Source organism: Odocoileus virginianus, chromosome Y (genome assembly GCF_023699985.2).
Source record: "Odocoileus virginianus isolate 20LAN1187 ecotype Illinois chromosome Y, Ovbor_1.2, whole genome shotgun sequence".
NCBI lineage: Eukaryota > Metazoa > Chordata > Mammalia > Artiodactyla > Cervidae > Odocoileus > Odocoileus virginianus.
Window position 1 is genome coordinate 715080 of NC_069709.1, and position 144179 is coordinate 859258.

General features: G+C 40.4%; 2 long non-coding RNA genes and 1 other non-coding gene across 3 annotated transcripts; 2 read left to right on the top strand and 1 right to left on the bottom strand.

The window, feature by feature from the left end:
* Nucleotides 1-21052: 21052 nt before the first annotated feature.
* Nucleotides 21053-93268, bottom strand: LOC139033270 (uncharacterized). Its single transcript, XR_011485877.1, has 2 exons — nt 93049-93268; nt 21053-21518 (listed from the first exon to the last, which is right to left on the bottom strand). It is a non-coding gene; the product is annotated as an uncharacterized lncRNA (long non-coding RNA).
* On the top strand, nt 43448-43554 carry LOC139033272 (U6 spliceosomal RNA). Its single transcript, XR_011485879.1, has one exon. It is a non-coding gene; the product is annotated as a U6 spliceosomal RNA (small nuclear RNA).
* Nucleotides 93269-93275: 7 nt separating the features above from the next.
* Nucleotides 93276-99573, top strand: LOC139033271 (uncharacterized). The gene is made up of 2 exons (XR_011485878.1): nt 93276-93412; nt 95875-99573. It is a non-coding gene; the product is annotated as an uncharacterized lncRNA (long non-coding RNA).
* The last annotated feature ends 44606 nt before the right edge of the window (nt 99574-144179 follow it).

Here is a 144179-nt window from a genome sequence, read left to right on the forward strand (position 1 = left end):
ATAGACAGTGGGTATGAGATTATAGATATAGTGGGTGTGATGTCATAAATACAGTGAGTGTGATTTCATACATCTAGTGGGTATGACATAATATATTCTTGTTGTGATGTCATGTATAGTGCATGTTTTGCTGTGTATACTGGCTTTGATGTCATAAATTGAGTGTGATGTCATAGATATGGTGGGTTTAAAGTCATATACAGTGGTTGTATGTCATATGTGGTGGATGTGATGAAATATACCAAATGTGATGCCATAGATGCAGTGGGTGTGATGCCATTGATACAGCGGGTGTGATAATAGATCTGATGTTTGTGATGTCATAGATATAGTGGGTGTGATGTCATAAAAAGAGCGGGAGTGATGGAAGAGAAATATTGGTTGTGACATCACAGAAACGGTGGGTGTGATATCACACATATAGAAGATGTGATGTAATACACAGTGGATGTGATGTCACATATAGTTCTTGTGATGTCATTGTTACAGTGTGTTTGACCATAGATATGGCGGGTGTGATGTCACAGATAGACTGTATGTGGAACATATAGTGGATGTGACATCATAAACAAGTTGGTGTGTTGTTTACACACATACACAAGCAATATATATAAGCACATATATGTGCATAACTGAATCACTTTGTTATAAAGCATACATTCACACAACGTTGTAAATCATCTATATTTCAGTTAAATAGTAACATGACTGGGAAAAGAAAAGGTTGTTATATTTCATTTTATCTAAAATTAATATCTAAAGAAAATCACTGTAAACAAACACGACTCACTACTTAATGATAGGCTTGCTGAAATACTTAAGGAGACACATACTGATGTCTGCTATTTACAACAAAAGGGAACAAGGAAAAAAAATCAGTTGCTGATTGGAATGAGGGATCAATAAATTTATAGATAGGTGACAAAGGAAGTATTGTAAAATGGTTACAAAACTAGAACCCTATATATGCTGTCTACAAGAGACCCACCTCAAACCAAGGGACACATACAGAGTGAAAGTGAAGGGCTGAAAAAAGATATTTCATGCAAATGGAGACCAAAATAAATTAGGAGTAGCAATACATATATCAGATAAAATACACTGAAAATAAAGGCCATGAAGTGAGAATATGAAGGCCACTACATAAAGATCAATGATCAATCCAAGAAGAAGAAGATATAACAATTATAAACATATATGCACTCAGCATAGGAGCACCTCAATAGGTAAGGCAAATGCTAACTTTGTTTGAAAGGGGAAATTAATAGTAACACAATAATAGTGGAAGGCTTTAATATCCCACTCACATGTTTGGATAGATCAGTCAAGCAGAAAATTAGCAAGGAAACACAAATTTTAAGTGGACAACTTATTAATATCTACAGGACACTTCACCCCAAAACAATGAATTTCACCTTTTCCTCAAGTGCACATGGAACATGATCCAGGATAGATCACATCCTGGGCCATAAATTTAGCCTTGGTAAATTAAAAAAAAAAAAAAAAAATCATTTCTAGCATCTTTTCTGATCACAATGTGCTAAGAGTAGATGCCAGCTACAGGAAAAAGAGAAAAAATTGTGTATATATTTTCCTCCAGGATATCTAGAGTCAGCTGTTCACAACTTTTCTAGAGCCTTGGGGCTTCCCAGTCACCTTAGTCATTTTGAAGACTCCCAGTTGTCTGCTCCAGAGCCCCTGAGCAGCCCTATGTATACCCCTCCCCAGGGGGCCACAGCCTTATGCTTTATGAGGTCCGTAAGTCACTCTCCAGCTAATAGTGGCCCTGGGTGGGCCTTGACATCACAAAGCCCAATCCTGTCACCTCTAGGGGAGGATTGGGAGCAACTCAGATGATTTGGTGAGAAAAATGAAGCATTTTAATGGCCCTTAAGAGCCCTCCAAACTCACCTGCCATCCACATCTCTCTAAGTCTACATGAAGGGCCACATGGCAGGGAGACTGTGTCTCCTCCAAACCTTGCCCCACAGCCACAGTATTCAGGCTTTCATTCTGTTCTCTCTCACATTTCACCATTATCTAGTTTTTAATATCTTGCCTAAAATCCCTCCATGATAATTAGGTTCTATTGAAGTGTCTGTGGAAATGAGAATCATTCCACTTTCCTCCTACAAGGTGGTCTTAAAGCACCTTGAAGACCATTTAATTCTGGGCCACCTACCAGAAACCTTTTCCATCCCAGTTCCTTTTCTCAGTGTTCAGGTAGCTCTCCTCAGTTTTCTAGTTTCCAGTCTGAAACCGCTGTCTTCAGGCTGTGAGAATGCACTGAATACACTTGCTCTTGGTCCACATGGAGCTGTCTTGTTTCAAGTCTAGACTCATGCTCACCTCACTAGGTGTACTACCCAATCTTGGGTTTATACAGGGTGATGGGGATGAGGCAGATAAATGCATGCTTCAGGTTGTGCTGGATGATTCCAAGAAGGAAATGACCACCTGTGACTGATTAGTATTCCCAGGAAGGGGCGGCGCTTGCTCAGAAATGTGTGTGCCTGGTGTGGAAAGGTCTTCTCAACATGTGCCCTCACAAATCTCTTTTCTCATCTTGTTTTCCTGTTGGCACCTCCATTGGAGCTTACCTAACAGTTGATACCATGGTGGAATTCATTTCCATGAAGAGCTACCACAAGCTTCCAGCTTCCTGGAGGAAACACTGAGTAATCAGGTCTCCCCATCTAGTTCCCAAGGTCTGTCGTTGAGGTGGTAGTCTCCGGAGGGAAGGGGAATAAGTTGTGGGCTTCATCTCAGTCCTTGTGTTCCTAATTGACCAGCAGGGTCAGCCAACCTGATGCGTGCACCTGGGTACAGTTTTTTTTTTTTTTTTGTCTTAGTGGGACTTCTTGGGTTTCTTGTGAAGTTCTCACTTCCTGGTGTCCACTGGTTGCTTATTCACCCTGGATGCATCACACTGTTTAAATTTTAAGAGGTAGAAGAAAGCACACCATAAACAAACCCAAAAGATGACTTTAAAATTTTTAGAACAAAGAACCTAAAAAATGATAGAAAAATGTGAAAAAGACACAAGCCATCAGTTTCTAAGAAAGATGTAGTACTGGCCATTCACTTTGTTAAGAGATGTTTAAAAGACATGAGCAGCCATTTGACCAGAAAGATATGGGACTAGACCCTAACCACATTAAAAAGATATTTAATCTCACTAAGGTAAGAAAAAATCATATTAAAATACCCTTGAGAAATCAAACTGACCCAGAAGTGGCATAGATTTTAGAAATTGAAGACAGAGAAATTAAAATACTTGGAATAACTGTGTTTGGCATGTTGTAAAGTTAGAGACATGGAAATAATAAAATAGACCAATTTCATCTTACAGACATGAAAAGTATAGTGTCAGATGACAAAAACATTGGACAGAATAAATGACAGAGTAGACAGGGCAGCAGGAGAAAATTGTTTACTTTAAGAGGTAGCAATAGAAAGTGTTCAGAATGAAGCACAGACTACGACAATATATACAAAGATGACATAGCATAATCTATAAATTTTTGTCCCCTAATAATGCAGCATTGATTAAACATTTGAACATCAATCAGTGTGATTCAAATTACTAAAGAACTAAAAATGAAACACATTTGGAAAAAAATAAATGCTGAGAAATAATCTGGTAAAATATAATATTTATTCCTGGGTTGGGAATACCCCCTGGAGGTGGGCATGGCAACCCCCTTCAGTATTCTTGCCTGGAGAATCCCCAAAGCCAGAGGAACCTGTTGGGCTTACATTCCATGGGGTTGCAAAGAGCTGAACACAACTGGGTGACTGAACACATTCTATATAAAAATGCTTAGCAAACTAGAAATAGAAAACTTCCTCAACCTGATGATGGTAATAAACTGTATAACTAACTAACATCACACTTCATGGTAGAACAGCATGCCAGGCTTCCCTATCCCGGTCCGTCTCCAACTCCCAGAACTTCCTAAAACTTATGTACATCGAGGCAGTTATTCCATCCAACCATCTCATCTTCTATTGTCTCCTTCTCTTCTAGCCATCAATCTTTCAAAACATCAGGGTCTTCTCAAATGAGGTAGTTCTTTGCATCTAGTGGCCAAAGTATTGGAGCTTCAGCTTCAGCATGGGTGTATATTTCAAAGTATATTCAGGACAGATTTTCTTGAGATTGACTGCTTTGATATCCTCGCAGTCCAGAGGATTCTCAGGAGTTTTCTTCAACATCACAGTTCAAAATCCTCAACTTTTAGTCACTCAGCTTTCTTTATACAAATACTATCACATCCATACATGACTACTGGAAAAAAACATTGCTTTGACACGTTGACCATTTGTTGGCGAAGTAATGTCTCTCCTCTTTACTATGTTGTCTAGGTAGGTCATAGCTTTTATTCCAAGGAGCAAGAGTCTTTTAATTTCATGGCTGCAGTCACCATCTCAGTGATTTGCCTCCCCCCTCACTGCCCTGGGGAAAGAAAAAAAAAAAAGTCTAACACTGTTTCTGTTGTTTCATACTCTATCTGCCATGAAGTAATGGGTCTGGATGCCATGATCTTAGTTTTCTGAATGTTGAGTTCTAAGCCAACTTTTTCACTCTCTCTTTCACTTTCATCAATAGGGTGTTTAGTTCCTCAATTGCTGACATAAGGGTGGTGTCATCTGAATAGCTGATGCAATTGATATTTCTTTTGATAGTCTTGATTTCAGCCTGTGTTTCATTCAGCCTGGCATTTTGTATGATGTCCATTTCTTATAAGTTAAATAAGCAGGGTGATAAAATACAGCCTTGTTGTACTCCTTTCCTGATTTGCAACCAGTCTGTTGTTCCATGTCCAGTTCTAACTGTTGCTTCTTGACCTGCATACAGATTTCTCAGGAGGCAGGTCAGGTGGTCTGGTATTCCTATCTCTTTCAGAATTTTCCACAGTTTATTGTGACCCACACAGTCAAAGGCTTTGACATAGTCAGTAAAGCAGAAATAGATGTTTTTCTGGAACTCTCCTGCTTTTTTGATGACCCAGTGGATGTTGGCAACTTGATCTCTGGTTCCTCTGCCTATTCTAAATCCAACTTGAACATCTGGAAGTTCACAGTTCATGTATTGTTGAAGCCTGGCTTGGAGAATGTTAAGCATTACTTTACTAGCATGTGAGATGAGTGCAATTGTGTGATCGTTTGAGCATTCTTTGGCATTACCTTCCTTTGGGATTGGAATGAAAACTGACATTTTCCAGTCCTGTGGCCACTGCTGAGTTTTCCAAATTTGCTGGCATACTGAGTGCAGCACTTTCACAGCATCATCTTCTAGGATTTGAAATAGCTCAACTGGAATTCCATCACCTCCACTAGTTTTATTGATAGTGATGCTTCCTGAGGCCCACTTGACTTCGCATTCCAGGATGTCTGGTTCTAGGTGAGTGATCACACCATCCTGGTTATCTGCATCATGAAGATCTTTTTTGTATAGTTCTTCTGTATATTGTTGCCATCACTTTTTAGTATATTTTGCTTCTCTTAGGTCTGCACTGTTTCTGTCCATTATTGTGCCAGTTTTATATGAAATTCTCCCTTGATATCTTTAAATTTCTTGAAGAGATCTCTAGAAATTTCCATTCTATTGTTTTCCTCTGTTTTTTGTTTGTTTGTTTTTTGTTTTTGTTTTTTTTTTTTTTACATTGGTTGCTGAGAAAGGCTTTCTTATCTCTCCTTGGGATTCTTTGGAACTCTGCATTCCAATGGGTGTATCTTTCCTTTTCTATTTTGCCTTTACTTCTTTTCTTTTCTCAGCTATTTTTAAGTCCTCCTCAGAGAACCATTTTGCCTTTTGCATTTGTTTTTCTTGGGAATGGTTTTGATCACTGCCTCCTGTACAATGTCCCAAATCTCCATCCACAGTTCTTCAGGCACTCTGTCTATCTTGATTCTGTTTTGACTCTTGAAGATGCTGTCTTGAATTTATTTGTCACTTCCAATGTATAATCATAAGGGGTTTGGTTTAGTTCATACCTGAATCGTCTCGTTGTTTTCCCTAGTTTCTTCAATTTAAGTTAGAATTCAGCAATAAGGTGTCCAGTGCATAGATATTTACAATTGTTATGTCTTCCTCTTGGATTAATCCTTTGATCATAATGTAGTGTTTTTCCTTATTTTTATAGTATTCTTATTTTAAGCTCTGTCTAAAATGAGGATTGCTGTTCCAGCTTTCCTTTGCTTTCCATTTGCATAGAATATATTTTTACATCCTCCCACTTTCAGTCTATATGTGCCTTTGCATCTGAAGTGGGTTTCTGGTCAACAGCATATATATGGGTATTGTTTTTGTATCCATTCAGCCAGTCTGTGTCTTCTGGTTAGAACATTTAATCTGTTTACATTTAAAGTAATTATCAACCTATCAAAGGTATTTTTCACAAAAATAGAAGAAATAATTTCACAATTTGTATGGAAATACAAAAAAAGTCAGATAGCCAAAGCAATATTGAGAAAGAAGAATGGGACTGGAGGAATCAACCTGCCTGACTTCAGGCTATACTATGAAGACACAGTTATCAAGACAGTATGTTACCAGTACAAAGACAAAAAGATAGATCAATGGAACAAAATAGAAAGCCCACAGATAAATCCAGACACATATGGACACCTTATCTTTGACAAAGGAGGCAGCAATATACAATGGAGAAAAGACAGATCTCTTTAACAAATGGTCCTGGAAATATTGGCCAACCAGCTGTAAAAGAATGACTCTAGAACACTTTCTAATGATACACAAAAAGAAACTAAAGATGGATTAAATATCAAAATGAAATACCAGAAGCTATAAAACTTCTAGAGGAAAATACAGGCAGAACATACTCTGACATAAATCACAACAAGATCCTCTATGACCCACCTCCCAGAATAATGTAAATAAAAGCAAAAATAAACAAATTGGAACTAATTAAATTTACAAGCTTCTGCACAATGAATTAACCAGTAAGGAAAGTGAAAAGGCAGCCATCACAATGGGAGAAAATGATAGCAAATGACACAACTGACAACCAATGAATCTCAAAAATATACAAGCAGCTCATGCAACTTAATACAAGAAAAATAAACGACCCAATCAAAAAATGGGCCAAAGAACTAAACACATTTCTCTGAAGAAGACATTTGGGTGGCTAACAAACATATGAAAAGCTGCTCAACATCATTCATTATCAAAGAAATGCAAATCAAACCACTATGACGTACCATCTCACACCTGTCATAATGGCTGCTACCAAAAAGTCTACAATCAATAAGTGCTGAAGAAGCTGTAGAGAAAAGGAACCCTCTTACACTGTTGGTGGGAGTGCAAACTAGTACAGCCACTATGGAGGACAGTATGGAGATTTCTTAAAAATCTGTAAATAGAACTGTCATATGTCCCAGCAATCCCACTGCTGGGCATATACACTGAGGAAACCATAATTAAAAGAGACGCATCTACCCCAATGTTCACTGCATCACTGTTTACAGTAGCTAGGACATGGAAGGAACCTAGATGTCTATAAGCAGATGAATGGATAAGAAAACATTGGTACATATCCAAAATGGATTATTACTCAGCTCTCATAAAGTATATTTGAATCAGTTCTAATGAAGTGGATGAAACTGGAGCCTATTATACAGAGTGAAGTAGGTCAGAAAGAAAAACACAATGGAGACACAGCACCACCAAAATAAATAAATTAAATTATTTTAAAGTAATTAGTCACCAACTAATAAAAATAAATAGAAAAAAAAAAAGCCTGCAACAGTTCTTTGCTCAAAAATATAAAAAGTTTTGGGAAGATGGAATTATGAAGCTGCCTGAAAAAAACGGCAGAAGGTAGTGGAACAAAACTGTGAATACACTGTTCAATAAAGTTCTTGGTGAAAATGAAAACAAAAAAAGAATAAAAACAGCCAGTATGATTAATACTAAAAAAAAAACAAAACCAAACAACAACAACAACAAAAACAAAAACATAAAACAAAACAACAACAACAAAAAAGTGTGAAGAATGTAGGCTTTGGCATAGAAAACAGGTTCAAGTTCTCACTCTTCTTCTCCATGTGGTTGCATCAGGCCAGCTAAGCTTGCTAATAACTTCCTAACAGTTGTCTTTCCTGGAACATGGCTTCCCTAGTGACTCAGCCCATAAAGATCCACCTGCCAGTGCAGGAGACCCAAGGTCGATCCCAGGGTCAGAAAGATTCTCCTGGAGGAGGAAATGGCAACAACTCTAGTATTCTTGCCTGCAGATAAGCATAGCAACATTATTCCTTGCCAGTGAATCAGTGAAGTTGCTCAGTTGTGTCCGACTCTTTGCAACCCCATGGACTGTAGCCTACCAGGCTCCTCCACCCGTGGAGTTTTCCAGGGAGAAGTACTGGAGTGGGTTCCCATTTCATTCTCTAAGGGATCTTCCTCATCCAGGAATCAAACCCAGGTCTCCCACATTGCAGGCAGATGCTTTACCATCGGAGCCACCAGGGAAACCTTTCTTGCAGATTTATGTAAATGTTTAATGTGTGTAACAGTAATGGAGCAGCACAGTGCTTAAGGTCAGGTAGATGCCAATAAATAAATAAATAAATAAATGAATGAATGAATGAATGAATGAATGAATAAATGAAATACAAAATAAATAAAGTCACTTTTAGTAAAATAGCCATATATGTATGTTAGTCTCTCAGTTGTGTCTGAGTTTTTACAACTCTATGGACCCTAGCCCACAGGCTCCTCTGTTCTTGGAATTTCCCAGGGCAAGAATACTGGAGTGGGTTGCCATTCCTTTCTCTGGGGGGATCTTCCCAATCCAGGGACTGAACTCGGATCTGCTGTACTGCAGGCAGATTCTTTACTGTCTGACCCACGAGGGAAGCTGAAAATAGCCATAATTCAGGGAATATTGCAAAGTGCCCTCAGTTGTTTGTTTAAATGAGTGAGAGTCGAAACTTAATCCGGGTGCATTTTGAAGAGGTTGAAGCAGGTTGGACCTGAAGGGTAAGTTTGGGACTGAAGAGGGTCAAGGTAGTCTGTGTGGGAAGGAGCTGTTAGGGACCCTGGTGGGGGGCACTTCCTGTGTGTTTGAGGGGGTGTGCACCCAAGGTCTCAGGCTACCTGGCTAGAGGAGAGGGGTACAGGTACTTTAAATCCTGATCATTGTGAAGAGACGGGTTGGTCAAATCAGGGTCAGCCTGGGACACCTCGGTGGTCTTCACGGAAAGACTTCTAGGCAGTGAAACTTCGAAGACACTCTGTTAGTTGTTCGGATTGCATAAAGCCCCAAAACACAGACTGCGGCGAAATGGTCTATTGAATGTTGGCTTTGTATTTTTGTTGTTGTTGTTGTTTTGTTTTGTTTAACTTCATTGTTCCATCTGATCTTAAGGCTGTGAGACTGAAGCGGCACAATTTAGAGGATATATGCAGCACAGTTGAGTGGACAGAGCTGCATAATAAGGCGCAGGCTTTTTTTTTTTTTTTTTTTTTTCTGTGTTTCCTACACTTTGAAGTGATAAAAAGAGGAAGACAGGCTCTCGGAGGGCCAGGCTTTGGTGGCTTGGCCTTGGGATCGCCAGCCAGCGAAGTCATCAGAGAGCTTGGAGGTCCGCCGGGTTGCAGTCGGAGGGAGCCTGGGTGGACTTGTCCAACCCTAGGCTGCAGCGGATGCAGACTTCCTGGCGCTCTAGCGCGGGGGCGGGGGCGGAACTCGTGTAGCGAGCTGGTAAGCCGCCCCCCGCATCTCTGGGAATCTGCAGGGCAAGGCTGCCTTCCGGGCTTGAAAGCTGCTCGCGCCTTTTATGTTCTGACTTGAAGAGCAAGTTGCTAGCTCCGGGGGTCGGGGTGGGTGTTGTTGGGGTGGGTGTTGTTGGGGTGGGAGGTGGTCTAGGGAATACTGGCAAGATGCTCTCCCTGTGTATTGTTCTGCCTGATGGGAAAATCGTGAAGAAAGGAGGGACAGAGTCCGCTGGAGCTGTGTCCCCGTGCAGGTACGGGGGTGTGCAGGCATGCAAGCCTGTGCTGTGTGTGCGTGTGTGCTGCTAGAGTCGTGTGCCCTTGAGTGCTTGGGACTGTGCTGAGGACAGAGGGCTGGGTTGACTGTGAGCCCTCGCCATGGGGGCGTGCCTCAGTGGGGTCTGCAGACCTTCTTCCCTTTCCCAAGGGTCCCCATGGTCCCCCGGAGGCTGGCGAGAGGACGCCAGCACTGCATGAAGATGCTTGCTTGCCGTGCTTTTTTTTTTTTTTTTCTTTTTCCATAATAGCAACAAGTAAGCATTTTCACAACAGGAGGCTTTGAATGTGGATGCAGAGGAAATGGTCAGACTGCCACAGCAGAATGTAAGAAAGGCAGGGAAATCAGGTGTGAATGCTGAGTCATGAAAAAAAAAAAAAAAAAGATTGATGGGTGAATTCGTTCCTACTCTGCTGATTGCAATGGGAAAAAAAAAAAAAGTAAATAGAGAAAAGTGCATGAGGTTGGTTGTGATCATTTTTCAAAGATTGGATTTATGCTGTTTTTCAATACTGTCCATAGAGAGACATGCAGTCTATACGGGTTTTTGCTGCATATATACTATGGCTTTTTTTTTTTTTTTTGCATTTTTTTATTGTGATAAATGAAAAGTTTTACTGATTTTGGCCATATTTCTAAGTGACTAAAACGGTTTTGCTTTGCTCAACCATTCTCTGGTATGTGTGGCGGGATGATGCTGTTTTCACAATGAAACTGCCGCAGTATGGGTCTTGGGAGACTGACTCCCATGGGTGGAAGTCTTCTTGTAGTGGATCTTGCCTGAAGTGGTGGTCATGCCTAGGTGACCCATCGAGAGGAAAAGGAGTTTGCAGGAAGGTTTTCAGAAAGCTACCTGTCAGTGTTTATAATGAAACACCCTGCTGCCATATACATTGTCTGAAGACCTACAAAATGAATGAAGGGTAAATAATATGTCACCATGTCATAAAATAAATAAAAGATTGGGAAGATTGGGTTGAGTTTTGGTGAGTGGTATAGACATAGTTTGTTTTTTTTTTTTTTTTCCTCCCTTTGGAAACCAGAATCTTTGAGGGTGCATATTAGAAATATATATATGTTTTTATTATTACATTGCAGAATCATATTTTCCAGATGGTAGAAACTTGGACATCTCTGTGCTTGTTTCTATCAAGTATAGTGGAAAGACATCTCATTCTTTCTGTCTCACACACACACACACACACACACACAACAAACCTACACCTCTTACGGAAAAATATTTGCAGGGATGTTGTCATTCGTGAATGCATGAACAAAACACAGAAAAGCCATTTATTAAAGGAGTATTAGAATATATACAGTACCGTGGGTAAAATAGACAGCTACTGTATAATACAAGGATTTCCGCTCAGTGTTCTGTGATGACCTACAGGGTGGGATGGGCGACGTGAGGGTGGTTCAAGAGAGAGGGCATATAAATATATATGTATGGCTGATTCACACTGTTGTACTTCAGAAATGAATAAAATATTTCTGTATTCAATGTAAAACAATTAATGCTATGAATCTTCCCCTTAGCACTGCTTTTACAGTGTCCCATAGGTTTTGGGTTGTTGTGTTTTCATTTTCATTCATTTCTATGCATATTTTGATTTCTTTTTTGATTTCTTCTATGATTTGTTGGTTATTCAGAAGCGTGTTATTTAGCCTCCATGTGTTTGAATTTTTAATAATTTTTTTCCTGTAATTGAGATCTAATCTTACTGCACTGTGGTCAGAAAAGATGACTGGAATGATTTCAATCTTTTTGAATTTACCAAGACTAGATTTATGGCCCAGGATGTGATCTATTCTGGAGAAGGTTCCATGTGCACTTGAGAAAAAGGTGATGTTGATTGTTTTGGGGTGAAACGTCCTATAGATGTCAATTAGATCTAGCTAAAGTCAAATAAATAACCTAACTCTACACCTAAAGCAACTAAAGGAGGAAGAAATGAAGAACCCCAGGGTTAGTAGAAGGAAAGAAATCTTAAAAATCAGGGCAGAAATAAATGCAAAAGAAACTAATGAGATCATAGCAAAAATTAACAAAGCTAAAAGCTGGTTTTTTGAAAAAATAAACAAAATTGACAAACCATTAGCAAGACTCATTAAGAAACAAAGGGAGAAGAACCAAATTAACAAAATTAGAAATGAAAATGGAGAGATTACAACAGACAACACTGAAATACAAAGGATCATAAGAGACTACTACCAGCAGCTCTATGCCAATAAAATGGACAACTTGGAAGAAATGGACAAGTTCTTAGAGAAGTATAACTTTCCAAAACTGAACCAGGAAGAAATAGAAGATCTTAACAAAACAATCACAAGCAAGGAAATCAAAACTCTAATCAGAAATCTTCCAGCAAACAAAAGCCCAGGACCAGATGGCTTCACAGCTGAGCTGAATTCTACCAAAAATTTAGAGAAGAGCTAACACCTATCTTACTCAAACTCTTCCAGAAAATTGCAGAAGAAAGTAAACTTCCAAACTCATTCTATGAGGCCACCATCACCCTAATTCCAAAACCAGACAAAGATGCCACAAATAAAGAAAACTACAGGCCAATATCACTGATGAACATAGATGCAAAAATCCTTAACAAAATTCTAGCAAACAGAATCCAACAACATATTAAAAAAATCATTCATCATGACCAAGTGGGCTTTATCCCAGGAATGCAAGGATTCTTTAATATCCGCAAGTCAATCAATGTAATGCACCACATTAACAAATTGAAAGATAAAAACCATATGATTATCTCAATAGATGCAGAAAAAGCCTTTGACAAAATTCAATATCCATTTATGATTAAAACTCTCCAGAAAGCAGGAATAGAAGGAACATACCTCAACATAATAAAAGCTATATATGACAAACCCACAGCAAGCATAACCCTCAATGGTGAAAAATTGAAAGCATTTCCCCTGAAATCAGGAACAAGACAAGGGTGCCCACTCTCACCACTACTACTCAACATAGTTTTGGAAGTGTTGGCCACAGCAATCAGGGCAGAAAAAGAAGTAAAAGGAATCCAGATAGGAAAAGAAGAAGTGAAACTCTCTCTGTTTGCAGATGACATGATCCTCTACATAGAAAACCCTAAAGACTCTACCAGAAAATTACTAGAGCTAATCAATGAATACAGTAAAGTTGCAGGATATAAAATTAACACACAAAATCTCTTGCATTCCTATACACTAACAATGAGAAAACAGAAAGAGAAATTAAGGAAACAATACCATTCACCATTGCAACAAAAAGAATAAGATACTTAAGAGTATATCTACCTAAAGAAACAAAAGACCTTTACATAGAAAACTATAAAACACTGATGAAAGAAATCAAAGAGGACACAAACAAATGGAGAAATATACCGTGTTCATGGATTGGAAGAATCAATATTGTCAAAATGGCTATACTACCCAAAGCAATCTATAGATTCAATGCAATCGCTATCAAACTACCAACGGTATTTTTCACAGAACTAGAACAAATAATTTCACAATTTGTATGGAAATACAAAAAGCCTCGAATAGCCAAAGTAATCCTGAGAAAGAAGAATGGAACTGGAGGAATCAATCTGCCTGACTTCAGACTCTACTACAAAGCCACAGTCATCAAGACAGTATGGTACTGGCACAAAGACAGAAATATAGATCAATGGAACAGAATAGAAAGCCCAGAGATAAATCCACGAACCTATGGTCACCTTATCTTCGACAAAGGAGGCAAGGATATACAATGGATAAAAGATAACCTCTTTAACAAATGGTGCTGGGAAAACTGGTCAACCACCTGTAAAAGAATGAAACTAGAACACTTTCTAACACCATACACAAAAATAAACTCAAAATGGATTAAAGATCTAAATGTAAGACCAGAAACTATCAAACTCCTAGAGGAGAACATAGGCAAAACACTCTCCGACATAAATCACAGCAGGATCCTCTGTGACCCACATCCCAGAATTTTAGAAATAAAAGCAAAAATAAACAAATGGGACCTAATGAAACTTAAAAACTTTTGCACAACAAAGGAAACTATAAGCAAGGTGAAAAGACAGCCCTCAGATTGGGAGAAAATAATAGCAAACGAAGCAACAGACAAAGGATTAATCTCAAAAATATACAAGCAACTTCTCCAGCTCAACTCCAGAAAAATAAATGACCCAATCAAAAAATGGGCCAAAGGACTCAACAGACATTTCTCCAAGGAAGACATACAGATGGCTAACAGACACATGAAAAGATGTTCAACATCACTCATTATCAGAGAAATGCAAATCAAAACCACAATGAGGTACCATTACATGTCAGTCAAGATGGCTGCTATCGAAAAGTCTACAAGCAATAAATGCTGGAGAGGGTGTGGAGAAAAGGGAACCCTCTTACACTGTTGGTGGGAATGCAAATTAGTACAGCCACTATGGAAAACAGTGTGGAGATTTCTTAAAAAGCTGGAAATAGAACTGCCATATGACCCAACAATCCCACTTCTGGGCATACACACCAAGGAAACCAGATCTGAAAGAGACACGTGCACCCGAATGTTCATCACAGCACTGTTTATAATAGCCAGGACATGGAAGCAACCCAGATGCCCATCAGCAGACGAATGGATGAGGAAGCTGTGGTACATATACACCATGGAATATTACTCAGCCATTAAAAAGAATTCATTTGAATCAGTTCTAATGAGATGGATGAAACTGGAGCCCATTATACAGAGTGAAGTAAGCCAGAAAGATAAAGACCATTACAGTATACTAACACATATATATGGACTTTAGAAAGATGGTAATGATAACCCTATATGCAAAACAGAAAAAGAGACTCAGATGTATAGAATAGACTTGTGTACTCTGGGAGAAGGCGAGGGTGGGATGTTTCAAGAGAACAGCATTGAAACATGTATATTATCTAGGGTGAAACAGATCACCAGCCCAGGTTGGGTACATGAGACAAGTGCTCGGGCCTGGTGCACTGGGAAGACCCAGAGGGATCGGGTGGAGAGGGAGGTGGGAGGGGGGACTGGGATGGGGAATACATGTAAATCCATGGCTAATTCATTTCAATGTATGACAAAAACTACTGTAATGATGTAAAGTAATTAGCCTCCAACTAATAAAAATAAATGAAAAAAAAAACCATAAAAAGCCAGGAAACAATGATCATTAGCAGTGAGAGTAAACACTGAAAAGTGAAGTAAAATTTAAAAAGACAGAGATACTTAAAATATAGTAAAACTTGGAGAATGTTTTAAGGAATGAAAAACATAAGGACTAATATGATCTGTTGTTACCAAAAATATGATTACAATTTTGAACTAAAATGATACATCAAAAGTAAAACCTATAGTTGCATTTAAACTGTAAAAAAAAAAAAATAGAAAAAAATTATCCTCCAATTAAAAAAGATTTTTTTTTTTTTTTTTTTTTTTTTAAGGAGAGTTAGAAATCACCATTCGTATTGTTGTTGGCTATAGTGGTTGGATAAGGCTTGTCCTGCCCTGCTGGGGTGACACATGACCCTGTAAATATATGCTGATGGGTGGGTGTTTGGCATAAACTGAACAGTCTTTCAGCCACATTGGGGTTTTTAAGGTTGGGGAAGCTAATATTCCACGTGGCTCTCAGCATGAATTTGCCTTACTCTACAATGCCTTGAATTCTCCTCCTCTTGTACACATGAAAATTTAGCATGGTGTAGACAAGGAAGCACTAGAAACAAGGGGTGGTGTTTTGTGTTCACCAGGATGAATCTATCTCTCCCTGGTCCGTGGCCAGTTGTGTTTTCTGCTAGGTTCAACAAACCAGTTATTTTTGGGAGGGCTTGTAGACAATCCCGGATGTCTGAAGAGGTCCAGAAGTTATTCAGTTTTTCACCTGTAAAGACTCTGAGAATCTTCAGAATTTGTTCCTTAGTGGTTCACAAAGGCTTCTCAGCTATGAATATTGGACCTCACAATGTGGAGTACATGTTCACTTTACAGGAAGCAAATGAGAGCTCAAGAGAGTGGATTCACACAGCTTCTGTGTGTGTGTTTAAATTTTTATTTTGTATTGGAGTATAGTTGATTAACAATGCTGTGACAGTTTCAAATGGACAGCAAAGGGACTCAGCCATACATATACCTGTATCCATTCTCCCCCCAAGCCCCCCTCCCATCCAGGCTGGCATGTGACACTGAGAAGAGTTCCCTGTGCAACAGCAGGTCCTTGTTGGTCATCCTTTGCAGTGTGGATTCATGCAGCTTCTTAATGGAGAGTTCTCACATGCCGTGTGACTGGGTGGGGGTCCCTGCTGACTCCTAGCACCTCAGGTGATGAAAGGTCCTGCACACCAGCACAGACTGTGTATCGACATGCATCAAATACCAGTCCTGCTGTCTCACTCACTGTCACATCTCAGGGCCAGTGCACAAGCAGTATAGTGGGGAGAAATTGCTGCATGGGTTTCCAGGGCAGTGAGATAGATAGCACCTTTCAGGCAGGCTGAGAGACCGCACACACAAGTCCCAAGCTTGCATGGATGTGACCTTCTGTTTCTTTGTCTGTGAAACAGGGAGTTGGGATAAAATGTATTCTAAGGACCCATTCAGAAGTGATCATTTTTCATTCTCAGGGACAGAAGCCAGGAGCGTAAATTCCCCTTACATAATACATCGCCATTCGTAGATTGTCTTGTTGTGGTCATTTGCTACAAATATTCATGTGAGTGAAGACATATATCACACAGCCATACACACACACACACACACACACACACAATATGTAATATCTTTGAGATCCATTTGTAGATAAAATGGGCTCTTGTCAGCAGACTTGGCTTTTCTGTCTCCAACAGGTTCTTGATGCATTGGAAGTGTGTTTGCCAGATACACCTACTTAGGTGTTCTCTGATCAAGTTAGCTGCTAGCAAATGAAGTTCTCTTGGGTGCAGCTTTACATGTCCTGTGCTGTTACAAAGCCCAGCCAGTGGAATCTTAAATATATTTGGAGGCCATTCAATGGCAACCCATTCCAGTACTCTTGCCTGGAAAATCCCATGGATGGAGGAGCCTGGTAGGCTGCAGTCCATGACGTCTCGGGGAGTCAGACACGACTGAATGACTTCACTTTCATTTTTCCCTTTCATGCATTAAGAAGGAAATGGCAACCCACTCCAGTGTTTTGCCTGGAGAATCCCAGGGATGGGGGAGCCTGGTAAGCTGCTGTCTATGGAGTCCCAGAGTCAGACGTGACTAAGGCGACTTAGCAGCAGCAGCAACAAAATAAAATAATACTTCCCTGGTGGTCTAGTGGTTAGGACTTTGTCTTTCAAGGCAGAGGGTATGGGTTCAGTTCCTGGTCAGGCAGCTGAGGTTTCACACGCCTTTTGACTCAGCCAGAATAATAATAGTAATAAAGTGTCCAGTTCTTTTTTTAAGTAGAATAACTGGAAATTCAATGAAGATATTTAACATGTATACCTACAGACACAGCTGCATATATATGTATACACGCATGCATGTTATATATGTATTCACAAAAATGTGAAAGTATATGTGTATGTACTCATGCACACATAAATGCGTATGATTGATAGACATATAGGAATAAAGTAAAATTTTCATGTACAGTAAATATCTGAAACCTATTGAGTAAATAACCTGTTTCTAAATATGGTTCAGCTGAGTAACAATCAGACAATATGCTGAGATACGGTTTTTTCAAAATTTGGGGTCACCTGCATTGTGCTAGAAGGGAGACACTTAAAGCAGATGGTTTTCTCTTGATTTACAGAGATGCTAATGCTATTCTGAAAGTGAAAGTATTAATCACTCAGTGGTGTCTGACTCTTTGCAACCCCATGGACTGTAGCCCCTGCCCTCTGTCCAGTGGATTATCCAGGCCAGAATTGTGGAGTGGGTTGCCATTGCCTTCTCCAGGGTATCTTCCCAACCCAGGGATCTAATAAAGGTTTCCCACATTGCAAGTGGATTATTTACTGTCTGAGCTACCAGGGAAGCCCTAACTGCAGAGTTTTCCAGAGGTGAAAATTGGCCCCTTATGTCATAAGCTTGAGGTTTGTTTTTGAGAGCCAGCATTTACACTTATCTGGGGGTATGATTCCCTATGCTGTGGTATAGTCTTTAGTAACATTTCCTTCTTTAAAACACACACACACACACACACACACACACACACACACACACAGCGTTACTAATATTAGAGCATTTTTAATAAAAACAGAGGGACTTCCCTTGCAGCCCAGTGGTTAAGACTCTCACCTTCCACTGCAGGTGGGAATAGGTTCAATGCCTGGTTGAGGAGTTAAGATCCTACATGCCAAACTGTGTGGTCCTCCAAAATTTAAGTAAATAAGATATAAAAACATATGGAAGTTCTGGAAAGCAGAAGGAAGACAGTGAAAATTGTCCCCATCATCACATCCAGAGAGAGAGGTGTGTCCCCTTTGGGACATGTGATCATACTTTATTTACTTGATGTAAAAAGTGTTTTATCCTTGTACATCTGTGGTGCCTTGCACTCTTAATATCCAGCTACCCAGTGGGAACACCGTGGACTTGTAGGAATGCTCCCAGTCTTTCCCAGTGGGAAGTAATACCAAAGCAGGCATATGTGATGGAATACTCCTGCTCTTGTTCATTTCCTTAGGACAATCTGGACATGGAATTGTCAAGCAGTCTTTTGGAAAATGCACCCCCCAAACACACTTGCCCAGTCTCTTTTATAATACCCCCATCAGCCTCTCTCAGCCAGTCCAGCTTCTCCAGACACATCGTCCATGGTAGATGTTTTAAAAACTCTGTGACTTGGGACTTCCCTGATTGTCCAGGGGTTAAGAAACTGTTTTGCAGTGCTGGGGGATATGGGTTCAAGCCCTGGTTGGAGAACAAAGTACTATGTGCCTCTGAGCAACTAAGCATGTGCACCAAACTGGAGGGTCCAAGCACAATGATAGAAGATACTGCATGCCGCAATGAGGACCCCAGGCAGCTAAGCACATAAGTTATTATTATTATTTTTTTAACTCTGTGACTTGACAGGAAAATCTGTTTCATTATTGACCTGCATCTCCTTGGTGACTAGCAGACTTGAACTTCTTTGTGTGTTATTATCTGCATGCTTGTATTTTACCTTGTGTGCATTACTATTTGTGCATCTTCCTGCTGACAGTGGGGCCTTCCTTTTTTTTTTAAATTTTATATTGGAAGATAGTTGATTTACAGTAATGCATTAGTTTCATGTATACAGCAGAGTGACTTGGTATACATGTACAAGTCTCTGTTGTTTTCCAATTTTTTTTTTTTTTTTTCCCATTTAGGTTACTGTAGAATACTGAACTGTTCCCTGGGCCATACAGTAGGTCCTAGTTGGTTGTCTATTTTAAATATAGCTGTGTGTATTTGTCCATCCCAAACTCCTAGTCACTCTGTCCCTCTCCCACCCTTTCCCCCAGTAAACATAAGTTCATTTTCTTAAGCCTGTGAGACTATTCTGTTTTGTAAATCAGTCTGTACCTTTTTTTTCCTTTTTTTTTTTTTTTTTTTTAGATTCCACGTGTAAGCAATATCATATGAGATTTTGCTATCATATGACATTCTGATGACAAATGGCATCCTTTCATTCTTTTTAAGGACCAAATAATCTTCCATTGTATATATGTACTACATGTATCCCTCAATGGATGTGTAGGGCACTTCCCTGTCTTGCCTGTTGTAAATGGTGAGACAAAGAATACTGGGGAGTGAAAAAGTTGACATAAAGCTTAACATTCAGAAAACTAGGATCATAGCATCAGGTCCCATCTCCTCATGGGAAGTAGATGGGGCGACAGTGGAAACAGTGTCAAACTTTATTTTGGGGGGCTCAAAAATCACTGCAGATGGTGACTGCAGCCAGTGAAATTAAAAGATGCTTACTCCTTGGAAGGAAAGTTATGACCAACCTAGATAGCATATTAAAAAGCAGAGGCATTACTTTGCCAACAAATGTCCAACTGGTCAAGGTTATGGTTTCCCACTGGTCACGTATGGATGTGAGAGTTGGACTGTGAAGAAAGCTGAGCACTGAAAAATTGATGCTTTTGAACTATGGTGTTGGAGAAGACTCTTGAGAGTATCCAACCAGTCCATCCTAAAGGAGATCAGTCCTGGATGTTCATTGGAAGGACTGATGCTGAAGCTGAAACTCCAATACTTTGACCACCTCATGTAAAGAGTTGACTCATTGGAAAATACCCTGATGCTGGGAGGGATTCTGGGCAGGAGGAGAAGGGGACGACAGAGGTTCAGATGGCTGGATGACATCACTGATTCAATGGACAAGAGTTTGAGTAAACTCCAGGAGTTGGTGATGGACAGGGAGGCCTGGCGTGCTGTGATTCATGTAGTTGCAAACAGTCGGACACGACTGCGCAACTGAACTGAACTGAATGAATACTGGGTGTGTATATCCTTTCAAATCGTGTTCTTCTCTGGATATATGCCCAGGAAGGAAATTACAGGGTCATATGGTGGCTTTTTTAGCTTTTGGAGGAACCTCCACACTGTTCCATTCTGACTATACCAATTTACATTCCCACCAATAGTGTAGTAGGGTCCACTGGGTCCTTTCTTAATCATTCCGCTTTATGTTGCAAATAGATGTCCAGGATGTATTGTGCACTCTTCAAACATTGATGGTTGGTTGTGTTTGTAGGTGCTCAGTTGTGTCCACCTTTTTGCCAGTCCATGGAATATAGCCCACCGGCCTCCTCTACCCCTGGACTCTTCCAGGTAAGAACACTAGAGTGGGTTACCCTTTTCTACCTCAGAGGATGGTTAGTTAGGGTTAGTTTTTTTTTGTTTGTTTGTTTTTTTTAGTTGAAGTATAGTTGCTTTATAGTGTTTCAGGGGTACAACACAGGGATTCAGTTAGACATATAGATTATTATAAGATATTGAATATACTTCCCTGTGCTAGATATCTCTTGTAAGGCAAATGAAATTATAACCCTTGATAACAAACCAAACTAGAGTCTGCTTACCTGAGCAAAAATAACCAATTTACTTACAGGACTGTGGTGAAGAAAATGGAAATGTTTAATGCAGCTCCCAAGCAAGTAACTCTGGCAACTTAAAAGACCCAAACAAGTTGATGGCTTTTGTGTATCCTCAGTCACTCAGTCATGTCCAACTCTTTGTGGACCCATGGACTGTAGCCTTCCAGTCTCCTCATCCTCCAGGCAAGAATACTGGAGTGTGTTGCCATTCTCTTCTCCAGGGGATCTTCCTGACCCAGAGATTGAACTCAAGTCTCCTGCTTTGGCAGGTGGATTCTATACCAAGGAGTCAACCAATGGCTTTCAGGGAAAGGTTTCTCCTGATTAGTTGGCAGTGAGGTAATCTGGAGTCACAATCAGTAGCCTTCAGGTTTCAACCAGTCTGGGGTCTACATGCTTGTGAACAGCATACAGTTAACTTTTTAAGCTTGATTGGGGCTTCAATATCTGCAAAGGAGATCAAATGATTTGGCTCAGAATATCATCTAAAACCTTGAGGAGGAACTGATAATTCTTGACTTAGTTTAATGCCTAACCTATTATTATTACTTCACCATGTTTGATTCTTCTCCTCTATTCCTGCATTGTCTCAGTTCTCTGATTAAATTTATTCTTTCAAACAAAGAAGACCTAGGTAGGTGAAGTTTTTCTTCTGAACACAAGGAAGATGGAGGCATGGTTGGAAAGTTCTGTCCCAGGAATGTCCCATGGAGTCCTAACTAGTTTACACCGTAACTGTTCGTTCATGATCAAACCCCCCAAATGCAGAACAAGCAAGCACTTTAGGACTCAACAAGTAGCTTTTCACAAAACCAATAGGCAGGTTTCAACCCACCAAAGGAATGAGGTTCTTCCTAGAACCTCCAATAATTTATAGAAAAACCGAAACAGCCCATCACCCACTTGAATAGTAACACCTCATTTTCATGAGCACACTCATTCTTTGGGGAGATTCTATTTTTCAATTCAGTCATATCTGATTCTTTGTGACCCCATGAACCATATCACACCAGGTCCCCCTGTCAATCAACAACTACCAGAGTCAACCCAAACTCATGTCCATTGAGTTGGTGATGTCATCCAACCATAGCATCCTCTGTAGTCTCCTTCTCCTCCTGCCTTCAATCTTTCCCAACATCATGGTCTTTTCAAATGAGTTAGCTCTTCCCTTCGGGTGGCCAAAGTATTGGAGTTTCAGTTTCAACATCAGTCCTTTCAATGAAAACCCAGGACTGATCTCCTTTGGGATGGACTGGTTGGAACTCCTTACAGTCCAAGGGACTCTCAAGAGTCTTCTGCAACACCACAGTTCAAAAGCATCAATTCTTCTGTGCTCAGCTTTATAGTCCAACTTTCAAATCCATACATGACTCCTAGAAAAGCCGTAGCTTTGACTAGACAGACCATTGTAGGTAATGTCTCTGCTTTTTAATATGCTGGTTGGTTATAACTTTCCTTCCAAGGAGATCCTAATTGTGACATATTTCAGATCTTATGACACTTATTTCAGATCTTATGAAAAAAAAAAAAAAAAGAGAGAGAGAGAAAGAGAGAATTCTTTGAGCTCCTCAGAATTTGGATACATGCATTTGAGGTGCTGATTTTTTCATATGTATGAAATGATTCTTCATTGTCAGTGACACAGAATATATACAAATCTGTAGTGAAAATAGAAAAATCTGTAGTGAAAATTGTAAAATTATTTCCTAACCCCACGTTCCTTGATAACTTCAGTTCAGTTCAGTTCAGTCAATCAGTTGTGTCTGACTCTTTGCGACCCCATGAATTCCAGCATGCCAGGCCTCCCTGTCCATCACAAACTCCCGGAGTTTACTCAAACTCCTGCCCATCGAGTTGGTGATGCCATACAGCCATCTCATCCTCTGTCGTCCCCTTCTCCTCCTGCCCAGAATCCCTCCAGGCATCAGGGTCTTTTCCAACAAGTCAACTCTTCGCATGAGGTGGCCAAAATAATGGAGTTCCAGCTTCAGCATCAGTCCTTCCAATGAACACCCAGGACTAATCTCCTTTAGGATGGACTGGTTGGATCTCCTTGCAGTCGAAGGGACTCTCAAGAGTCTTCTCCAACATTATAGTTCAAAAGCATCAATTTTTTGATGCTTAGCTTTCTTCACAGTCGAACTCTCACATCCATACATGACTGCTGGAAAAACCATAGCCTTGACTAGATGGACCTTTGTTGACAAAGTAATGTCTCTGCTTTTTAATATGCTATCTAGATTGGTCAAAACTTTTCTTCCAAGGAGTAAGTGTCTTTTAATTTCATGGCTGCAGTCATTTTGCAGTGATTTTTGAGCCCCCCAAAATAAAGTTTGACACTGTTTCCACTGTCTCCCCACCTATTTCCAGATACCATGATCTTAGTTTTCTGAATGTTAAGCTTTAAGCCAACTTTTTCACTCTCCTTTTTCACTTTCATCAAGAGGCTTTTTAGTTTCTCTTCACTTTCTGCCAAGGGTGGTGTCATCTGCATATCTGAGGTTATTGGTATTTCTCCTGGCAATCTTGATTCCAGCTTCAAAAACTTCCAGATGTTCAAACTGGTTTTAGAAAAGGCAGAGGAACCAGAGATCAAATTGCCAATATCCACTGGATCATCAAAAAAGCAAGAGAGTTCCAGAAAAACATCTACTTCTGCTTTATTGACTACAGCAAAGCCTTCTACTGTGTGGATCACAGTACACTATAGAAAATTCTGAAAGAGTTGGGAATACCAGACCACCGGACCTGGCTCTTGAGAAACCTGTATGCAGGTCAGGAAGCAACAGTTAGAACTGGACATGGAACAACAGACTGGTTCCAAATAGGAAAAGGAGTGTGTCAAGGCTGTATATTTCACCCTGTTTATTTAACTTATATGCAGAGTACATCATGAGAAACGCTTGGCTGGCAGAAGCACAAGCTGGAATCAAGATTGTCAGGAGAAATATCAATAACCTCAGATATGCAGATGATACCACCCTTATGACAGAAAGTGAAGAGGAACTAAAAAGCCTTTAGAGCATGTTAAACTTGGTAACTTGGCACATGTCAATTCTAATGATAAATTAACTTTATCAATTTGCTCCAAAAAATGAAGCTGTGATGCAACCTTAATGATAATAATTGCCCTCTTTGGATACACAGCAGAAAACAGGCAGTTTCAAATGAAGCAGCTACTTGACATCACAGTTCACAATTGTAACTATCTCCTCAAAGAGTTTGAAATATACATCTGAGTCTCTTTTTCTGTTTTGCATATAGGGTTATCGTTACCATCTTTCTAAATTCCATATATATGTGTTAGTATACTGTAATGGTCTTTACCTTTCTGGCTTACTTCGCTCTGTATAGGAGAGGGAGGTGGGAGGGGGGACCGGGATGGGGAATACATGTAAATCCATGGCTGATTCATTTCAATGTATGACAAAAACTACTGTAATGATGTAAAGTAATTAGCCTCCAACTAATAAAAATAAATGGAAAAAAAATTTAAAAAAAATGAATTCTCATGAAATATAAAGTCAACAACCATTTCACATGAATGAAATTTAAATGTATAAGTAATCAGATTTCCAAAAAGTCCTACAGTCAACAACATGAGTTAAGAATTACTCAGTAAAATGGAAATTGACTTGATGTTTCTTATGTTAGGCTACTTGTGGCTCAGCTGATAAAGAATTTGCCTGCGATGTGGGAGATCTAGGTTGGATCCTTGAGTGGGGAAAATCCCCTGGAGAAGGGAAAGGCTATCCATTGCAGTATTCTTGCCTGGAGAGTGGTAGCAAAGTGCCTGACATGACTGAGCAACTTCCACTTTCTTTCACTTTCACCAGGAATCAAGGGTGCAAGGATGGGCAGCACGTTGTTCTTATGTTTATGGTTCTTACAGTGGAATAGGAGAAACAAGACATACGCCTTAATTGCACATGTAGATCTGAAAGGTGCTAGCAAACTGCAGATAGATGGGAGAAGGACTGGCAGCAGGGGGTCTGGGAGGGTACTCTTTAAAAAGATAATCATCAGCAGGATTTTGAAGGGAGACACCATCTAGCATTGATGTAAATAGAGGCCAGGTAGGATGTGTCTGGTGGTGAAATTTAAGTCCGATGCTGTAAAACACAATATTGAAAAAGACTGGAATGTTAGGTTCATGAATCAAAATAAATTGGACACGGTCAAGCAGGGGATGGCAAGATTGAAAGCTGAAACTCCAACATTTGGCCACCTGATGTGAAAAGCTGACTCATTTGAAAAAACCCTGATGGTGGGAAGATTGAGGGCAAGAGGAGAAGGGGAAAACAGAGGATGAGGCGGTTGGATGGCACCACTGACTCAATGTACCTAAGTCTGAGAAGGCTCCAGGAGTTGGTGATAAATAGGGAAGTCTGGGATGCTGTAGTCCATGGGACCACAAAGTTGGACACAATTTAGCAGCTGAACAATAACAAATACTAGAGCCATCCACAAAGGAGAGTCCATGGTTGCCTTTAGCCAACTGTATAGTTTCTCCTGTCCTTTAAACCAGTGGTCTCAGGCCTTCTTGCCACCAGAGATGGGTTTCATGGAAAACATTTTTTTCCAGGGACCAGAGTGGAGGTGGTTTCAGGATGATTTAAGAACCTTACATTTATTGTGCTCTTATTTAATCTAATACCACCACTGATCTGTCAGCAGGTACTAGCCCATGGACCAGAGGTTGGGGACCCCTGCTTTAATCCATCCATTTCGGATGATCAGAATTCCAGTCTTAAGAAGAATGAACACATCCAAACTGAGATTTCTTTCTATGTGTCTTGTTCACCTTTTAAGTGTGTATGCTCAGCCATATCCAACTCCTTTGTGCCCCCATGAACCATACGGTCCGTGGAATTCTCCAGGGCAGAATACTGGAGTGGGTAGTTGTTTTCTCCTCCAGGAGATCTTCATCACCCTGGGATCGAACCCAGGTTTCCCACATTGCAGGCAGATTCTTTACCAGCTGAGCCACAAAGGAAGCCCATGGTGGGAAGCCCTTGGTTGGAAAGGAAGCTAAAGTCAAAACAGAGGTAAATAAAATCCAAGAAGAAAGCCTTCTATATTGATGGCTCAGGATGAGATGGTGGGATGGCATCATCAACTCAATGGACATGAGTTTGAGCAAACTCTGGTGATAGTGAAGGACAGGGAAACCTGGTGTGCTGCAGTCCATGGTGTTGCCAAGAGTCAAACACAACTGAGCAACTGAACAACAACAACAGCCTTTATACCTGACACCTAAAACTGTGTTGGACACACACAAAACAGGAATGAACAAATTCAGAGTGACTCATGCACAGTTCCATAGCTTGGTAACATGACAGTGCAGCTGCAGAAAACCTAACGATCAAATCAACCAAGCAGTGGCAGAAGGACAGTCTACCACTTTACTGCTAAGACATATATGATGGTGATTTATAAAGTAAAGGTCCAAGGCATTTTCTGCATGAACAACCTCTAGTTTTTCTGGCTACATAACAGCTAATTTTTTAAAACCATTGATTTCATTGAAGACAGAAGTAGTTCAGTTTGAAACAATCAAACAATTTTTATGTTAAGTCAAAAAAAGAAAAAAAAGAGAGAGAGACAGACAGAAATGGCTTATATCAAGAGGGAATGAGCTTATCCTCAACAATTTATGAAGCTGAGTACCATTGTCATAAAGTTCTTGGCAAAGGACTTCCCTGGTAGTCCAGTGGTTAAGAATCAACCTGCCAATGCAGGGGACACTTACTTGTGTCAGGGCATGTGAGCCCGAATGCCTAAAGCCCATGCTCTACAACAAGAGAAGCCACTATAATGAGAATTCTGGATACCACAGAGAAGAGCAGCCCCTTCTCACTGCAACTAGAGAAAGTATGCATACAGTAACAAAGACCAACTAGAGAAAGTATGCATACAGTAACAAAGACCCAGCACAGCCAAAAATAAAACAAACTAATTAATAAAATAAAGAACTTGATGCAGATACTGGGCCCTGTTGTCCATGAATTCTGTTTCTTAGAGTCTGGAACACAACCTCACCAGTACAGTTGAAGTAATTATCCCCCTCACCCTGCCTTATCTGAAACTTGCCTTCTGGCATATCTTATGAAATCCAATTCCAGTTATTGCAACAGGAGATCTATGTTTCTAGGTCCCAGCAGCAAGGCAAAAAATCACTTTGCCTGTCCACATTTGCTTGCTACCCATAAGAAGGAGGAAGAGAGAACTCCAGCACCCCTGTGAGAGGTCATTTCTCTCCCTACTGAGTAATCACATAGTCTACCATAAAAACTGTAAACCTATGAAACACAAAGAGACCCACAGACCTTGGGAATTCAGAGAAGTATAGCTACCCAAAAGGTGGAAAGAGGAGGATGTCAGAAAGGGAAAGTTAGGGAGTTTGGGATGGACATGTATACACTGTTATATTTAACATAGAGAAACAACAATGACCTACTGTACAGCAAAGGGAACTCTGCTCAATATTCTGTAATAACTTCATGATTATCTGTGGGGAAGGATGGGGAAAGGCATAATAGGGGAGTTCAGGATGAACATGTATACACTACTGTATTTAACATGGATAACTAACAAGGACCTACTGTTCAGCACAGGGAACTTTGCTCAATGTATTGTGGCAGCCTGGATGGAAGAGGAATTGGGGGAGAATGGATACATGTACATGTATGGCTAGGTCTCCTTCTGCTTCAACTGAATCTATTACATCACTATTCCCTGGCTATACCCAAACACAAAATGGGCTTTCCAGGTGTCCCAATGCTAAAGAATGCACCTGCTAATGCAGAAGATGCAGGTTCGATCCCTGGTTTGCAAAGACCCACTGGAGGAGGGAGTGGAAACCCACTCTATTGTTCTTGCCTGGAGAATCCCATGGACAGGGGAGCCTGGTGGGCTACAATCCATGGAGTCACAAAGAGTTAGGCAAGACTGAGTGACTCAGCACACAAAACAAAATAAAAAAAGTTTTTTGTTTTTTTTTTTAAAGAAGAAAGAATTGTAATCCCATTAGGGTGGCACAAGGCACTGACCACTGGGTGCTTTACCCACCCTGGCCGCTTATAGAGGCAACTTCCATAAAACCACAATTATGAGAGATCTTTCATGCATCTCTAAGAGTACTGAGGATCCAGTGTTACTAAAATGTGTATGTGTGTGTGTGTGTGTGTGTGTGTGTGTGTTACACACACAGTGCAGTAAGTACAGTAAGAGACTTACCACCATACTGGTTGTTGCATAAGACTGTTAACTGTGGGCAAGCTCTCATGGGACACAAAAATATTCTCTCCTTCTCTCTTCTCTGGATTATCTCCTTTCTTTGCAATTCTGTGCCATCTACCTGGGCAACTGGCTGGGTTTTCTAGTCCTGCTGTGACTGTTTCTATAAGACATCAACTTTTACATAATTTCCTTGAACTAGTTGTTGCTCTTCAGTCAGTCATGTCCTTTGTGACTCTTTGTGTATCCTTTGTATCTTTTGTGATGGGGTCACAGAAAGTTTTTGACCCCATGGACTGCAGCACTCCAGGTTTCCCTGCCCTTCACTATGTCCTAGAGTTTGCTCAAACTCATGTTAACTGATTCAACGATGCCATCCAACATCTCACCCTCTGTCGTCCCCCTCTCCTCCTGCCTTCAATCTGTCCCAGCATCAGAGTCTTTTCCAATGGGTCAGCTCTTTCTAGCAGGATGCCAAAGTAATGGAGCTTCAGCTTCAGTGTCACTCCTTTCAGGGAAGATTCAGGGTTGATTTCCTTTAGGATAGACTGGTTGGATCTTCTTGCTGTCCGAGGGCTCTCCTCCCAGTGAAGCACATGTCCACAAGCTCTGCCTCAGGCCCTGCTTCCTCAGGATCTACACATATTTCAGTTCAGTTCAGTTCAGTCACTCAGTCATATCTGACTCTTTGTGACCCCATGGGCTGCAACACACCAGGCTTCCCTGTCTATCACCACTTATGGGAACTTGCTCAGACTCACGTCAGACACAGAATAGGTACAGAAAAGAGGTATTTTCTCGGACTTGAAAGGAGACTTCTCCCAGAGAAGGTCCAGGATTGAGATCACCTGTTGCTAAGAAGGAAGAGCTACTTTACAACTGCTGGTGAGTTGCTATTCAGCCGCTCAATCATGTCTATTTGTGAACCCTTGGAAGGCAGCACACCAGGCTTCCCTGTCCTTCCCCAGAAAATGCATCAATGGAGGTTACCTTGCCCAGAAAACGGCCTCATAATAACAAATGTTCTCACTGGTGGCAAAGTGCCATCAGTGATGGGGTAGGGACAGATATATTGCTTTGGGAGGTCACGTGGATGCTTCCCTGAAGGGCGACGAGAACGATTGTTTACTGGGAGGATTGTATGGTGGGATGTCTGTTTTCAACAGGGCTTCCCTAGTGGCTCAGTGATAAAGAATCTGGTAGCCAATGAAGGAGATGCGGGTTCGATCACTGGGTCAGGAAGATCACCTGGAGGAGAAGACATGGCAAACCACTGCAGTGTTCTTGCCTGGAGAATTCCATGGACAGAGGAGTCTGGCAGGCTACAGTCCACGGGATCACAAAGAAAAGGATACAACTTAGCAACTAAACAACAGCTGCTTCCAACAACATCAGAAACCTTGCAGAAGGAAACTGAGTTGAGGGTGTCTCACTGTCAACCTACAGCAGACCCAGAAAGCCAAGAGTTTGCCTGCAAAAATCCAAGGAAGATTCTCTAATCTCCTGCAGTTGTAAGAAATTAGGAAATGAACAGGTAATGCAGATGCAGATAGCAGAGGTGACCTGATGATTACAGCGGGCCCCAGATGAGGAAAGAGTGGCACCAGTGTCCCAGACCAGCATGAGGGTCCCGACATCTGCAATGTCCCCAGTACACTGCCACATGACACTGTGACCCCAGTTCTTCCTCAACCATGACGACAGCTGAAGGAGGTAACTCTGAAAACGATGTTTCTCAAGATGCACCCCCTTCTTTCTTTGAGTTCCTGAGACCTGTGATTTTCAAACCTGAACCCACAGAGCATCAGATGGAAGGTGAATTAAATCATAGATTGCTAAGTTTCTGATTCATCCAGGCTGGGTAGGGTCCTGAGAATGTGAGCTTCTAAGATTTCTTGGGGGTGGGATGGGGGGTGGGGGGAGTGGGGCAAGTCCCTCCTGCTGGTAGAGGGACTGCCCTTGGAGGAAGCATTGCTTTGGGTCTCTCTCCTGGTCCCATGACACAGGTGGGACTGTAGGAGCCCTTCTCCATGGAAACAGACAGTCTGTGTCCCAGGGGAGCTGCAGATGAGTGGAGATGAATCTTAAGACTAGGAGTCTCCCTGATGGTCCAGTGGCTAAGACTCCATGCTCCCAATTCAGGGTGTCCAGGTTCCATCCCTGTTCAGGAAACCATATCCCACAGGCTGCAACAAAGCACTCACATGCCTCAGGAAATCTCAAAGGTCCTAAGTGCTGCAACTAAGATCAGGTGAGGCCACATACATATATAAAATATATGCATTGTTTTTAAAAACTCAACACTGGGATGGAAGTAGAGCATGGAAGCACTCACACAGGCCTTGGGATTTCAGATTCCAGGGGACATTCAGAGATGATCCTGTGTCTAATGGGATGGGGCTAGAAGAGTGTACACAGAATGTACACAGAAATGACTGTAGCTGAGTAAGGTAGAGTGGCCAGTTACTAGGGTAAAATTGAGAGCGAGGTGAGGGGAAGGGAGCTTCAGCTTCTAGAATGAATTGGCCCTGAAAAACCAGATACCCTGCACTTTGTTCAATAAGGAGGACTCTGAGGGCCTCTCTTCATGACAGCACTAAGGAATGCACAGTAAGAGGGTGTTGGCATAAATCATTAACTACTCACTGACTGTTTACCTGAAGTCAAGTATGCAGAGCCAATGGTGTAGTCACACAATTCAATTACCCAACAGTGAAGCTATCCATTGGATTTTGGAAAGCCAGAGGAAACAGGTCTGCACTTGGCTTTCAGAAACCTCAGTCAGTCAGTTCAGTAGCTCAGTCATGTCTGACTCTTTGTGACCCCATGAACCAAAGCGATCTAGACCTCCCTGTCCATCAGAAGCCTGGTGAACCTAATTACTGCAATTGGCTTAGACCCAGAGTAGCAGGTCTTCCCTGATAGCTCAGATGGTAAAGCATCTGCCTGCCATGAGGGAGAACCAAGTTCCATTCCTGGATTGAGAAGATCCCCTGGAGAAGGAAATGACAACCCACTCCAGTATTCTTGCCTGGAAAATTCCAAGGACTAAGGAGACTAGTAGGCTATAGTCCATGGGGTCGCAAAGAGTTGGACATGACTGAGCAACTTCACTTTCACACTTCAGAGTAGCAGGCAACCTGTCTGACAACGGAAATCTGTGACTCATGGTTCACAGCAAGGCTATGGTGTGTTTTGAAAATTTTTTCATAAAAGTAAACAAGGACTGTCAAGCAGAAAGCTGGCATCAGTTGCATCAGTAGCATAATCACAGCCTCTTACTCAGCTTCCCAAGTTAGGGCAACTCACAGACCTATAGCTCCCTGATTGAAGGAAAAAACAAAAAACAAAACCCTGTAGTATGATGCCAAAAAGGCTTGGTAGGTGGCTCAGGGGTAAAGAATCTGCCTACCAATGCAGGGGACATAGATTTGATACCTAGGTCAGGAAGATCCCCTGGAAAAGGAAATAGCAACCCACTCCAGGATTCTTGCCTGAAAAATCCCATAGACAGAGGAGCCTGGCAGGCTATAGTCCATGGGGTCACAGAGAGTCGGATGCAACTGAGCAACTAATACTTTTACATGATACCAAAATGCTTGGCCAACATTTCTGTGATCTTTCAATAGCATCCACAGATAATTGGAGAGAATGCAACACTCAAAAAATTTGAGGACTCCCAAGGATGGATTTTTTGACCCAGTTCTTCTCTCTGTGTGTCTAATGGTTCTAGAGACTTCCCTAAGATTCTCTCCCGAGTTCCTAAGTATGTAGAGTTGGGATGCATCTACTTACAGCTGGCACAGCTCTCACAGTGACTCTCTAATCTGCTGTGTGAAAGGAAAACTCAACTGAAATCCCCTAAATCAGCCAAGATCCTAGATCTATAAGAATAATACACTCAGCAGAAGTTGCAAAGGTTGGTCCATGACTTAAAAACTTGAAGGATGATGAAGAAGTGAGTACCATTATAGTCCAGTTCAAATTACATCTCTAATCTATGCCAAAACCCAATGGGTCATAGAAAAGAAGTGGGAATCTCCATGAGTTTAACCAGATAGTAGGCAGAATGGGCGCCACTAACTCTAGACATCACACCCTCTGTATTTATGACATCACACCCACTATATATGCCATCCTGGCCAGCTACCTGGGCTGTGAGAACCTGGTGGACTACGAGCACTTCTTCAAGATGAAGTCGGCGCTCATCATGGAGCAGCACAAGCTGTAAGACAAAATACACCCGGGTGAGGAGCAGCGGAAGTGCCTGTTGGACAGCCTTCAGCCTGAGGGAGGCAAATGAGAGAGCACCCACCTTCCCATCCTGCCCTCTGTGTAGGAGAAGGGAGATTAGGTTGGTGGAGCCATCAGCTCCAGTCCTGTGAATGCAGCTGAAAACCGCAGCCTGCATTTACATTCTGTCTATGTGGAGGGGGTGAGGGGGGTAGTCCTCTCAAGGCCAGGTGGCGGTCAGCAAAGTAATAACTTATATGTGTGCGTTTGGGATGAGTTCTTTAATTCTTAGGTTCCCTCTTGGAATGCTGAGTAGAAAGGGCCCCCCCCCCCCCCGTCACCCCCCGCAGCTGTAGCCTGGAAGAGTCTCCATGTGGCACTGGGGCTCGGTTGCGTTCTGCGTACGTGTGGACCGGGGTTACCCACGTGGTCTCTATCTGCTCAGTGTGCAGGCACTGAACCCCGTCCTCCATGAGGGAAGGAACCAGCGCGTCTCTAAGCAGGTGCATGTGGGTTGGGTTGCAAGGGGCTGGGGGTTGCCTGGCGCACGCACGGGTTGTCCTGTGGCTCGCGGAGGCGCCAGGTGGCAGTGTTCTCCCGTGCATCCGGAGGTGTTGTGCCCTTCATTGTATCTATACAATAAGGATTACTCCTGACCCAGTAAAAAATCATGAGGATAAGCATTATGTGTTAGAAAGGAGAATAGTTGTCTGTGCGGTTTAAAGAGTAGCTGTGAAATGACCTTTGGCGTGCTGGATTTACTCATGGTGAAATCGCCACTTGAAGAGTGTGCATGTTTTAAGACGCATGCAGAAGGGACATACTGGCTTTTGTTCTTCTGGAATGACACCAACGTGCAAATGGTATTTTTCCTGCAAAGTGAGATTACCTGACTGAAAGTGTGTCCGGAGGTTATGTGCTTGTGAGGTTTTGTTTGTTTTTGTTTTTTTCTTTCTTAAGGTCCCTGAAATATTTTCCTCATTTTTCCTCCCCCCACCCCAAGAACACTTCTTTGGTGTGTATATGATCATAGATTATAATTGGCAGGTCCTCTCATGTTGCTTCTTTGGATTACTTATGGCAGTGTCAGAGTCACATTTCCTCTAAGAACCGGTGGCTCTGACTTTCCAGAGGTACCAGTGGACCACACAACTCCTAGATCTTGTCTTTCTCCACCAAAGAGTTGACCACTGTCTGTTTCATGTTTTATTGTTTGATATTGCAAGGTAGTCAAGAGAGTCTATACACTAAAGAAAACACTGTTGGGCTGTTGTTTTCCAGTGGGTGAGTCATGACTAGCAGAAGATAACTTGTAGATTCCGTGTGTGGCAAATGATTTACATCCAGAATGTATAAAGAACTTTCCAAGTTCACATTATGAGAACAGTCAGCCCAGTTAAAACATGAGCCACCGACTTAAATAGACACTTCATCAAAGAGTCTATATGCATGTCAATAAGCACAATAGGTGTTCAACCCCTCGTGGCTTGGTTCTCACGGTCTGATTTTTAACCTGATGGTCTGTGTTCCATCCCAGTTGGGTGAGATGCCTGGATAGTGTCAGGAGAAGCCCTAAGAAAACTTCATGTCAAGGTGATATTCGGAGGTCAGATGACGTTTCTCCTTGTTTCCTCTTATGCCCGTGAAAAGAGTTTTCCAGCAGTGAGGAGATAGTCCTTTGTCACCAGTGACTGGCACCTTTCCAAAGACAGAAGCATGCAATGTTTTATTAAAGGACACTACTCCACACCCACTGAACCAGAAGGACAAGCTGAACTGGCTGCGGTGATATCTCTGCAGTCCTGGAGGGAACCAATCTGGTAGGTTTCAATGTTGCTGGCAATAAACACTCCTTTGGCAGCCCACACACACCAAAGATAGTCTTTTTTTTTTTTGCACTTTTTATTCTTCTTTAATTAAGCTGTTCCTGACTTGAAAAATCCCTCTTCTGCCAGTGAAGCGTCGTCCTCCTCCCCGTGCTACGGTCACTTGCTGTGAAAATGGGTCATGGCGGAAAAGATAAAGCTGGCTGTCCACAGATCCCCCGCCCCGCCTTTCTCCCTTGGGGCGACAACCACTGTGATGTCAGTGTGTTTTGATTTTCAGAAAGCTTTTATCTGTGATTCTTGCCCTTCTCATACAGTATTGTGATCATTTTGATGATACGTCTGTAAAATGTGAAAATAGAGTTTATGCCTGTGTCCAGCTTTTTGGTGTTTTTTGAGAACATTGTCTTCTACACAGCAATACACAGGGCTCTGGTATCATTTTAACGAAGCCCATAGAATCACAACGGTCCTGTCTGTTTCCCCATCTGCCTTGTAAATGTCTGGTTGGCGGGGACACAAAGATTGCAGTGAGTCAATGTGCACAACTTTGTATATAACTATATTACTGCACATACAATCTGGTGCTAATGTTTCTCCTGTGGCATTCCTGGGTGGTGGCTGATTGCTCACCCTAGATCATTGCTTAGCTAAGAAGTGGTCTCTATATTTTGAGTTTGCAGTCAGGGGCCTTGCCGGATACTTTGATCATGCATTCCACCGTGGAAGATTTGTACCGATTTCATGCTCAACACTTAACACTTACCTCTCAACAGATCATCCTGCTTGGCCTTAATAAAATAAATGATATCTTTCAGTGAATGGAGCGTGTCTTTGTCTTGCATCCTTTTTAAGAATTGGAACGTTCTTCCCATATGTCAGATTCTCCATCCACTGATAAATCATGGGATTAAATCTGTATGCAGGTGTTTAATTGTTTCTGCCTGTCTAGTTCAGGCCAGTTAGTTTGCAGCCTGGAAACATCAGGGATGCAGGTTGTATAAGACAACTGTTGCCACAGCCATGCTGTCTGACAACCACTATAAAATCATGGCAGAGTACAGGGAGAGTATCCTTTAGAGTAGGAATTTGTAGATCATTCTGTTCTATGTGCCTGTCATCTGCCTCCCAGGTCCAGGCCTTTGGCCTGGGCACATCCATGGCACATGATTGGAGAATCCATGGCACATGTTTGGAGAACAAGCCCAGTCACAATGGTGCCTGTCCTGTTTGTGGTTATGACACACCTGCTAACCTTGCATTGCTGAAGCAAGTTCTGCAGCCCAACTCAGAATGCAGAAGGTGTGGCATGTGCTCCACCCCATGACTGCAGGGAGTTGTGAAACACTGGGGCCACCGATAGAGCCCCGCTATCTCCCATGCCAGGTGCTGATATGGAGTAGCATCCTACAGTCCAGGACCTAAAGTTAAGTTCCTGGAGCAAAGCCATCTTTCTCACTTGAAGGTCATATGTCTGTGAGCAGGCACCCCTCAGTTTTCTCCTTTGTAGCTGTTAGGAGAGCAAGTGAGCTAACATCAATTAGCTTGGAACCCACGCCAGGTCAGAAAAGTGCCATATGGAGGGAGGCATTCACACTTCTGGTGCTGTCACTGCAGCCTCAGTCTGAAGGAAAAGTGTTCTCTGCACCTTGATGCCCCTGTCAGAACCACCAGAGGACAGATGGCAGTTGCTCTCAGAGGACAGCTGCACTGGAGGACTGATGGAAGCAGATAAACACTTCTGTTTTCAGAGCACATTGATGGGACCTTGAAGGTAACCAGTTGACACAGAGGGAGTCTTCCTTCTTTTTTAAAAATAATTTTGTTTGTTGAATTTTGGCTGTTCTGGGTCTTCCTTGCTGCTTGGGCTTTTCTCTAGATGTGCTGTGTGGGTTTCTCACATGTGGGCCTTACTAGTTGTGGTATGTGGGCTTAGTTGCTCTGCAGCAGGTGACATCTTCCTGGATCAGGGGTCGAGGTCTTTGTCTCCTCTATCGGTGGATTCTTTACCACTGAGCAACCAGGGAAGCCGGAGAGAGTGTTCTTAGTAAGAACTACTCAAATGTAGGAGATGTATTTTTATTTGAGATGGGGAAAAAACATTGTCACAAACTTAGGGACTTTAAGAAGTACACAAATGCTACATACATTATTATTATTTTGACTTCTACAGGGCCACTCTTGCTTGTCTTGTGAGGGATTCATCCATGAGGGCAATGGAGGTGCAGTTGTAAGTTGGGGTGGTGGGGGTGTGGCTGTAGGAGCCAGTGGTCCTCATGCCATGCTCTGAGACCCATGGACTGAGATCCTCAGACTTCTGTTTCTTCAGGGCAAGCCACCTTGGGCACACAGAATCAGTCTCAGGCACGGGGGCATGGGAAATGCTGTCTGAATCCTCACACCTGTTGGCTTGACCACTGCAGGGCCACCACGCCCTGCAAGTCCAGGCATTCTGGGGCTGGGGGTGAGGGGGGTGGTGGGGGCTGGGCCACGGTGGGAAGAGAACCCAGCATAGCCTTGGAAGAAGTCTGAATAAGGTGTGTAGATCACCATGCGGTCAATGTGAAGTTCTTTTTACCTTTACTGAAGTATACTTGATTTACAACAAAGTGCTAATTTCTTCTGTACAACAAAATGACTCAGTTATATATAAACACATACTTTTTTTCATATTCTTTATCATTATGGTTTATTACAGGATACTAAGTATAGCTCCCTGTGCTACATGGTAGGGTCATCTTGTTTATCCATCCTAAATATAGGTGTATGTTAGTTCAACTTAGTTCAGTCACTCAACTGAACCAACTCTGTGACCAACTCTTTGTGACCCCATGGACTATAGCACACCAGGCCTCCCTGTCCATCACTAGCTCCCAGAGTTTACACAAACTCATGTCCACTGAGTCTGTGGTGCCATCCAACCATCTCATGATGTTTTCCCCTTCTTCTCCTGCCTTCAATCTTTCCCAGCATCAGGTCTTCTCAAATGAGTCAGTTCTTTGCACCAGGTGGCCAAAGTATTGGAGTTTCAGCTTCAGCATCAATCCTTCTGGATAATACTCAGGACTGATTTCCTTTAGGATGCACTGGTTGGATATCCTTGCAGTCCAAGGGGCACTCAAGAGTCTTCTCCAATATCACAGTTCAAAAGCATCAATTCTTCAGTGCTCAGCTTTCTTTATAGTCCAACTCTCACATCCACATATGACTACTGGAAAAACCGTAGCCTTAACTAAATGGACCTTGTTGTCAAAGTAATGTCTGTGCTTTTTAATATGCTATCTATGTTGGTCATAACTTTCCTTCCAAGCATCTTTTAATTTCATGGCTGCAGTCATCTGCAGTGATTTTGAAGCCCCCCAAGATAAAGTCTGCCACTGTCCACTGTTTCCCTATCTATCTATCTATCATCTATCTATCTATCTATCTATCTATCTATCTATCTATCTATCTATCTATCTATCATCTATCTATCTATCTATCTATGGTTGCTAATTCCAAATTCCCAGTCTTCCCCTCCCCTCCCCCTTGGGGACCAAAAGTCTGATCTTTCATACATGTGTCTGTTTTCATACATATGTTAATTTCTGTTGTATTTCACATTCCACATCTAAGTGATATGATATGGTATTTGTCTTTCTACTGCTGAGTTGCTTTATGATGGTTTAGTATGACCAGACCCATCCAAGTGGCTGCAGATAGCATTCTTTTATCTTTTTTATGGTTGAGAATTTCTCTGTTTATATGTACCACATCTTTATCTGTTCACTTGCTGATGGACATTTTATTTGATTCCATAGCTTGTCTGTTGTGAATAGTGCTATGAACATGGGAATGTATGCATCTTTTTGAATTAGTGTTGTCTGGATATATGCCCAAGGATGGGATTGCTGAGTCATATGGTAGCTCTACTTTTAGTTTTTTAAGGAATTTTCATACTCTTCTCTGTAATGACTGCACCAATTTACATTACTACTGTGTAGGAGCGTTCCCTTTTCTCCACATTGTTTGTATCATTTTTAAGGATGGACATTCTAAGCAGTGTGGATGATAGCTCACTGCAGGGTTGATTTGCATTTCTTTAATAATTAGCGGTAGTCAAGGTGAATTCCTTGATTCCCAGAGTCATGCTATGGTGACTGGTGCCATTCCTACTTGGTTAATCTTGGGTGAAGAATGTGATGTTGTTGTACTTATCGCTCAGTTGTGTCCAATTTTTTTCCACCCCATGGACTGTAGCCCACCAGGCTCCTCTGTCCATGGGATTTCCCAGGTGAGAATAATAGAGTGGGTTGCCATGACCTCCTCCAGGGGATCTTCCCATCCCCAAGAATTGAACCCAGGTCTTCCACATTGCTGGTGGATTCTTTACCATCTAAGCCACTGGGGAAGCCCCATACTGGAGTGTAGTAGTCTATCTCTTCTCCAGGGGAACTTCCCAACCCAGGAATAGGACCCCCGTGTCCTGCAAGAATGTGTGGAGATATTGCTATTTGCAAAATGCTATTGGCAACTTTTTTTTTTTTCTGCCAGAAGCTAAGATTTTTCAAAAGGAAAAGGCATTCAACTGGTTGCTTTCCACAGTTTCAAAGGAGGATTTCTTTCTGCACTTCCTCATTGGAGTACTTTCTCCCAGTGTGTGAGGGGAACTTTAAAGCTGAATTGCGAATGGTTATTTATAATAGGAAGGCCAGCGAGGAGCTGGGGCCTTTGGACCTCTTGGAAAAGACTCTTGCTTTAAGCCGTCAGCAAGGGCTGGGGAGGGAGCTTATCTGTGCTTGTCCAGGTGGGTAGCTGATGTAGACAGGAGAAGTGAGTGTGGGCAGCCAGCCCATCCGGGCAGGGGGAGTCGGGAATTGCTGCACGCAGCCCAGCCTGGAGCCGCTGGGTGTCCCGGAAGTACCAGGCAGCCAACACTGGGCCCTGGATGCTCAGAAGCCAGTCATTAGTACTGGGAAAAGGAACACATTATTGCTGGCCCCTCTTTGGCAATGATTCAGTCCCTTCACCATTCCTGTTCTGTGTTCCAGATTAGAGACGTAGAGCTGGAGCTGGAGGGCTGGGGTGGAGGGGAGATCGCAGCGGGACAGGCATGTCCAAGTTTGTGCTCAGGCAGACCTGGGGGTACTACGCTCAGCCTTGAGGTAAGAAAGGGGTAGAGCTCCGACGCCGGGTGGCGGGGGTGGGGGGGGGGGGGGTGGGGGCGCGGGTGGTGGGAGGCGAAGAAGCCTGGGAAGGGAGGCCTGCATTTCATGGTTTCAAAAAACCCTGGATATCAGGCTGCACATGGGAAGTATGGTTCCCCGCGGGAGGTGGAGATGCGTGCGAGCTGGTGTGCAGTGCAGGATGCTCCCAGCAAGCCTGCACGGAGAAGGTAGCTTTTATCTGCTCGAGTTTTCCCGAATGCATCTGCGCTTGGACTGCTGCTGCCCTACCCTGCCACCCCGACACCCCGTGATTAAACATTAAATGCTGATCAGAACACCCATATGTCTCAAGAGGCACTGTTCCAGGTGAATTGCAATTCCAGGTGTCCATTGTGGGACTCTTGATTCGCAGGGCCTCCAATCCCTTGAAGGTGTGTGTGAGGGAGGGTCCTGTGGGGACTTGTGAGGTCCTGTGTGGGAGGGTGTGTGTGGGGGAGGGTCCTGTGATGTCTTTGTATGAAACTCCGTATGAGACATGAGATTTGTGTGTTCATTTGTGCCCAGGTAAGTTTTTAATTTTCAGCATGACAGAAGATAGGGGAAATACACACATATACAGACAGTGATGCATGTGTGTGGATAGCACTAGCTGAGTTTTACAGCAATACTGGAGCTCCAGTACATGCATAATTGCCAACTCCTCATCTGGATGAAGAACCACCTTCCAGTACTGACAGTCCAGCTGCAGACCACTGTTTCTCCTGGGGGACTGCCGAACATCCCTTAACACCTCTCCTCAGGGCTCTCTCCCTGTGGGTTGCCAGCCACCCTGGGAGCGGCCCCAGGATCTACTCAAGTGAGGTGAGGTTCCTTTAGTCCCTTCACAGGTACTCCCTCCTGTTTATTTGCCCGAGCCCTTCCTTCCTGTACAGGACAGGATGCCAGGGCTCTCAGGACATACCGTGCCAGGTCAGGTAAGGTGTTGGTGTATCCCATCCTACTCCTCACATCTCTCCATTTTCCTTGTTTTCTGTTTTGTAGGTGTTGTTGTTGTTTGTTTAGGAAACAAGATTCTTAATTACATCTTTTTCTCTCTCTTTTAAAATTGAAGTCTAGTTGCTTTAAAATGTCATGCCCATCACTGTACAGCAAACTGACTCAGTGATAAAGACAAAAACTATCTTGTTTTATAGTCTTTTACAGTTTGTCACAGTCTACTGAGTATAGCTTTGTGCATTCTGCAGTAGGATTGGGTTGTTTATTCTAAATGTAGTTGGTATCTACCAATCACTACACACAGTCCATCCTTCCACCCTCCCCCTTGGCAACCAAAAATCTGTTCTCTGAGTCGTTTTTTTGCTTTACAGATATGATCATTTGTGCCATATTCTGGCTTTCACCCCACTATGCAGATGATACCACCCTTAGGGCAGAAAGTGGAGAGGAACTAAAGAACCTCTTGAGGGAAGTAAAAGAGGAGAATGAAAAAGCTGGCTTAAAACTCAACATTCAAAAAACTAAGACATGGCATCTGGTCCCATCACTTCATGTCAAATAGTTGGGGAAACAATGGAGAAACAGTAAGAAATTTTATTTTCTTGTGCTAGAAAATCATCACAGATGGTGACTGCAACCATAAAATTAAAAGATGCTTACTACTTGGAAGGAAAGTTATGACCAACTTAGCATATTAAAAAGCACAGACATTACTTTGCCAATAAATGTCCATCTAGTCAATACTATGGTTTTTCCAGTAGTCATGTATGGATGTGAGAATTGGACTATAAAGAAAGATAGGCACCCTAAGAATTGATGCTTTTGAATAGTGTTGTTGGAGAATACTCTTAAAAGTCACTTAGATTTCAGGGAGATCCAACCAGTCCATCCTAAAGGATATCAGTCCTCAGTGTTCATTGGAAGGACTGATACTGAAGCTGAAATTCCAATATTTTGGCCACCTGATGCAAAGAGCTGAGTCACTGGAAAAGACCCTGATGCTGGGAGAGATTAAAGCAGGTGAAGAAGGGAATGATAGAGGATGAGATGGTTGGATGGCATCATCAACTCAATGGACATGAGTTTGGGTAAACTCTGAATGTTGGTGATGGATAGGGAGGCCTGGTGTGCTGCAGTCCATAGGGTTGCAAAGAGTCAGACACAACTGAGTGACTGAACTGAACTGAAGAATAAACCCACCTAAGGAAGCCAAAGACATGTACTCAGGAAACCATAATAAAAAAAAAAAAATGACACAAACAGATGGAGAGATAGTCCATGTTCTTGGATGGGAAGAATAAATATTGTGAAAATTCCTTCCCAAAGCAATCCATGGATTTAGTATAATCCTTTTCAAAATACCAAGATAATTTTTCACAGAAGTAGAACAATTTTTTTTTTTTTTAGAATTTGTATAGAAACATAAAAGACCCCAATTAGTCAAAGCAAGTTTGAGAACTAAAAACAAGAGGTGGAGGAATCAGGCTCCCTGACTTCAGACTATATTACAAAGCTACAGTAACCAATACAGTATCATATTGGTACAAAATGAAAATATAGATCAATGGTACAAGGAGGAAAACCCAGAGATAAAATCTATACACCTGTGGTCACCTAATCTATAACAAGGGAGGCTAGAACATACAACGGAGAAAAGACAGTCTCTTCAATAAGTGGTGCCAGGAAAACTGTACAGCTACATGCCAAATAATGAAATTGGAACACTACCTGACATCATACACAAAAATAAAGTGGATCAAAGATCTAACTGAAGACAAGACACTATAAAATGTCCAGAGGGAAACATGAAAAACACTCTTTGATGTAAATCACAGATCTTTTCTGAGCCATCTCATAGAGTAATTAAAATAAAAACAAAGAAATGAGACAGAGTTAAACTTTAAAGCTTTTGCATAGAAAAGGAAACCATAGAAAAAATAAAACACAACCCTCAGAATGAGAGAAATTACTTGCAAGCAAAGTAACAAAGGATTCATCTTCAAAATACATAAACAGCTCATGTGGCTCAATATAAAAAACAACCCAAACAACCTAATCAAAAAATGGGCAAGGGAACCTCCAGGGTTTTAGTGATTAAGAATCCCACTGCCAATGCAGGGGGCAAGGATTTGATCCCTGCTCTGAAAAGACTCCACTTGCCAAGGGGCAACTAGTCCCATGCACCAAACTACTGAGCCCACACACTGCAACAACTGAAACCTGCAAGCCCTAGAGCCTTGCTCTGCAACAAGAGGAGATGCAACAATGAGAACTCCTCATGCTGGAACTAGAGAGGAGGCCCACTCACTGCAATTAGAGAAAAGCCCATGCACAGTGAGGAAGACACAGTACAGTCAAAACTTAATAAATGTAAAAAAAATAATAATAAAAGGGCAGAAGACCTAAACAGACATTTCTCCAAAGATAATATACAGATGGCCAAGAGGGTACAAGAAAAGATGCATGATATCCCTAATTATTAGACAAATGCAAATCAAAACTACAATGAGATATCATGTCACACCAGTCCTAGTGGTCACCATGAAATGTCTACAAATAACAAATGCTGGAGAGGATGTGGATGGAAGGGAACCCTGCTATACACTTCGTGTGAAAGTAAGTTGGTGCAACCACTATGGGAAACAGTATGGAAGTTCTCAGAAAAGTATAACTAGAATTATGAAATGATCCAGAAATTCCATTCATGGCATAAACCCAGACAAAACAGTAATCTCACAATATACATGCACTCCAATATTCAAAGCAGCACTATTCGCAATAGACAAAAGTAAGCTAAATGTCCACTGACAGATGAATGGATAAATACAAAGTGGTATGTATATAAAATGGAATAGTACTTACCTATAAAAATTGAAATTATGCCATTTGCAGCAACATGGATGGACTGATAGATTACCATACAAAAAATATGCCAGTGCTCACTTCAGCAGTACATATACTAAAATTGGAACGATACAGAGAAGATTAGCATGGCCCCTGTGAAAGGATGACACACAAATTCGTGAAGCATTCCATATTTTTCATAGGCTAAACACTCTCTGACGTAAATCACAGCAAGATCCTCTATGACCCACCTCCCACAATATTGGAAATTAAAGCAAAAATAAACAAATGGGAACTTGAAACTTAAAAGCTTTTGCACAACAAAGGAAACTATAAGCAAGGTGAAAAGACAGCTTTCAGAATCAGAGAAAATAATAGCAAATGAACAAACAGACAAAGGATGAATCTCAAAAATATACAAGCAACTCCTGCAGCTCAATTCCAGAAAAATAAATGACCCAATCAAAAAATGGGCCAAAGATCTAAACAGACATTTCTCCAAAGAAGACATACAGATGGCTAACAAACACATGAAAAGATCCTCAACATCACTCATTATCAGAGAAATGCAAATCAAAACCTCAATGAGGCATAATTACACACCAGTCAGGATGGCTGCTATACAAAAGTCTACAAGCAATAAATGCTGGAGAGGGTGTGGAGGAAAGGGAACCCTCTTACACTGTTGGTGGGAATGAAAACTAGTACAGCCACTATGAAGAACAGTGTGGAGATTCCTTAAAAAACAGGAAACAGAACTGCCATATGACCCAACAATCCCACTCCTGGGCATATATACTGAGGAAACCAGATCTGAAAGAGACACGTGTACCCCAGTGTTCATCGCAGCACTGTTTATAATAGCCAGGACATAGAAACAACCTAGATGCCCATCAGCAGATGAATGGATAAGGAAGCTGTGGTACATATACACAATGGAATATTACTCAGCCATTAAAAAAAAATCACCAGCCCAGATTGGATGCATGAGACAAGTGCTCAGGGATGGTGCACTCGGAAGACCCAGAGGGATGGGATGGGGAGGGAGGTGGGAGGCGGGTTCAGGATGATGAACACATGTAAATCTATGGCTGATTCATGTCAATGTATGGCAAAAACCACTACAATATTGTAAAGTAATTAGCCTCCAACTAATAAAAATAAATGGGGGGGGGGGAGAAATAAAGATACATAGGCAAGGATAAAAAAAAAACACAGACAGAGAAAGACAAATACCAAATTACACCACTTATATGTGGAATCTAAGTATGACACAAATGAACATATCTATGAAACAGAAACAAACCCATGGAAACAGAGGACAGACCTATGGTTTTCAAGAAGTGGGGGGGGGGTTCGGGGTGGGAGGTATAGCAGGTTGGGGTTAGCAGATGTAAAATATTACATATGGAATGTATAAACAACAATGTCCTATCATAGAGCACAGAGAACTATATTCAGTATCCTGTGATAAATCATGATGGAAGAGAATATATATGGGACTTCCCTGGCAGTCCAGTGGTTAAGACTCCACACTCCCACTGCAGGGGTTGTGGGTTCAGTTCCTGGTCAGGGAACTAACCCCACATACCCTACAACATGATCAGGAGGAAAAAAAAAAAGAAAAATTGTATACACACATACAATGTATATACACACATATATGTATACAAATCAATCACTTTGCTGTAATGCAGAAATTAACACTTGCATACTTAAAAAAAGAAATAAATAACATGAATGGAAAAAAAAAAAAAGATTGGTATATTTCATTGTATGTAAAGTTAATATCCAAAGAAAATTGCTGTAAACAAACATGGCTCACTACTTAATGGCAGGCTTGCTGAAATACTTACATACATGCATCCTGTTGTCTGCAATTTATCACAAATATACCAAGGGATAATGTGGAATGATAGATGGATAGAAGAATGAAAAAGTAGATAGACACATGAGAAAGGAAGTATTCTCAAACAAGTACAGTAGAATCTATGTGGAAGTCTTGTGTATTACCTAGAAAACATGTTCAACCTTGTTTAACATTTGGAATTTTTTATAATAAACTGTTGGGGAAAGTACAGAGCAAAGAACAATGAAAACCAAGGTGCACATGAAGTATCATTTCAACTTTAAAAATATGAGCTAAAACAAAGATGCAGAGGAGATAGGCTAAAATATTGTGTGTTCAGTCCTTCAATTGTGTCTGATTCTTTTACAACCCCATAGACTGGAGCCTGCCAGGCTCCTGTCTCCATGGGATACTCCAGGCAAGAATACCTGAGTGGGTTACCAATTCCTTCTACATGTGATCTTCCTGACCCAGGGTTCTAACTCCTAACTCCTACAATGGCAGGTGGGTTCTTTACCACTGGGCCACCAAGGTAGCCACAAAATATGAACTGTAGTGAAATTAAACATGGTTTTTATTTACTTTTTCACACTCCGTGCACTGACCAAGTCCTTTTCCCAATATCCACAGACTACATTTTCCATAATAAAAGTAGCATCACCTTCCCTCTGGCCCAAGGGAGACAGGCTAACTGGGCAGCAACACCACCCTGCTTATGCTCCTTTTGTTAACTTGGCTTTGTGCACCTGCTGGGGCTCCCAGAGTCCTACAATCACAGCTCTAGAGATGTGCCCCTTTGGCTTCAAAGAGCTGATTAAGCCTATGGCTGACTCATCTGTTTGGGTCCCAGGTGCAGCACCACCCGTCCTGGCTTCATCTTGGCCCATCATGGCACTACCCGCCTCCACTTCATGTTTTCTCTTTAAATATATAAATATATGTATATATTATATAAATATAATATAAATATAAGTATTTTATATATTGGGTAAAGTAAGCGGTTTATTGAAAAGTACATGTGGAAAAGCAGACAGGTCAATTCAGAGAGTTACCCGCCACCCCCACCCTCTGTAATCTTTCAACCTACACCCTCTAGTTCCCTGGAGTTTTTCTCTGTTATTTAAATTTCTTAATTTAACTGATCTTTGTCCAGTATTTGAAAAAGGGGAAATTTACACCTTTTAGAAAAATTCCTTTATGGGTAACTAAGTAATAAACAAGGAATGACAAAATCACAACTGAGAAATATTTGGAAGATAGCTGACAAAACGTTCACTTACCTAGTTTATGCAGAGTTCAAAAGTTAAGAAGATTAAAAACCCAACAGAAGACATACGTGAAGTAAACAAAGGGAACAAAGAATTACAAATTACTCAGAAGAAAAATATGAAAACTTACCAAAAAACAGGAGGAAATGTTAAAACTAATTGGTGATAAAAGACATGCAAACCAAAACAATAATGGAATATGATTTCTCACCATGCAAATTGCCAAAAGTTCAATGAAAGTGTTGGGTGATGCAAAATATTTCCTACAAACTGAGGATGAGAGGTTGGAAAATGAGTGCTTATACATTGTCGTGAAAGCATAAAGTGATGCAACTTTCTGAAGGATAATTTGACAGTATCTAGTAAATTTATAAATGATGGAGCCACTTAGCAAGACCCTGTTTGGAATTTACATTGCAGAAATATTTATGCAATTTCACCAAGATTATATATATGATGTTCAGTTCAATATACATGTATATATATATATATATATATATATATATATATATATATATATATATATTAGGTAGGTATTTATATATGTATAATCTTGGGATGGGAAAATCTCTCGGGCCCCTTCCCCATACTGAACTTTCCAAATGCAACCCCTGTTCTTATTTCTATCAGAATAGATTAGTTTTGCCTCATATAGAACTTTCTATAAATGGAGCTTACAGTATGTACACATGTAGTTACTTAACAATGTTGTGTTACTTTCTGCTGTACAGTAAAGTAAATCAATTGTACATATGTTTATACACCCTCTTTTCTCAGTTTCTTTCCCATTTAGGTTATCACAGAGCATTAAGGCCAGTTACCTGTGCTACACAGATAGTTCTCATTAGTTATCAAGGCATTATTCTCCAAAATACACAAAAAAGCACATGTAGCCCAGTATCAAAAAAGAAAACAAAAAGGCAAAACAAAACAAACAAACAAACAAAAACTCAATCAGTAAACGGGCAGATCTAAATAGACATTTTCCTAAAGAAGACACACAGATGGCCAACAAACACTTGAAAATATGCTCAACATCACTAGTTACCAGAGAAATGCAAATCAAAACTACAATGAGGTATTACTTCACACCAGTCTGAATAGCTATCATCAAAAATTCTACAAAAAATAATTCATGGGAGAGTGTGGAGAAAAGGGAACCCTCTTGCACTGTCAGTGGGCATGTAAATTGGTACCACCACTATAGTGAACTGTATGGCAGCTTCTTAGAAGACAAAAAATATAATCAACATATGACCTACTCCTGGGCATTTTCTGGGGGAAATCTTAATTCAGATAGATACATACCCCAATGTTCATTGCATCACTACTTACAAGAGCCACGACATACAACATTTTGGCAAAAACAGGGGAAAACAAAAACAAAAACAAAAAACCTTAAAGTAATCTCAAAACAAGGGGTCAAATTACTAGGCCTTTGTAAAATTAGAGGCTTAAAGATAAGTAAACAAAGCAAGAATTACATATCAGAACTTGTTTGGGTCTTTTAATGAATCGGAACCTGGTGGTTCGGAGTTGATGATAAGAAAGTAAAAGAGAGAAAGACTGGCTGATATTCCCTGGTTTACACAGAGGACCAGTAAAGCCCTTGACACAGGACATGCTTCATTCACGAAAGCACCAGGCGCCCTCTTGAGGGGGTGAAGGCACTGTCTTCTAGTGAGGGTCTTAGAAACCCGGGCAGGCAAGTGAGCATGACGGGTCTCCACACTCCAGAGAATCAGCTAGAAAAAGAGAAAGAGACAAAAAAGACACAGGGACCTAAGCTCTGATGGAGCAAGGGTATTTTAATGCTTTTTCTAGGGGTATATATAGGCTGTGGTACAAGAAACTTCTTTTGGGAATGATAGAGATCAGAAAACCAAACGTACAGCAAACGTTACCAAGGGAGCAAGAGGTAATTTTAGTCACAAGTTCAGGAGACAATGCATATCTCAAGAAAAGGTAGCAAGACTAAGCAATTTTGTCCTAAAGAGAATGTTTACTAAAGGAGACCCAAGCCTGCCTCACACAATGATCTCAGTCCCTGGGAGCAGCGTGCTGTTCCTCTTGAAGAGGGACAAAGGACTCATGAAAGACAGCACGTAGAAATCCTCCCATCAAACATTCCCTGACAAGAACTAAGTTCTCTGTTAACATTCATATGGCAGAAAATATGATTTTATACTAAAAGGACTAGTATATCCTCATCTTTTTATCTTCCCATCCAGAACTCAGAATTCTTAGCAAATGATAAATGGGATCCTGGGTGATTTTTTTTCTTTCTTTGTATTTTTCCAGCAACTTTACATTTTCAGTTATGAGCATTAATTTTTATTTATTTTGTTATCAGTATTATTTTTTAATAAAGTTATATAGTTCCTTTTCAAAATGTAAAGAATACATCTGAATTTTATAAATTACATTCACAAGCATTCTTCTATTTCTCTGAAAGATGGCAGCATAAGCATAATAAATATTTATTCATACACACGTATACATAGGAGTCAATATATTTGGATTTTATAAATTATGTTCATTACCATATTTCTGTTCTCCTCGAGAGGTCATCATATGCACAGCAAATATTTATTCTTACCCACGTATACATATGACAGGATACATCTAGATTTTATTAATTATATTCAGAAGCATCCTTCTATTTCTTAATGAGAGGCCAGCTAAATTACAGTAAATATTTATCCATACCCATGCACTTTGGCCACCTGATGCAAAAAAACTGAATCATTGGAAAGTTCCTGACGCTGGGAAAGATTGAACGTAGGAAGAGAAGGGGATGGCAGAGGATAAGATAGTTGGATGGCATCACAGACTTGATGTGCATGAGCTTGAGTAATCTCTGAGCGTTGGTGACAGATAGGGAAGCCTATCGTGCTGAAGTCCATCGGGTCACAAAGAGTTAGACACGACTGAGTGACTAAACTGAAATGACATATAAATATGAGGGAACACATCTGGATCTGATAAATTACATTCGTAGGCATTATTCTCTTTCTCCATGAAAGGACAGCACCAGTTCACTTCAGTTCAGCCGCCCTCCTGTGTCCAACTCTTTGCGATGCCATGAACCACAGCACACCAGCCCTCCCTGTCCATCACCAATTTCCAGAGTCCACCCAAACCCACCTCCATCGAGTTGGTGATGCCATCCAACCATCTCATTCTCTGTCGTTCCCTTTTCCTCCTGCCCTCAATCTTTCCTAGCATCAGGGTCTTTTCAAATGAGTCAGTTCTTCACATCAGGTGGAGAATTGGAGTATTGGAGTTTCAGCTTCATCAGCAGTCCTACAAATGAACACTGAGCACTGATCTCCTTTAAGATGGACTGGTTGGATCTCTTTCAGTCCAAGGGACTCTCAAAAGTTTTCTCCAACATCACGGTTCAAAAGCATCAATTCTTCCATGCTCAGCTTTCTTCACAGTCCAACTCTCACATCCATACATTACCACTGGAAAAACCATAGCCTTGACTAGACGGACCTTTGCTGGCAAAGTAATGTTTCTGTTTTTTAATATGCTATCTAGGTTGGTCACAACTTTCCTTCCAAGGAGTAAGCGTCTTTTAATTTCAAGGCTGCAATCACCATCTGCAGTGATTTTGGAGCCCAGGAAATTAAAATCAACCACTGTTTCCCCTTCTATTTGCCATGAAGTGATGGGACCAGATGCCATGATCTTAGTTTTCTGAATATTGAGCTTTAAGCCATTTTTTCACTCTCCTCTTTCATTTTCATCAAGAGGCTTTTTAGTTCCTCTTCACTTTCTGCCATAAGGGTGGAGTCATTCGCATATCTGAACTTATTGATATTTCTCCCAGAAATCTTGATTCCAGCTTGTGCTTCCTCCAGCCTAATGTTTCTCATGATTCACTCTGCATATAAGCTAAATAAGCAGGGTGACTATATACAGGCTTGACATACTCCTTTTCCTATTTGGAACCAGTCAATTGTTCCATGTCCAGCTCTAACTGTTACTTCCTGACCTGCAAACAGGCTTCTCAAAAGGCAGGTCAGGTGATCTGGCATTCCCATCTCTTTCAGAATTTTCCACAGTTTATTGTGACCCACACAATCAAAGGATTTGGCATAGTCAGTAAAGCAGAAATAGATGTTTTCATGAACTCTCTTGATTTTTCAATGATCAAATGGATGTTGGCAATTTGATCTTTGGTTCCTCTGCCTTTTCTAAAAGCGGCTTGAACATCTGAAGTTCACGGTTTATGTACTGCTGAAGCCTGTTTGGAGAATTTTAAGCATTACTTTACTAGCATGTGAGATGAGTGCAACCATGCAGTAGTTTGATCATTCTTTGTCTTTGCCTTTCTTTGAGACTGGAATAAAATTGACCTTTTCCAGTCCTGTGGCCACTGCTGAGTTTTCCAAATTTGCTTGCATATTGACTGCAGCACTTTCACAGCACCATCTTTCAGGATTTGAAATAGCTCAATCAGAATTCCATCACCTCCACTAGCTTTGTTAGTAGTGATGCTTCCTAAGGTCCACTTGACTTCACATTCCAGAATATCTGGCTCTAGGTAAGTGATCACACCATTGTGATTATCTGGGTCATGAAGATCTTTTTTGTACAGTTCTGTGTATTCTTGTCACCTCTTCTTCATATCTTCTGCTTCTATTAGGTTCCTACAACTGCTCTCCTTTATGAAGCCCATCTTTGCTTGAAATGTTCCCTTGGTATCTCTAATTTTCTTGAAGATGTCTCCACTCTTTCCCATTCTATTTTTTCCTTCTATTTCTTTGCACTGATTGCTGAGGAAGGCTTTCTTCTTTCTTTTTGCTATTCTTTGGAACTCTGCATTCAGATGTGTATAGCTTTCATTTTCTCCTTTGCATTTTGTTTCTTTTCTTTTCACAGCTAATTGTAATGCCTCCTCAGACAGCCATTGTGCTTTTTTGTATTTCTTTTTCTTGGGGATGATCTTGATTCCTGTCTCCTGGACAATGTCACAAACCTCCATCCATAGTTCATCAGGCACTCTATCATAAGCAGTATAAATTTTCATTTATATACAAATATACATATGGAAGAATACATCTAGAGTTTATAAATTACATTCACTAGCATCCTTCTATTTCTCCAGCATAAGCACAACAAATATTGATTTATACACACATAGAGTCTTCAGAGTTCCTTGGACTGCAAGGAAATCAAACTAGTCAACCCTAAAGGAAATCAATCCTGAGTATTCATTGGAAGGACTGATGCTGAAGCTGAAGCTCCAATACTTTGGCTACCTGATGCAAAGAGTTGACTAGTTCTTTGACTAAATGTTAATAAGTACAGCCACTCCACAGAATATTGTGGAGATTCCTAAAAACACTGGATATAGAATTGCCATTCGACCCAGCAATCCCACTGCTGGGCATAAACACTGGGGAAACCAGAATTGAAAGAGACACATGTACCTCACTGTTCATTGCTGTTTACAATAGCTAGGAAGTGGAAGCAACCTAGACGTCCTTTGGCAGACAAATGGATAAGAAAGCTGTGGTACATATACACAATGGAATATTACTCAGCCATTGAAAAGAATACACTTGAATCAGTTCTAATGATATGAATAAAACTGGAGCCTATTTTACAGAGTGAAGTAAGTCTGAAAGAAAAATACCAATACAGTATATTAATGCATATATGTGGAACTTAGAAAGATGGTAATGATGATCATATGCGAGACAGCAAAAGAGACACATATAAAAACAGACCTTTGGACTCTGTGGTAGAATGTGAAGGTGGGATGATTTGAGAGACTAGCATTGAAACATGTATATTACTGTATGCAAAATAGATCACCAGTCCCACTTCGATGCATGAAAAAGGGCACTCATCCTGGTACACTGGGAATCCCCTGAGGGATGGAATGGGGAAAGAGGTGGGAGGGGGTTTCAGGATAGGGAACACGTGTACACCCATGGCTGATTCAAGTCAATGTATGCAAAAACCACAAGAATATTGCAAAGTAATTAGCCTCCAACTAAAATAATTAAGTTAATTAAAATAAAAAGATCCACATATATGCTGTCTACAAGAAACCCACTTCAGACACATATAGACTGAAAGTGAGAGGGTGGAAAAATATATGCCATGCAAATGAGAAGCAAATGAAAGATGGAGTAGCAATCCTCATATCAGACAAAATAGTCATTAAACTAAAGAAGGTTACAAGAGATAAAGAAGGTCATTATATGATGATCAAGGGATGAATCCAAGAGGAAGACATAACAATTGTAAATATCTATGCACCCACCATAGGAGCACCTCAATACATTAAAAAAAATAATAAATAAAAGACATAAAAGGAGAAATTGACAGTAACACAATTTACTAGGAGATCTTAACATCCCACTCACACCAAAGAACAGATCATCAAAACATAAAATTAATAAGGAAACACAAGTCTTAAATGATACATGAGATGAGATGAATTTCATTGATATTTTCAGGACATTCTATCCAAATAAAGAAGAATACACCTTCTCAAGTTGCATATGGAACATTCTACAGGATAGACCACATGTTGGGTCCTAAATAAAAACTCAGTAAAATTAAGGAAATTGATATCATATCAAGCATCTTCTCTGATCACAACACTATGAGAGTAGATATCAATTATAAGGGAAAAAAAGACTGTAAAATAGACAAACACATGGTTATCAAACAACACATTTCTAAATAACCAAGATGTTCCTGAAGAAATCAAAGGGGAAAATTAAAAAAAAAAAAAAAGGATTCAGAAACAAATGCCAATAAAAACATGACAAATCAAGACCTATGGGACACAGCAAAAGCAGTTCTAAGAGGCAATTTTATAGCAAGACAATCCTAACTTAAGAAACAAGAGAAGCATCAAACAGATAACCTCCATTTACACATGAAACGACTGCAAAATAAGAACAAAACCGAACCAAAATTAGTAGGAAGAAAGAAATCATAAAAATCCAAGTAGAAACAAATGAAAAAGAAATGAAAGAAACAATAATAAAGATTAATAAAACTATAAGATGGTTCAATGAGAAGATTAAAAAAAAAATGACAAAACTTTAGCCAGACTCATCAAGAAAAAGAGAGAAGAATCAAATCAATAAACTTAACAATGAAAAATGATAGGTTACAACAGCCAATGCAGAAATACAAAGGTTTATCAGAGAGTGGAGAGACAGGCTGAGGGGACATGAGGGAGGAGAATGTGGTGGGAAAGGCCTTTGGAGGTAAGCCAGGCTGCCATGGAAGCAAGATGATACTGCTGAGTCATGTGTAGAAGGTGGAGCCATCACCATAGCCTCTCTCTCTCCACTTGTCAGCATCAGCAGCTGACCAATAGAGAGGCTGGACCATCAAGTGCCTGACTCACCGAACTACAATGTAGGACTCCACCTAGGGTACCCCTTTAAGTGCCTGATGCACCAAAATACAGAATAGGACCTCAGCCTGTTGGTGCTCCTCTATGTGCCTGACCTAATGAACAACAGGGAAGGACCCCAGACAAGGGAGCCCTCTAAATGCCTGAATGGGCAGAGCTACAGAGAAATGCAAGGCATAGAGGCCTCCTGATGCTAGCTACAAGAGGCTGGAAAAAAGACTCTGATAGGGCCATGACTCCTGCAGCAGAGGCAATCTGAGTCCCTGCACACTTAATGCTGCCAGGGTTCCCACAATTCAAAAAGCAGTACCACATTTATGATCAACTCTCACTGGGGAAGAGCTGCAAAAAAGAGATGCAAAAAGTCTTGCATCTATGTGTTCAGGGTCGCTTCAGTAGTGTCCAACTCTTCTACCTGTAGACTGTGGCCTGCCATGCTTCTCTGTCAGGAAGGGATGTTCTCTGGGCAAGAATACTAGAGTTTATTTGCCAATACTGGTTGCCAAACCCTTCTAGAGCACTATATTTTCTACTGCCCTAGTCACCAAACCCTGTGAGTATCTGGTGCTGCTGCCAGAACCCTGATGGCCCAAGCAGGTGCACCACTTGAACAACTGGGCCTCGAGGGGCAAACCCAAGTCCTCCAGGGCAGCTTCAGGAACAAACACCACTGGACAAACCAAATGCAGATATGGAAATAAAACCACAGTTAAAACCCAGGGGCAGTGTGGCTAAGGAAGAAGACCTAAAGCTTTCCTACCAATTGTACAAGCTCCAGATTAAGTCCACATAATCAGCTAGGCAGACTCTCATTGACAGATCCCACAAAAGAAAATTCACTAGTTCTGATAGCTGTGGACATTGGAGGTAAGAACACATAGGAGTAGGACAAGATTAGAACCTGAGCTGACCCCAGGGATCAGCACAATGTTGGAGGGTATCCTAGTGAGGTGAGGAGGACTGTGACTTTCATAGAGGAAAGGATGCTGACAGCAGTGACTCAAGATAAATATATACTATTCTTATGTTTTGACTTGCACTGAATATTCTTTCGGATTTTCCCTTCCCCCCCCGACCCCCGCCCCTGTTGTAGCTGTCAATTTTATTGGCACTATTAAATCTGATGAAGCTTTTGAGCTTTTTCTTATTTTTCTCAGTCACATTTTTTATTGCTGTTATAAAGCTCTGCTTCTATTTTGGACTTCTGCAATTCTGTGGCATTTTCGTTTTATTTTTATTTTTTCATCTTTTTCTAATTTTAGTTTTTAATTTTTTAAACAGTATTATTTTTTCTACATTTATTCCTTGGTGTGCTTCCCTGCTGTTCTTTTCTTCTTGCAGTTAATCTTTAATATATATATAAATCTTTATCTACCCCTGTTAAAACTTTGCTCATCTATTCTTTCTTTTCATTCTTTACTTTCTTCTCAACAAATTTGTTGGTTTTATTCTCTTTGCTTTATTCCCCATTTGGCATCTTATTCCAGTTTTGTTTTTCAGTTTGTGCTTTAGTTAGGTTTCTACTGGTAGATACACTTTTTGGTTTCCTGTGTATGACAGGTCAATCTATTATACCCTATTTTTGTTGGGCTCTTTTAATTTGGCTTATGGGTGTATATGTATATGTGTATATTCCATCACACTTTTTATTGTTGCTATAAACCTCTGCCTCTACTTTGGGCATTTGCAGTTCTGTGGAGTTTTCCTTTCTTTTTTTCTCTTTTTTTCTTTCTTCTTCCATTTTTTCTTTATAATTTTAATTAATTTTTTCAGCTTATATTTTTCTACATTTATCCCTTTGTTTGTCTTTCCTACTCTTCTTTTCCCCTTGCAGTTAATCTTTAATCTATATAAGTCATCTTCATCTACCTCTATTTAATTTTGCATATCTATTCTTTCTTTCCTTTCTTTTTTTTTTCCTCTCAACACATTTGTTAGTTTTGTTTTCATTGCTTTATTCCTTACTTGGCACCTTGCCTTAGTATTGTTTTCCAGTTGCTGCTATAGTTAGTTTATTCTTAACTGGCAAATATAATCTTTTATTTGCTTTGTTTGCTGGCTCAGTCTACTCTATTTTTGTTGGACTGTTTTCACTTTGCTCATGAGTATATATGTTATATATTCCATTATTTTAATTATCATTTGCCTGAATTTGTCTAGGGTTCACCTTTGGTTTCTCATTTTTGGATATTTTTTATAATTCTACTAATTCCATAACAAACCACTTGTGGAATCTTTGTTCCTGACCAGAGATCAAGCCTTGAGCCTTTGGAGGGAGTGGACTGACTCCAAGATCCTAGACTACCAGAAAACTAACTCTAGGGAGTGTCAAATTGTGAGAATTTACACAAAGGAAACCACTGCATCCCTGCATCACCCAACAACTAATAGCATCCTGTGCAGGACTTCTCAACCAAAAAACAAACAAAACAAAAATAAAAACCCAATCGTCAATAGACAGGATTACCACTTCACTCAGCTTTGCCCTTCAGAGGATAAACAAACAAAAACTCAACACATATCTCACCCTTTGCAAACCATACACAAACCACTGGACCAACCTTAGGAAGGCATAAACCAAAAAGGAAAAAAGAATTCACCCTTATTTAACCTTGAAGCCTGGGGAAAGGAGAACTGAAACACAATAAATTAGAAAAGGAAAAAAAGAAAAAAGGCAGACAAATACTACACAAATGAAGGAACAAGCTAGAAACACAGAAGTTCAAATAGATGAAGAGGAAATAGGCAAACTATCTGCAGAGCAAACTCTGGGAGTTTGTGATGGACAGGGAGGCCCAGTGTCCTGCAGTCCATGGGGTCGCAAAGAGTGGGACAAGATTGAGTGACTGAACTGACTGACTGAAGGACAGCTGAGCTAATGATAGCTATCTTAAGGAGGGCTGAGCTAAGGAGAGTCGAGGAAAGGAGAGCTAAGCTAATGAGAGGAGAGCTGTGTTAAGGAAGCTAAGCTAAGGTGAGCTTTGGCTAAGGAAAATTATGGAGCTGAGCTTATGATAGCTATCCTAAGGAGGGCTGAGCTAAGGAGAATCAAGCTAAGGAGAGCTAAACTAATGAGAGGAGAGCTGTATTAAGGAAAGTTAAGCTAAGAAGAGCTGAGCTTTTGATTGCTGTATTAAGGAGGACTACCCTATGGAGAGCTGGAAGGGCTGAACTTGGGGGATCTGAGCTAAGGAGAGCTATGGACAGTTAAGCTAATGAGAGCTAAGCTAAGGAGACCCAGGGACAGCTGAGCTAAGGAGAGCTAAGCTAAGGGGAGTTAAGATAAGGAGGACAGCACTAGGACAGCTACACTAAGGTGAGCTCAGGAGGGTTGATCTAAGGAGAATGAGGAGATACTAGGTTTGGTGGCTTCTCTGGCCCATTCTACTCTAATGTACAGCCTAGAATGACAAAAACTCTAAGACAACAGTAGCCATCCTAAAAGAGGAGGGAATAAAAAAATCCTTGCAGCATGGAGGCTTTTCTCTGTAACCACAGCCTTCAAACAATTGCTGATGTCCATCTGATATTCACAAGGCCACTGGACTCAACATGACATCTACCCTTCAACATGTCAGGGGTCACACATCAAAAAACAACAATAAAAAAAAGAAATAAAAATCAAAACAAAACTGGGCACACTTGAGAAGTAAACATCACCATGTAAATACAAATCAAAGTGTTTTCAAAACCAAAAACCCTATGAACAGTGAAAAAAAAGCCCATAAATAGTGCTCAACAGTGTTTCCTTTCAGAGATATGAAATCTAAACTGTCAAGAGACATCAACTCTGAGCTCTGGGAAAAAACCACCATGGAAAACAGTCCAGACCACAAATGGTAGACTAACATTGGTCAGGGGGATCCTTTTATAATGGTGGCAGCGTATCAGTGGGAAAAGCCAGTATAAAAATCAATGTCCATGGGACTTTAAAGAAACAAAAGAAACAGAAAGTATAACTAGGCCTCTCCACTCCTAGGACACTTCAGAAATACACAGATTTTGAAAAGCACATGCAAGAGAGCAAGCACTGCAGCAGGATCCCCAATGCGCAGAGAAGAAAGTAAAGACAGTACACAGGATGGAGAGATGAGTGCATCAAAGAATTGGGTATGGGTTCAGGAAAGGATATGACTCAGGCATTGAAACAAGGAAATAATGTCATTGTCAGAGGTACAGATAAGTGTGGTGATAATCGGAGTCAGTGAAGAAGGGCAGATGAGAGCTGTGCCATAGCATTTACTTTTCAAACTGGACAGACAATATTGCTGCCAGTGAGTACACCAACTGAGGTAAAATGGACATCCAGTGCTGGGAACTCCCTGATGCTTAGCAAAGGGGATGGGTGAGAGGAAGGCTTACATTGGAAGGCTGAAATTCACGGATTCCCACAAATACCTGTCAAATACATAATCCACAGGGATGGACTTAGCAAGAGTGATGAACTACACACTTTCTGAGAGCAGGTCAGACGAAATAACCACTGCTGAATGCCTCTGTGTATCCGTGTAAGGGAGCAAGAATTGGTACAGCTACAGCAAAGGCAACTCTGTACATCAGCTTCGTCAAACAAGAAATATGAACTACAATAAAACCAGGAGACAAGGAGACACAAACTTTCAGGGAGATGGGCTTCCTCTACCTCATTCTACTCTCGTTTACAAGCTGAAATTGCTCATACCTCTAAAGATGCAGTTTCCATAGTAACAAGAAGTGAACCTGAAGAAATGCTGCTGCCTTGTGTCTGCTTTTGGGGAGCAACAACTTTAGAGTGACCAGGCTCTAAATGACACCTACCCTTACAAAATGGCCAGGGGCAGCACACCGAAATAAAAACAAGAACACACCACACGATAAGGAAGGAAACTTCAACAGGTAAATGCCAGTCAATGCTTAGAAAGAAGCCTCTGGAAATGTGCCTCATTTACTTTATTATCAGTGATACGAAAAGTCACACTGCAATGCAATATCACTGCTGAGAAACCCAACAGACCACTCCCCAAAACACTACAGACAAGAAAGAGCAGAGCAATGTTAGTAAAGTGGACCCTTTTATGCCACAAGTGGTAGGTAAGCAGTCTGAACCTTTATGGGCATGATTATCAAAGTCCCTTGGAATCACAAAATGGGACACATGATATCATGTGGTGGTTCCAATCCCAGAGCATTTGAGAAACCAACAGATCATGGAAAACATGCCCACACCCCCACCCCACCCCCAGAAACATGCACAGCAGCAGCATTCTCACAAGAGATGACATGAAAGAAAACTGTTGGTTGCAGATGAAAAGAGAAAGAAATGTTACAGAGAGACACAACAAAATATGACTCAAACATTATGAAAATGCAAAAAGAAAAATGCATTTAGAACAAATCACAGTAAGTAAAAAGGGTGGATTAAAGAGATATGACATCATAGACCTTTAAGAGAGGATTAGAAAAAAACATTGATGGTGATGAGTACCCAAACATAAGTGAGATGAACTTACACTCCTGGTAAGAAAATTACGGTTAGCAAATGGTGTCACTGGGTGAGAGGCCAAAAGGTGAAGGCTGGAATAGACTTCTTCCCACAAATACCTATGCAATTTATAATCCACACGGACCTCCTCTAGCAACAGATATGTATTCCACAGATTCTGAAAACATCTGTGACAACTGTAGCTGAATACTTCCAGGTAGCTGTGGAAGGGAATGAGAAAGTACTTCCCTGCAAAAACTACAATGGTGTAAATAGTCATAAATAAGAAACAAACTTTCACTTAAAGAAAAACCTCAACGACTAAAGAGACAAAAACTTTTGGTGACTGCCTGTGTCTCATTTGACTCTCCTTTACAACCAGGCCTCAGATAACCTCCCAGGCTTCTGTTAGCATAGAAACAAGAGGGAATGAAGAAATGCTGCCGCCTTGTGGACATTTTCTCTAACAGCAACCTTAAAATGCTTGCTGATGGCCACACTATTCACAAGGGTGCTGAGCTCCAACCGATACCCACCCATAACAAATTACCAGGGCTCACAGAGGGTAAAATAAACAAACACAGGGGAAACTAACAGGAAGAGGATATGAACAGATAAACACAATTCCATGTTTCTTTAAAAAAGCACGTGACATTGTGCACATAGGGTGAATTCGAACAGTTACAGACATCTAAGCTGCGATGCCATTATCACCTCTGCCTGAGCATTTGAAAAGGCCACTGTCAAAAGCTGGACATGGTGTCAATGGTAAAGTAGCATTAGTACAATGGGCCCTTTTGGTTATTGGTGGGATGGACCTGATAAGAGCCACTACTTTAAGCATGACTAAAAAAATGCACTCCCAAGAGAGAAAAAACAAATAAATAAAGATGTAGTATGATAAATCAGATAGTCTTCTGGAATATTGCAGAATTGAACAGATTTTGAACACCACACACACCAAACCGGGTCCTGCTGCACCATTCAGACACCAAAAACATGAAGGTTAAGATATCATACCTGGACAGAGGAATGCATAAAGAGTGTGATATAGGTCTAGAATGAATTTTGAATCAAGGATTGAAAAAGAAAGTGGGCCATCTTCAGAGATAGATATAAATCCAGAGATCATCACACGGAGTGAAAGAGCTTCAGTTGAAGAAACATCATGGAATGCAATGGAGAGGCAGGGTACAAAAATACATTGCAGTGAGCATCCACACAAAGGTGACATGTACATCCAACCTGGAAAGAAACTTCTGGGTAGCAGAGAACCTTGGTGGATGGAAGGGATACATCTGAAACTTGGTATTAATTTCTTCCCACAAATACATATAAAAAACAGAATCCATGTAAACCTACTGCAGCAAGAGCAGTAGATGAAATTCTTTCTAATAATATGTAGGTGAAAGCAAAAATAGCTGATTTACATAGAGTAGTCTCAGTGTCTCAGAACAAGAATCTTTACACGTAAAACTTACTCATCCTTGACTTCAACTTAAAGAGAATAAGAACATTTACTTCAGAGATCCAAGAGTGAGGAGACACCAGGTTTGGTGGCATCCTCTGGCTCGTTCTACTCAAATGTACTTCCAGGCCTGATAAAAACTCTTAGGCAGAACAGGCCATCCTAAAAGAGGAGCGAATAATAAAGCCTTGCAGCAAGGAGGGTTTTCTCTGTATCAGCAGCCTTAAAACTATCACTGGTGGACATCTGATATTCACAAGGTCCTATTGCTGGACTCGACATGACACCTACCCTTGAACATGACAGGAGTCACTCATCCAAAAAAAAAAAAAAAAAAAATTGAAAAAGACAATCCAAGACACTCTCAGGAAGAAAACATCAACAGTTAAATACAGCTCAAAGTGCTAAAAAAAACCAAAACATAATCACTTAATATTCCCAAGGCTGCTGGGCTTTAAATGATATCTGTTTTTCAAAAATTGCTAGCAGTCTCCTGTGAATGAAAAATGTCAAAGAGCACACTGTATCTGGAAGCAAATATCAACAGGTAAATACAATTCTCAGTATTTCTTTAAAAGCACATGAAATATGCTCATTATAGTGAATTACTGTGAACTCTTTCGAGTTCACCTCTTTGTGATCCCAGAGACCATAGCCCACCAAGTTCTTCTGTCCATGGAATTTTTCAGGCAAGAATTCTGGAGTGAGTTCTCATTTCCTCCTCCAGGGGATCTTCCCAAATCGCATCTCCTTTGACTCCTGCCTTTGTAGGAGGATTCTTTATGACAGTGCCACCTGGGAAGCCCAGTGTATTATTAGAGATACACAAACTATACTAATGAGGTATCACCTCTGAGTAGTGAAAAAGTATCAAATATTATATAGAGAAGACATGGTAGAGGAACATTTTTAAAGGGGATTCTTTATGGTACTAAAGGGATACATTTGGTAGGAGCGATTATAAACGTTACTTGTAAAGCTAGCAAAAGACTGACCATATTATCTGGCAGCCCTACTCATAAGAGTTAAGGAAAAAAAAAAAAAAAACAGATTTTGAAAAACACATGTAAGCCAATCATGTGCTGCAGGAAGATTAACAACATCCTACACATGAAAGTCAAGAAACTGATGCAGCCACTATAGAAAACAGTAAACATTTCTTCTTTAATTTTTTTTTTAATTGAAGGACACTTGCTTTACAGAATTTTATTGTTTTTTGTCGAACCTCAACATGAATCAGCCATATGTACACATATATCCCCTCCCTTTTGAACCTCCTGCCCATCTCCCTCCCTGGTATGCAGTTTTTTAAAACCTCTAAAAATACAGTTACCATATGATCCAACAATCTCACTACTAGGCATATATCCAGTAAAGATGAAAACTCCCATCAGAAAAGTGACATACACAACAGCATTTATAGTAGCAAAATTTACAGTAGCAAAGACATGGAAAAAACCTTAAATGCCCATAGAGAGGTGAACAGATAAAGACAGATATATTATGCATGCAATGGAATATCAGTCATAAGGAAGAATGAAATAATGCTATTTTTTCAACATGTGTGGCCCTAGAAATGATCACACTAAGTAAGTCAAACAGAGAAAGACAAGAGCTTAGGTGGGTTGAGCTCATCTAAACACTTCCTTTGGACCTCAGTTGAAAGGAGATCTTCATCTTTTACTCCTGGGTATCTGGAGTCAGCTATTCCATAACAGTTCTAGAGCCTGTGGCTTCCGAGTCACCTTAGTGATTTTGAAGACTCCCAGTGGTCTGCTCCAGAGCCCCTGAGCACCCCTCTATATACCCCTCCCCAGGGGTTCACACCCTTATGCTTTATGAGGTCAGCAAGTCACTTCCCCAGCCAATGGTGGCCCTGGGTGAGCCTTGATATCACAAAGCCCCATTCTGATACCTCTAGGGGAGGATGGGGAGCAATTCAGACAGAGTTGGCCCCCTCCTGATTCTTTTAACCACACCCTCTAGCTTCCTAGAGTTTTGGGCAATTATTTAAATTTATTATTTTACATGATCTTTGCCAGAACCTTAAAAGGGAAAATTTGCATAACTTTCTTTGTAGTAAAATTCCTGCATGGCTGAATACACAATAAACAAAGAATTATAAAATGACAATTGAAAATATTTGGAAGATAGCTGACAAAGGACTCATTTAGCTCATTTATGCAGAGTCCAAAGTTAAAATAAGAAAAGATGATGAAAAATCCAATAGAAGAGAATCGTGAAGTAAACCAGAGTACAGAGAAATACAAATTAACCATTAAAAAAAAAAAAATTACTGAAAATCAGGAAGAAATGTGGAACCTAATTGGTAATAAAAGAAATGCAAACCAAAACAATAATGGAATATAATTTCTCAGCATGCGAATTGCCAGAGTTCAATGAGAAAGATGAAAGGTAGCAAAATTTTCCTCCAAATTGAGGATGAGGAATTGGAAAATGAAATGTTTCAGCAGTGTTGTGAAAGCATGGTGTGATTCAACTTTCTGAAGGACAATTTGGCATTATCTAGTAAATTTATAAATGTATGGAGCCACTTAGCAAGACCCTGTTTGGAATTTACATTGCAGAAGTATTTCTTCAATTTCACCAAGATTATGTATCTAATGCTCATTGCAAAATATTTTTTCCTCCATCATCCTAGAAAATCTCTTTGGTACCCTTGCCCACACTGCACTTCCCCCATGAAACCCCTCTTCTCAGTTCCATTAGTATAGATTACATTTGCTTCATCTAGAACTTCCTATAAATGGAGCCTACAGTATGTACACATGTAGTTGCTTAACAATGCTGTGTTACTTTCTGGTGTATAGCAAAGCATACAAGATGTACGTGTGTATAAACATATGTGATATTTTGAATTCCCTTTCAATTTACATCACCACAGAGCACTGAAGACAGTTCCCTCTGCTACACAGATAGTTAACATCAGTTATCAAGGCATTATTTTCCAAAATATACAAACACTTTATGTTTCCTAGTATAAAAAACAAAAAGAAAACAAACAAAAAAACAAACAAGAAAACCTCAATCAAAAGCAGAAAGATCAAAAACAAAACAAACAAAACAAAAACAAATAACAGGAAGATCTAAATAGACATTTCTACAAAGAAGTCATACAGATGATGAAAAAACACAGGAGAAGAGGCTCAACATCATTAATTAGTACAGAAGTGCAAATCAAAACTACACTGTGGTATTTACCAGTCCAAGTATCTATCAACAAAAATTCTACAAACAATAATTCATGGAGAGAGTGTGGAGGAAAGGGAACATTCTTGCACTGTCACTGGAATGTAAATTGGTACAGCCAGTATGGTTAACAGAATGGCAGATCCTTACAAAACTGAAAATATAATCATATAACCTACTCTTGGACATTTCCTGGAGAGAACCTTAATCCCAAAAGATGTGTGCACCTTTTCATTGCAGCATTATTTACTGTAGCCATGACATGCAACATTTTTTAATCATAGAAAAAACAGAAAAAAAAATTCTTAAAGCAAGCAGTCTCTTGACAGGATCAAATTAATTGGTATCTGAAAAAGTAGAAGCTTAAAGATAAATAAACAATCATGTATCAGAGCCAAGTTTTATGTTAACATTCATATGACAGAAAACATGATTTTATAGTAAAAGAACTAGCTCACCCTCATCTTTTTATCTCCCTGACCCAGGAACTCAGAATTTTGACCCAATGGTAAATGAGATCATAGATGATATTTTTCTACCTTTGTTTTTTTCTAGCAACTTTATGGTTTCAGTTATGATCATGTATTAATTTTTAACAAAGTTATACAGTATCTTTTTCAACATGTAAAAAATACATCTGGATTTTATAAATTACATTCATAAGCATTCTTTTATTTCTCCATGAGATGATGGCATAAGCACAGTAAATATTTACTCATACACACATACATATGAGTGAATATATTTGGATTTTAGAAATTATGTTCATCAGCATTTTTCTGTTTCTCCTTGAGATAACATCATCATATGTATAGTAAACATCTATTCATACCTACATATACATATTAGAGACTATATTGACATTTTATGAAATATTCATAAGTATCCTGCTATTTCTCCAAGAGATGGCAGCATAAGCCCAATAAATATTTATTCATACCCACATATACTCTGGAGAGTATCTTGGACTGCAAGAAAATCAAACCAGTCAATCCTAAAGGATATTAGTCCTGGATATTCATTGGATGAACTGATGGTGAAGCTGAAATTTCAACTCTTTGGCCACCTGATATGAAGAACAAACTCATGTCCCTGATGTTGGGAGAGACTGAAAGCAGGTGAAGCAGATGACAGAGGATGAGATTTCAGTTAAGAGACATAGAGTATATGGAATGGATAGACAAGATACTACTGTAGAACACAGAGAAATATATTCAGTATTCTATGATAAATCATAATGAAGAAAATATATATGACAGTTCCCTGGCAGTCCAGGGATTAAGACTGCATACTTCCACTGCAGGAGATGCTGGTTCAAACTCTGGACAGGGATCTAATCCAATTGCTGCACAGTGCAGCCAAAATAAAAAGATTAAATAAAAGAATGTGTATATATATATACATAGACACACACAATGTATATATACACATATATGTGTATAACTGAATCACTTTGCTATAAAGCAGAAATTAACACAACATTCAACTCTTTGGCCACCTGATATGGTGGCCATATATCAACTATACATCAATTAAATAGTAACATGACTGGGGGAAAAAAAGAGAAAGATTGGTACATTTCATTGTATGTAAAGCTAATATCCAAAGAAATTTGCTGTAAACAAATACAGCTCACTACTTAATGCCAGTCTTGCTGAAACACTTAAGGAGACACATATTGATATCTGCAATTTACCACACAAGGCAACAAGGAAAAAGATTGTTGATATTGCATAGAGGGATGGAAAAATAGATAGATAGGTGACAAAGGAAGTATTGTAAAATGGTTACAAAACCAGACCTCTATATATGCTGTCTACAAGAGACCAACCTCAAACCAGGGAATAAACACAGAATAAAAGTGAAGGGCTGGAGCAAGGTACTTCATACAAATGGAGAGCAAAAAAAATAATTAGGAATAGCAATACTCATATCAGATAAAATAGATATTAAAATGAAAGGCATGAAAAGAAATAAAGGACACTACATAATGATCAAAGAATCAATCCAAGAAGATGTAACAATTATAAATATATATATATACACACACCCAACTGAGGAGCACTGCAATGCATAAGGCAAATGCTAACAAGTATAAAAGGGGAAATTAACAGTAACCCAATAATAATAGGAGACTTTAATACCCCACTCACACCTATGGATATATTAACAAAACAGAAATTAGCAAAGGAACACAAACTTTAAATGATACGATGATACAGTTAGAGCTAGTTGATATCAAAAGGACATTTCATGCCAAAACAATGAATTTCACCTTTTTTTTTTTCAAGTGCAGATGGAAACTTAAGTGGGATAGATCATTTCCTGGGCCATAAATCTAGACTTGGTAAATTGAAAAAAAATTTGAAATCATTTCAAGCATCTTTTCTGATCAGAATGTGGTAAGATTAGATGTCAACTACATGGGAAAAGAACAATTCAAATAGAAACATATGGAGGCTAAACAACATGCTTCTGAATAACCAACAAATAACAGAAGAAATCAGAAAACATATCAAATATGCATTGGAACAAATTAAAATGAAAACATGACAACTCCAAAACTATGGGATTCAGTAAAAGCAGTGCTAAGAATGTACATAGAAATACAAGCTTACCTCAAGAAACTAGAGAAACATCAAATAAATGACCTAACTTTACAACTAAAAGCAACTAGAAAAAGAAGTGAAGAACCACAGGGTTAGAAGAAGGAAATAAATAATAAAAATTATGGCAGAATAAATGAAAAAGAAACAAAGGGGACTATAGCAAAAATCAGCAAAAGTAAAAGCATGTTCTTTGAAAAGATAAAAAACACAACAAACAAACAAACATTATCCAGAATCATCAAGAAAGAAAGAGAGAAGAATCAGTTCAATGAAAGTGGAGAAACCACAACAGACATCACAGAAATACAAAGGATCATAAATCACTACTATCAGCAGCTATATGACAATTAAATGGACAATTTGGAAGATATGAACACATTCTTAGAAAAGCATTATCTCAGGACCAGATGGTTTATTCACATTCATGGTTACCCGGACCACCTGGAGTAAATAAGAGAGGGAGCAGAGAACGGCACTGGTTTGTTGTAGAGGGTGAAGATGGATGAGAATGATGGCTTCAGGAGAAGGGGTATGGCCAGAGAAGTGGTATGTGCCAGGCAAGGACAGGGGAGGGAATCAGGGGGCAGTGCCAACAGGCAAGAGGAGCTTGGTTGGGTTCAGCTCACCTTGACACTTCTTTTGGCCCTCATTTGACAGATCTTCATCTTTTCCTCCTGGGTATTGAGTCAGCTGTTCTGTATCTGCTCTAGAGCCTTGTGGCTTCCCAGTCACCTTAGTCATTCTGAAGACTCCCAGTGGTCTGCTCCAGAGCCCCTGAGCACCCCTATATATACCCCTCCCCAGGGGCCACACCCTTATGCTTTATGAGGTCAGCAAGTCACTTCCCCAGCCAATGGTGGCCCTGGGTGAGCCTTGATATCACAAGGCCCCATCCTGACACCTCTAGGGGAGAATGGGGAGCAACTCAGATGATTTGGTGGGACAAATGAGAAATTTTTAATGACCCTAAAGCCCTGCAAACTCACCTGTCATCCTCACCTCTCTACGTCAACTCAAATGGGTCACATGGCAGGAAGAGTGTGTCTCCTCCAAACCTTGCCCCGCAGCCACAGTATTCAGGCTTTCGTTCTGTTCTCATTCACATTTCACCATTATCTAGTTTGTAATATCTTGCCTAAAATCCATGATAATTAGGTTGTACTGAAGTGCCTGTGGAAATGAGAATCAACCCACTTTCCTCCTCCAAGATGGTCTTAAGGCACCGTGAAGAGCATTTAATTCTGGGCCACCAATCATATGCTTTTCTATCCCACCGCCTTTTCTCAGTGTTCACGTCGCTCTATGTTTTCTAGTTTCCAGTCTGAAACCCCTGTCTTCAGTCTGTGAGACTGCACTGAATACACCTGCTCTTTCTCCACTTCAAGCGGTCTTGCTTCAAGTCCTAGACTGAAGGACTGATGGTCACCTCAGAACGTGTGAAATATATGTTTACTCAAAGACGTGCACATGAGTGCTCATAGCAGTCTTATTTATAATAGTCAAAATGTTGAGATGAACAAGATGGCAGAGTGATAGGTGCACCTGGAGTACATCTGTCTCCCTGGACATATCAGGAATACACCTTCAGACACAGAAGTGCTTGCAGAACACCAGCTGAGAGCTGACAGGAGTACCTGACCAGTGGAAAAAGAATAAATAGAATCACAAAAACTCAGAAGGATGAAGGAACTAGGGGGAAAAACAGGAGTGTTTGTAGGACTGGACCTGCCTTTGGTGGGTGGAAGAAGTGAAGTGGGTTTCCAATCCCCACAATGGAGTAAATGTCTGAATCAGAGGAGAAACATTTAAGACTGTGAGTGAAACAGCTGATCTGTGGGAGCCTACACCAATGCATACAAAGTACAGTATAGCACAATCTATTGGTTTTTGTCCCCTTAAGAATATAGCATTGGTTAAACATTTGAAAATACATCAGTGTAGTTCAAGTTAGTAAAAAATTGAAAATGAAACATAGTAGGGTCATCTTGATACGTGTTGAAAAATATTCTGTTAAAATTTAATATATTTTCCTGGGTTGGGAAGATCCCCTGGAGAAGCAATAGGCTACCCACTTCAGAATTCTTGGACTCTTCTGGTGATTCAGCTACTAAAGAAACCACCTGGCATCCTGGAGATCTGGGTTCCATCTCTGGGTTGAAAAGTTCCCCTGGAGGAGGGCATGCTAAACCACTCCAATATTATTACCTGTAGAATCCCCATGGACACAGAAGCCTGCAGGGCTTAAACTCCATTAGGTTACAAAGAGCTGGGCACAACTGAGTGACTACATACATTCTGTATAAAAACTCTTAGCAAACTAGAAACAGAAAACTTCCTCAACCTGATGAAGGTAATAAAACTGTATAACTAACATCACACTTCATGTTGGAACACTTAAATGTTTTACTTCTGAGATCAGAACCAAGAAAAAGATGTCCACTCTCATTATATTGAATTTCTGTCCATGAAGTCATATTAGAAAATGACTGAGAAGTTATCCAGTTTGGAAAATAAGAAGGCTTAAACTGTTTTTGTCAGTGACATGTATGTAGAATATCCAATGACATCTACAGAAACAGAATAACTAAAACTAAGAATGAATTTAAACAATATTTCAAGATATACAGATGACATATAAAATTTAATTAATTGATTTTCTATATAGTAGGGCAGAAAATTGAAAATTAAAATAAAAAATAATAACAATAACATTGAACTATTAAAAACTTAAGAATCCAACAAAGTATATGAAAGGCACCAATGGGAAAAAAAAAATGAACAAAAGATTTGAACGGGAAATTCACCAAATAAAGATATACAGATGGAAAATAGGCAAGCTGGACACATCAAAGGGATGGCTCTAATGCAAGAATAGACAAGAACAAGTGTGATGAGGAAGTGCACTGCTTATGGAAATACAAAAGAGTACACCATGGTGGAAAATACCTTGAAAGTTCCTTCAAAAGTTAAACATTGGGTTCCCATATGACCCAGCCATACCTTTCCTAGGTTTATACCACTGAATGAAAAAAAGAAAAGAAAAGAAAATATGTATACCCAAGGACATGCACATGAATGTTCATAGCAGTCTTATTTCTAATAGTCAAAAAGTTGAGATGAACAAGATGGCAGAACAGTAGCTGGACATGGAGTACATTTCTCTCCACAGATACATCAGGAATACACCTTCAGACACAGAAATGCTTGCAAAAAACCAACTGAAAGCTGACAGGAGTACCTGCCCAGCGGAAAAGAATATATACAACCACAAAACTCTGTAGGATGAAGGAACTAGGGAAAAAAAATGGAAATGTTAGTAGGCGTGGACCTTCCCTTGGTGGGTGGGAGAATGAAGAAGTGTCCGATCCCCACATGTGAGCAGCTGTCTGTATCAAAGGGCAAATATTTTAGGCTGAGAGTGAAACACCTGATCTGTGGTAGCCTAAATGGAATGAGAATCAGACAGACCTTGCTGCAGTCATACACATCCCAGACAGTGACATAGGTCACCTAGAAGGGAGCAGTTGGGAGGTGGAGTTTGGAGATTGTAAAGCAATAACAGGGCAAGGGCTGATTTTGACTGGGAGAGATGGACTGATGGGATGTGAGGGAGGAGATGGGGTGGGAAACGCCTATAGATGAACACCAGGCACCATGGAAGCAAGGTGATCCTGCTGAGTCAATCATAGTGGGTGGGGCCATCACCATAACCTCTCTCTTCTCACTCACCTGCACGGGCAGCTGAACAATAGAGAATCTGGCCTATCAAGTGCCTGACTCATGAACCTACAGAGTAGGACCCCACCCAGGGGTTCCCTCTATGTACCTGAAGCTCCAAATTACAGAGAGGTGCCCCAGGCAAGAAAGTCCTCTAAGTGCCTGAAAGAGAGGAGCTATGGAGAAAGAGTGGTAAAAGAGGCCTCCTGATTGCCAGGTACAAGATGCTGGAAAAAAAAAAAAAAAGACTCTGATAAGGTCAAAACTTATTGGAGGCAGTCCATGTTCCTGCACACTTGGAGCCGCCAGGGTACCCGAAAGTTAAGAAGCTGTGCCACGTTCATGCCCAACTTTCTCACTGGGGCAGAGTTGCCACAGACCAAAAAAGTCTTGTGTCTGTCCTCACATGGTCACTTAGGTAGTGTCCGACTCTTTGCGACACTGTAGACTGTGGCCTGCCAGGCTTCTCTGTCAGGGAGGAGGCTTCTACATGCAAGAAAACTGATAAGCATTAGCCAGTACTGTTTACCATACCCTTCTAGAGCACTATGTTTCCTTCTTCCCTAGTAGTGAACTCCCCTGAGTACCTGGTGCTGCCAGAAACCCTGTGACCCAAGCAGTTGCACCTCCACATCTGGCCCTAACAGGGGCAAACCCAAGTCCTTCAGGGCAGCCTCAAGCACAAACCCCAGTGGATGATCCACATGTAGAGGTGGAAATAAAACCACAATGGAAACCCAGGGGCAGTGTTGCTAAGTAAGACGATCCAAAACCTTCCTACCACCTGTATGAGCTGCAGATTAAGTCCACATGATCAACTAGGCAGACTCTGTGTCTATGGAATATATAAAAGGACATTGAGAGCTTCCACACACATACACATGAAAAAACAAACAAACAAAACAAAAGTGCACTAGTTCTGATAGCTGTGAACATTGGAGGCAAGAACATGTAGGAGGAGGACCAGATTAGAATCTGAACTGCCCCCAATCAGGAAGAGAGATCAGTGCAGTTTTGGAGGGCATCCTAGGGAGGTGAGGTGGACTGTTATTCCCATTGAGGGAAAGGACTCTGATAGCAGTGACTCAAGAAAAAGATATATAATTCTCATGTTTTGAATTGCTATGTAGATTCTTTTTGTTTTTGTTGTTGTTGCTGTTGTTGTTTGTTTTTCTTTCTTCCCCCCACCCCCGAGTTGTAGTTGCTGATTTTATTGGCACAGTGAAATCTAATTAAGCTTTTGAGATTTTTTTTTTTTTTGGTCCTCATTCACATTTTTATTGCTGTTATAAACCTCTGTCTCTATGTTCAGCTTTTGCAGTTCTGTGGAGTTTTCGTCTTTTTTTTCTTTGTTTTTGATTTTTATATTCCTTTCTATTTTTTTATTTTAATTTTTAACTTTTTAAGCCTATTACTTTTTCTACATGTATTCCATTGTCTGCCTCTCCACTGTTCTTTTCCATTGCAGTTGAAATTTAATGCATACAAATCTTGTTCCTCTACCTCTATTTAACTCTGTGTATCTATTCTTTCCTTGCTTTCCTCTCAACATTTTGTTAGTTTTATTTTCATTGCTTTAATCCCCACTTGGCATTTTGCTTTAGTTTTGTTTTCCCATATATGTATATGAATATATGTGCATATTCCATTATTTTATTATTATTTGCATGACAGTGTAACTGCCATTTTTCTGGAGTTCATCTTTTGTTTCTCTTTTTTGGATACTTGTTTTAATCTACCTTAATGCCATAATGAAGCACCTGTTGTAATGCTGTTCCTGGACAGTAATCCAGCCCTGAGTCTTTGGGATGGGAGCACTGACTCCAAGACCTTAGAAAACCAGAGAACTCCTAATGCTCAGTCCACTTCAGTTCAGTTCAGTCACTCAGTCTTGTCCGACTCTTTGCAACCTGATGAATCACAGCACATCAGGCCTCTCTGTCCATTATCAGCTCCCAGAGTTTACTCAAACTCATGCTCAACGAGTCAGTGATGCCATCCAGCCATCTCATCCTCTGTTGTCGCATTCTCCTACCCCCAATCCCTCCCCACATCAGGATCTTTTCCAATGAGTCAACTCTTCGCATGAGGTGGCCACAGTATTGGAATTTCAGCTTCAGCATCAGTCCGTCCAATGAACACCCAGGACTGATCTCCTTTAGGATGGACTGGTTGGATCTCCTTGAAGTCCAAGGGACTCTCAAGAGTCTTCTCCAACACCATAGTTCAAAAGTATCAATTTTTCAGCGCTCAGCTTTCTTCACAGTCCAACTCTCACACCCATACATGACCACTGGAAAAACCATAGCCTTGACCAGACAGACCTTTGTTGGCAAAGTAAAGTCTCAGCTTTTTAACAGTATCAAATAGTGAGAACTCACACAAAGGAAACCACTTGGATACAAGACTGGGCATTAGTTATGCCCAGTGTTTGACACTTCACCCAGACAGCAAACAGGACAAAGATAGAAACTCAATCATCACTCACCCCTACACATCAGAAGGAAAGAGAAACAAACAAACAAACAAACAAACTCAGCACAAATCTCACCCAATGCAAAACTTACACAAACAACTGGACAAACTTAGGAATGTAGAAACTAAAAGGAAGAAAGAAATCGACTTTGAAGCCTGGGAAAAGGAGACCTCAAGCACAATAAGTTTTTTTGTTTGTTTGTTTTTGTTTGTTTGTTTGTTTCTGTTGTTCTTTTTTTAAATGAAGAAATGGAAGAGAAATGCTGGATAAATAAAGTAACATAGCAAAAACACAGAAGCCCAAATTAATGAAGAGGAAACAGGCAAACTGCCTGAAAAGAATTCAGAATAATGATAGTAAAGATGATCAAAACCCTGAAAACGCCATGGAGAAAATGCAAGAATCAATTAACAGAGATCTAGAAGAATTAAAGAATAAACATACAGAGTCAAACAACACAATTACTGAAATAAAAAAAATACTCTAGAAGGAATCAATAGCAGGATATCTGAAGCAGAAAACAGATCAGTGAGTTGAAAGATAAAATGGTGGAAACAACTGCTGAAGAGCAGAATAAAGTAAAAAGAATGAAAAGAACTGAAGATAGTATCAGAGACCTCTTAGACAATATTAAATGCACCAATATTGTAATCATCGGGGCCCCAGAAGCAGAGAGAAAAAGAAAGGGAATGAGAAAATTTTTGAGGAGATTATAGTTGACAAATTCCCAACATGGAAAAGGAAATAGTCAATCAAGCCCAAGAGGTGCAAAGAGTCGCATTCAGGATAAACCCAAGGAGAAACATGCCAAGACACATACTAATCAAAGGAAGAAATATTAAACACAAAGAAAGAATATTAAAAGTAGCAAGCTAAAAGCCACAAGTTACATACAACAGAAAACCCATATGTTTAACAGCTGATCTTTCAACAGAAACTCTGCAGGCCAGAAGGGAATGGCAGGATATATATAAAGCAATGAAAGAGAAAAATCTACAACAAAGATTACTGTACCTGGCAAGGGTCTCCTTCAGAATTGATGAAGAAATCAAAAGCTTTTCAGATGAGCAACAGGTAAGAGAAGTCATCACCACAAAACCAGCTTTACAACAAATGTTAAAGGGACTTATACAGTGAAGAAATACAAGAGAAGAAAAATGATCTACAAAATCAACACCAAACAATTAAGAAAATGGTAATAGGAACATATATATCAATAATTACTCTAAATATACATGGATTAAATGTTCCAACCAAAAGACCCAGACCGGCTGAATGGATACATAAAGAAGACCCAGGGGGGCAGTCTCAAGGTGGCAGAGGAATAGGACTGGGAGACCACATTCTCCCCGACAATTTCATCAAAAGGTCATCTGAACACTGAGCAACTTCCACAAAGCAATTTCTGAATGCTGGCGGAGGACACCAGGCACCCAGGAAGGCAGCTCATTCTCTTCGAAAGGAGAACAAAAGATTGAACAAATACCAAAGGAGAACTAGCCAACTGCCTATAGGCCCCTCTCCCAACAAGAGGCAGAGAGGCACGTGTGTGACAGCCAGAGCCAGAAGGTAAGGGGAAGTCTCAGCCCCAGAGACCAGCATCCTCCACCAAACTGTGAGCAGGCTGCCAGTTGCTAACCACGTCTTCCTGGAGTCCTGGACTGTTGACATCTGCCAGGAGGGTCATAGCTTGAGATCAGCTCCCCAGAGGAGACACACGACACACCTGAGATGGTGCTTTCACGGCGCACCCAGTAAACTGAGCGGTCCAGACCCAGGAAGTGATTAAGATGCACAGCCCACTTGGGACAGTGCACTCACCAAGCCCCTGGTCACCTGAGCTGCTGGGACCTGGGAAGGGAACAAAACGCATGTGCAACCGAGTCTGTGCATTTGCAGTGTACCCAAAAACCTGAACCTGAGCAACTTGGACCTGGGAAGTGCAGGAAATGCAGGGCCCATTTTGGACAGTACCCCTGCAGAGCAACCTGGAATCTGAGCAGTGTAGACCCAGAAAGCACACGCCCCCATGAGCTTCAGAAAACCCTGTGTGGTCCATACACTACGAGCACTCCCTGCCCCACACATGCCTGCCATATTTGTTTGCAGTGTTCCTCCCTCTCCATGACACAACTGAACAAGCGAGCCTAAATAAGTGACCCCCTTTGCAACCTTATGTCAGGGTGGAAATTAGACACTGAAAAGACTTGCAAACAGAGAAAGCCAAAATAAACAAAGAAGAGGGAACTGCTCTGGGAGTGAGAGTTGCAGCAGATTAAAACCCTGTAGTTAATATTGACTAAGCATTGGAAGGGGCTTATAGATCTTGAGAAGTACAAGCTGGAACAAGGAATTAAACTGAACTGACCCCATACTGCCCACAACAGCTCCAGAAAAATTCCAAGATATAGTTTTACTATTATCAACATTTTAATCTTTTTTTAATTTTTAAGTTCTTTATTACTGCTTTAATTTTCATTTTTATGACCTACTATTACCTTACAATAAAAGATCCTACTTTTTCAAGCAAATTTCATATTTTTAAATAATTTTTGTGATTGATTGTCTTTGGTATTTTTAATATTGTATTTTGCCTAACCTCTACTCTAGATGCTTTTATCAATTAATTTATTTATTTTAATTGGAGGCTAATTACTTTACAATATTGTAGTGGTTGTTGCCATACATTGACATGAATCACCCACGGGTGTATATGGTTCCCTAATGCTGAATCCTGCTCCCAGTTCCCTCCCCATCTCATTCCTCAGGGTCGTCCCAGTGCACTGGCCCTGGGTGCCCTGTCTCATGCATCAAACCTGGACTGGTGATCTATTTCACATATGGTAATATACATGCTTCGATGCTATTCTCTCAAATCATCCCACACCTAGCTTCCCCCACAGAGTCCAAAAGTATGCTATTTATATCTGTGTCTCTTGTGCTTTCTCACATATAGGGTCATCATTACCATCTTTCTAAATTCCATATACATGCGTTAATATACTGTATGGGTGTTTTTCTTTCTGACTTACTTCACTCTGTATAATAGTCTCCAGTTTCATCCACCTCATTAGAACTGATTCAAATGCATTCTTTTTAATAGCTGAGTAGTATTCCATTCTGTATATGTACCAGCACTTTCCTATCCATTCATCTATTCATGGACATCTACGTTGCTTCCATGTCCTAACTACTGTAAACAGTGCTGCGATGAACATTGGGGTAGATGTGTCTCTTTCAATTCTGGTTTCCTCAGTGTGTATGCCCAGGAGTGGGATTGCTGGGTCATATGACAGTTCTATTTCCAGCTCTTAAAGGAATCTCCACAGTGTTCTCCATACTGGCTGTACCAATGTGCATTCCCACCAACACTGTAAGAGGGTTCCCTTTTCTCTGCAGCCTCTTCAGCATTTATTGTTTGTAGACTTTTGCATAGCAGCCATTCTGACGGGCGTGAGATGGTACATCATTGTGGCTTGATTTGCATTTCTCTGATAATGAGTGATGTTGAGCATCTTTTCATGTGTTTGTTAGCCATCTGGATGTCTTCTTTGGAGAAATGTCTGTTTAGTTCTTTGGCCCATATTTTGATTGGGTCATTTATTTTTCTGGTATTGAGCTGCATGAGCTGCTTGTATATTTTTGAGTTTCACTCTTTGTCAGTTGCTTCCTTTGCTATCATTCTCTCCCATTCTGATGGCTATATTTTCACCTTCCTTATCGTTTCCCTCATTGTGCAGAGGCTTTTAAGTTTAATTAGTTTCCATTTGTTTATTTTTGCTTTTGTTTACATTACTCTGGCATGTGGGCCATAGAGGGTCCTGCTGTGATTTATGTCAGAGTATGTTCTGCCTATATTTTCCTCCAGAAATTTTATAGTTTCTGGTCTTTCATTTTTATCTTTAATTCACTTTTAGTTTATTTTTGTGAATCATTAGAAAGTGTTCTAGAGTCATTATTTTACACTTGGTAGGCCAATTTTTCCAGCACCACTTGTTAAAGAGATCTGTTTATTCTCCATTGCATATTCTTGCATCCTTTGTCAAAGATAAGGTGTCCAGCAGTTCAGTTGCTCAGTCTTGTCTGACTCTTTGTGACCCCATTAATCACAGCACGCCAGACCTCCCTGTCCATCACCAACTCCCATTTACTCAAACTCATGTCCATCGAGTGAGTGATGCCATACAGCCATCTCATCCTCTGACATCTCCTTCTCCCACAATCCGTCCCAGCATTAGGGTCTTTTTCAATGAGTCAACTCGTCACATGAGGTGGCCAAAGTACTGGAGTTTCAGCCTCAGCATTAGTCTTTCCAATGAACACCCAGGACTGATCTCCTTTAGGATGGACAGGGTGGATCTCCTTACAGTCCAAGGGAGTCTCATGAGTCTTCTCCAACACCACAGTTCAAAAGCATCAATTTTTCAGTGCTCAGCTTTCTTCACAGTTCAACTCTCACACCCACACATGACCACTGGAAAAGCTATAGCCTTGACCAGATGGACCTTTGTTGACAAAATAATGTCTCTGCTTTATATTATGTTGTCTAGGTTGGTCATACCTTTCTTTCCAAGGAATAAGTGTCTTTTAATTTCATGGCTGAAATTACCATCTGCAGTGATTTTGGAGTCCAGAAAAATAAAGTCTGATACTACTTCCACTGTTTCCCCATTTATTTTTCATGAAGTGATGGGACCAGATGCCATGAACTTAGTTTTCTGAATGTGGATAGTTGTGTGGATTTATCTGTGGGATTTCTGTTTTGTTCCATTGATCTGAATGTATGTCATTGTGCAAGAAACATACTATCTTGATGATTGTAGTTTCGTAGCATAACCTGAACTCAGGCAGGGTGATACCTTCAGTTCCATTCTTCTTTCCCGAGTTCTCATCCTTCTTTGCTTTGGTAATTTGAGTTCTTTTTTTTGTTTGTTTGTTTTGTACTTCCATACAGATTGTGAAATTATTTGTTCTAGTTCTGTGAAAAATACCTTTGGTATGTTTATAGTTACTTTAAGTATAAACAGGTTAAATGTCCCAACCAAAAGACACAGATTGGCTGAATGGATACAAAAACCAGACACATATATATGCTATCTACCCGAAACCCACTTCAGATGCAAAGACACATATAACCTGAAAGTGTGAGGATGGAAAACTAAAGTTTATGCAAATGGAAAGCAAAAGAAAACTGGGAGAGCAATCATCACATTCGACAAAACAGACCTTAAAGTAAGAATACTATAAACAATAAGGAAAGACACTGCATTATGATCAAAGGATCAATCCAAGAGGAAGACAGCAATTTTAAATATCTATTCACTACACGTTGCTGCCAAATACTAACTTAAATTGAAGAAACTAGGTAAAGCAACTAGATGATTAAGGTACGAATTAAATCAAATCCCTTATGATTATACAGTGAAACTGGCAAATAGATTCAAGACAGTATCTTGAAGATTCAAGACAGAATCAAGATAGACAAAGTGCCTGAAGAACTATGGAAGGAAGTTTGTGACATCATACAGGAGGCAATGATCAAGACCATCCCAAGAAAAACAAGCAAAAAAGAAAATGGTTCTCTGAGGAGGCGTTCAAAGCCTACGCCCCAACCAGTAATGCTGAAGGACTTGATGTTGAATGGTTCGATGAAGACCTACAAGACCTTTTAAAAGTAATACCCAAAAAAGATGTCCCTTTCAGTATAGGGAACTGGAATGTAAAAGGAGGAAGTCAAGAAACACTTGGGAGTAGCAGGCAAATTTGGCCTCGGGGTATGGAATGAAGCAGGTTAGAGGCTAACAGAGTTTTTCCAATAGAACACACTGGTCATAGAAAACACCCTCTTCCAACAACACAAGAGAAGACTCTACACATGGACATCACCAGATGGTCAACACTGAAATCAGATTGATTATATTCTTTGTAGCCAAAGATGGAGAAACTCTATACAGTCAGCAAAAACAAGACCAGGAGCTGACTATGTTTCAGACCATGAGCTCTTTACTGCCAAATTCATGCTTAAATTGAAGAAAGTAGGGACAATCACTAGACCATTCAGGTATGACCTAAATCTTATCCTTTATGAATATATGGTGGAAATGAGAAATAGATTTAAAGGACTAGATCTGATAGACAGAGTGCCTGATGAACTATGGACAGAGGTATGTGACACTGTAGAGGAGACAGGGATCAAGACCATCCCCAAGAAAAATAAATGCAAAAAGGCAAAATGGTTGTCTGAGGAGGCCTTACAAATAGCTGTGAAAAGAAAAGAAGCAAAAAGCAAAGGAGAAAAGGAAAGATATTCCCATTTGAATGCAGAATTCCAAATAGCAAGGAGAGATAAGAAAGCCTTCCTCAGCAATCAATGTAAAGAAATAGAGGAAAACAACAGAATGGGGAAGACTAGAGATCTCTTCAAGAAAATTAGAGATACCAAGGAAACACTTCATGTAAAGATGGGTTTGATAAAGGGAAGAAATGGTGTGGACCTAAGAGAAGTGGAAGATATTAAGAAGAGATGGCAAGAATACACAGAAGAACTGTACAAAAAATATCTTCATGACCCAGATAATCACTATGGTGTGATCACTCACCTAGAGCCAGACATACTGGCATATGAAGTCAAGTGAGCCTTAGAAAGCATCACTACAAACAAAGCTAGTGGAGGTGATGGAATTCCAGATGAACTATTGCAAATCCTGAAAGATGATGCTGTGAAAGTGCTTACTCAATATGCCAGCAAATTTGGAAAACTCAGCAGTGGTCACAGGACTAGAAAAGATCACTTTTCATTTCAATCTCACAGAAAGGCAATGCCAAACTACCACACAATTGCACTCATCTCACATGCTAGTAAAGTAATGCTCAAAATTCTCCAAGCCAGGTTTCAGTAATATGTGAACTGGGAAGTTCCAGAAGATCAAGCTAGTTTTAGAAAAGGTAGAAGCACCAGAGATCAAATTGCCAACATCCTTTGGATCATTAAAAAGCAAGAGAGTTCCATAAAGCATTTATTTTTGCTTTACTGAATACCAAAGCCTTTGACTGTGTGGATCACAATAAACTGTGGAAAAATTCTGAAAGAGATAGGAATACCAGACCATCTGACTTGCCTCTTCAGAAACCTATATGCCGGTCAGGAAGCAACAGTTAGAAGTGGACATATATATGGAATTTAGAAAGATGGTAACGATAACTCTATATGCAAAACAGAAAAAGAGACTCAGATGTATAGAACAGGCTTGTGGACTCTGTGGGAGAGGGCGAGGGTGGGATGTTTCAAGAGAACAGCATCAAAACATGTATATTATCTAGGGTGAAGCAGATCACCAGCCCAGGTTGGATGCATGAGACAAGTGCTCGGGCCTGGTGCACTGGGAAGACCCAGAGGGATGGGGTGGAGAGGGAGGTGGGAGTGGGGACCGGGATGGGGAATACATGTAAATCCATGGCTAATTCATTTCAATGTATGACAAAAACCACTGCAATGTTGTAAAGTAATTAGCCTCAAACTAATAAAAATAAATGGGAAAAAAAAAAAAAAAAGTGGACATGGAATAACAGACTGGTTCCAAATAGGAAAAGGAGTATGTCAAGACTGCATATTATCACCCTGCTTATTTAACTTATATGCAGAGTACATCATGAGAAATGCTGGGCTGGAGGAAGCACAAGCTGGAATCAAGATTACCAGGAGAAATATCAATAACCTCAGATATGCAGATGATACTACCCTTATGGCAGAGAGTGAAGAGGAACTAAAAAGCCTCTTGATGAAAGTGAAAGAGAAGAGTGAAAAAGTTAGCTTAAAGCTCAACATTCAGAAAACTAAGATCATGGCATCTCGTCCCATCACCTCATGGGAAATAGATGGGGAGACAGTGGAAACAGTGTCAGACTTCATTTTTGGGGGGCTCCAAAATCACTGCAGATGGTGACTGCAGCCATGAAATTAAGACGCTTACTCATTGGAAGGAAAGTTATGATCAACCTAGATAGCATATTACAAAGCAAAGACATTACTTTGCCAACAAAGGTACATCTGGTCAAGGCTATGGTTTTTCCAATGGTCATGTATGGATGTGAGAGTTGGACTGTGAAGAAAGCTGAGCGCTGAAGAATCAATGCTTTTGAACTGTGGCATTGAAGAAGACTCTTGAGAGTCCCTTGGACTGCAAGGAGATCCAACCAGTCCATCCTAAACGAGATAAGTCCTGGGTATTCACTGGAAGGATTGATGCTGAAGCTGAAACTCCAGTACTTTGGCCACCTGATGCAAAGAGTTGACTCATTGGAAAAGACCCTGATGCTGGGAGGGATTGGGGGCAGGAGGAGAAGGGGACGACAGAGGATGAGATGGCTGGATGGCATCACCATCTCAATGGGCATGAATTTGAGTAAACTCCGGGAGCTGGTGATGGACAGGGAGGCCTAGCATGCTGGGATTCACTGGGTCGCAAAGAGTCAGACACGACTGAGTGACTGAACTTAACTGAACCTATGGACAACTTACCTCTCACAAAGGAGGCAAAAACATACAATAGAGAAAAGACAATCTCTTAACAAGTGGTGCTGTGAAAACTGGTCAAAAACCTGTAAAATAATGAAACTAATGAAACACTTTGTAACACCAAACACAAATTTCAAAAGGATTAAAGATCTAAATGTTTAAGACCAGAAACTATAAAACTGTTAGAGTAAAACATAGGCAGAACACTCTGACATAAATCACAGCAAGATCCTCTATGACCCACCTCCCACAGTGATGGATATAAAAACAAATAAATAGGATCTAATTAAACTTGAAAGCTTTTGCACAACAAAGGAAACTGCTAACAAGGTTAAAAGGCAGTCTTCAGAATGGGATAATTTAATAGCAAATGAAACAAGTGACAAAGAATTAATCTCCTAAATATACAAGCAGTTCAAGCAGCTCAACACTAGGAAAAATAAAGAACCCAAAAACAAATGGGCCAAAGAACTGAACAGTCATTTCTCCAAAGAAGACATACCAATGGTAAACAAACACACAAAAGATGCTCAACATCACTCATTATCAGAGAAATATAAATCAAAATCACAATGAGGTACCATCTCACAATGATCAGAATGGCTGTCATTGAAAAGTCTACCAACAATAAATACTGCAGAGGGCACGGAGAAAAAGGAATCCTCTTATACTGTTGGTGGGAATGCAAACTAGCACAGCCACTATGAAGAACAGTGTGGAAATTCCTTAAAAAACTGGAAATAGAATTGAAATATGAGCCAGCAATCACACTGCTGAGCATACACACCCAGAAAATCAGAACTGAAAGATGCATATTGCCCAAAGTTCACTGCAGCACTGTTTATAATGGCTAGGACATGGAAGCAATCGAGATGTCCACTGGCAGATGAGATAAGCAAGCAGTGGTGCACAAACATAATGGAGTATTATTACCCAACTATAAAAAAGGACACATTTGAGTCAGTTCTAATGAATATGTTAACACATATACAGAATTTAGAAAGACAGTAACAATAACCGTATATGCAAGACAAGAAGAGAGACACAGATGTGAAGAACAGACTTTTGGACTATGAGGGAAAAGGCAAGGGTGGGATGATTTGAGAGAATAGGATTGAAACATGTATATTACCATATGGAAAACAGATGGCCAGTGCAAATTTGATACATGAAGCAGGGCACTCAAAGCTGGTGGTCTAGGACAACCCAGAGGGATGTGGTGGGAAAGAAGATAGGAGGAGGTTCCAGAATAGGGGAAATAGGTACACCCGTGGTTGACTCATGTCACTGTATGGCAAAAATCACAATAATACTGAAAAGTAATTAACATACAATTAAAATAAATAAACTTAAAAAAAGAAAAAAGAAAGCTTTGCCACAGGTGGTTGTGATCCACAGGGTCAAAAGCTTTAGCATAGTCACTAGATTGCTGGCATAGTCAATATATTGCTAGATATATACATAAAACATATCTTAGGTCTCTGCAATTTTTTTCTTTATTTATTTTTGAGTTGAAGGATAATTCCTTTACAGAATTTTGCTACTTTCTGTCAAACCTTAACATGAATCAGCCATAAGAACACATATGTCCCATTCAAGTTTGCTTATCAGGTGCATTATATTATAATTTGATACCTTTTCAATTATAGAGATATTTTCTTTCCTTATATCTTTGTGGAAAGGATTTCTAGATTGCTACGAGTTTTAGAATTTTGTTTCCATCTGTATCACTCCAGAACAACCCATTTTTGGGAGAACTGGTTAGTGGGGTGAAGACTGGGAGATGGATGAATATACAGCAGTACCAAGAGGAAAGAAGAAAACCAATATTCTGAATAAATTGTATTGTTTCAAATACAAATGCTTTCCACACATTCATCCACAAAGTGCCGCAGAGTGACATTTCAAACACAGATCACAGGGTCAGGAAATGGATATACACACATACAAGGCTGATTGTTTCCCGACAGTGTAATTCACATTGCAGCTCAGTGGGAAAGAAGGAGAGATTTCAAAAAAGCTGGATATCTTACACCACTCAAAAGAAATTTATGAGAAATGGATCAGAATTCAACAGACAAAGCTGAAAACCAGGAATCTTTTAGGAGGAAAACAGAAGACAACCCTGACAGCCTGGGAGACTCACACATTTCGTAGACTGGATGCAAGAAATACAAACAATTAAAGAATGAAAGTGAAAGAATAAAAGGAAAAAACAGCTTCTTGTGCTCAAAAGACATGTTAAATGACAAGATGGGACAAAGACTGAAAAGAAATATGTGAAAATATATGTCTCACAAAGGAGTTGCATGCAGACTCTACATAAAGAGCCCTAATGTTTTTGTTGACTCTCTCAGTCATGTACAACTCTTTGCAACCCCTTGGACGATAGCCCATCAGGCTCCTCTATCCATGGGATTCTCATGGACACCTTCCAGTGGTGTCCATCTGGGTGTGTGTCATCAAAACACACTCAGTGATGAAGTAAACAGTTTACCATGACAGACCTGAGAGACCCTAGTGACTAACAGCACTGGAGAGTGGGGATAGGGGGAATTGTGGGGGTGGATGGGAGACTGTCATCATTAGGTTTGACTCTCCAAGCCCTGGCCCTCTTCACATACCCAGCTCCTCAGTTTAGTGGTGGTTCAGATAGGACTTCGAGAGCCTGGGTCCCCAGCCCCCAGGCCAATGACTGGTACTGGTCTGCAGACTCTTACCGATGGGGTCACACAGCAGGAGGTGAATGAGACAAGTCTCATATATGTTTACAGCCATCCCTAGTACATTCAGATTCTCCAGGTGGCACTACTGGTAAAGATCCTGCACTGGCAAGCATGAGACCCAGGTTCAATACTTGGGTTAGGAAGACCCCTGAGAGAAGGAAATGGCAACCTATTCCAGTATTCATGCCTGGAAAATCCCAAGGACAGGAGAGCCTGGTGGGCTACAGTCCATAGAGGCCCAAAGATTCAGACATGACTGAATCAAATTAGCATGCACCTGTGAATCTGAATCATCCCGAAACTACCGCATATTTCTCAAACCTTTCTGTGGAAAAACCGTCTACATAAAACCAGTCCCTGGTGCCAGAAATGTTGCAGACCATTGTTTTCACACTGTAGTTTTGCAGGTCAGTGGGATGATGAAGAGGGGCAGACTCAGGGATGGATCCCATGTTCGATGAAGAGGGGCAGACTCAGGGATGGATCCCATGTTCCTACAGGGCCACGTAAGCCTCCTTTGGGGTGTTTCTGGATGGTCCCACAAGCTGTCTCCGGGCTACTTCTCACACTCCTTGGAGGTTCGGTTTGTTAATGTCCTGGATCCATGAGAATGTGTTAGACACCCACCAATCATGTGGAACAAGACATGCTCCCTCTAGACTGACATCCACCCCTTACTCTGCCCTTTGTGGCTGGTCCTGTGGATGGGAAACCAGCCGACTAAGTGATGGTGCAAGTCCATTTTCCTGCTATATGTAGTGGTGCTGATGGTATGCAGGCTGTGCATGTGTGCTAAGTTGCTTCAGTTGTGTCTGACTCTTTGTGACCCCATGGACTGTAATCCACCAGGCTCTTCTGTCCATGGAATTCTCCAGGCAAGAATAATAGAGTGGGTTGTCATTTCCTTCTCTATCTGCATACTCCAAAAGCAGTCCCAGAGCATTGCCTGGGTGCTGGACTTGCTGAGCCAGCACAGGGAGAGCTCATCCACCTTCTTCTTCAGGACTGGCTACACGACCTTGCCAGAATCATTTCTGGGGCCCAGGCCCTCCTTCTTGAGGGACACCCCTGTTAGGGTTTACAAGGGGCTCATAGCGTATAGTTAAAAAATGGCCCATTGTGGTAACATGACAAACAAGGGATGAAGTCACAGTGGCCACATTGCCCTGGTGGGTATCCTGTTTTTCTTAAGGCAATATCCTGTTTTTCCCTGCTGGTGTCAGTTTCTCAAGACTACATGACCACCCAATCATGAGACACCTCCGACTACATGATCAGACTGCAAACTAAAGATAAATTAAAGCCCCTTCCCTTTGGGACACACTTTCCAATTGATAGGCTATAAGAAGGGTTGGCTGTAAAAGGCACTGATTTCTCTTTAAAGCCAGTCATTTCCTTTTTCTCTTCCTATATTAAATCTTTCTCTGCCTGAATGCCTGGCTCAATCTGTTTTTCTCCAAGCTCATCTTACATTTCTGGTGCCAAAACTCGAAATCCAGGAGGGAAGACCCAAAGTGGCTAGGAAGGCTGCTCTCCCAAGTCCACCTCTGGAGGTTCCCTCCCTTGGACCTTGCCAAGAAATTGGGATGAGCCCCCAGGACAGGACTCCCCACTTGCTTTGCTGGATTGACATCCACACATCAGCTCTAATTTCATCAGCTGTAGAGATGAGTGAATCCCTGCTCTCTCGGATCCTCACTCTCATCCAGTTTTTTAAGCCCTAGCACTTGGTGGAGGATCCCCACGGCCCTTGGGCCCTTTGCTTCATGTCCCAGTCTCACTTTGAAATAAGGGACTCCTGTTTAAAGGTTGATCCTTGTTGCTGGCTGAGAAGGCCAAGAGAGCAGGGACACCTTTTCTCTTGGACCTTTCTTTTCAATTTTCACTCACCCTGGTTTGCCCTCCCTCCCTATTCAACTATTAACGGGAAATTCTCAGTCCCAGTCTACAAAATCTACCGCTTTAGGCTGACTCCTCCAAAACCTAAGCCCCTTGGGTTTTCAAGGAGAAATGAGGCCAAAGAGACTCCCTTATTACTCTAACTAATCTTATGGCCACAACATCGACTGGATAATACGTTTCAGTGGCCAGAAAACAGAAGTTTTGATTTTAGTACTTTATGGGACCTTGATAACTTTTGTCACAGCAAAGGCAAGTGGTCAGAGATCCCTTATGTTCAGGCTTTCTTTGTTCTCTGTTCTCTCTCTGTACTCCCTGTTCTTCTTCTCAAATACGTTTAGTCCATTCTGGGCCACATTCCCCTGATACTATACCTACTGATCCCTGTTCGGATTTTTTCTCCTCTTCTTTTGATCTTTCCGATCAGAGTTCACCTCCAATCACCTCTAATCCTCACACAGCAGACCCAGTTTCAAAAATTCCAACTTACATTACGCCTTCCGACCCCCACCCTCCCACTCCTCTTCCCTCTGGGTGCAGGCCACTATTGTGACCACCCTGTGCCCATGCCTTTGGGGTTCAGCTCCACCCCTACTACAAGTCTCTTGTCTGTCTCCTGACTTACCTAAATCCCCTCCTTATACCCAGATACTAAAGGCTAGAAAGAAACAGGACCCCAAATCCCTCCCCTCCCATCCCTTAGGAGAGGTGGCTGGTACAGAAGACATTGTTCAGGTATGCGTCACATTATCCCTCTGATTTATCTCAAATTTTAAAGCATCTCGGCTCCTTTTCCTCTAAACCTGACATTCATTTAAAAGAATTTAAATACCTCACTCAGTCTTATGACTTGATCTGGCATGATATTTACATTATACTCTCCTCTACTCTTCTCCCAGAAGAAAAAGAACAAGTCTGGCAAGCCTCTCAGCTTCATGCTGAAGAAATACATCAAACTGATGACACTAAGCCTGTAAGCACAGCTGCTGTTCCAAGGGACGACGCTAGTTGGGACTACCAGGCTGGGCATCTGGGGACAAATAGCCCGTAATCACACGGTGACTTGCCTTATCGCAGGCCTCCAAAAAGCAGGACCTAAAGCTATTAACTTTGATAAACTCAGAGAAATAACTCAAAGACCATACAAAAACCCAGCACAATTTCTAGCTTTATTAACAGAAGCCCTACAAAAAATATACAAAATTAATAGTTCCAACTTTCAACAGGAAGTATTACTGTTCTTAATACCCATTTTATCTCGTAATCATCCCCAGATATTTGGGGGATAAAAAACAAAACTAAAAAAAGGCAGAAGGCCCTCAAACCTCTCAATGAGATCGTTTAAATTTGACCTTTAAAAATCTCTGGGAAGAACAGGCAAAACTAGAATAGGCTCCGAGAAATCAGGTTAAATATTATCTCTTAGCCACTACCCTACACAGTTCCAAACCTCAATCCTCCAAAAAAGAAAAGAAATCATTCCGACCCTGTTACAAGTGTGGTAAAGAAGGGCACTGGGCCTCCTCATAAGTCCAGAACCCCTCTAGGTCCATGTCCTAATTGTGGCATAAATGGACACTGAAAGGTAGACTGCCCTATTCCCCCTTCAGGGATCTGGACATCTCCACTCAGTCCCAAGCAGGAATTCTCAGACCTACCTTCACATAGACTTCTCATACTTTCTGCTTAAGACTGAAGTTGCGTAGGTCCCCAGGCCCCAACTCTCATCACCTCTACAGAGCCCAGGGTAACTCTCACAGTGTCAGGTAAGCTGATCTCTTCTTATCGACACAGGGGCCACCTATTCTGCCATGCATGCTTATTCTGGAAAATTTTTAAAAAATTAAAGTCTCTCATATCTTTGTTGTGGGGGTTGACAATTTAGTGTCTACACCACAGATTACTGAACCTCTGCCTTGCACACTTCAAAATATCCCATTCACTCATTCTTTCTTCATACTCCTAAAATGCCTCACTCCAATCTTTGTAAGGTATCTACTCTTCAATTTAAGGCTTTCCTTACTATTCCAAATCCTTCTCCTGACTTGGCCTGGCTACTGCTTCTCAAATTATTTTCTCACCTCCTACCATACTCCTGTTTACATTTGTCTAAAAGACCCAACCAAGTTTCCCCATCAATCTCAATACCCTATTTCCCAAATACATCAACAGAGGTTAAAACCCATAACTTCCACGCTGCTGTGTCAGGGATTCTTGTACCCTATTTACTGTCCTTATAACACATCTACCCTACCTTTTAAAAAGATCCAAATGGTTCCTACTGCCTGGTTCAAGACTTAAGACTTATTAATGCTTCTGTTGTCCCCATTCACCCAGTAGTCCCAAATGCATATACTCTTCTTGCCCTTATTTCTCCTTCAACTACCTATTTCACTGCCCTGGAGTTCAAAGATTCATTTTTCACCATCCCTTTATACTGAGGCTCTCAAGATCTTTTTGTGTTTACCTGGACAGATCCAGAGAGTCATCACACCCAACAATTCACTGTCCCTCACCAAGGTCCTTTGTGATAGCCCTCATTTCTCTGGTTAAGCCCTGGCCTCAGACTTCAGTTCAGTCGCTCAGTCATGTCTGACTCTTTGCGACCCCATGAATCACAGAACGCCAGGCCTCCCTGTCCATCACCAACTCCCAGAGTTTACTCAAACTCATGACCATCGAGTTGGTGATGCCATCCAGCCATCTCATCCTCTGCCACCCCCTTCTCCTCCTGCCCCCAAGCCCTCCCAGCATCAGGGTCTTTTCCAATGAGTCAACTCTTCGCATCAGGTGGCCAAAGTAGTGGAGTTTCAGTTTCAGCATCAGTCTTTCCAATGAACACCCAAGCCTTATTTCCTTTAGGATGGACTGGCTGGATCTCCTTGCAGTCCAAGGGGCTCTTAAGAGTCTTCTCCAATGCCACAGTTCAAAAGCATTGATTCTTCAGCGCTCAGCTTTCTTCACAGTCCAACTCTCACATCCATACATGACCACTTGAAAAACCACAGCCTTGACCAGATGGACCTTTGCTGGCAAAGTAATGTCTCTGCTTCGTAATATGCTATCTAGTTTGATCATAACTTTCCTTCCAAGGAGTAAGCATCTTTCAATTCCATGGCTGCAGTCACCATCCGCAGTGATTTTGGAGCCTCCAAAAAATGAAGTCTGACACTGTTTCCACTGTCTCCCCATCTATTTCCCATGAGGTGATGGGACGAGATGCCATGATCTTAGTTTTCTGAATGTTAAGCTTTAAGCCAACTTTCTCAATCTCCTCTTTCACTTTCATCAAGAGGCTTTTTAGTTCCTCTTCACTCTCTGCCATAAGGGTGGTGACATCTGCATGTCTGAGGTTATTGATATTTCTCCTTGCAATCTTAATTCCAGCTTGTGCTTCTTCCAGCCCAGCATTTCTCATGATGTACTCTGCATATAAGTTAAATAAGCAGGGTGACAATATACAGGCTTGATGTACTCCTTTTCCTATTTGGAACCATTCTGTTGTTCCATGTCCAGTTCTAACTGTTGCTTTCTCAAAAGGCAGGTCAGGTGGTCTGGTATTCCCATCTATTTAAGAATTTTCCACAGTTTATTGTGATCCACGCAGTCAAAGGCTTTGTCTTAGTCAATAAAGCAGAAATAGATGTTTTTCTGGAAATCTCTTGCTTTTTCAATTATCCAGCAGATATTGGCAATTTGATCTCTGGCCCCTTGGCCTTTTCTAAAACCAGCTTGAACATATGGAAGTTCTCGGTTCATGTATTGCTGAAGCCTGGCTTGCAGAATTTTGAGCATTATTTTACTAGTGTGTGAGATGAGTGCAATTGTGTGGTAGTTTGAGCATTCTTTGGCATTGCCTTTCTTAGGGATTAGAATGAAAAGTGACTTTTTCCAGTCCTGTGGCCACTGCTGAGTTTTCCAAATTTGCTAGCATATTGAGTGCAGCATTTTCACAGCATCATCTTTCAGGATTTGAAACAGCTTAACTGGAATTCCATCACATCCACTAGTTTTGTTTGTAGTGATGCTTTCTAAGGCCCACTTGACTTCACATTCCAGGATGTCTGGCTCTAGGTCAGTGATCACACTATTGTGATTATCTTGGTGGTGAAGATCTTTTTTGTACAGTTCCTCTGTGTATTCTTGCCACCTATTCTTAATGTCTTCCGCTTCTGTTAGGTCCATACCATTTTGGTCTTTTATCAAACCCATCTTTGCCTGAAATGTTCCCTTGATATCTCTAACTTTCTTGAAGAGATCTCTAGTCTATCCCATTTATTGTTTTTCTCTATTTCTTTGCATTGATGGCTGAGGAAGGCTTTCTTATCTCTCCTGGCTATTCTTTGGAACTCTGCATCCAAATGGGAATATCTTTCCTTTTCTGCTTTGCTTTTCACTTCTCTTCACAGCTATTTGAAAGGCCTCCTCAGACAACCATTTTGCCTTTTTGCATTTCTTTTCCTTGGGGTTGGTCTTGATCTCTGTCTCTGGCCTCAGACTTAACCTCCCTCAATTTTGCCCCAGGCTCTATCCTCCAGATACATAGATTATCTTCTCCTTTTATCCCCTCACTCATATCCTCTAAGTGACATACAATACAATTTAACTTCCTAGCCAATCAGGGCTATCAAGTGTCTCCTATTAAGGCCCAATTTTCCCTTCCTGAGGTCACCTATCGTGGCATTCTCCTGGGCACCAACAAAAAAGACATATAACTACTGATAGAAAGTCCCTTATATCTGCCTTACCACTCACTACATCAAAAATGGAAATTCTGTCCTTCCTGGCTTGGCTGTGTATCTATGCCTCTGGAACCCCAATTTTGCCCTGCTACCATACCCCCTATATCAAGCTAAGCAGCACAGATCTTTTGGAGCCTCTTGAGCCTAAGTCCAATGTCTGTTCAACTTTTAATGCTCTAAAACAAGCTATTCTCTCGGTCCCAGCTTTAACACTGCCTGATATCTCTTACCCTTTTATACTCTATACTACTGAAAGACATAAAATTGCCCTAGGAGTCTTAGGACAGATGCAGGGCCCTTTCTTTGCCCCCACTGCTTGTCTGCCAAAACAACTGTATATCATCATACAGGGATGGGCCAGCCAGTCTATGTGCTCTGGCCACAGCTATACTTCTCACTCAAGAAAGCAAGGGAAGCCCATAGTCATTTGTTCACCACATGACCTTAAGAACTTACTCTCACAAAGGTCACTGCCCTTCTATCACCTTCTCGAGTTCAATTAATTCATGTCACCCTCCTAGAATCTCCCGAGTTCTATTCTGAACCCCGCTCTACTCTCACCCTCACCACCCTCATCCCTAATTCTTCTGAGCCTCCAATTCACATTAGAAGACTTGATAACTCATTTACCCCATATCTCCTCAGGTCTTTTAAATAATCCTGATCTTACCTGAAATATCTCTATTGCCCCTAACAACAAAACCCTCCATATTGCACTAATCCACAACCAAAAGAGCAATTCAATTATTCAATTAGGAATAGCTGTGGGGATTGGAACAGGGAAAGCAGAAGTCACAACCTCTTTAAACTACTATCAACCTCACTAGGATCTTACTGAGGGCCTAGAAGTAGCCTCTGGCCTTATCAATCTCCAGGGCCAACTAGAGTCCCTGGCAGCTGTGATCCTTCAAAACAAGAAGAGGGTTAGAACTTCTCACAGTGGAAAAAGAAGGCCTATGTCTTTTTTATAGGAAGCCTGCTGTTTCTACGCCAATAAATCAGGCATTGTAAAGAAGGCAGCAAGGAATCTGACAAACAGAGCCTCAAGGGCATCAACATCTCAGTAATTTATGGGAAAACTGGTTAAGCAATTTGAATTGGATGCCATGAGCCCAACTTTTACTGGGCCCCCTTTTCACATTAACCCTTATTCTGACTTTCAGTTTCTGTCTAATTCATCCTTTTTCAATGTTTCTCCAGGATCGCTTATGGGCCTTCACCAACCAGATTGTTCATGAGGTTCTTATTAACACTAATTATCAAAAGCTTGGAAGCCACTCAAACTTCCCCTAACCCATATTCCAGCCTTTTCTTATCTTATTCCACAATGACGTCCCAAACCAGTACAAAGCAGATACAGAAGACTGACCCTCGGCCCTTATCCTATATCAAAAAAGCTAGAATGTTAGGATTCACAAGAGTTTATAGCATATAGATAGAAAACGGCCCATTGTGACGACCTGACAAACAAGGGATGATGTCACAGTGGCCACAAGGCCGAGGTGGGGATCCTAATTTTCCTTTAGGGGATACCCTGTTTTTCCCTGCTGGTGCCAGCTTCTCAAGGTTATGAGATCACGAGACTGTGAGACCACTCCGACTACAGGAGCACAAGACCCCCCGCTGCAGGCGAAACTAAGGCCTCCACCCTTTTCGGAGCAATTTCCCATCTATAGGGTATAAGATTTTAGCTGTACAGGGTATAAGGGTTAGCTGTAAAGGGCGAGCACTGGTTTCTCTTTAAACACAGTCCCTTTCTCCCTTACTATATAATAAATCTTTCTCCGCCTGAATGACAGGGCTTGCTCTCTTTTTCTTCACGCTGGCCCTACAACCCTCATCCCTCCTTCCTCCCATACAAGCTTCTGCAGCCAGGACCCAAGTCCGGCCTGAATGGATCCCACACTAAATCAGCGACCAGCCCCTGAGGGAACCAGACAAAGGGGATCAAGAGCCCCCGGAGAAGAACCGGGAAACTGGCCTGTGGCGTACCAACCGCTGGGGTCCTGAGGTCTGGGGAGGTAGACTTGTCCGGAGTCACGGCCCAGGGGAAGAGGAGAGGGTCCCGGCCATGGGAGTCTGCCCGCCCTAGCCGGGTCGCGGACAAGGGATTCGGGGAGAGGCAGAGCCCGGTGTGGGTCGCGGGCCCCAGGGAAGAGGCGGGGTCTCAGCGATGGAGTCCCTGGGTCTGAGGAGGCGGCAGCGGCCCACTGAGGGTACAGGGCTTGGGGTTTGGGGAGGAAACCGCCCGGCCTGGCGAGGGTCGTGCGGCCTGGGTACGGGAAAGAAATGGACCGGTCAGGTGGTGTTGCGAGACTGTGCTCCTGGGTTCAGAAGAGAGGTGGCGACTTACCTAGCGGGGGTAGCGGGCCTGGGGTCGGGTGAGGAGACAGAAGCCGGCGGGGGTCGCTGACCTTACATTCCTACCGTCAGGGATAGAGTGGCGCCCCGCCCCACTCGGGGGCCTGCGTCAATTCACGGTAGCTTCCAAACTGGCTGCTGTAGGAGCACCTAATAACTGTCGCCTCTATCGTGCGTCACCGAGACGCGTAGCGTCATCACTGCGCCGCCAGTCGGCCCTCTTACCGGGGTTGCCCGGGGCGCACGAGTGGCCGGGAAGGAGCTCAGAAGCGGAAGTGTGAACCCAGGCTGAGGATATCGGTCAACTAACCAAAAGCACTGGAGGCGTGCAACTACTTTCAAGCTTGCGTTTTAGGGTGAGCTTGAACAACTTTGGTAGTAGAAAAAATAACCGATAAATCTATTTTATGTGGAGGCGGAATTACTTACATGAACTTTGGTCCCCGGACTGCTTTATTTCTCCTTATCCTTTTAACGTTATGGATAGATCATCTAGGCGGCTTATGTGCACCGCGTTTTTGTATAAAATTTCTCTTTTAGGTGGGGAGGGGGCGGGGGAGTGGTAGGTTCTAAGATCTCCCCCCCCGCCCCCCTTAACTTTAAATTTTTCATCTGTGTTTGATCTCTTTCAGGAGGTAATTTCAAGTTCTTAGGAGTTAAAGTCTACTTCTCAGTAGTATAAATACAACTTTGTTGTAGTTTAGTGGCTCAGTCGTGTCCAACTCTCTGCCACTGGAGCCTACAAGATTTTTCTGTCCATTAGAATTCTCTAGGCAAGAATACTGGAGTGGTTTGCCATGCCCTCCTCCATGGGATCTTCCCAACCCAGGAATTCAACCCAAGTCTCTTGCATTGCAGGTGGATTCTTTACTGCCTGAGCCACGAAAGAAGCCCTCTCAGTAGTTTATAGTTTTGTTGTTTGGTAGCTGAGTCCTGTCTGACTATGACTCCGGGTGTCAAACCCACATCTCCTAGATTGCAGGTAGATTCTTTATTTCTGGAGCTACCTGCTAAATATCTCTTGTTAAAATATGGTTTTATTTTGTATTTATAAAATTGCAAACTTTGTGTTTTGTCTACTGGGGGGGGAAAAAAAAGCACCATCTCAAAGCTGAGAATTGTTTTTTAATCCAAGAACTTGCTGAGGACTTAAACCCAGGAATTATCCTCTCAGATTTTTCTGAGACTTTTCTCTCAGAAGAAGTAAGGAAGGTGCCAGGATATATAGGACTTCTTGCAACAGAGAAGATTGGAACATCAGAAGATGACAGCAATTTAGGGAAAACCAGGCATTACAAGTTAATGAATTTAGTGTTTTTCTATATATGTGAAGATACAAGTGCCTGGGTTCATTGAATCATGCCTTCAATCATTCCTTTGATGTGTTCCTCAGAGATCTTGGGCTTCAGTGATGGCTCAGTGGTAAAAATAATAATAATAATAATAATCTGCCTACAGCACAAGAGATACCAGGAACCAGTTTGATTCCTGGGTAGGGAAGATCCCCTGAAGAAGGAAATGACAACCCACTCCTGTATTCTCACCTGGAGAATTCCATGGACAGAGGACTCTGGCATGCTACAGTCCATTGGGTCCCAAAGAGTCAGATGCAACTGATTAACTAATATTTCATTCCCTTCTATAGGAATTAATGATAGGATGAGCCTGTGTGTCCTGAAAAAGGGAAAATGTTTATAACCAAACTGATACTCTTGTGCACCCACAGCCCTCATCTTTAACCAAAGTCCATCTTAGGCTCTCAGAGTGCTGCTTGTGGCTGGAACCTCACACATGTACTGGAAATGCTGTTCAGAAATTGTTGCACATGACAACACCGATCTTGTGTGCCAGAATTATGGTTTTCTTCATCCTGACCCACCTCAGTGCAGCATTGGGGCAGCTACAGTGGCCAAGTTTTGGTGGCCTAAACATCTTTGCTTAGTGATATGGCAGATGTTTTTCCATGTTTCATGACTAAAGATAAATGTGTGAGTTTACTTGGTCACAAGAGGACCACAACATTGTAATTCTATGCAGTTATTTCTGTGCATTGGGAAGCTGATGCTTGTTTGTTCTGGGTGTCAGTTCAGTGAATGTATTAGTCCCTCTTTGCAACCCAGGGACTGTTACACCACCAGGTTCCTCTGTATATGGAATTCTGCAGGCAAAAATACTGAAGTGGGTTGCTATGCCCTCTTCCAGGGAATATTCCTGAAACAGGGACCAAACCTGGGTCTCCAGTATTGCAGGCAGATTCTCTTAACATCTGAACCATCAGAGAAACCCATGTCAGTTCTGGAGAGAGGCAAATATTAATACAAGTCTCTGTTTGCATTTATCACACACAGACATCTTCTCAGAGAACAAACAAACTTTTCACTCTGAATCTGTGAATGAGCTGCCACTCATATGGATTTTTTTGAGGGGTAGGGGGGAGTTGCAAGGGGAGCTTTCTCAATCCCTGAAGGAGACAGCTTTATACCTTGGGTTGGCAAAACCCTCTGCCTCTGCCAGAGGAGCATCAAAAAACTCTGGGATAGAAACAGAACCTCTTTCAATCTGTGCAGTAAGGTGGGAGCCTGCCCCAGGGGGTAGAGAGGTACTGTGGGCCAAAATTCATCTGGGCATAGGCCAGAGAGGTCTGGGATGGGCACAGTCACACCTAAACAGGGGCAGGATTCTGCTGATGATAGGAATGTAAGCTCTTCTGGCTGCATCCAGCTTCCAGGGGTGATGGGAGGTCTCAGAGCAGAGGGTAGGGGTGAAGGGGAAGATTCCAGAAGCCAATGACAAATTAGCACTTACCTTCTCATTTCAGAAAGCTGAATGCTGAAGAACTGATACTTTTGAACTGTGTTGTTGGAGACTCTTGAGACTCCTTTGCTCTGCAAAGTTTAACCAATAAATCCTACAGGAAATCAGTCCAAAAATGCATTGGAAGGACTGATGCTGAAGCCAAAGTTCCAGTACTTTTGCCATCTGATGGGAAGAACTGACTCATTAGAAAAGACCCTAATGCTGGAAAAGATTGAGGGCAGGAAGAGAAGGAAATAAAAGAGGATGAGATGGTTGGATGGTATCCATGACTCAATGGACATGAGTTTGAGCAACTCCAGGAGATGAAGACAGGGAAGTCTGGCATGTGGCAGTCCATGGGATTGCAAAGAGTTGGATACAACTGAACAACTGAATAACAATAATCTTGTATTGAAAAGCCGAGACATCACTTTGCTGACAAGGGTCCGTCTAAACTATGTTTTTTCCAGTGGTCATGTACAGGTGTGAGACTTGGACCATGAAGAAAGCTTAGTGCTGAAGAATTGATGCTTTTGAACTGTGGTGCTGGAGAATGTGCCAGTGTCACTGGTGTCACACTAAATTAATTCTCACAACCACACAGGATTATGAGAGACAGTGCAGGAAGAGTTCATGAAGGAGTAACTCCCCAAGAAAATGCTGAGTGCTTATTTATTGAGAACCTATCTGGAATTCAGTAACAGGGCTCAGCAAAGCAATAGTAAAACTTTGAAGATAAGCAACGTTTCTTCAACATCTCCGGAGGCTGAAGTGTCAGCCAAGGTATCTGCCTTAAGCTCATGAGAAATAGCATGTAAAGAAAGGGTCAGAACAGTCTCCAGAAATCAGGACCTTGAGAAAGTGATAATATTAATATTACTACAATCCCCTCTTCTTGTTTTATTAAGGAGCATGTTGATTCTATTCTTGTTGGAGAAATAGTGTCCGCATAACTATAGTGTGAGTAAGGTGTGAAAACAAGGTGATTAATGTTCAGACTAAAAATAAAACACAAAGAATAATTATTTGCAATATGCATGGGAAAAACCATGGTTTCAAGTGAAGTTTAGAGAACCAGTTTTTAGGATTCAGCCAGGTAGCGGTCTCAGAGAGTGTTTGGAGAATGGCATCAGAGTAATGTTGTTGGAGAGTCTTTATTCATTCAGTAAGTATGTTTTGTAAATGTAACATTGAATCATTAAGCATAGAATCTGTCCTTGCTAAGTCTTATTACTTTCCTGTATCAATAATCTTTCAGGTCTCCAATTTTCTGTAGTATAGTTGTAGGGGAAAGGAGCTGTGTAGAGAAATTATTGGAATGGCAGACATGCCAGTTGAAACTATCAAAAATACCTATGTCCACCCAAGAATAACCACATAAAAGAATAGGTTTATGGTAGGACATGCCCAGAGTCACATCACTGAGAAAGCCAGCAGTAAAAACAAATTTTGTTGTTTAACAGTAACAACTAGACATTCAGATTTTGGATGCCTTATTATGTTGTTCATATTACCATTGTGGGCCTTTATAAGCACATATTTTTGCACCTCTGAGACTAGTAATACAGAAAAAGCAGGTGAGTCCCATTAGTTTTCCAAGGGTCATGTAGAATGTGTATAGGAATGTCAGGAGGGTGTGGGAGCCTTTAACCTGCCATGGTGGCAGAATCATTAGTGTAAATAGGAATTTCATGATCTTCCCAAGTGACAGTGGAAAATAAGGGAAGGTTCAATAAATGAGCCCAATAAGTAAGGTTGTAACTGGAAGGTTGAATGGTGTGAAGGAAAAGGAGAAAAAAAGAAGAAAGGCACACATAGTTTTACCTTACTAGCAGAGTTTGCAGTTAGAGTGGTTAAAAGGGAAAGCAACGTATTTTCAGGTGTAATGGGAATGCCGGTATTAACAAGAGCTTTTCAACCCTTGAAGTAAAGCAGTTAATAGCACCTCAAGTGAAATCAGTGACTGGTGAGGAGATATGAGGTCTCTTCAGAGGAGGCATGCCAGAGGTAATACTGGATTGGCAGTCAATTGAAAGGTGGGTAGTGGCTTATTTAGTCTGCAGTGCCAACTCTTAGTAAAGTTTAACACAATGAGCAAGTATCCAGAGAGGACCTGATAAAAAAGTGACATATCATCTTCCCCATGTTAGGAATTTCATTAGACCCTGCCAGACATGTGGTGGTTTAGTCACTAAGTTGATTCTGACTCTTGTGATCCCATGGACTTTAGCCTGCTAGGCTCCTCTGCCATGGTATTCTCCAGGCAAGAATACTAGAGTGGATTGCCATTTCCTTCTCCAAGGGATCTTCCCAAACCAGGAATCAAATCTGGGTCTCCTGCATTGCAGGCAAATTCTTTACTGACTGAGATAGGAGGGAATCCCATACAGGAGATAAGGGTTGCCGATACAAAACCAGACCTCGAAAAATTGTGGATATGCAAGATGTCAATGTGCCAAGGAAAGTGAAAAATTTTGTGAAAGTGTTAAATGATTAGTGCTAAATGAAGCAACATATAGCCTTTCGCTTGGGGGGGGGACTAATTCCTTCTTTTTTTGTTTTGCTTATTTAAGAAAAATTTTATTAAACCATTAGCTCATTTCACAATAGCTTTACCTGTAGGGTCATGAAGAATTCCAATCATATGCATGATAGTCCACAAGTGTAAAAACTATTATAATTGGGAGGATGTATAAGTAGGGGAATTGTCAGTTTTAATTGTTTTCGGGTGGCCCTAACAGCAAAATCAGAGAAGGCAATGGCACCCCACTCCAGTACTCTTGCCTGGAAAAATCCAATGGACGGAGGAGCCTGTTAGGCTGCAGTCCATGGGGTAGTGAAGAGTCAGACATGGCTGAGCGACTTCACTTTCACTTTTCAACTTGATGCATTGGAGAAGGAAATGGCAACCCACTCCAGTGTTCTTGCCTGGAGAATCCCAGGGATGGGGTCACACAGGGTCGGATACAACTGAAGTGACTTAGCAGTAGCAGTAGTAACAGCAAAATATTTCTAAAGATGTGCTTGGATGTTTTGCTTTTTCTCCATGGTGAGCTGAGCACAAAGGAAACCAGAAAATCTGTCAATAGTTACATAGATATAAATGAGAGGTTTAAAAGGTGGATAATGAGTAACATCCATTTGCCATATTTCATTTGAAGAGGGTCCTCTATGGTTGACATTGGCAGCTGAAGAAGAGGGGGTTAGAGATGGACAAGTTGGATAGATGCAAATTATTTATTTAGTTGCATTATCAGTTAGAGAAAACTGTGTTAAGATCTAGCTCCTTGATGAAAGAATGGATGTGATTGAAAGGCACCTGTAAGTAAAGATCCCATAAAACAAAAATTAGAATTAGTTTGATGATTACCATATACTAGAGTTCCAGGAAATCGTGACTGCCTTCCAATGTGGGCTATAGAAAGAGAAGCTTGACATAGATGGGTATGCCTATCCCATGGCACAGACAATTCTAATGACCTAGAATGTTAAAGAAAATGAAGGGTTAAAGGACTGGGCAACTGAAAAGAAAATTATGTAGGTTGAATGGAAGTGTGGAGCAACTGAAATCCAGGATACTCTCAAGGAGGGAAATGTTGAATTTTTCCTGGAGTTACGATTAGTCCTTGAGTAGTTAAATAGACTTGCAGAGAGAAAAGATCTTATGTTAGTTGATTACAGAATGAATGAGAAATTAAAATATTGTCCATATAATGGTAAATGTTCAGTTCGGTCTCTCAGTGGGGTCTGACTCTGACCCCATGAATCACAGCACGCTAGGCCTCCCTGTCCATCACCAACTCCCGAAGTTTACCCAGATTCATGTCCATCGAGTTGGTGATGCCATCCAGCCATCTTATCTGTTGTCACCCCCTTTTCCTCCTGCACCCAATCCCTCCCAGCATCAGGGTCTTTTCCAAAGAGTCAACTCTTCACATGAGGTGGCCAAAGTCTTGGGGTTTCAGCTTCAGCATCAGTCCTTCTAGTGAACACCAGGACTGATCTCCTTTAGGATGGACTGATTGGATTACCTTGCTGTCCAAGAGACTCTCAAGAGTCTTCTCCAAAACCACAGTTCAAAAGCATCAATTCTTCAGCACTCAGCTTTCTTCACAGTCCAACTCTCACATCCATACATGACCACTGGAAAAACCATAGGCTTGACTAGACAGACCTTTGTTGGCAAAGTAATATCTCTGCTTTTTTTAATATGCTGTCTAAGTTGGTCATAAGTTTCCTTCCAAGGAATAGGATGTTTTAATTTCATGCCTGCAATCACCATCTGCAGTGATTTTGGAGCCCCCCCCCCCCAAAAATAAATAAATAAATAAATAAATAAAGTCTTACACTGTTTCCGCTGTTTCCCCATCTATTTCCCTTGAAGTGATAGGACCATGCCATTATCTTAGTTTTCTGAATGTTGAGCTTTAAGCCAACTTTTTCACTCTCTTTCACTTTCATCAAGAGGCTTTTTAGTTCCTCTTCACTTTCTACCATAAGGGTGCATATCTGAGGCTATTGATAATTCTCATGGCAATCTTAATTCCAGCTTGTGCTTCTTCCAGCCCAGGGTTTCTCATGATGTACTCTGCATATAAGTTAAATAAGCAGGGTGACAATATACAGGATTGATGTACTCCTTTTCCTGTTTGGAACCAATCTGTTGTTCCATGCCCAGTTCTAACTGTTGCTTCCTAACCTGCATACAAGTTTCTCAAGAGGCAGATCAGGTGGTCTGATATTTCCATCTCTTTCAGAATTTTCCACAGTTTCAGTCGGATATTTTTACCTTAAGGATGTAGATTAGAAGTCAGCAATATGTCAGACAAAAAGCCATGAAAATTGTAATCATATTTAGTGGTCTGTGTAATCCTATGTAATTGATCCCTTTGTTCTGTGTTTTTGTTTTTGTTCTTTTTCTACCCAATGACCAAGGATGTCAGTGAAAGCAATAGTCTCCAAGAAGCTCATGAAGGTTTTCTTTCTTTTTTTCCCTAATGTCTGTATAACCTGTCCAGCAAAGTGGGTGCCCTGATCATTTGAGATTGCAGAAAACACACTTTAACCAATTTTTGCTCCCATTATATCAACCCTGAAGCCACGAAAGGCTTTATCCTTCAAATAAAAGTGAGGTTTGTCAGGGAGCCAGGAAAAGCCCAAGCAGCCATCTCAGGCTTTCTATAGTCCCAGCTGTTTGGTTTATAGCCAGTGTTTATCCATTTTAAATTTTCAGATGAGTGGTTTTTCATAGAATCAGAATGAGCTTTGTCTATGTGTGCCATAGTCTGTTATCAAAAGCCACATTCCAAGAAAACTTTGTTCTTTTAACAGAGAGAAAACCAAATTTTGGTTTGGTAACAGGCTATGTTCACTGTGAAATAATACTTGCTCATTTAGTTAAAGTAGCAGTAAGACTCAAAAGACAGTTTCATGTTTCAAGAAGCTTGACCCATACATAAAATTATTTCATTTGCCACCAAACTTCATATTCTGTATTCATCACTTTATTTTCCCATTCAGAGAACATTCAGCTATGAGTTCAGATTTACTTCCTTTTCCTTTAGTAGAATGCAATTCATTTCCTTGTAGTTTTTTTTACTGAATGAAAATACACACCCTGCTTTCCTTAAGCAATGCCTTATAGCATCATGCTGTGGATTCAGTTCAGTTCATTTCAGTCGTGTCCGATTCTTTGCAACCCCAGGAACTGCAGCACAGCAGGCCTCCCTGTCCATCATCAACTCCCAGAGTTTACCCAAACTCATGTCCATTGAGTCAGTGATGCCATCCAACAATCTCATCCTCTGTCATCCCCTTCTTCTTTTCCAGCATCAGGGTCTTTTCAAATGAGTCAGCTCTTCACATCATGTGGCCAAAATATTGGAGTTTCTGTAGATTGGGAAATATAAATAACTCAAAGCTATGTCACTTGCAAAAGTATTTTCACAATGTCTTTGTTAATTAAATCAATAAACAAACCAATACCAGATATCAATTCAATAGTGAATATTCCCCAGTTCACACATGCCTAAAATTCACTTAGTTTAATTTTCTTGAACTTAGAATTGTTTCATTTGTAAGAGCTTATCTTTTTCTTTAGGCTAGTTAAAAAGAATGTATTGATTAATTACCCTTTAGCCATATTATCCAAGGATGAAGATGCAAATTAAGATACACATAAATCTGGACAGAGATCTCACAGTTTTCTGTTTGAAATTTAAAATGTCTCTGCCTCTTTTTGTCCTTAGGCATGAAGTTCTACTGATTTGCTCATGTCTGGAGCCCCAAACAGAATGGGCTGTATTTCTCAAGGACATGATAAGAGTTAACTTTGAATTTTTCCCCAGGTTTGTGTTTCTTCCTAGGCAGTTGGAGTGCCAAAAACAAACAAACAAATAGCATTTTATGAAGCTAGCTTTTCCCTAATTGCACATGCAAAAAGAACCTGCTTTGCAATTTCACAAATGTTTCACTTTAACCAGTTTTCTGTGGAGTCTAAAAATTATCATTGCCATCCAGTGTCAAAAATGTTGTCTCCCCTTTATGTGGTAGTGGTTTTATACAAAAATTTAAACCAGGGAGTGTTCAACTTGGCTCTGATGACGGGAAGACTAATTGACTTGACATTATCCCAGGAGGGATTGTGTATCTGAGGTAATGAAGTCTCTTAAAGCAAAGAAAGCCTGTATATAAGGCACACTTTAGGCTCTGGGGATCAAACTTATCACAGTTGTTCAAGATACAGTTCAAAGACATGCATCTGGAACTTCTAGGTCCCATCAGTGAGAGAAAAAGAAGTGGCGCCCAGTGCCTTGGAATTTTTTTTTTTTTTTTCCTTACTGGTTGTAGTCCTCTCGATGGTTGTACCTCTCTAGATGGGGGTGGAAACAAATGTCACCTTAGCTTCTTTCCCTGGCTGCAGTTAGCCTGTCTCTTACCAGTGCAGGTATTTCATCAATATGCGTTAGCCCTCCTTGTTCTACCACCAAAGAAGGATGGCACTGCACTGGGTGTAGAGCTGATGGCATACCAGATTGATGTTCAATTCTTCACTATGAAGACCTTTGCTTAATTTCCCTTTTTCCTCTGGTTCCACTGAGTGTGGAGCAGCGCAAGCTTCCAGAATGCTTCTCACACTAAGATCACTAGGAGAAACATCCATCTTCTGTGTGCTTGTGCACATTCCTGAGCATATTCCTAACTGCAGTAAAGGCAGTAAGTCACAAGGGGATGAACAAAAAACCCAAAATATCCCTTCTGAGTGCCACCACACCAGTATATGTGATAGCAGAAGAGATAGTAGAGGGCTGCCCGGTGAGGAAAAAGTGATTTTTGCCCTTGAGCTATAAGGGCCAATCCTTCCAGTTCATCTCCATAGATTTTTCAAAAGGAATACCTAAGGGATTGAGACAAAAGTCACTGGAGAGCCTTTTCTGGCCCACTAAGTGCTAGCTCTAATAAAGGAAGAAGCCTATTGCACTTCCAGTATGGCCAGGTTCTGGGATTCCTGAACTGTGTTCTTGGAAACCACATGCTTGCTATGAATCCGTCCACCCATATAGTTCAGAGGCACAACCATGAAAGGGAGTCATCTTCAGGATCCTGGGATCTCAGGCAAAGAGTCAGGGAGGTGACTTTGAGTCTGAGAGAAATCCTTGGATCTAGGGCTCCAGATAACACTCGAATGTGTTTTTGTCAGGAGTGTACAAGAAAATAGCCAAGATGTAACTTTGGCCCTCAGCAAGGCTGGGTACCTCATGACTGTCAATCCAAGCTTGGTTGTAAGTAAAATGTAAGGGTTATTAGCTGCCTGTTGCTCTGGCTAAGCTGTAAGAAGAACACCAAGGGAAAAGAATAAAAGCAAGAAATAACAATTATAATCTAACCAAAAGTACATTGGGATAATTAGTTGAGGTCATCATGCCTTGCTGAACTAAGGAGAAGCATAGTGTGTACTGTTGCAGCCTGATGGAGCGGAGACCTAAATCTGCCCCATGACTTGAGGGTGCAGCAGACTGCACACTTGTGATTGTCCTAGTAAGCATGTCAAACAGACGTTCTTGGAGGTGGACATGCTCTCTTCTCTGCTTCACTACCCCTGTGTCTGCCTCCTTGGTAACAAAACATGATATTCCTGATCAACAGCAGAGCCTTCACCAATCAAACTCCCCAGTATACCTATTCCCTAATGATCTTATGTGACTTCTGTCAATAAAGGTGTGGGCTGAAAGGAGCCATTTTGTCTTCCTGCCACGGAGAGCAAGAGGGCCCTTGACTCCCCGCTTGCCAAATTGTATGTGTCTGTCTTTTCATTACACACTTGCCCCCATTTCAGGTCGTCTTCATCTGCTGTGCTGAAGTGCCAGTGGACCTTGTAATGCTTGGTCAGTGCAAGTTCACAATGTTGCTTGCACATGCACTGATTGTTCTTCCAATTTTCATGCAAAGATTGCTGCCCCTGACTGTGGGATGCCCTTGTAAGAGATAACATAAAAGTACAAAGAAGAACATTAACTCTGGGATTTGACTAGGGGAATGGGAATCTTTTGTTACCTAAAAAAAAGGTACTTTCTACATATTAAGAGCTCAAAAAAAGTGATGTGAAGTCATTCAGTGGGGCTGTTGATTCTAGAAGTCCTAAGTCCCCCAGAACCATCTTTTAAACTAATTTTGTCACTGGTTTCTTTTTTCCAAACTGTGTCGAACACTTTTGATCCCTACCTTCTGTGCTGGCCACACCAGTAAACATATGGAGTAACAGCTTTGATCACACGTCCTTTGAAGACTTACAGTATGGCAGATTAGGTTTTGTAGTTTCGATTCCCCAAGCATGAAATGGTCAAAGAGACCAGGAAAAGTTGACTGTAAATGAAAGTTTGGCCCATACACTTTGCCCATTTCTGGCTGCTTGGTGCCTCTTCACATGCACAAGTCAGTATAAACCCCTGACAGGCATACTACCATAACTCATATGTGGATCCCCATGGAACCGTGGAGCGGGACACAGCTCTTGTTTTGTGTGCAATTGCACATCTCTTTCACACAGCATTCAGAGAGATAGGCACATTGAGTTAGTAAAGTGAAGACTTTACAGCAAAATAGTCCCAGCATACTCAAAGCTTGTCATGAAGATCCCGGACAAGCCCCCAGGATGATAGCTTATGGTGTTTGATGCTGAGGTTGTGGTCTCCAAAGGAGAAGATTTAACTCCAGGACCAAAGATACAGCCTCAGTCACTCAGAGCTTTGTGTAACACAGTTTTATTAGAGTGAAGAGAGTAGAGAAAGCCTCCAGCAATTGGCACTGGAAGGTGTTAGGAGAGTAGCCACCTCACTAGTTTAAGCAAAGCATCGTATACATTTTTTTTTTTTTTTTTTTTGCTAGCTGCTGAGAATAGATAGAACTTTCAAGGCTGTGAAAGTTCCATTACATCTTCCCAAGGCATCAGTTCAGTTCAGTTTAGTCGCTCAGTCATGTCTGACTCTGCGACCCCATGAATCTCAGCACGCATACATCCTGAGATAATCTTAGTACAAGACTAGCAATAAGGTACATGTTCCCAAACCATACTTCTGGGCAAGATATACTGCTGCCGAGAAACCGGTCCCCAGGCAAGATTTGTAACAATTCTAATGATTAACATAGAGTCTGAGAAAAGTATTTCCATGAGTAAGACATTGTGTAGTCATTAGTTTCAGACCTAAAAAAGGCCAGTTCTTTGGCAAGATGCATTGTTACACAAGACCAGGAAAGCATGAGCTAGAATGTTCTCTTCCTTAAACAGCCTTGGACTGCTTACCTAAGCTTCACTCTCTCATACTGATTGGTACACAACAGATAGGAATAGACAAAAACTATATAGGAACTTTACAAGAACGTATAAACATTTTAGCCTTACTAAACCTATTACTTATGTTCTGCCTAGTTTATAACATTATGCTTTTTTTTTGGCATTACAATATATGTGGCTGGCTTTCTATTAAAAATAATGGTGACCGGGCAACTTAAAGTAGTTGATCAGCTAAACTGTGATACGTAAGATCTCTGATTATATTACTTTAAACTAGATAGTGTAAAAAATAGGGGTGGAATATTTCCTGGGTTTTATAAGCCAGGAAGACGGGTAACCCAGGTAAAACCCAGGTAAATTTTTTAAATTATCAACAGGGCTAGGTCCAAGACCACACCTGAGGGATCTAGCAACAGAAGCTTCTCCAGATCTAGGAATGAAACCTTCAGGCTCTGTGGGACAAAATTGAGAAGAAAACTTTCTAGATCTTTTGAAGGAAGCACCCTCTAGATTTTCTTGAAGGCGGGCCACTTGTTAAGACATCCATCCCAGATGGTGGATCCAACCTTACACTTGGTAAGTTTAAAGAACTCTCATTATAAACAGGTTTTATTCCTTTTTATGGGGAAAAAAATTAAAATGCAAGATTTATATATATACACACACACAAGATACACAAGATATATACAAGATACACACACACATATATATATAAATGTATATATGTTTAGCATGCATATATATGTACATTATTCTAATGTATTTATTAGCATTTTAAGACCATTTTAGAGAAAGCAGGGGTCACAAATAAGTATTCCTAAAATATTTATTTTGGTTTGTTTTAAACCACAGGGAAATTTTTAGGATGATACCTATTAAAGTATATAATCATTGCATAATATTTAAAATGGTATATATAATATGTAATCATGTGTTGTTATGCATGTATAATATACAAATATAAATGTGAAGACTATGCATATATATGTATGCTAAGCATATATATGGAGAAAGCAATGGCACACCACTCCAGTATTTTTGCCTGGAAAATCGCATGGACGGAGAAGCCTGGTAGGCTTCAGTCCATGGGGTCACTAAGAGTCAGACACGACTGAGCGACTTCACTTTCACTTTTCACTTTCCTGCATTGAAGAAGGAAATGGCAATCCACTCCAGTGTTCTTGCCTGGAGAATCCCAGGGACGGGGGAGCCTGGTGGGCTGCCGTCTCTGGGGTCACACAGAGTCGGACATGACTGAAGTGACTTAGCCGCAGCAAGCATATGTACATATTATATTCATATTATTAGAACTGAGATAAAACTGTACAAAAATTGACATATTAAATGAAGTTTATATTAGAGGCATTCATCACTGTTGCCAAATGATATTGTGGTGAAACTCTTCAAGTCAGACTGGGACTTGAACCCACAGGCAAGGACTTGAATGCAGCCAAATTCTAGAATCAGACTTGAACCCATCTTTCTCAGCTAAAGCTGAGATTCTTCATATTTCAGTTCAGAATGAATTAGCCATAGTTTTAAACTAGTAGTTACTTATTTTAGATAACAGTTAAAATAATAAATAAATAAAAAACACTGTTTACACAATTAACCTTTTCAAAATCCAGGGAACAGAGTGGTATCTCTAGACATTTCTGGGGATGAAATGTCTGATTTAAGGAAAAGACTACCAGATTCTCAAATACGGTTCAGTGTTTGTTTGCCTACTGCACTTCTCTGCTTTGATTGAAATGTGTGAACAGAACCCACCTCTCAGAAAGTCTTGAAAAAGACAGGAGTACTTTAACAGCCATCCCTTGTAATTTGATGCAACTAGAGAATTCCAAACTGGGGATTTGCTGATGTCACCCAGGGTGTGAAAGAAATAGAAAAAAGGGCCTGTGGGGCATGATGACATTTAGAGGCTGAGTAGAGAAGTCCTGGCAAAAGATTCAGAGGAATGGAAAGGATGATGAGAAGAGAACAAGAACTCACAGCGAGTATTACTGTGTTAAATGCTTTGGAATAGTTGAGTGACAAGAGATATATGGTCATTGAAAAATAACTATTTGCGTTTAAGTTTTGCTCAAAGTTTTGAGAAACACAGCATTTTAGGTAGGGGCACAGTGAATGTCTCCTAAGTAGAGAAATGAATAATGAAATATTTTAGTCACAGAAGTACATAGGTCTTTATCCTACTTTGGCAGTGCAGAGAATACTTTGGAACTGAATCAAAATTTGCCTCCAATCTATGGATAATATTTCTAAAATGTTTATCCCTCTAGTCAGCATAAAGAGTTTCCTCAGACAAGGGATATATTGTTCTGTATCCCTTTAGATACACACTACTTCTGCCCTTGAAATGTCTTTTATTTATTTATTCTTCCCAAATAAAAACTCAGATAAATACTAAGCTCAAAAAATATAGTCTCCCTGTAGGTCGCAGAACAAAATCTGATTTGGATTCAGATTCATAAAGCCTTTCTGTGTCTAAAATACTATCAGTGATATTGGTTGTATTAAGGATATTACTTGAATGAAGCTTTAAACATAAATTAAGTTCTTTGTCTATAAAAGAGAAGAACTAAAAATGCCAGAATTTTACTACAAGTAACAGAATTTGCTGTCTTACAAAGATAAAGAAGACAGATTTTCCAACTTTGACACTTCATAATTTACAGGGAATTCAGTTCAGTTCAGTCACTCAGTCGTATCTGACTCTTTGAGGCCCCATGAACCCCAGAACACCAGGCCTCCCTGTCCATCATCAACTTCTGGAGCTTACCCAAACTCATGATCATTGAGTTGGTAATGCCATTCAACCAACTCATCTTCTGTAGTCCCCTTGTCCTCCTGCCCTCAATCTGTCCCAGCATCAGGGTGTTTTGAAATGAGTCAGATCTTTGCATCAGGTGGCCAAAGTATTGGAATTTCAGCTTCAACATCAGTAAATTAGAGCAAATGAAACTTCCAGATTGTGAGATTAGATTATTGACTTAATATTTTTTATTTATCTTTTAATTTTTTTTGGTTTTTTTTCCATTTATTTTATTAGTTGGAGGCTAATTACTTTACAATATTGTAGTGGTTTTTGCCATACATTGACATTTTAAGTAAAGCAAAGTTTTATGTCCCTCTGACACTGCTTTTTATTCCCCCCCCATGCCTTCTAGTATGTTGAGGCTTTGTTTTTATTCTAATTATTTTATACTTTCTCTTGTGACTTGCACCAAAATCTTTGGTTGGCTCAAAGGTGTTTTTTAATACACTAATGTGTGAATTTTCCAATTTCCCTTCTGTTACTGAATTTCAACTTCTATTGTGATTGGAGACAATACTTTGTGGCTACTTATAATAACCTATTCAGACTTAATTTGTGGCCTTATAGATGGACTATTCTGGAAAATGTCTGTTGAATACTTGAGAAGAATATATATGCTATTGTTGTTGGGTAGAATGTTCTATATATGTCTGTTAGATCCAGTTGCTTTATTGCCTATGTTCTTGTCTTCTATTGGCTGGAAATAAAAATAATTTGCACTGAAAACAAAAGTCAGGAATGGAACTAGAATCAGTAGAAAAAGAAATAGCTTTCTTTCTTCTAATTCCTTTATGAAAAGGACGGGGGATCGGGATGGGGAATATATGTAAATCCATGGCTGATTCATGTCAATGTGTGACAAAAATCACTGCAATATTGTAAAGTAATCAGCCTCCAACTAATAAAAATAAATGACAAAAAAAAGAAAGAAACAAAATCTTACCATCAAATCTCTAAAATTAAAAAAATAAAAAAGAAAAGAAAAGGAATATCAAGTATCCCTTAAGAAAGTTCAGATTAGTTTAACCCAAGTAAGATATGGTAGATTTATAAACTACAGTGGGAAAAAGCCTGCCTGATCCCTAGAGGAAATCTCTCAGCTTAAATACCTCCTATCCCCAAATGAGAAAATTGCTTAGAGGATTTTAAGGTTGACTGGATTTTGCTGGAACTTGGTTCCTGGTCACGGTTTCTGGCCCAGCCCCTATATGAAAAACTAAGAAGGAATGAGGAAAGGCCACTTGGCTGGTATGAGATTTACAAGTTTTCCCTTAACACCCTGGAAGAGGCTATTATTGTGACTTCAACTTTATGCCTCCTGAACTTGGTAGTCTTTCAGGCTGTGTATCTTTGAAAGGGTAGAAATTTCTCTGGGGATATTAGGACAAATAACATTATAGCTGAAGGCTTACCTCTCAAAACAACTATATAAGGTAGCCAAAGGGTGACTTACTTGGCTCTGGTCAGTATCAGCTACAACTCTTGTGGTTAACAAGGCCTCCAAGTTGACTCTGGGTCAACCCACAATGATGTACACACCTCACCATATGCAAGCAATCTCAGAGACTAAAAGGAATAGATGGATGGTAAGTGGAAGGATCACCCAATACCATGCCCTCCTCCTTTACACTACAGAAACAGAATAAAAAGACTTTTTTTCCCTTTATATATTTTCCCATTAGGCCATCAGTGCATGCAAGTCATAGATGAGTTGCACTCTTGGTGTATCTAATGCACCCCCTTTGACCCAGAGGAAGCATGGTTACATAATAGCAACAGTTTGTGGGGAAGGAAGAGAGGAAATTGAAACATGCTATAGTGCAGCCATATAAAAAGAGCAAAATGGGTCTTTTCTCCCAGGCAACTCAGAGCAGAAGATTTAAAGTTTCACACCATAAGAGCTCTGGAATTAGGGATAGAGAATTTACATTTATTCAGACTCTGAATATATTTTCCTCTACCTGCATATTCATGCAGCAGTCTGGAAGGAAAAGACGATCAGTGCCCAAAGCTCTCTTGTTAAACTCATAGAATTCATTCTCAGGCTCCTGGAGGTGATCAAACTTCCTGCTGTATTAGCTATCATCCATTGTAAGTGTCACCAAAAGAAGTAAAGGAGGCCCAGGGTAATAGGAAATCTGATGAGGAGGAAAAACTAGCCACTAGGGCAGCTTTCCCTGTTGCTGCTATCTGCCTCCTTTTTCCTCATGGACACCTTGACTCCATATTATGCTCTAAAGGTACATTTTCAGTATGCTGAGTGAGGCTGGGAGATTGGATCATGTGGGTGATTACAAACTGAGAAGCTTCAAATAGTTTACCCTGACTCTCAAGTCTGGAAAATTATTAACTCCTTACACAAAAGTAGCCATTTTGGAAAATATGATCTGGAAACCTTGCTTAATCCCATTTTCTATGATTTTTTAGCTAAGATTATTTGGCAGATCACGCAGAATCATGATAATTGTCTGATAAACAATCCCAAAACCAGACTGTTGCCACTTCTAGTTCAGTTCAGTTCAGTTCAGTTCAGTCACTCAGTCGTGTCTGACTTTTTGTGACCCCATGAATCACAGCATTCCAAGCCTCCCTGTCCATCACCATCTCACGGAGTTTACTCAAACTCATGTCCATCGAGTCGGTGATGCCATCCAGGCACCTCATCTTCTAGTTAAACCTATACAAATTTGGGGGTCATACTTTGGAGAGAACTGGAAAGTGGATTTTAGCACTATGATGAAAAGCAACAGGTTTCTCTTAGGGAAATTAAATGGAAGTAGTCATGTTCCTGTTTATGGAACACAGCCTTTTTCTGCCAAAGGGGCTTGCAATGCCTTTCTGGCAAAAGAGTGTCCACTGGAAGAGGAAATGTAAATGATTACAGTATTCTTACCACAATAATCTCAAGAACAGTATGAAAAGGCAAAAATATATGACACCAGAAAGTGAGCCCCTGATGTCAGAAGTTTCCCAATATGCTACCGGGGAAGACCATAGGGCAATTAACAATAGAACCTGAAAGAATGAAGCAGCTGGGCCAAATTGGAAATGGTGCTCAGTTGTGGATGTATCTATTGGTGAAAGTAAAATCTGATGCTCTAAATAGCAGTATTGCACAGGAACCTGGAATGTTAAGCCCATACTGTAGGCAAATTGCACATGATCAAGCTGGAGATAGAGCGATTATCGACATCTTGGGAATCAGTGAAGTAAAATGGAAGGGAATTGATGAATTCAATTCAGATGACTATTATATATACTACTGAGGCAAAAATCACTCAGAAGAGTCTTGAGTAACACTCACAGTTAACTTTAAGTCTCAAAAATGCAGTACTTGGGTGCAAATTCAAAAACAGAATGATCTCAGTCTGTTACCAAGGCAAACCATTCAACATCACAGTAATCCAAATCTATGCCCCAACCACTGATGCTGAAGAGGATGAATGGTTCTGTTGAGATCTACACCATGTTCTAGAACTAACACCAGAAAAAGAGACATCCTTTTCATCATAGAGGATTAAAATTAAAAAGTAGGAAGTCAAGAGGTAACTGGAGTAACAGGCACATTTGGCCTTGGAGTACAAAATGATGCAGTGCAAAGGCTAACAGAACTTTGTCAAGAGAACACTCTGGTCAGAGCAAAAACTCTCTTTCCACAACACAAGAAATGACTGTACACATGGACATCACTAGGTGGTTAATATAAAAATCAGATTAATTTTATTATTTACAGCTGAGGGTGGAGAAGTTCTATACAGTCAGCAAAAATAAGACCTTTAGCTGATTGTAGCTCAGATCATGAGCTCCTCATTTTTATTTAGGCATAAATTGAAGAAAATAGGGAAAACCATTGGTCCATGCAGGTGTGGCCTAAATCAAATTCTTTATGGTTACACAATGGAGGTGACAAATAGATTCAGGGACTAGACCTAATAGACAGAAAGCCAGAAGAACTATGAATGGAAGTTCATAACATTGTATTGGAGGCAGGGAACAAAATCATCCCAAAGAAAAAGACATGCAAGAAGGCAAAGCAATTGTTTGAGGAGGCATTATATATAGCTTAAATTTAAACATTAAAAAACAAAAACAAAAAAAAACCTAAGATCATAGTACCCATTCCCTTCATTTCTTGGCAAATGGGGGCAGAGGGCAGGGGAAACAGTGACATATTTTCTTTGGGGGGCTCCAAAATCACTGGGGACAGTAACTGTGGCCATGAAATTCAAAAGCTGTTGCTTCTTGGAGGGAAAACTATGACAAACCTAGACACCATACTAAAAAGCAGAGAGGGTCTGTATAATCAAGTCTATGGTTTTTACCATGTCATGTCTAAGTGTGAGAGTTGGATCCACAAAAGGCTGAACACAGAAGAACTGATGCTTTCAAATTTTGGTGCTGGAAGAGATTCTTGAGAATCTCTCAGACTGCAAAGTTATCAAACCAGTCAGTCCTAAAGGAAATCAATTTTGCATATACATTAGAAAGTCTAATGCTGAAGCTGAAGATCCAATATTTTGGTTGCTTAATGTGAAGAGTTGACTTGTTGAAAAAACCCCTGATTCTGGGAAAGATTGAGAGCAGAAGGAGAAGGGGAAAACAGAAGATGAGGGGGTTGAATAGCATCACTGATTCAATAGACATGAACTTGAGAAAACTCAGGGCTTCCCTTGTGGCTCAGATTGTAAAGAATCTGCCTGCAATGCAGGACACCTGAGTTTAATCCCTGGGTCAGGAAGATCACCGGGAGAAGGGAATAGCTACCCATTGCAGTATTCTTATCTGTAAAGTTTCATGGACAGAGGACCCTGGCAGGCCACAGTTCACAGAGTCACAAACAGTGGGACTTCAACTGAACAAGTACTAACATGTTCACTTTCTGAGAGATAGTGAGGGACAAGGAAGCATTGCCCATCGAGGTCCATGAGGTCACAAAGAGTCAGACAAGACTTAGTGATTGAATGACAATAAAAAATCGTGTTCAATTTTCAGAGACAGGAAAAGCAGAACAGGCCTCTGAGCTTGTTTCTGAGCTGCCTGGACACTGTCCCTGACGATGTTCCTTTTATGAGCTCCTGTTGTGACTTCAGGCTAAGAAGCACAATAGATAAGACCGGATGTGGCTATCCCACTTTTTGAGCCCCTGGATGGGGTCTGGTCAACCACACACAGGGCCTAATAATGTTCTGTGTCTTTCATGACAGAATAAACATCATTTTATAAAAAGATTAACATAAAACCAGAGCCACAATTTCCTTGCAAACTGATGATAGTATCTCTTCATGGCCTGGGATTATAAGCAGGAACCCCTGAATTGCAGTTTTGAGGTCTCACTCTCAGAGTGTAAGTGCTGCCTTGGAATTTTTCCCAATTAGAACTCCAGATTGCTGTTACATAGGCCTTACCAGTGCCATTTGAATCTGGATGCTGGTCAGCCTAATTAGGTGATGAATTTGTTACTCTACTTATTGTTTCTATTTCTCCTTTAGTTTAATGATTGTATGCTGAAAGTAAGTTGGATAATTCTTCATTAAATGTTGTAATTGTTTATTCTATATAATGAGTGTTTGTTGTTGTTGTTGTTGTTAACGAATGCTTCATACCTGAAATGGAAGTTAAAACTTTCGGCGCTTTTTTTTTTTCCCCCTAATCTTTGTTGATACATTCACAGGCTGGATTGAAGCACTCTCTAATTGCACAGAGAGGTACAGAAATCTGAAAGCTGTGCTAAAAGAGATAGTATCTAATTCGGGCTTCCTTGATCACTTCAGAGTGACAGTGGGCCTTCATTTACAGTCATTATATCACAGCACCTGGCCAAATGCTTAGGAATTAAGTACTGCCTCCAATCATCCTGGTGACTTCAAGCCTCACAGAAGACAGAGAAAACAAACCAGATTCTTAAAAGTCCCAGATTAAACTATGTCAGGGAACATATAACAAATGGATCCAAAATGCTAGCCATGTCGCACAGGAGGGTATAAGCAGCCCCCAAATGACTAATATATTCAAGTCTGTTTGAAATGATGTATGGATGCTTGTTCTTAATATCTGATTTTTTTTTTTTAATAAGGACACCAAAGCATTGCTAAAACAAGTAACTGGGGATGGTCCTAAGATGGTGGAGGAATAGGACGGGAAGACCATTTTCTCCCACACAAATTCATCAAAAGATCATTTGAACACTGAGCAAATTCCACAAAACAACTTCTGAATGCTGGCAGAGGACACCAGATACCCAGAAAGGCAGCCCATTGTCTTCAAAAAGAGGTAGGATAAAATATAAAAGATCAAAAGAGAGGCAAAATAGTTAGGCACAGAGACCCATCCTGGGGAGGGAGTTGTGAAAGAGGAGATATTTCCAAACACCAGGAAACCCTCTCACCAGCAGGTCTGTGGAGAGTTTTGGAATCTCAGAGGGCAACATAACTGGGAGGAAAAGTAAATAAAACCCATAGATTATGTGCCTAACCACAACTCCCAGCAGAGAAGTAGCTGACACTCACATCTGCCACCAGCAAGCAGGGGCTGAGCCAGGAGGCACGGGCTGCAATGCTTAGGGTAAGGACTGGGCCTGAATGGGAGCTAACGTGAAATAGCAACCCAAACTGTGGGATACCAAAGAGAGAGAAAAAAGAGAGAGAAAGAGAACTTTTCTGTGAAAAGCCCTAACATAAGGCACTGCTGGCCCACTCACAGAACAAAGGACAGAGCAAACACCAGAGGAGAGCAAGCTGGCTGTGGACCGGCCCTTCCCCCACCAGAGGCAGTGAGGCAGGTGAGTGACAGCCAGAGCCTGAAAGGGGCATTCTCTACCAGATAGCAAGCAGGCTCCCAGTTGTTAAACAAGTCTTCCTGGGATCCTGACGGTGGACATTTGCCCGGAGGGTCACAGACAGAAATCAGTTCCCCAGAGGAGACACACAAAACACCTGAGACAGTGCTCCCACTGCACACCAAGGAAACCAAGCGGCTGGGACCGGGGAGGTGATAAGACGAATCGTACACCTGAGGAGAGTGTGCTCGCCAAGTACCTGTTCACCTGAGCTGCTCGGGCCTGGAAAGGGCAAAAACTGTAGGCCCAATTCAATCTGTGCCTTGCGGAGTACCTGAGAAACTGAATCTAGGTGGCTTAGACCATGGAAGTGCACTCAACCCAGGGCCCACTTTAGAAGTTCCCCTGCAGAGTAACCTGGAGCCTGAGCAGTATAGACCCCGAAAGCACACACACAGTGACCAGGGGCAAACCCAATGTGTCCGAGACACTGTGAGCACTCCCCACACATGCCAGTGATATTTGTTTGCAGTGTTCCTCCTTCCCCACAGCACAACTGAACAAGTTAGCCTTGTATCAAGGCCGAAATTAGACCCTGAAGAGACTTGCAAACAGAAGAAGCCAAAATAAACAGAGGGAACCTCTTTGGAAGTGACAGGTGCAACAGATTAAAACCCTGTAGTTAGCACCAACTACATTGGAAGGGACCTATAGACCTTGAGAAATGTAAGTTGGAACAAGGAACTATCTGAAATTTTACTGACCCGACACTGCCCGCAACAGCCCCAGAGAAATTTCTAGATATATTTTACTACCATTTTTATTTTTCTTTAATTTTAAGTCCATTATTATTCCTTTAATTTTCATTTTTATAATGTACTATTACCTTATAGAAAAAAACACACATTTTTAAAGCATATATTTAATAAATATAAATAATATAATTTATTATTTATATATATTATTTATATATATTAATAAATGTATTATTATTATTAATATAATATAAATTTATTTATTTATTTATAATTTTGTCACTTTTTTAAAAAACATTGTATTTTTAAGCATCTAACCACTACTCTAGATTTTTAATATTTGCTTTTTGGTATTTGTTAACAATTTTGTACCTTTAAAACTCCAATCTTCAGTACCCATTTTTATTTAGGAGTGTGATTTCTGGCTTGATTGCCCTCTCCTACTTTGACTCTTCTTTTTCTCCCTCAGGTTACCTCTCTCTCCTCCCTCCCCCTGCTCTTCTCTACCACACTCTGTGAATCTCTTTGGGTATCCTGGGCTGTGGAGAACACTTAGGGAACTGACTACTGTCTAGATCTGTCTCTCTCCTTTTGACTCCCCCTCTTCCCTCCTGGTCACCGCTATCTCCTTTATTCCTCTTCTCTATGTAATACTGTGAACTTCTCTGGGTGTTCCAGGCTATGGAGAGCACATAGGGATTTGATTACTGGCTATATTGCTATCTCCCATTTTGACTTCCCTCTTCTCCTCCAGGTCACCTCTATCTCTCTCCTCCCTCTTCACTTCTCCATGGTAACTCTGTGAACCTCTCTGGGTGTCCCTCACTGTGGAAAATCTTTTCTCCATTAACCTAGATGTTTTATCATCAGTGCTGTATGGATGGAAAACTCTTGAGGCTACTGTAAGAATAAGACTATACATGTACACACATGGAGGATTCAAATATGGCAAAACCAATACAATATTGTAAAGTAAAATAATAAATAAATTAATTTAAAATAATAAATAAAAAAATAATAAAAACAACTGAAAGCCAGAGGTAGGAGGCTTAAATCCTAAACCTCAGAACACCAGAAAACTCCTGATTCCTGGGAACATTAATCAATAAGAGCTCATCCCAAAGCCTCCATTGTAACCAAGCTCCACCCAAGAACCAACAAATTTCAGAGCAAGACATACCACACTAATTCTCCAACAATGCAAGAGCATAGCTCTGAGCTTTAATATACAGGCTGCCCAAAATCACACCAAACCCATAGACACCTCAAAACTCACTACTGGACACTCCAAAGAAAGAACATCCAGCTCCACACACCAGAACACCGACACAAGCTTCCCTAAACAGGAAACTTGAAGAGCCACTTGTTGAACCCCACCCACAGAGAAGAACCTCCACAATAAAGAGGAACCACAAACTTCCGGTATACAGAAAGGGCATTTCAAATGCAGCAATCTAAACAAGATGGAAAGGCAGAGGAATACCCAGTAGGTAAAGGAACTGGATAAATGCCCATCAAACCAGATAAAACAGGATGAGATAGGGAGCCTACCTGATAAATAATTCAGAATAATGACAGTAAAAAATGATCCAAACTCTTAAAAACAAATTGGAGCTACAGATAAATAGTCTGGAGACAAGGATTGAGAAGATGCAAAAAAGGTTTAACAAGGATCTAGGAGAAATAAGAAAGAGTCAATATATAATAAATAATGCAATAACTGAGACCAAAAGCACTCTGCAGGGAAATAACAGTCGAACAATGGAAGCAGAACATAGGAGAAGTGCAGTGGAAGATAGAATGGTGGAAATAAATGAAGCAGAGAGGAAAAAAGAATGAAAAGAAATGAGGGCAACTTCAGAAACCTCCGGGACTATGTGAAACATTGAAACGTTGAAACAATTGAAATGACAATGTGAAATGCTCCAACATTTGAATCACAGGATTCTCAGAAGAAGAAGACAAAAAGAAAGTCCATGAGAAAATACTTGAGAAGATAATAGTTGAAAACTTACATAAAACTGGGAAGGAAATAGCCACACAAGCCCAAGGATAAACCCAAGGCGAAACACCGCAAGACACATACTAATCAAATTAACAAAGATCAAACACAAAGAACAGATATTAAAAGCAGCAAGGGAAATACAACAAATAACTCACAAGGAGATCCCCATAAGGATAACAGCTCATCTTTCAATAGAAACCCTTCAGGCCAGAAGGGAATTGCAGGACATACTTAAAGTGATGAAAGAGAAAACCCTACAACCCAGATTACTGTACCCAGCAAGGATCTCACTCAAAAATGAAGGAGGAATCAAAAGCTTTACAGACAAGCAAAAGCTGAGAGAATTCAGCACCACAAAACCAGCTCTTCAACAAGTGCTAAAGGATCTACTCTATTCAGGAGACACAGAAAGGGTGTATAAACTCGAACCCAAAACAACAAAGTAAATGTCAATGGGAGTATACTTAACAATAATTATCTTAAATGTAAATAGGTGGAATAACCCAACCAAAAGAAAAAGACTGGCTGAATGGATGCAACAGCAAGACACCTACATATGCTGCCTACAAGAGACCCAACTTCAAAACAAGGGATACATACAGACTGAAAGTGAAGGGCTGGAAAAAGATATTTCATGGAAAAGGAAAGTCAAAAAAGCAGGAGTGACAATACTCATATCAAATAAAATAGACTTTGAAATAAAGGCTGTGCAAAGAGACAAAGAAGGACACTACATAGTAATCAAAGGATCAATCCAAGAAGAAGATAAAGTAATTATAAATATGTATGTACCCAATATAGAAGCAATGCAGTATGTAAGGCAAGTGCTCAAAAGTGTGAATGGGGAAATTAACAGTAACACAATAATAGTGGGAAACTTTAGTATCCAACTCACACCTATGGATAGATCAACTAAAAAGAACATTAACAAGGTAACACAAACTTTAAATGATACAATGGACTAGTTGATACTATAGAACATTTCACCCCAAACCAATGAATTTCACCTTTTTCTCAAGTGCACATGAAGCCTTCTCTAGGATAGATCACATCCTGGGCCATGAATCTAGCCTTGGTAAATTAAACAAACAAAAAACAAACTTGTTTTCATTTCAAGCATCTTTTCTGATCACAATGCAGTTAAGATTAGGTGTCAACCACAGGGGAAAAACATCTATTAAAAATACCAGTATGTGGAGGCTAAACAAGATGCTTCTGAAGCACGAGCAAATCACAGAAGAAATCAAAATATGCATAGAAATGGATGGAAATGAAAACAGAACAATCAAAAACCTATGGGACTCTGTAAAAGCAGTGCTAAGGGGAAGGTTCATAGCAATGCAAGCTTACCTCAAGAAACAAGAGGGAAATCAAATAAATAACCTAACTCTACACATAAAGCAACTAGAAATGGAAGAAATGAAGAACCCCAGGGTTAGTAGAAGGAAGGATATCATAAAACTTAGGGCAGAAATAAATACAGAAGAAACAATGGAGATCATAGGAAAAATCAACAAAGATAAAGTTGGTTCTTTGAGAAGATAAATAAAATAGTCAAACCATTAGCCAGACTCATCAAAAAAAAGGGGGGGGGGGGGAGAAGAATCAAATAAAATTAGAAATGAAAATGGAGAAATCACAGCAGACAACACAGAAATACAAAGGATCATGAGAGTACTGTCAGCAACTATATGCCAATAAAATGGATAACCTGGAAGAAATGGACAAATTTTTATAAAGGATAGCTCTCCAAAACTGAACCAGGAAGAAATATACAATCTTAGCATACCCATCACAAGCATGGAAATTGAATGCATAATCAGAAATCTTCCAGCAAACAAAAGCCCAGGACCAGATGGCTACACAGCTGAATTCTACCAAAAATTTAGAGAAGAGCTAACACCTATCTTACTCAAACTCTTCCAGAAAATTGCAGAAGAAGGTAAACTTCCAAACTCATTCTATGAGGCCACCATCACCCTAATACCAAAACAAGACAAAAATGCCACACACACACACACACACACACACACACACACACACACAACTACAGGCCAATACTACTGATGAACATAGATGTAAAATTCCTTAACAAAATTCTATCAAACAGAATCCAACAACATATGAAAAAGATCATACATCATGACCAAGGGGACTTTATCCCAGGAATGTGAGGATTCTTTAATATTCACAAATCAATCAATGTAATACACCACATTAACAAATTGAAAGATAAAAACCATATATATGATTATCTCAATTCATGCAGAAAAGGCCTCTGAAAAAATTCAACACACATTTATGGTAGAAACTCTCCAGAAAACAGAAATAGAAGGAACATACTTCAGCATAATAAAAGCTATTCATGACAAACCACAGCAAACTTTATCATCAGTGGAGAAAAATTGAAAGCATTTTCCCTAAATCAAGAACAAAGCAAGGATGCCCACTCTCACCACTACTATTCAACTTAATTTTGGAAATTTTGACTATAGCAATCATAGCAGAAAAGAAATAAAAGGAATCTGGATTGGAAAAGAAGTAAAACTCTCACAGATTGCAGATGACATGATCTTCTACATAGAAAACCCTAAACACTCTACCAGAAAATTACTAGAGCTAATCAATGAATATAATAAAGTTGAAGGTTATGAAATTAACACACAGAAATCCCTTGCATTCCTATACACCAACAATGAAAAAACATAAAGAGAAATTAAGGAAACAATTCCATTCACCATTGCAATGAAGAGAATAAAATACTTAGGAATATACCTACCTAAAGAAACAAACAAACAAAAAACTATATGTAGAAAACTATAAAACACTGATGAAAGAAATCAAGGAGAGCACAAATAGATGGAGAAATATACCGTGTTCTTGGATAAGAAGAATCAAGATAGTGAAAATAAGTATAGAAACCAAAGCAATCTATAGATTCAATGCAATCCCTATCAAGCTACAACGGTATTTTTCACAGAACTGGAAAAAATAATTCACAATTTGTATGGAAATACAAAGAAACATTTAATAGCCAAAGCAATCGAGAAAAAATGGAACAGGAGCAAACAACCTGCCTGACTTCAGGCTCTACTACAGAGCTGCAGTCATCAAGACAGCACGGTACTGGCACAAAGATAGAAATATAGATCAATGGAACAAAATAGAAAGCTCAGAGATAAATCCATGCACCTATGGACATCTTATTTTTGACAAAGGAGATATACAATGAATATACAAGAATATGCAATGGAGAAAAGACAATCTCTTTAACAAGTGGTGCTGGGGAAACTGGTTAACCGCTAGCACAAGAATGAAACTTGAACACTTTCTAACACCATACACAAAAATGAACTCAAAATGGATTAAAGATCTAAACGTAAGACCAGGAACTCTAAAACTCCTAAAGGAAAACATAGGCAAAACACTCTCCAACATAAACCACAGCAGGATCCACTATGACCCACCTCCCAGAGTAATGGAAATAAAAACAAAATAAATAAATGGGATCTAATTAAACTTACAAGCTTTTGCACAATGAAGGAAAATATAAGCAAATGAAAAGACAGCCTTCAGGATGGGAGAAAATATTAGCAAATGAAGCAACTGACAAAGAATCTAAAAAATATAGAAAAATATACAAGGAGCTCAACTCCAGAAAAATAAATGACCCAATCAAAAAATGGACTCAAGAAATAGACAGTTCTCCATAGAAGACATACAGATGGTTAATAAACATATGAAAATATGCTCAACATCATTCATTATCAGAGAAATGCAAATCAGAACCACAATGGCATACCATCTCACGCCAGTCAGAAAGGCTGCTATCAAAATGTCTACAAACAATAAATACTGGAGAGGGTGTGAAGAAAAGGGAACCCTCCTACACTGTTGGTGGGAACGCAAACTAGCACAGCCACCATGGAGAACAGTGTGGAGATTCCTTAAAAAACTGGAAATAGAACTGCTCTATGACCCAACAATCCCACTGCTGGGCATAGGCACTGAGGAAGCCAGAATTGAAAGAGACAAGTGAACCCCAATGTTCATCGCAACACTGTTTACAATAGCCAGGACATGGAAGCAACCTAGATGTCAATCAGCAGACGAATGCATAAGAAAGCTGTGATACATATACAGAATAGAATATTACTCAGCCTTTTAAAATAATGTATTTGGATCAGTTCTCATGAGGTGGATGAACCTAGAGCCTATTATACAGAATGAAGTAAGTCCAAAAGAAACACACCAATACAGTATACTAATGAATATATATAGACTTCAGAAAGATGGTAATGATGACCCTAATGCGAGACAGCAAAAGAGACATAGATGTATACAACAGTGTTTTGGACTCTGTGGGAGAAGGCGAGGGTGGGATGGTTTGACACAATAGTGTTGAATCATGTATATTTTCATATGTGAAACAGATTGCCAGTAGAGGTTCGATGCATGAGACAGGTGCTCAGGGCTGATGCACTGTGATGACCCTGAGGGATGGGGTGGGGAGGGTGGTGGTATGGGGGAGGGGTGTTCAGGATGGGGAACACATGTACACCCATGGCTGATTCATACCAATGTATGGCAAAAACCACTAAAATATTGTAAAGTTATTAGCCTACAATTAAAATAAATAAATTAATTTTAACAATAAAATAATAAAACAAGTAACTGACCTGAGAAAATTTCATCAAAGACTCCAATGATATGGAGAGAAAGTCCTTCCTAAACCACAGGAAGGCCTGAATACCTCCCAAGTAGAGCCAGGGGAGCAAATATTAGTCAAGACCAGCACAGAGAAATATGTAAGGCCATGTCAGGTTGTTCTAGTAATCTTAAACTGCTATTAAAGTGCAGGGTCTGTCTTCTTGGTCCTACAATTCTAGCATAAAACCCCATGTCCTTTAGGAGTGGAAGACAGGGACTGAGAACCCAAAGCCAAAAGAAATTATTCCTGCTAACCTGTTGAAGACTTCAGATCCTTATTCAAGTGGAGCACTATTAAATCTTCCTCAGATGGGTAAAAATATATTCTATAATATTCCTCCTCTTCCTGATATGGCTCCCTGTACAGCTCTGAACCTCTTCTTAATGATTCATGTATGCTAGCAAACCACACTATAACTCAACTTAAAGTTACTACCCCTTCTTAGATCTGCATTAGCACCAGAAGTTGAGGGGTATGTCCAGCTTATCACAGGGTATCAGTGACCAACCATTCCAGTCCATCTATATGCTACTTCTAAACACACTGCATCTTGTCGTGGCATAGCACTTTTGGTTAAAGGGGCTAAAATTTCATGCCCTGGGACCAGCAGTAATTTAGCTGTATTTACTCCCATGCTAATCTCTGCAAACTCATCTGAGCCCTTGCTTTCTGTCTTGACTAACCTTCCCCAAGTGTTTTCCTCTATTTGCTTCAGCACAAATCCCTGTTTGGGTAGTCTGTGGGAGATCTGGAGTATTCACAGCATGCAGTAACATCAGTGTCAAAATAATGGATAAAACTGGGATATAGAAACTGTTCTGGGGTATCATGTTTTAGCCCAAAGTCTGAGACCTAGTTGTTGTTGTTCAGTCTCCCAGTCATGTTCAATTCTTTGTGACCTCATGGATTCCTGCACACCAGGCCTCTCTGTTTCTCACCATCTCCCAAAGTTTGCCCAAGTTCATGCCCATTGCATCAGCACTGCCTTCCAGCCATTGTATCCTCTGAGAAGTGGATGTTTAGGGAAAACTGACACACTGTACCTATCACCAATCATGAGACTCTTCTTAGTTTCCATTAACGAGTTTCAACAATCCATGTTCTACTCAGGCTGATCAAAAAACCACATCCAATCCTGGTTTCTAAGCCAGATGGGTCACTATGACCCCTGTTATTCTTTCATAGGCATCCAAACCCCTGAAAACCTAGTTCCATGGTGGCTGTGAATTCATAGCCTCTTAGTCCTGTCTGACTCTTTGCGACCTTATAGACTGTAGTCCACCAGGCTCCTCTGTACATGGCATTCTCTAGGCATTGGTCCTGGAGTGGATTGCCATTTTCTTCTCTAGGGGATCTTCCTGACTCAAGAGTAGAACCTGCATCTCTTGCATCTGCTGCATAGGCAAGTAGGTTCATTACCCCTGAGGCACCTGAGAAGATACCCTATGGTGGGAACCCCAATATAACTCTCTCTCTTTCAAGTGTGGGTCCCAGGATGCCCCTCAACACTTGAATCTCTTTCTGAATTTCCCTCACTGATGCCAGCTTTGCAGCAAGTAGGGTGACAATCTCCCTCCAGTTGCTAAAGAACTGCACTTGTCCTATTATGCCATGCCCCAGTTAGAAAGCAGACAGAAGCCCTGTCCCATTTTGGCAAACTCATTTTGTTGCCCAGCCTGAACTCAACTATGGTGTCTACTTCATATGTGGGAATACAGTTTACTTACATCTGCCCACTATTGGTCAGGAACTAGCTGTCTAGGCAATGCCATGCCCTATATAAACCTGGCCCAGAGTAATGCCTTCTTTTCTTTACAGGTCCCATGAGAAAATACATCATGTGGCAGTGATAATCCCTTTATTTTTGGCATTGGGATTGACCACTGGTTTGGCAGAAGCTGCCACTGGGGGAATTTCTTTGCATAAATTTCTAGAACAACTGATGTGACCATAGAAAAATACTGTGAGGACCATCCAATGTCTGCAACCCCAACTAGACTCCCTAGCCATCCTACAAAATTGTTGGGCCTTAATCTACTGACTGCTGGGCAGGGGTCACTTGCCTTTACCAGAAGAAAGAATGCTATTTTTATTATAACCAGTCTGGAAAAGTCCAAGAAGACATCAAGGACCCTTAAAACAGGACACAAAGATCTGGTATTTGGGTACAAGAGACATGTGGAGTCCTCTTTCTTTCCCTTGTTTTGTCTTACCATTTCTGGGTCCAATGGTGACTATGCTGTTAGGCCTCCTGTTAGACCTGACCTATGTCTTTCAAGTCCTTGCAAAGTTTTATCTCCAGCAGATGTTAGGGAAATGAAATAGATAGTCTTGTTTACACTTCAGAGACAAAACAGAGTAATCTCTTACCTTGCTTCTAACCTGCATGGAGACTTCCCTGACTGTTAGTGACTGTTAGTGACTACCTGCTGTGGGTGCCAGGTTGCCTCACCATTGATAAGATAGCGGAGGAATGTTGAAATTTTTGAGCCCTTCTGTGGGGTAGTGGTCTGGTTAATCAAGCCCCCAGCTTTAAAAGCATTCCAAGTTTTACATAACAAAACAAGAGCATTACATGAGCTACAGTTTGTTCACAGATTGAGGATGATATTAGCATGTGTCCTTGGATTTATAATTGGAACCTCCAACTGCAATCTCATCCATAGAGCAGATATGCTGCTTGGGATCCTTTCCCAGTTGGAACTTCAGATGTGACATGACATGATACTTCCCAGTGCTGTTTAATACTGACATTACAGAAGATATATCTCTCAGGAGCTCTTTCAGAGTCCACACCTCTAACAACATCCCCCACTGTCCTTATATTTTAGTTGATCAAATCTCCACTTTCTAAGTCAGCTTTCCCTTGAATGGGCCTACTATTCTAACAATGTTCCCTTCTCCCTTTTCTCTCTGCTTCTTTGCCTCCTTGTGATCTTACACCCACCCCAACCCCCCACCTCCTCCCACCCTCCCCACCCCACTTCTAAGTCCCTTTGTCTCTCTCTCTCCTTAAGCTAATCCTCTTCTGATTTCTCTCTTGTGGGGGGGGGGGGTTGGGCTGGGGGGGGGGGGTTGGGTGAGTCCAGCCTCCCCCATTACTGCCCCTACTCTAGCAAGTTTTGTTATCACTTCACATTCTCTGATCAAAGATCCCACCTCCCCAGGGAGGCAATACAAGATTTTTATCAGCTCATGTGCCCCTGTTAATCACAGTCAATTTGAGCACTATTTAGTATGTTTTAACTGTTACACTATGACTATAGAAAGGAAAGGAGATTTTTTTTGTTTGTTTGTTTGTTTGTTTGTTTGTTTTTTTACAAAGTATGGCTATGATATTCTTTAGACTCTGGAGAAAACTGGTTAAAATGATTTTTTTTTTTCCTCTTGGAAACTGCAAAACTGGTTCTTTTTGTGTATGCACTTAAAACTACTAGACTGGTTAAAAAGAATGCCTAGGAAAAAAACCTGAAGTTAATCCTTGTCATGTCCTTGAAATACAGTCCACCTTGCCTTGAGCCTTCAGCCTGGGGTTAATTATTAACACTAACCCAAGGGGGAGAAAAATGGGGAGGAAGGGTGAAAGACACTTAAATCTCAAGCAAAACATATAAGATCCCTTTTGGGATGTATGTATATGTCTTAGTGTGTGTCTTTGTCTTTGGATAATATTGCTGAGGTTCGTACGTAAGTGAGCTCCAATTCAGTTGACTTAAAGAAAAGTAAGTTTTTACAAATCAAGCATTTACAAGATAAATTAGCCTAGATGAATTTCAGATTCCTGAGAAAATTCATTTCTGAGTGTTATATAAGAGCTCTCTTTCAGGGCCTGAAGGGGTCCTTCTCCTGCAGCAAAGGAATTCTAAAATGTTGAATGAGGCTTTAAGGATTGGTCAAATTCAGGCTAAATCTACAAAGACTCGGAAAGTCTTTATTTTTTAATCTCCTTTGCTATTTTCTTTTCTCTCTTTTTTATTTTTTTAAATTTATTTGCTCCTGGCATTTAAGGAAACTCTCTAAAGCATTTGCTGATAAGTTGGCAAACAGAATACACACATCAGTGGTGACACAGCAAAAGGATACAGATCTTACACACACACACAAAAAAATAGTTTAAAAGAGTCACTAGGCAAGCAGCATTAACAACGTGCAACAGAGCTTAACAACAAATCCTATAAAGCTATTGAGGACTACAGAGAAAAAGATTTTCCAGTGTTACCACATTTTATAATATTCAGAATGTACATTTGTAAAGAAAATGCTGCAGAAGGAAAGTATGACTATTGACAAATCAAAAGGAAGGAAGGAAATGAGGAAAGGAAACAACATAATAATAGCATAGCCTCTATGATGATGCTCTGGCATAGTAGTTACTGCACAAAGACTTGAATTCAACACATTTGCAGTACAAAGGAAAATCATAAGCAAAAGACTAAAAGAAATCAAAATAAACATATCTCAAGAAAGAAGAGGATGATATAGAAATTCTAAAGATAAATTAACAGGGTCTGCAATTCAAAAGTACAAAAATTGAAATGAAAAATAAACTAGAGATGTTTAATAGAAGATTTAAGTAGGCAAAACAAAGAATCAAGAAAGATTGAGAATAAGTCAACTGGCATTTAGAGTCTGAGGAAATAGAGAGAAAAAAAAGAGAATAATAGATGCAGTCTGATACACCTATGTAAAATCTTCATGTTTACTAATATATGAACATTAAGAGACCCAAAAGGTGAAGATAGGAAGAAATATTTTATGTTACATATGACACAGAATACAAACACAGAAAGATTATCTTGTAAATCTCTGTTTCTCGGTAATATATGTGTGTTATTTGTGTCAGCCACAATTTAAGTGTGGGAATAGAGGTATTAGAGAGAAGAGTGTTGTTATTTTATTAAACTAAGGTAATATTAATTCAAGCACAACTGTTATAAAGTGAAGATACTGATTATAATTGCCAACATCATTACCAATGAAGAAAATAGATGCGCAGAAAGATAAGAATGGCAATCAATAGTTAACTAGAAAAAGAATGGATATACCAAAAAAAAAAAAAAATTTGATAACAGTTATGGAGGAATAGAGAAAGTAAAGAAGTGTAAGACAATAGCATTGAAACATGTATATTACCACATGTGAAATAGATCACCAGTCCAAGTTCGAAGCATGAGACAGGGCACTCAGGGATGATGCAATGGGACAATCCTGAGGGATGGGATGGGATGAAGGCAGGAGTGGGGTTCAGGATGGGGGACACATGTACATCCATGACTAATTCATGGGAATATATGGCAAAATCAACTACAATATTGTAAAGTAATTAGGCTCCAATTAAAAATAAATCAATTAATTCTAAAAAACATGTAAGACATACGGTAAATAACAAACAGATGGAAGAAATTTTTCTTTATCAGTAATTATATTTACATAGACTAAACTCTCCAATGTTGGCTGGGAAAAAGAAAACACAACATGAGAGTTATGCAAGTCTTGGTTTAGGATAAAGTAAAAGCTATAGACCAAGAGACAGAATTTGAGGTATAAATACATTTCAGAAGCTGCTTCATGGAATTTGAAAGGAAGACCAGTATTACCTTTGATTTTGGTGAAAGAGTATATGCATTCAACTGCATATTTTGGCAAAGGCTTCCTGATAATTCCATGGAACAGTGTCACCTTTAGTAATTTTAACACTTCACTAGGTTATGAAAAGATGCAAAAATTTGTGTTTATAAAATTCTTCTCCTGAAGATATCAATCTGTAAGCTGTTCTGCCGGCTTTTTGCAGAGGAAAGAGGGCCTCATCCCTGATCTTCACACTGAACTTGAAGGTCAGTGACTATGGTCTCCAATGACATAATTCTTGTAGTAGAGGATAGTAAGTGACAATTTTTACTCACCACTAATCAAAAGGCAGCTAATGACAGAATTAGATGATTGAAGGAGGAAATATAAAGAAAACACGATGTACTGATGTGCTATCAAGGCACTCACTTTACATGCAAGAAACAGATTGAAGATAAAAATATAAGAAAACATATTAAACATATGATGCAAAGATAGAAGGCAAACAGAAAAAGGTTATCTGTGGTCCACTAATGTCAGGGAAAATACAACTAGATTTAAAATTCTTGCAAGAGAAACTGATATGTGTAGAGATGAAAGAGTCAAACCACTGAGAAGAGTTAAAATTGGTAAATATACCTGGACCTAAAACAGGCTGCCAGAGTCTGGGATGCAAATAGTGACAAAAAAAGGGAATGTTCCATACAAATAATTGAGAATTTAAAGACTCTATTTTCTTTTATGGTATAACTAGTTAGGTCTAAAAGCAAATATTGGACCTGAACACAGAACACGAAAACTACACCTAGGAGCTAATCATGTAGGCATATATTACATATAAACTCACATCCTCACGCAGACAGACACACACACAGCAATATGACAGTCTACCTAAGAGCAGAATACACATAGTAGTCTAGTACACATGGAACACTCAAAGGGTAGGTTGAGCCCCAGAAAAGACTTAAAGATATTCTTAAGTTAGAAGTCATATGAACCATATTCTATGAATACAGTGCAGTTAAGGTAGGAATCAATCAAAACAAGGATAGATTTAAAAATTTACAAATCTATGGAAATCATCAACACTCTTAAACAACAAGTCAGAAGGGAAAATCGTGAGAGAATTTAGAAAATGTTTTGAAGTTAATGAAATAAAAAACACAAAGTCTACAAAAATTTATTGGGGCAGTGGTCCCAAGATGGTGGAGGACCAGGACAAGGAGGCCATTTTCTTTCCCACAAATACATCAAAAGATCATCTACATGTGGAGAAACTTCCACAAAACAAATTCTGAATGCTGGCTGAGGGCTCAAGATACCCAGAAAGTCAACTCGATCTCTTCAAAATCAGATAGGGCAAAAGATAATGGAGAAGAGAGACAAAAGACTTAGGGGCAGATATTTGTCCTGGGCTTCCCTGGTGGCTCAGAGGGTAAAGCGTCTGCCTGCCTGCAATGTGGGAGACCTCGGTTTGATCCCTGGGTTGGGAAGATACCCTGGAGAAGGAAATGGAAATCCATTATGGTGTGTCCTGGAAAATCCCATGGATGGATAAGCCTGGTGGGCTACAGCCTGTGGGGTCGCAAAGAGTTGAACACTATTAAGCAACTTTACTTTCTTTTCTTTTCACCTGTCCTGGGGAGGGAGTTGTTAAGAAGTTTCCACATAATAAAAAATCCCCTAAAAAGTAAGAGAGGAGCTTTGAAATCTCAGAGGGCAGCATAATTGGAAAAAAAAAAAAAAAAACAACCCTCAGAATTTGCACTGAATGGCAATTACCAGTGGAGGAAAAACTCATACACTAGTGTCCACCTGCAGCAAATGTGGGCTGGGTGCTGAGGCTCAGGTTGCATTGTTTCTCCTTAGGATAAGTGTTGAATGAGCTGAGGACACTCTGAGGGTACTAATGTGACAAAGAAACCGAAATCATGGTAACACCAGAGAGACAAAGAAAAACATTAGACCTTTTCCATAGTAAGATTCTAACACCCTCACTGTGAACCCTGGGCCACTCACAGAACACAGTATCACCCTATTGAATACCAAAGGGGAACAAGCCAGCTCTCTTTCAGGGCCCTTATGAAGCAGAGAAGATGATGCCTGACAGCCAGAGGTGGAAGAAAGCAAGGGGCTCATGCCGTCTTGTCCCCAGAGATTGCATCTCCTACAAAAGCTATGAGCAAGCTACCTGTCACTAACCATGTCTTCCTGGGATTCTGGATGGTTCGTAGCAACCAGGAGTGTCACAATCTGACAAGGCTGGGTGACTTTATGGCCCATCTGGGACTGGGCCCTCACAACCTAGATGGTAACCTAAGTGGCTTGAATATGGGAGGTACATGAGACACATGGCCTATCGAGGGCTATGCCCTTTGGTGCACCGAAGAACCTGAGTGGCTTGGATCTGGGAAGTGTATGAGATATATACCTCACTTGGGATTGTGCCCTTGCAGTTCACCCAGGAACCCAAGCAGCTTGGACCTGGGAAATGCATGCCACCTTGGGCTGTGGTACCCCTGTTTGATCCAGCCACTGTGAGTGCACACCATGCATGCCAGTGGTGTCTGTTTGCAGTATCTTTCCCTCTCCACAACACAACCAAGAGTGAGCCTGAATAACTGGCCACTTTTGCCCCTTCATCTCAGGGTGGAGATTAGACACTTCAAAGAGACTTCACAGTAGACTTGCAAGCAGAGATGACCAACCTAAACATAGAAGAGGGAACTGCCCTGGAAATGGCAAGTGCAACAGAATAAAATGCTACAATTAAGCTGAGGCTATGCCTATGAGGGACAACTGTAATATCTGAGAATGAATACAAGCCAGAAAAAGGGATTATCTGACCTTGAACTGACCATATATGTAATTTTTGTATCCAATTATATTTTATTTTTTATATATTGTACTTTTGGGGATCTAATATCTATTCTAGTCTTGTTGTTGTTTTGCTTCTTGATATTTGCTATTAATTTTGTATTTTAAGTGTTCTTGCCTAGAGAATCCCATGGACAGAAGAGCCTAGCAGGCTGCAGTCCATGGGGTTGCAAGAGTCAGACATGACTTAGCGACTAAAGAGAGAGAGAGATAATCTCTATTTTAGTCTTTTGTTTGTTTGTTTATTGCTTTTTTTTCTTTTTGATATTAGTTATTAATTATGTACTTTTAAGAGTTATATTTTTAGTATCCTTTGTCATTCAGGGATTTGATTCCTGGCTTGATTTCTCTCTTCTCTTTTGACTCACACTTTTTCCTTCTGTCCCTATCTCACTCCTCCCTCTTCTCTTCTTTACATAATTCTGTGAGTCACTTTGGGTGTGGAGAGTTGTTTCAACATTAACCCAGGACATTTGTCTTCTGTGATGCATGGGAAGAGAAGCATTGATGCTACTATGAGAGGTCTGGACCAAAACTCAGAGGCAGAAGACTCAGCTCCTAAATTGTGGAACATCACAGAACTCCTGGCAGCAGGGGATATTAAGTAGTTGAGATCCCACCCCAAACCCTCCATTTCTACACTCCAGTGGAGCTAAACCTCAGAACTAGGAAGTTGCAGTGCAAGACATGCCATGCTAACCCTTCAGCAAAGAGGAACACAGCAATAAACATTGACAGACTGCCCAAAGCCATACCAATGCCATCAGTTCAGTTCAGTTCAGTTGCTCAGTCATGCCCGACTCTTTGTGACACCATGAATCACAACATGCCAGGCTTCCCTGTCCATTCACAAACCCCTGGAGTTTTCTCAAACTCATGCCCATCGAGTCGGTGATGCCATCCAGCCTTCTCATCCTCTTTCGTCACCTTCTCCTCCTGACCCCAATCCCTTCCAGCATCAGGGTCCTTTCCAATGAGTCAACTCTTCGCATGAGGTGGCCAAAGTATTGGAGCTTCAGCATCAGTCCTTCCAAAGAACACCCAGTACTTATCTCCTTCAGGATGGACTTGTTGGATCTCCTTGCTGTCCAGGGGACTCTCAAGAGTCTTCTTCAACACCACAGTTCAAAAGCATCAATTTTTTGGTACTCAGCTTTCTTTATAGTCCACCTCTCACATCCATACATGACCACTGGAAAAAACTATAGCCTTGAGCAGATGGACCTTTGTTGGCAAAATAATGTCTTTGCTTTGTAATATGCTGTCTAGGTTGGTCATAACTTTTCTTCCAGGAGGTAAGCATCTTTTAATTTCACGGCTGCAGTCACCATCTGCAGTGATTTTGGAGCCCCCCAAAATAAAGACTTACACTGTTTCCACTGTTTCCCCATCTATTTGCCATGAAGTGATGGGACTGGATCTCATGATCTTAGTTTTCTAAATGTTGAGCTTTAAGCCAACTTTTTCACTCTCCTCTTTCACTTTTGTCAAGAGACTCTTTAGTTCTTCACTTTTTGCCATAAGGGTGGTGTCATCTGCATATCTGTTATTGATTATTGGTTATTGGTTATTGATTTTTCTCCCAGCAATCTTGATTGCTCCTTGTGCTTCTTCAAGCCCAGTGTTTCTCCTGGTGTACTCTGCATATAGGTTAAATAAGCAGGGTGCCACTATACAGCCTTAATGTACTCCTTTCCCTATTTGGAACCAGTCTATTGTTCCATGTCCAGTATGAACTGATGCTTCCTGACTTGCATATAGATTTCTCAAGAGGCAGGTCAGGTGGCCTGGTATTTCCATCTCTTTCAGAATTGTCCAGTTTATTGTGATCAGTCAAAGACTTTGGCACAGTCAATAAAACAGATATAGGTGTTTGTCTGGAACTCTCTTGCTTTTTTGATGGTCCAGCGGATGTTGACAATTTGATCTTTTGTTTCTCTGTCTTTTCTAAATTCAGCTTGAACATTTGGAAGTTTATAGTTCATGTATTGTTGAAGCTTGGATTGGGGAATTTTGCACATAAGATTAGTGCAGTTGAGCTGTAGTTTGAGCATTCTTTGGCATTACTTTTCTTTGGGTTTACAATGAAAACTGTCCTTTTCCAGTTCTATGGCCACTGTTGAGTTTTCCAAATTTGCTTGCATATTGAGTGAGTGCAGCACTTTCACAGCATCATCTTTAAGAATTCAAGTAGCTCAACTGGAATTTCATCACCTCCAGTAGCTTTGTGTGTAGTGACCTCTCCTTCCAGGTTGTCTGGCTCTAGGTGGGTGATCACACCTTCATTATCATCTGGGTCATGAAGATCTTTTTTGTCCAGTTCTTCTGTGTATTCTTGTCACCTCTTCTTCATATCTTCTGCTTCTGTTAGTTCCGTACCATTTCTGTCCTTTATTCAGCTCATCTTTGCATGAAATATTCCCTTGATAGCTCTAATTTTCTTGAAGAGACCTCTAGTTTTCTTGATCCTATTGTTTTCTTCTATTTCTTTGCACTGATCACTGAGGAAGGCTTTCTTATCTCTCCTTGCTATTCTTTGGAACTCTTCATTCTAATGGGTATATCTTTCCTTTTCTCCTTTGCTTTTGGCTTCTCCTTTCACAGCTTTTGTAAGGCCTCCTCAGACAGCCACTTTGCCTTTTTACGTTTCTTTTTCTTTGGGATGGTCTTGATCCCTGTCTCCTGTACAATGTCGTGAACCTCCTTCCACAGTTCATCAGGCACTCTGTCAAACAAATATAGTCCCTTAAACCTATTTCTCACTTCCACTGTATAACTGTAAGGGATTTGATTTAGGTCATGCCTAAATGGTCCAATGGTCTTCCCTACTTTCTTCAATCTAAATCTGAATTTGACAGTAAGGAGTTCATGATCTGTGCCACAGTCAGCTCCCAGTCTTGTTTTTGCTGACTCTATAGAGCTTCTCCATCTTTGACTGCAAAGAATATAATCAATTTGATTTTAATGTTGACCACCTGGTGATGTCTATATGTAGAGTCTTCTCTTGTGTTGTTAGAAGAGGATGTTTGTTCTGACCAGTATGTTCTCTTGGCAAACCTCTATTATCCTTTGCCCTACTTCATTCTGTACCCTAAGGCCAAATTTGCCTGTTACTCCAAGTGTTTCTTGACTTCATACTTTTTCATTCCAGTCCCCTATAAGGATATTTTGGGTGTTAATTCTATAAGGTCTTTTAGCTCTTCATAGACACATTCAACTTCAGCTTCTTCAGAGAATTTTAAGCATTGAATAATTGAAGTTTTCCAATTGTGGTGTTGGGAAAGACTCTTAAAGTCCCTTGGACTGACAGGAGATCAAACCAGTCAATTCTAAAGGAAATCAACCTTGAATAGTCATTGAAAGAGCTTTTGCTGAAGCTGAAACTCCAATACTTTGGCTACCTGATGTGAAGAGCTGATTCATTGGAAATGACTCTGATATGGGAAAAGATCAGGAAGAGCTTTCCTCCTGGAGGTAGGAGGAGAAAGGTGTAATGGAGAATGAGGTGGTTGAATGGCATCACTGAATCAGTGGACATAATTTGGGTAAACCCAGGGAGATAGTGAAAAACAGGAAAGCCTGACATGGTGCAGTTCATGGTGTCACACGACTAAGAGTAGGACATGACTTAATAATTGAAAAATAACAACCAGAAGCTTTGTCTCTCTTTTGTAAACCTCACCTCTTGTTACTTCCCTGATAAAAGAAGAGAGAAAATCAGAAGTACACCTAGCTCCTTTTAAGGAGAAACCTATTATAAGAATGGCAAGCTGTCCTCTGTTTTAACCTACACACCCTCTATCTGAACTGAATTTAGAACTCTAGCTAAGCAATTTCACAAAACTTGACAAATTCTAGTGGAATTTGCTAATGGATATGAGCTATTTGAAATTATGAGTTGAGATATCCTCAACTCCTCCTGAGTCATCTGTATGTGGGTCAGGAAGCAACAATTAGAACCAGATATGTAACACTGGACTAGTTCCAAATTAGTTAAGGAGTACATAAAGGCTGTATATTGACACCCTGTTTATTTAACTTAAATGCAGAGTACATCGTGTGAAATGCCAGATGATGGATGAACAAGTTGTAATCAAATGGCCGCTAGAAATATCAATAACGTCACATATGCAGATGACACTGCTTTTATGGTAGAAAATGAAGAGAGACTGAAGAGTCTCTTGAAGAACATGGAAGAAGAGAGGGAAAAAACTGGCTTGAAACTCAACATTCAAACACAGGACATCCGATCCCATCACTTCATAGCAAATAGATGGGGAAACGATGGAAAGAAACAGTGACATACTTTTTTTTTTTTTTTTTTTTGGACTCCAAAATCACTGCCCGTGGTGACTGCAACAATGAAATTAAAATACACTTGCTCCTTGGAAGAAAATTTATGACCAACATAGACAGCATGTTAAAAAGCAAATATATTACTTTGCTGACAAATGTCCATCTGGTCAAAGCCATAGTTTACCCAGTAGTCATGTATGGATGTGAAGATAGGACCATATAGAAAGCTGAGCACTGAAGAATTGATGTTTATGAACTGTGGTGTTGGAGAAGACTCTTGAGAGTCCCTTGAACTGCAGGGAGATCACACCAATCAATCTTAAAGCAAATCAGTGCTGAATATTCATTGAAGACTGATGCTGAAACCAAAACTTCAATACTTTCACCAGTTGATGTGAATAGCTGACTGATTTGGAAAGACCCTGATGCTGGGAAAGATTGATGGCAGGAGGAGAGAGGATGACAGAGGATGAAATGGTTGGATTGCATCCCTGACTCAATGGACATAAATTTGAGCAACCTTCAGGATTTGGAGATGGACAGGAAAGCCTGGCATGCTGCAGTCCATGCAGTCACAAAGAATCAGATATGACTGAGTGACTGAACTGATATCAATTAAAATATTGGTTAATATCTGAAAGTAAAGGAAAGTAATGAATAAAGAAAGCAGATTTTGAAAAGTCAAATTTCAACAGTATACAAAAACTCAGTGAATTAATTCCTTATTTGAGAAGTTCAAGAAACTTGTTAAACAATATTCAGTCATGACACATGAATTATTCTCTACCATCAAAATGTTCTTTTTTTCAACTGCATCAATCTGCATCAATCACTAATCAGCACTTGCCATTAGTACTTGTTATCTATCTCTACAAGGTTTAAATCATCTGTTGCAATAGCTGCTCACCTTCAACACCTCCAGAAAGAGTACAGGGTGGAAAATATAGATGAGGTACTCTGTTCTCTAGGAAACTAGGCAGACAGGTCTTTAAATAGATATTCTCAGGAGCTGATTTTATGAGCCCAATTCATGTATCTCTTCCTATCTAGAAAAGCATTAAAATCCTTCATGGTGATGATTGTTTCTTGTGGCTAGCAGAAGATTCACAATACCAGCAGAAACTTTCTACAAAAGAAAAAAAAAAAAAACTGCTTGATTGCATATACTCTGCCTTTGCCAAAATCACATAAAAACTGTCCTTTCCCCCTACCTGTTTGGAACATTTTCTCAGTGCTCTCTGAAGTGTTCTCTCCCAGGCTGTACTCTTTATATTGCCCTTAAATAGAACAACCTATGATTCTCACACTGTGCACTTTTCAGTTGATACCTGCCTTTTTAAAAGGTTTGGATGAGCAATTGGCTACTCTAATTAAAATACATAATTCAAGTTGATGTGTATTACATACAAATGATGTTGATATGCTTGCAGATCAAATTTTCAAAACTATTACAAAGAAATAAAGAAAAAAACCCAACAAACAAACAAAAACCTCTCTAAAAATTATAAACCTTCAATTGTGCCAGTTAAGTAAACACAGACTATCAGTGGTTAAATAATTTTGGTTTGATCCTAGACTGACAGAGAATGCTAGTATTTATTTTTACTGCAACTGGCCTAGGCACCTAAAACAGGACTGCAGAAAATTTAAAAATAAATTTGAGAGCAGATAGATTCCAAACTGCAATTCCAAGATAAACAAGTATAGGGCTGCTCTCAGAGGACATGGAGACTGTTCCTCTTTCTCCTAACAACTTTCAATACGTGGAAATGATATTCTAGGAGAAACAATTAGAGCCATAATCAATACTGGAGCCATCTTTTCAGTATTAAACCTTACCAAAAAAAAAAAAAAATCACCTCTCTCCCTTGGATAAAATTTCAGTGCAAATGGTATAGGTTTCCTCTACACCCCTTAAAGCTTTTAAATCATCTCCTTTTGTGCTTTACTTAGGAGAAGTTAAGGAATGTATTCCTTTTTCCTCGTAGAAAGTGCACCTATTTACCTGATAGAGATTTGTTAGAAATTTATGAAACACAGATTTCTTTAACTGATAAGGAAGAAATGATTTTAACTTGAAGGATAAATTAGATTTTTCTTGTTATAATATTCTTGACCCATTATAAAGATGATGTAGACCAATAAAAGAATTATGAGCATATGACTCTACTGATAATAAAGAAAATACATTCTGCAACACCCTTTAAAATTATCATAGACCAAAATAAGCCCCTGCCCAATATTTGCCATATCCATTGAGACATGAATCTATTGAGGGACTAAAACCATTGATATCAGTTTACATTAATAAAGGGCTTCTCAGAAATGGCAACCCATTCCAGTGTTCTTGCCTGGAGAATCCCATGGGCAGTGAAGCCTAGTAGTTTACAGTCCATGGGTCACAAAGAGTCTGACACGACTGAGTGACTTCACTCACTCATGCCAGATGAAAGTGAAAGAGGAGAGTGAAAATGTCCACTTAAAGCTCAACATTCAGAAATCTAAGATCATGGCATCTAGTCCTATCACTTCATGGCAAATAGATGGGGAAACAGTGGCTGCCTTTATTTTTGGGGGTTCTAAAATCACAGCAGATGGTGATTGCAGCAATGAAAGTAAAAGATGCTTACTTCTTGGAAGGGAAGTTATGACCCACCTAGACAGCATAATAAGAAGCAGAAGGCTATGGTTTTTCCAGTAGTCATGTATGGATGTGAGTGCAGAAGAATTGATGTTTTTGAATTGTGGTGTTGGAGAAGACTCTTGAGAGTCCGTTGTACAGCAAGGGGATCCAACCAGTCCATCCTAAAGGAGATCAGTCTTGGGTATTCATTGGTAGGGCTGATGTTGGAGCTGAAACTCCAATACTTTGGCCACCTGATGTGATGAGCTGACTGATTTGAAAAGACCCTGCTGTTGGGGAAGATTGAGGGTGGGAGGAGAATGGGATGACAGAGGATGAGATGGTTGGATGGCATCACCAACTCAATGGACTTGAGTTTGGTTAAACTCCGGGAGTTGATGATGGACCGGGGGGACCTGTCATGCTGCGGCTCATGGAGTCGCAAAGAGTCACACACGACTGAGAGACTGAACTGAACATGCCTTGTACTAGTCCTTGTAGCACTCCCATCCTGCCAGTCAAAAAATCTTAAGGGGAGGGTTGGAGATACATACAAGATATGAGATTGTCAGTGCTATTGTTTTTCCTTGCCAATCTGTGGTACCTAAACCCCACAGGTACTATGTCATATTCCTTAAAATAGTGACTTCTTCTCAGTGATAGCTTTCTGCAGTGCATTCTTTAGTATCCCTTTACATCCTGATGATCAATCTTTTTGCCTTCACTTAGAATGAACATCAATGCAATGCCACAGGCTATACTGAAAGTTCCATTTAGTTTTTGTAGATATAAAAAAACAGACGATATGATACCTAGATGACTTGTTACTGTGTTCAAGTTCCTAGTAAATAGTCAGCAAGACACCCTGTACTTACCTCAGAAAGAAAGTGACTGTTGCTCTGTTGTGTCCCTCTCTTTGTGACCCCATGGACTCCATGGAATTCTCCAGTCCAGAATACTGGAGTGGGGTATTTACTGAGTTCATCATAAGAAATAAATATCCATAAGTTTAGATATGTTTATCAATATTTAAATTTTAGATATTTTTCTCAGTATCCATAATACTAAGAAAGGAAAGAGAAGCCTTTTCCTTCTCCAGGGGATCTTCCCAACCCATGGATCAAACCAAGGTCTCCCACGTTGCAGGCAGATTCTTTACCAGCTGAGCCACAGTTCATTTCAGTTCAGTTGCTCAGTTGTGCCCAACACTTTGAGATTCCCAGGGACTGAAGCATGCCAGTCTTCCTTGTCCATCATCAACTCCCAGAGTTTGCTCAACCTCATGTCCATTGAGTCAGTGATGCCTTCAACCATCTCATCTTCTGTTGTTCCCTTCTCCTCCTGCTTTCAGTCTTTCCTAGCCTCAGGGACTTTTTTAATGATTCAGTTCACATCCAGTAGCCAAAATACTGGAACTACAGCCTCAGCATCAGTCTTCCAATGAATATTGAGGACTGATTTCCTCTAGGATGAACTGGTTTGATCTCCTTGAAGTGCAAAGGGCTCTCAAGAGTTTTCTCCAACACTACAGTTCATAAGCATCAATTCTTTGGTTCTCAGCTTTCTTTATAGTCCAACTCTCATGTCCATATATGACTACTGGAAAAACCATAGCTTTGACTAGATAGAAACTTGTCAGCAAAGTGATATGTCTGCTTTTTAATATGTTATCTAGGTTGGTCATACTTTTTCTTCAAAGGAGCAAATGTCTTTTAATTTCAAGACTACAGTGATTTGGAGCCCAAGGAAAGAAAGTCTGTCACTGTTTCCTCTGTTTCTCCATTAGTTTGCCATGTAGTGATGGGAGTGGATGCCATGATCTTAGGTTTCTGAATGTTGAGTTTTAAACCAGCTTTTTCACTCTCATCTTTCACTTTCAACAAGAGGTTCTTTAGTTCCTTTTCACTTTTGGCCAAAAGTGGCTCATATGGCAGAAAATGAACCACAAAGGAAGCCGAAGAATGCTGGAGTGGGTAGCTTATCTCTTCTTCAGGGCATCTTCCTGACGCGGGAATCAAACCAGGGTCCCTTGCATTGCAGGCAGATTCTCACCAACTGAGGTACCAGGGAAGCCAGTTACCCCAGAAAATAGCTTCAAAAGGACATAAGGTGTCTAAAAAGAAATTACAATTTTGTGAATTAATGTAAAGTATTTAGGACATTTAATATTAAAGGATATTTCTTCTTTCTTTTTTAAAAAATTTCAAATGCTTTATTAATGATGGACTTTTAATTGATCTGGATAGAGTGAGTGGATTCTTGCTTTCCCTACTCTGAGGACAGACAACAAAGTGTTTCTCAGCCTTGCAGGCTACTTCAGGAATTGGATCCCAAGTTTTTCTTTAACAGCTCAACCACTATATGATTTAATTAAACATTACCCAAGCTGGATGCCTTTGCTGGTTAATAGAATGTTCTGAAGCCAGGGAACCCTACAGGGCCTCCTGACAAAGATCTTGGCCTTAGGGCATCCAAACTATGGGTATCCATCCAAACTATGGACATGCCTAATGACATCCATCCCTTTTCCCTCTTTGCCCATGAAAACCAGGGAACTGAGCTAGGAGTAATAGCCCAAAAGCTTTTTGATGGCCACCATCCAATAGGATATTACAGTCATTAACTAGATGTAGCATAGCCAAGGGTTTGTCACAGCAACAGATATGATGTGTTGACTCTCCGAGGAAATAGTTCTGAGTCACCCTCTTACTGTCTGTTCCACACTCTGTGGAAGACTTACCAAACTCTAATCACACATATTATTCAGTAAGTCAAATAACTTCTCTCAATATTGTTCTGTTCTTCCCATACATAACTCTCCTCAGATAAAACAAACTTAAGCCAGCCTCCTTACTCCCAGAAAAATCAGATGACAGAAAAGATGATTGTACTGCCTAAACGGACAATCTTTTGTTCCCTAGGCTTGGCCTTCAAGAGAATCTGATGGATAATCCTGATTTTATATTATTCACTGATGGTTCATATTCTTATACAAATTCACAAGAACCTCATGGAAAATCTCAGGCTGTCTATACTGTTGTTTCACCAGTATCTCTCATTGAAAATGATCTCTTCCCTAATGGCTCTTCTGCCCAGCAAGCTGAGTTAATAGTACTAACTAAGGTCTGTTTGTTGGCAAAAATAAAATATGGCAATATGTATACAGACGGCCACTGCGGTTTTTCAGTGACACATGATTTTGGTATACTTTGGAAATAAGAAGTTTTCTAACATCCTTGGGACAGCCTATCATAAATGAGAAGCAAATTATTAGGACTCAATCCTGCTCCCAGGTACACTTACCATTGTTAAGTTATAAGGCCATTCAAGGACTGACATTGCAGAGGCAAAATGAAACTCTAGCTGATCCCACCACCAGAGCAGCAATCTCTCAAATTGTCAGTGACCAACCAGCCTCTTTTTTTCCCTTTCAGCTTCACAGTAACCTCACTAACATGTTGTTACATTTTCAGAGAAGCCCACCAGACAAAGACAAAGACAACTGGATACAGAACGAATATTCAGCTCTAACAGAGAGCTGTGGATAGGCCTAAATGGGAAGCCTACCCTTTTGTTTGGAGCTCAATACCATGTTTTACAATACATGCATGAGTTAACTCACTGGGAACCAGATAAGGTGGTATTATGTGGTAAAAAGTACTTTTGTCAACTTTTCTTTACCATAATTCAGAAGGTCTATTCAGGATGCAACACATATCTAAAATATTACATAGGAAAATCATTACATAGTTCTCAGGGAAGTTTTCCATTACTCACAGACCCTTTTAAAACATGGCAAATTGATTTTATGCAGATGTCTCCCTCACAATGTTTTCATTTGCTATTGTTTGCATGTTCTCACACTGGGTTTCAAGCATTCCCACTCAGAAGGACCATGACACAATTGTTAGAGGAGCTGCTTTTAGAAAGAGTGAGGAATCCCCTTTTGAGGAATCCCTTCTGAATTATGTAGTGACAGAATGACCCATTTGACTGGACAAATTGTTGAGGAAATTTGTAAAAATTTGGTCAATTATTCAACATTTCAACTGGGCTTATCACACCATCTTCTGGGTTAATAGAAATGACAAATGGAACAATTAAAACTCAGTTGGCTAAATTTATGAATATTTATTCCTAACAATGAACTAAGGCCTTTCCATTGGTTCTCCTCAACTCAACTCCTTTGGCAAACATCATTTATCTCTCTCTGAGATTATTGCAGAGAGACCAATGAGATTAGGTGACAGACTATATGATCTTATATCTCTTGAGGAATATATATTATGTTATTGTAAGGATTTTATAAAATTATTGACAAGTCATTTTAAACTTGTTTCTGAAACTTGTTACAGTTATCTATCCTCAAATGAAGATCAGATATCCCATGACTTAACAACCAAGAGGTTTTATACTTTAGGGGAAAAAAAAAAGTCATTTAAAGAACCCCCTCCAATGTAAATGGAAGGACACTTATCAGGTTCTTTTGACTAATTTATGCACTTCACAACTAAAGGGAATTTACTATCCTCATATTTCCCACCTAAAAAAGGGCTCTTGCACCAGTCTGGTCTATGGAGAGAACTGCTAACATTCTGATAATAAGGAAACACCAATGTCAGAATGAGAAGATGACATTAGAAGTAGACAACTGATCCAAGGAGCTTGACCTGGCACTTTTGATTGTTCACAACATTTTCTTGGCTCCTTGGACTCTTGCACATGAATCAAATGCTTTCCTATCATGTTCACAATCTTATAAAAATCTTAAAATTTAATCAAATTGCTGGATTTGTGGTCAATTATTCGCATCTCTTGTTGTTGTTCAGTCACTCAACTATGTCCAACTCTTTGGACCCAATGGGCTGCAACACACCAGGTTTCCCTCACAGGAGGCAGGTAAGATGATTTGGTAGTGTCATCTCTTTAACAGTTTTCCACAGTTTGCTGTGATCCACACAGTCGAGGGCTTTAGCACAGTCAATGAAGCAGAAGTAGATTTCTCTTGGGAATTGTCTTGCTTTTTCTATGATCTAATGGGTGTTGGCAATTTGATCTTTGATTCTTCTACCTTTTCTAAATCTACTGGTACATCTAGGAATTCTTGGTTCATGTGCTGTTAGTACTTCTCATTTACCTTTGCGGTGTTCTCTCTGACCAGATGGCTCTTAGGAAATTTATTTTAGAAGAAAGGAATGGGCTACTACTGATATCACTAGGTTGGACCAACTCACTTAGCCAATTAAACATACTTATTCTGATCCTGTGGTGTTGGAGAAGACTCTTGAGAGTCCTTTGGACTGCAAGGAGATCCAACCAGTACATCCTAAAGGAGATCAGCCCTGGGTGTTCATTGGAAGGACTGATGCTGAAGCTGAAACTCCAATATTTTGGCCACCTGATGCGAAGAGTTGACTCACTGGAAAAGACTATGATGCTGGGAGGGATTGGGGGCAGGAGAAGAAGGGGACGAAAGAGGATGAGATGGCAGGATGTCATCACTGACTCGATGGACATGAGTTTGAGTAAACTCCAGGAGTTGGTGATGGACAGTGAGGTCTGGTGTGCTGCGATTCATGGGGTCTCAAAGAGTCGGACACGATTGAACAACTGAACTGAAGTGAAGTGATTCTGACCCTGGTCACAAAACTGAATTCTTTCTTAAGGTTGCTCAAACTCTATTTCCCAGAATTTGCTTAAGCTCATATCCATTAAGTCGGTGATGCCATTCAATCATCTCATCTCCTGACTGGTTTGATGTCCTTGCTCTCCAAAGTACTCTCCAAGAGTCTTCTCCAGCACCACAGTTTGAAAGCATTAGTTCTTTGGAACTCAGTTTTCTTAATAATTCAACTCTCACATCCATACATGACTACTGGAAAAATCATTCTTTGACAATATGGATCTTTGTTGCAAAGTGATATTTCTGCCTTTTAGTATGCTGTTTATGTTCGTTATAGCTTTTCTTCCAAGGAGAAAATGCCTTTTAATTTAATGGAGGCTGTTTGCACAAATCTGAGGAGTTTTAAGCCCAAGGAAATAAAATTTGCCGCTGTTTCCATTTCCCCATATCTATTTGCCGTGAAGAGATGGGGCATGATATTAT